The following is a 115,091-nucleotide window of genomic DNA, read 5'->3' as shown; positions in this document are numbered from 1 at the left end:
CTCGCCATGTTGCCCAGGCTGGTCTCAAACTCCCAGGCTCAAATGATCTGCCAGCCTCAGCCTCCCAAAATGCTGGGATGACAGGTGTGAGCCACCACACCCAGCTGTCCTCTCCTTTATATTCCAGCTCTCCAATCTAGTTTAAAATTTCAGCAATTATAATTTCCCACAGCTCTTTCTTTTCTGTTCCTTATTTTCATAGTGTCAATTTTTTTAACCAGTGCCATCGTCCTGAATCTGTTGTATGATACTAATGTTTAAGTTCCTGTTTCCTGAATTATGTTTCCTCAAAGGTTTTTACTACTTACCTTGGTGTTTACTTTTCATATTATCAACTTTCCTCAAATGTGTAGTGATCCTGGGTTTTCAACTCATGTTTAAGAATTGGGTCATTTAAAAACACATTGGTCAAACTAATCGTTAAAAAATCAAGAGTCACAGGAGTGGGACTTGAACCTGGGCCTTTCACTCTATAGAGAACAAGAATTACCTAATGTCAGAATGTCAGATAAAGATCTCAGAAAATGATTTCAAGTTACTTGGGTTTTGTTTTGTTTTGTTTTTGGAGATAGGGTCTCACTTTGTCACCCAGACTGGAGTGCAGTGGCACAATCTCGGTTCACTGCAGCTTGGACCTCCCAGGCTCAAGTGATCCTCTCATCTCAGCCCCACAAGTAGCTGGGACTACAGGCGTGCACCACTACGCCTGGCTAATTTTTGTATTTCTAGTAGAGACAGGGTTTCGCCATGTTGCCCAAGCTGGTCTCGAACTCCTGACCTCAAGCCATTTGCCCACCTCAGTCCCCCAAAATGCTGGGATTACAGTCATGAGCCACTGGGCCTGGCCCGTTATTTGTAAAGACAAAGCTAGCAGCCAAAAACTTACTTGGAACGTTCCTTGGACATAAAATCACCATTTCTTAAAAGGATTCTTAGTTTTGGGGTGCCAGTGCCCACACTGGTTCTCTAGGTCAGCTAAGAGAAAGCAATGTGTTCAATTTTGGGGGGAGCAGGGAAGACTCCTGTAATTTTTTGCCCCAGGGTAAACACTTGCGTGTCAAATATTCTGATCATGGGGTAGAGAGAGCTGACTGTCCCATGCATGGGCTTCCAATTAGTCCCTCAATTTTCAGCCCTTCATATCACTCCAGCCCTCCTTCCTATCTGTCATCCTGTGTCCGCAGTTACTCCAAGCTTCTCCATAGGGCAGATAGTCTCTCATAGGAGACTCCATATTCAGGTAGCGGTTTCCTTGGGCTGCTTCCTTCCTGACTACTGCTCCATATAGTTTCTACTTTCCAAGAATGTGTTAAAATATTCTATGTGCTACTGGTCCCATTTCTGTTTTATTTTTATTTTTTGATCTTTAAGCTCTGTTGGACTTGACATTCTTGTTTTCTTAATTTTCCTGGGTTTATACTTTTAAGAATCAGTAATATTGTGTATTTATTACCAAAAACACGAACTAAAATTTACATATAGAGACTGTAAAGGAAAAACCATTTCTCTACTCACATTTCTGACATCAAATATATGGGTTTTCCACCAACCAATTCTCCAATTCTCCACAGACAGCAGCTGAGTGTCCTACAATTTTACTCAATTCTGATGCTAACTAACTAGAGTTATTGCAGACCCCACGGGTTAGGGACTCAGCCCCCAAGACTGCCCCCTACTTCGGATGCCAGCCACAACTATTAGGACCTCAGGGCACCCACACTTCTGTCCGAGTTCACTACAAATCATGGGTATCTGCAACCCCCTCAGGTTCGATAATTTCTTTCTTGAGGGTTGGGGGAGTTTAGGAGCAGAGGCTTAATAGGCAAAAGAAAGAAAAACAAGAACAGATCTCTCCCTTGTGAGGGGCTTCCGAAAGGAAAATCCGGCCTGCGGTGGACTGCACCGGATTTTATAGGCAGGCCTGAGGAGGCGGCGTCTGATTTGCGCAGAGCCCACAGGTTGGTTTGAACAGGTGTGACGTTTACATAGCACGTGGGGAAGGTTGGTCGCCCCACCCTAATCTTACTATGACAAAGGGCAGAGTGACCTTGACATGCCATGTGCTTTCCAGAGCAAGGGCAGAGAGTGACGCTCACTGTGGTGGGGGAGGAGACCCTCTTCCTAGAAAATCACGACATCATGCCCCTGTGCTATATCCCTGGTTACTACAGCATTCTTTGTTCTTGCCTAACAAGATTACTTCCCTGAACTGTAAAACCCCCTCAGTACTGCACACAGAGAGAGGATAGGAGACATGGTGGTCGTGGATAGGAAATGAGGGAATTACGATAGGAAAGTTGGAGGTCCTGTTGCCGACACCCCTTAGGGTGGTCGGAGGCTGGGGTCAGTCCAGAAGCCTTCGGATGGCACCAGGAGGTAGCCCCAGCCAGAAATCCTCAGTTGCTCCAGGACTTCTTCCAGCCCCACACGACAGCTTGGTCCTCTGTGAAAGGAAACTGGTTCAAACATGGCCAATATGCCCAGCAGCCCGTGGGTATTGGGGGGTTCTCCATGTTCTCCCCAGCAAGCCTGTCCCCCAAGACTTGTAAGGCTGGCAGCCATGCTCATAATTTTTAAACGGCTAATTAGTGAAGGCAGAGTTTTCCCATTCACAGAAGCAGAAGGGGGCCCAGTGTTTGGTTTGGTTTGATTCTAAAATGGAGGCCAAGAGCCTCGAAATCAAAGGACAGAGTTGAGGTCCGCCCCTCTACTCACGTTTCCAATGAATGCACCTCGGAATCCCAGACGAAGTCCCCAATATGAAGTGGCATTGTTGTCTGGGGTCAATACCCGGGGTTCGTCGTCTCGCACCAACAAGGTTAAGGACACGGATACACACGAGGAGTGGGTTTAGGAGCAGAGGTTTAACAGGCAAAAGAAAAAGGAGAACAGCTCTCTCCCTTGTGAGAGAGAGGGGCTTCCGAAAGGAAAATCCCAGGTTCAATCATTTCTTATAATGGCTCACAGAACTCAGAAACTTTACTTATGTTTACTGCTTAATTATAAAGGATACAGATGAACAGGCAGTTGAAGAGGTACACAGGGCAAGGTCCAGAAGGGACCCAGGTGAGCACAGGACCTTTTGTCTTCATGCAGTTTGAGGTGCATCGCCTTCTTGGTATGTGGTTGGGGTTAACCAAACCAAAAGCTCTCCAAACCTGTGGTTTATTTTTTAATGGAGGTGCCATCACTTAGGGATGATTGGTTAAATCACCGGCAATTGGTGGTTAGTCAATCTCCAGCCCTTTTACCCTCTTTGGAGGTCAAGGGGTGGGGCTGCAAATCCCAGACCTCTAATCATGCCTTCGTCTTTCAGGGGATAGCCCCCATTCTGAAGTTGTCTAAAGGATCCCAGCCACCAGTTAGCTCATTGTCATACACTCTTATCACTTGGAGTTTCCAAAGGTCTTAGAAGCTCTTGTGTCAGGAACCAAGACCAAGTATTCTAATAAAAGATGTTTCTATCACCCCTGTCACTCAGGAAATTACAAGGGTTTCTGGAGATCTGTGCCAGGAACTGGATGAAGATCAAATATATATATATTTATTATATCACAATATTGCAGGCTACTACTTGCCAGGCACAATTCTAAGCACTTTACATGTGTCCACTTAATTCCTTTAACAGTCCAAATCAGCTATTGCTGTATCTCCATATTACAGATAAGGAAACTCAAGCACATAGGGGTTAAGGTTAACCAGCGATTTGGCTAGTCTGTACTTTTACCTGATGTTGTGCTGCCATACAGACTAGACTTTTTTTTTTTTTTTTTAGACTGAGTCTTGCTCTGTTGCCAGGCTGGAGTGCAATGGCGTGATCTCAGCTCACTGCAACCCCCGCCTCCCGGGTTCAAGTGATTCTCTTGCCTCAGCCTCCCTAGCAGCTGGGACTACAGGCACATGCCACCTTGTCCAGCTAATTTTTGTATTTTCACTAGAAACGGGGTTTCACCGTGTTGACCAGGATGGTCTCGATCTCTTGACCTCGTGATCCACCCACTTCAGCCTCCCCAAATGCTGGGATTACAGGCGTGAACCACAGCACCTGGCCAAGACTAGATTTTGAAGAAAAGGCAATCCAGATGTCCTAGAAGGTTAATTTCCTCTTTTTGGTGGTTTAGCAAATTTCTGAGTTAGTAAGGCTTCTAGCTGTTATCAGCAGCATTAGTATGTGAACCATAGCTAAGCTGTAGTCCAACAAGGCCATTTCTTCAACAGAGAAGCAAACGTTGTTAAATAATCGACCAGGTATTCATTGGCTCCCTCTTTTTGTATCAACATGCACAATTGTTACAGTGTCAAGTGTTTGTTGGAACAACTTTCCATGGTGCATCCAGCTGTGCCTAGACCAGCAGGTCTTTTTCCAGAAGTCCAGATGGCAGGGGAACCTCTTCACATTGTTGACCCTTCTCCCTGTAATTTTTTTCCCAATAAACCTTTTCATTATGTTGCTGTATTTATACCCAAATACACATTACATTTATTTTAGCACCTTGTACATTTTGTTGCCCTTATAAATTGGAGGGGTTTTAAAAACTATTTTTTATTCTCAATATTCATTGATGATGTATAGGACTCCTTCTGGCCTGTTTAATATATGATTATAAATCCCCCTGAATTTTCTTAGATGTTTGTATTATCTGATTATGACAGTTTTGTCTTTTACATTATTTACTGCCTTGTTGCATTGATTAGGTCCTCTAATATAATGTTGCTTAATAATGAAGATAGATATCCTATCTTATTCTTGACTTTTGGTATAAATTCTTCTAAAGTTTGAGCATTAAATATGATGTTTGTTGTAGATTTTTAGTGGCTACTCTTTAGCAGTTAAAGTAACTTCTCTTTTACTTCCAGTGACACTACTACCTAATTTGAAGAGAGGATTTGGAGTTCTGAGTTTTAAAATAATATTGTTTTCAAACACATTTTTAGCTAAAAAATACACACACATAGGGCAGTGTTTTAAAGTTTGGCTACTTCACGGCATATGTGTATACTCACTGAGGTTTTAATTTAATGGCTTATTGGTCATTCATGTATCTTCTTTGGTAAGGTAATTAAATTCTATTTTTTTTATTTTAAAGACAGAGTCTCACTTTGTCACCCAGGTTGGAGTGCAGTGGCACAATCTCAGCTCATTGCAACCTCTGCCTCCCGAGTTCAAACGATTCCCCCTGCCTCAGCTTCCCGAGTAGCTGGGATTACAGGCGCCCGCCACCATGCCCAGCTAATTTTTGTATTTTTAGTAGAGACAGGGTTTCACCATGTTAGCCAGGCTGGTCTTGAACTCCTGACCTCGTGATCCACCCACCTCGGCCTCCCAAAGCGCTGAGATTACAGGTGTGAGCCACTGCACCTGGCCGTAATTAAATCCTTGACCCATTTTAAAATTGCGTGTTTTCCTTTTTATTATTATAAGAATTATTTATATATTTTACATACTAGTCCTTTGTTAGATATTTACATTGCACATATATTCTCTCAGTGTGTTAACCATCTTTTCATTTTTTTAATGGTGTCTTTCAAAAAGAAGTTTTTAATTTTGATGGAGTCCAATTTTAATTTTTGTTATGATTGATAGTTTTTGTGTCCTAAGAAATCACTATCTAAAGTTGTGAAGATATTCTGAAAGTTAACATTTGTATTGTACAATATCAACTGTTAGTTGAGGATGTGGAGCAACTGGAAGCTCATACATTAGTTGTGGGAATTTAAAATGGTATTAATACAATGTCTTCGGAAAAACAGTTCACTGGTGTCATGGAAAGCTAAGTATACTCTTGCCATGCAATCTAGCAATTCCATTCCTACATATTTACTCAAGAAAAATGAAAACACATGAACACACAAAGATTTATACAATAACGCTCATAGCAACTTTATTCATAATAACCAAAAAAATCAGAAACAACCCAATGTCCACTGGGGATAAACACATGGATAAACTATGTATCCATAAATGAAGTACAGGTGGTAAAAAGAAGCAAAGTATTGATATATGCAACAAATGAATAAGCTCAAAAACATTGTGCTAAGCAAAAAAAGCCATACATATCATTTAATTTTTAAAAATTGTATATAACAGACAAATCTCATCTACAGTAACAGAAAACAGATCAATGTCACCGGCGGGTGGAATTCCTAGGCGGTACTGACTGCAAAGGATCCCTTCTGGAGTGATGAAGATGTTCTCTCTTAATTGTGGTGGTCGTGGCATGGGTACAGAACACTTGTCAAAAGGCATGGAATTACTAAAGATGGGAGCATGTTTATTGGATGTTAATTATAACTCAATAAAATTGATTTTTAAAAATTCTAAGTACTTATATAAATACATTAATGTTTACAGAGCATTAAGAGTAGTGAAAAAGGTTGGGCGCAGTGGCTCATGCCTGTAATCCCAGCACTTTGGGAGGCCGAGGCGGGTGGATCACGAGGTCAGGAGATCTAGACCATCCTGACTAACACGGTGAAACCCCGTCTCTACTAAAAATACAAAAAAAAATTAGCCGGGCGTGGTGGCAGGCGCCTGTAGTCCCAGCTACTCGGGAGGCTGAGGCAGCAGAATGGTGTGAACCCGGGAAGCAGAAATTGCAGTGAGCCGAGATGGCGCCACTGCACTCCAGCCTGGGTGACAGAGCGAGACTCTGTCTCAAAAAAAAAAAAAAAAAAAAAAGAGAGAAGAGAAAAAAAAATTCCATGTTTGAGGTTTGGTTTTTTTTTTTTTTTTTTTTTTTTTTGAGACGGAGTCTCGCTCTGTCGCCCAGGCTGGAGTGCAGTGGCGCCATCTCTGCTCACTGCAAGCTCTGCCTCCCGGGTTCACGCCATTCTCCTGCATCAGCCTCCCGAGTAGCTGGGACTACAGGCGCCCGCCACCACGCCCGGCTAATTTTTTGTATTTTTAGTAGAGACGGGGTTTCACCGTGTTAGGATGGTCTCGATATCCTGACCTCGTGATCCGCCGGCCTCAGCCTCCCAAAGTGCTGGAATTACAGGCCTGAGCCACCGTGCCCAGCCGAGATTTGTTTTTTTATAAAGTTACCTGAATTTGTTTTTTAAGTTTAGTAGAATTCTTTTATCAGGACCTGTTTTTAAGTTACCTATGTACCTCTCTAAATGGGATTACAGGCAGTAGCTCTCACACTTCAACATTTATTGTAACCACCTGGAGGATTTGTTAAAGCAGATAGCTAGACCCACCCTCAGAGTTTCTGATTCAACAGGCCTGTGATGGGGCTCAAGAACTTGCTTTTTTTTTTTTTGAGATGGAGTCTCACTCTGTTGCCCAGTCTGCAATGCAGTGGTGTGATCTTGGCTCACTGCAACCTCTGCCTCCCGGATTCAAGTGATTCTCCTGCCTCAGCCTCCTGAGTAGCTGGGATTACAGGTGCCCTCCACCATGCCCGGTTAATTTTTGTATTTTTAGTAGAGACAGGGTTTCACCATTGTTGGTCAAGCTGGTCTCGAACTCTTGACCTCGTGATCTACCCACCTCAGCCTCCCAAAGTGCTGGGATTACAGGCGTGATGTACCGTGCCGGCCAAGAATTTGCATTTCTAATGACTTCTTGGGTGATCCTAATGCTACTTACTGGTCCAAACACTACATTTAGAGTCACTGACTGTAGAGATCCTTAAAAGATCCCTAGTCCTCCAAAGAGTCAATTCTTAATGCTTAAAACTTGAACTAGGCTGGGCACAGTGGCTAATGTCTGTAATCCCAGCACTTTGGGAGGCCTAGGAGAGAGGACCGTTTGAGGCCAGGAGTTGAGACGAGCCTGGACAGCACAGCAAGAGTCCATCTCTTAAAAAAAAAAAAAAAATTCAGCCAGCCATGGTGGTGCACACCTGTAGTCCTAGCTACTTGAGAAGCTGAATTGGGAGGATCACTTGCGCCCAGGAATTCAAGGCTGCAGTGAGTTGATTGTGCCATTGCACTCCAGCCCGAGAGACAGAGTGATACTGCCTCAAAAAAATAAAAATTTAAATTTAAAACAGAAGCACAAAAAACCTAAATTATCCCCTAAGGCTGGCCACGGTGGCTCACGCCTGTAATCCCAGCACTCTGGAAGGCCAGGGTGGGTGGATCACTTGAGGTCAGGAGTTCCGAGACCAGCCTGGCCAACATGGTAAAACCCCGTCACTACTAAAAATACAACAATTAGCCGGCCATGGTGGCCCATGCCTGTAGTCCCAGCAATTTAGGAGGCTGAGGCAGGAGAATCACTTGAACCCAGGAGGCGGAGGTTGCAGTGAGCCAAGATCATGCCACTGCACTCTAACCTGGTTGACAGAGCAAGACTCACAAAAACAAAAACAAAAAATAAATAAATTATCCCCTAAGAGGAGTATATCCCAGGAAAGTATAACACCTGAAACTTAAAAGATTATCTGCCCTGATGATAAATGATAAAAAAGAGACAGGCCAGGCCAAAGTTTGTAAACTGGGGCCTGAAGATAAGTTTTATTTAGCCTCTGTGTTTTTCTAAATTAGATGCCAACATCTCAAACTTGGGAGAATTCACTTTAAAAATCCAGTTTTTATGGCTGGGCACAGTGGCTCACGCTTGTGATCCCAACACTTTGGAAGACTGAGGTGTGCAGATTACTTGAGCTCAGGAGTTCAAGACCAGCCTGGGCAACATAGGAAGACACTGTCTCTACAAAAAGAAACTTTTTAAAAATTAGCCAGGCACAGTGGCACACACCTGTGGTCCCAGCTACTAGGGAGTCTGAAGTGGGACCATCACTTGAGTCTGGAAGGTCGAGACTGCAGTGAGCCATGATTGCACCAATGCACTCCAGCCTGGGGAACAGAGCAAGGCCTTGTCTCAAAAAAAAAAAAAAAAAAAAAAAAAAAAATCCAGTTTTTAGTTTCTCTTTAAGTATCATTCCCAGAAGAAAAAAATAGGCTGGGGCCAAATAATGGTTACCTCACTTTAAAAACTTTATTTTAATATTTTTTTGAATTAAGTAACAAAATTTAAAAGATACAAAAGGATGTACAGTGAAAAGTATATCTCCTTTCTATCCCTGATCCCCAGCCTCTCAGAGGCTGCCTCCTTTAGATGGGATTGGGTGCTTTCCAGATGTCCCCACTCTGCATCAACTGGCCGCCTTTCACTTATCTGCATTGTCTGCCTGACCCCTTTAGACATCTAAGCTGCCTCCCGACCCATTTTACCATGCCTCTCCTGCAACCCCATAACACTTGGCATGTCGTTAGCACTTTCACACAAGCTTCTTTGCAAGGCTGTGTCTTTTTAGATGGGGAGATTCACAGATGCATGAGGTTAGGTTTACATCTTGACTATCTACATCCCAGATAACTAGGATCGTGTCAGACTTATGGCAGATGTACAAGTTTGTTGAATGAATTAATAAATTAATGAATGGGCAAATTGTGTATTGTTTCCAGGGTCCTGAGGTGTGACGCAAATAGCAATTCAGTCAGGTGAAATCAATAATTTAGATCCCATCAGGATCCTAGCCGAGTCCCCAGTCCATCTTGTAATACTTCTCCCCAGAACAGACTTAGATTACCTGGAAATAATGAATCCTCTGCCCTTACAGAACTGGATTCAAAGCAGGTACTAGGGCACTCTAAGACTACTTCTCAGAAGTGTGACAACCTCCTGTACCCTTTTTCTCCTTACTACAGGGCCCAAGGACTGAAACTTCTTACCTTTTCTCCTAAACTCTGCCACCCACTAATGGCCTCAGGACTGGGATTCCACTAACCCACTCCCCAAGGGCTGCTTGCACCCTTTCTTTGTCACCACTCATGAAATCATTTCATGCTATGAATTTGCCAACCGTTCTAGAGATAAAGCTGAACACAGACATGACCACAAACATGAGGAAGTTATAAAGTATTGAGAAATCCTTCTAGAAGCGGATGCAATGCCACACCACTGAGCACGCGATCTGGCTTCCTGAGCAGTTACCAAAGGACGAGATGACACAGCCCTGTGGGCAAACTAGGATCAACGGGAAATGGAAGAACTTAGGAAAGTAAGTTACTTCTCCTTCCTCCCTTCAATGGACTGCTCAGAGGGGCAGTTTCTCCTTATAAACCTTCGGGAGAAGCCCCACACTCTAAGTGAACACACTTGCTGGGAGGCTCCTGTATCTCATCACAGCTTGTCATGAAGCCCAGCCACTGCAGTAACGCAATGCATCACGTTTTTCCTTGCGTTGCTTTCCCTTTTCTTCCACAATCTCCCCCCCTAGATCTGCCCCTCCCTAATAAAGTAACAACACTTTCATCTTTGCCTCAGGGTCTACTTCCCAGGGGACCTAAGTTAAGAAATTCTTGTTGGCCAGGTGTGGTGGCCACGCCTGTAATCCCAGCACTTTGGGAGGCTGAGGCAGGTGGATCACGAGGTCAGGAGATTGAGACCATCCTGGCTAACACAGTGAAACCCCATCTCCACTAAAAATACAAAAAATTAGCCAGGCGTGGTGGCGGGCGCCTGCAGTCCCAGCTACTTGGGAGGTTGAGGCAGGAGAATGGCATGAACCCGGAAGGCGGAGCTTGCAGTAAGCCGAGCTCGTGCCACTGCACTCCAGCCTGGGTGACAGAGCGAGACTCCGTCTCAAAAAAAAAAAAAAAAATTCTTCTTGCTGTAATTTATTGTTGTTGTAATTTTTGTTTGTTGTAATTTCTAGGGTAACCACTAAAAGAATAAAAACAAAGTATACAATCTTCAAACTAGTAAGGAAAAACACAGAATGGTAGAAAGTAAGTAATCAAAAAGAAGGCAAGAAGGAAAAGATAGTGTCAAATATGCAGTTAAAAAATTAAAAAAAAAAAGGAAAGATGGAATTGTTGGAACCAATAACACAAAGATAATACATTTAAACCCAAATATATCAGTGGTAATCTTTTAATAAGCAAATATAAATATATTAAATATAAAATGTACACAGTAAATATAAATGAACTAAATGCTTTAGTTAAAAGACAAACAGAATAAAAATTATGAAATAAAAATGTATACACTTGAAAGTATTTAAAATAAATCTAATTTTCATAATGAATTTTAAGCATTAAGGAGTTCTGTAACCGAATAGTGGAACTCAGAAAGACATCCTATTCAGAAGGATCTCTCATGTTAATAGTTTCCTTCACTATTGTAGTATACTGTAGAGTTTCAAGAAAAAAATGAAAAGCCAAAACTGTCTTATATTACCATTTCTATTTCTGCAATCTTCAACAAACCAAAATTTTCTCTATAATTGTGAAAAAAGAACTCCTCCTTAAGCATAACTAAAATTTTGCCTTAACCTTATCAAATACCCACAACTGTAGAAAGAGATAAAGCTGTTAACAGAGACATGGATATCCCTTTTTATCAGGTCAAGAGGGTAAATCTCTAATAGAGAATTCTGGTAACTTTTCAATAGGTAACTAATGAAGGCCTTCCTTCTAAACCAGATAGGAGGAGATAGAATGCTCTGAGTATTAAAGGCATCTCCTGCAAGTCACTGATACCTTTTTTGACAGAGCAGATGAAGAAAATAGCAGTTACCAGGTTACCTATAGCTGACATCTGTTTCCACATAAAGAACCACTGGGTCCAGGCTCATGTAGTATGACTCCTGAGAGAAACTCCTGTTACTCTGATCAGTGTGTGTGTGTGTGTGTGTGTGTGTGTGTGTGTGTGTGTGTGTGTGTGTGTGTGTGTGTGTGTGTGTGTGTGTGCGCGCGCGCACGTATTAAAAATGCATATTCCTGTGTGTGTGTGTGTGTGTGTGTGTGTGTGTGTGCGTGCACGGGCGCACGTATTAAAAATGCATATTCCTGGGCTCCCCTCAAGATTTATTGAATAGACTCTCCAGGGTGGGATTACGTTGTCTTTACTGATAATGTTCTTAACTGAAAATTCTTAGTTATAAAATCACAAATTTCGGCCAGGCACTGTGGCCGAGGTGGGTGAATGACCTGAGGTCAGGAGTTGGAGACCAGCCTGATCAACAAGGTGAAACCCCGTCTCTAGCAAAAATACAAAAATTAGCCAGGCATAGTGGCAGGCGCCTGTAGTCCCAGCTACTCGGGAGGCTGAGACAGGAGAATTGCTTGAGCCCGGCGGAGGTTGCAGTGAGCCAAGATCACACCACTGCACTCCAGCCTGGGCGATGGAGCGAGACTCCGTCTCAAAAAAAAAAAAAAAAAAAAAAAAAACTAACAAATTTCGTAGTGAAACTCAATCTAGAGTACCTGAAGTTTATATACATAAAATATACATACCTTTGCTATGAAAGCCTGATATAATTTTTTTTTTTTTTTTTTGAGATGGAGTCTCGGTCTGTCACCCAGGCTGGAGTGCAGTGGAGCGATCTCGGCTCACTGCAAGCTCCGCCTCCCGGGTTCATGCCATTCTGTCTCAGCCTTCAGAGTAGCTGGAGCTACAGGCGCCCGCCACCACGCCCGGCTAATTTTTCGTATTTTTAGTAGAGACGGGGTTTCACCGCGTTAGCCAGGATGGTCTCGATCTCCAGACCTCGTGATCCGCCCGTCTGGGCCGAAAGCCTGATTTACTCTTAACTGGGTATAACCAGAAAAGGGTTCTGCCTATAATGATATATCTGCATTGAATCTAAAACACAGACTTCATCATACATTCTCACCTAAATTTCTCTGATGACCCAGAGTAAAGCAAAAGGTTTAGCATATGAGAGTGAAAGGATCTGAATCTCACTTTCTGTCAAACTTTTAGAGCTCTGTTAACCATGGTTAGTATCAACTATGATTTCAGGCAACTTTGCTTATAGTAAAAATAACTCGTAATTGTTACGTAACTGGATTGGGATGCACTATAAATAATCTAATGGAGACTTCAAGCTTTAGGCTTTCCTGAGTGTAGTGACTCTTGACACATCCCTTGTGGATACCCTGGAAGCTGTGTTTATGGAATTGTTAAGAGATATTGGTTCCTTCATGCCTGTGGAGGATCTTAGCTCCTTGTGCCTAAATTGTACTAGTGGACTGCTACAAGGACTTCCACTGCTAATGAGGACTGCTTGATGCTGTGCTGGCAGGCTGTTGTTTCTGTTTAATATCCTTCTGAGTAAGCGGGTACCAAGTATGGCCATGGCAGTCTTGTGAGTTTGAATGTTTAATATAAAGTGACTTCTGTTGGTCATAGCCACAAATAATTTCAGATGTACTAACTTGATAAACATAATCCAGATGTTTGGTTAAATCTAAAAAGACCTCTTTGGTGGATGTAGCAGTACATCATTTCGTATGTATTAATTTCATAACTTTTTTTTTTTGAGATGGAGTCTCACTCTAGGGTGGAGTGCAGTGGCATGATCTTGGCTCACTGCAACCTCCACCTCCCAGGTTCAAGCGATCCTCCTGCCTCAGCCTCCCAAGTAGCTGGGACTACAGGCATGAACCACCATGCCCGGCTAATTATTTTTTGTATTTTTAGTAGTGACGGGGTTTCACCATGTTGGCCAGGCTGGTCTCGAACTCCTGACCTCAGGTGATCTTCCACCTCAGCCTCCCAAAGTGTTGGGATTACAGGCGTGAGCCACAGCGCCCAGCCTAATTTCATAACTATTGATAAATTTTCATCTTACACTGAATTTACATTTAGACAACTTTCTTCTTACACTAAATTAATAAATTAACATAAATCATAAAGATTCTGTATTTAATTATAAAAACATACAATTATCACATCAATTTAATTATTATAAGTAGTTTATACATATTGCATAATGACTTTGAAAACAGTATAACTCAAAATAATAGAAAAGAAAATTAATTGAATGAAGTATACTGAATTTCAGGTATTTCTGTGACAACACAAATTTAAAATTTAATAAGATATTACATTTTCTTAGCAAAAAGTTTCTTAAGTCAGATTATTGTTTCTTGTTTTAAATGAAGCTTCTTCTAAAGAAGTCATTTTATTCACAGTTGCACATTTCTTTTTAACACATACAATGTATACTACATGCTGGAATCAAACACCTGAAGGAGCTGGAATCTTATGAATACAGCCAGGGCAACAGTGTAGAGAATCATGAACAAAAACATCACAGTCCACACAGAAAACATTTTGGCACACAGCACAAACATAAACCTGTAGTGAAAAGAAGAAAAGTGATAAACTAGTTTCCAAAAGTTAATTACAGCACAGCTAGATGACATTCAAGGTGTGCTTTGCTCTTTTATATCTCTACCAATTTTTTCCCGCTGCCTACTTTATTACTTCCAATGTACTCTATATTCTCAAATCTAAGGCAATTAATTTTTTCCCCAAAACTGTCCCTTAGAAATGAAGGAATGATTTTGTTTTTGAGTCTTTAAAGTCTATTCTATTATAGTTCGCTCTCAATTATTTCATTCTAAGATTTAGGAAAGACATATGAGCTTCAAACCAGCGCCACTTTTGAATGCTTAGCAAGACCACCTGATTGATTCAATTAAAAAGAGAAGCATAAAAATTTAACACAGATTTAATTATTCTTAGGGAATGACCTCACAATTGCAAACGTTATATTTCCCTTTCAAGTAAACCTTTAAAAAAATATGTCAAATGACACAGATAAGACAAACAGAAAGGAAAAAACTACATTTGTTCTTTCAGCATTACATATATGAGTACTTGCGCCTTGGGATAAAATTTCCAGGGCCGCTTCATACACAGATTCAAAAATCACTAAATCTCAGAAGTATTTGGCTTTGGATAAAAAAATAAATAAATAAAATGAATGAATAAATAAATCTCAAACAACACAATGACCTATTCTTAAAAACTCAAATGAGGCCGGGTGTGGTGGCTCATGACTGTAATCCCAGCACTTTGGGAGGCCAAGGCGGGCGGATTGCTTGAGCCCAGGAGTTCAAGACCAGCTGGTCAACATGGTGAAACCCAGTCTCTACTAAAAATACAAAAATTGGCTGGGCATGGTGATGCACATCTATAATCCCAGCTACTTGGGAGGCTAGGCACGAGAATCACTTGAACTCGGGAGGCAGAGGTTGCAGTGAGCCAAGATCGCATCACTGCACTACAACCTGGGTGACAGAGCAAGAGTCCGTCTCAGAAAATAAAACCAAAAAACTGTCAAATGATTCAAAAAGTGGTTCCAGTTAAGAGGAAGCTACTGATGTCAAAGAGGTATATAAAATTTAATAAAATTACTTTATAAATTGTGACAGTGGAATAGCAATACTTCTAATGATTATTTTATATATAGTTTTAAATATGAACATGTAACTAAATTAAAACTTAAAGCTAGACAGTGATCCATATTATTTACAAATATACCAGTTTATATATTAAAGTTGGTCCTCTTCAAAATTAAAAAAAATATTCTCATTGGCATAATGGAAGAATCACCTATTATCTGTGGCCACCTTAAACAACTTCAATGTGTTATCACACAGCTTAAAGTATAATATGAAGAAAATATTTTAAATACTTTAAGACTAAATGCAGTTTAGCTTGAAAGCTAAAGACAAATTACATGTTTTACAAGGGTGTACCAAAGTAGACAAAACAATCAAAGAATTTTAAAAAAGAAGAAAAAAATTTTTTAAAAGATGAATTACAAAATATCTTTATAGCAAAAATTAGAATGCAGAATAACAAAACTACTATTTAAACTATTTTGTTCCCATTTTACCTTCACCTATTGTCATTATCTTTACAAGAAATAAACTGATATGAGCCTGGTCTTTAACAACCTGTTGAAAACTTATAGTACCATTTATTTCAATATTTCTTGTACATTACTTAGTATTTAGAAAGCCAAAGAACTTACATGTTGGTCTTTCAATTCCCCCTGACATCCATAACAAAATCTGAAAAAAAAAGTTTAACAATCAGTTTTTTCTTAGAATTTACTCATTAAAATAGTTCAGGAAAATCTCAATAACTAGAATCCTTTAAATAATATGTACTTGTCTTCACACATGACTTTCAGGAAAAAGAGTTAAGAATACCAATAGGCCAGGCACGGTGGCTCACGCCACTTTGTGAGGCCCACAAAGCGCTTTGTGAGGCCGAGGCGGGTGGATCACCTGAGGTCAGGAGTTCGTGACCAGCCTGGCCAACATGGCAAAACCCCGTTTCTACTAAAAATACAAAAATTAGCTGGGCGTGATGGCAGGCGGCTGTAATCCCAGCTACTAGGGAGGCTGAGGCAGGAGAATCGCTTGAACCAAGGAGGCGGAGGTTGCAGTGAGCCAAGATGGTGTCATTGCACTCCACACTGAGCAACAGGAGCGAAACTCAGTCTCAAAAAGACAATAATAATAATAATAATACCAATAATTTTTAAAAATCCCACAGTATATACAAGGTCATCTGACAGCCCAAAATTTAGTTTTTATTTTAATTAAGGTTAAATGTGAGCATGATTTATTTTTCTTTTTTTTCGAGTCAAGGTCTTGCTTTGTCTCAAAGCCTGGAGTGCAGAGGTGCTATCACGTCTCACTACAGCCTTAACCTCCTGGGCTCAAGTGATCCTCCTGCCTCAGCCTCCTGAGTAGCTGGGACTACAGGCATGCATCTCCATGCCTGGCTAATTTTTTATTGAGACAGGGTCTCGCTATATTGCCCAGGCTGGTCTCGAATGCCTGGGCTCAAGCAATCCTCCCATCTTGGCTTCCCAAAGTGTTAGGATTACAGGCATGAGCCACCATGCCCAGCCAGAAGCACTTTCAAATTTTTGTTTGATAGTCACTTATTCTAATAAGTGCTACTTTGTGATTCGTCACAGTTATTGGCTATGAATCTACAACTACGAAAGAAGAGAATTTAATTCTCTTTCAACCATCTTGAACCCAGTAATGCATAAATATTTAACTAGTGTCATTCTCAATTCTTTCTACATAGTTACGTCTTCCTTTTGGATAGAACAATAATCAATGTTTAGTTTACTATGCCTATAAAAATATTCTCAGCTAAGCCATAAGTCTTCCCCTATTTAAAACATTTTTTTCCTGGAAATACTGTGTTGCTATTCCCAAGGTTAATTTCCTATGTAATTGACACTAATTCAGGCCTAATCTTCTCTGGAATAGTCTAACTGTCCTCTCAATATGTTCAAATACATCAGGAGTTCTGCAGTTTTCATCCCCTTGGTGATCTCTCTCCTGGAGCACTCTGACTGTCTCCAAACTGGACGGTTCCCCATATGTGACACACAGGTATCATTCTGGAATTTCTCCTTACCATCATCCTAGGCCGTTCTTTAGCCTGTTTTGAATTATATTCATATTACTAGATCCCATGTCATTCTCTCAGTTCCTTTGAATCACCTACCTCTTCCAGACCTTCCCCAGAAAAATCTCTTTTTGAGACCTTATAAGTCTGAAAATGTCTTTATTCTACCTACACGTAACTGATAGCTTGGCTGGGTATCTAAGTTGGTAACAATTTTCACTACAAACTTTGAAGGTGGCTGCTCCCTCTCTGCATCCAGTGTGGCTAATGAGAAGCCAAATAATTTTAATTCCAGATCCTTTGTGTGTGACCTAGTTTTTCCTCTCTGGAAATGTTTAGGGTTAATGATTTATTGTATATTCTGAAATTTCACAATTATGGGATCTGTCTTCTTTCAATACGTTAGGCACTTGGCAGTCCCTTTCTTTTATCTTCGTTGTAGAGATGAGGTCTTGCTGTGTGACTCAGGCTGGCCTGGAACTCCTGGCCTCAAGTGACCCCCCCAGTCTTGGCCTCCCAAAGTGCAAGGATTACAGCTATGAGCCACCCTTCCCAGCCAACAGGCCCTTTCAATCTAGAAAGTTCTGTCCTTCAATAGAAAATTTCTTTGAACTATGTCTTTGATGATTTTCTATCCTACTTTTTTTCTTTTTTTCTCATATCATTCTCATATTGGACCTTCTGGATAAATCCACCAGTATTCTTATCTTTACTGTCCTATTTGAACCTCCTTATTTTACTCCTTTTATTGTACTTCCTGGAATATTTCTTCACCTCTATCTTTTACAGTACTGGGTTTTTCATTTCTACTATATTTAACCTCAACCATAAGCAAATAAATACCAAGCTAAAACAATGAGACTTTTTTTTTCTTTTGCCTGTTTTGGCCAATATAAAAAAGTTTCATAATACCTAATGTTGGCTACATGTGGGAAAACAATAAATGAAACTTCTTTGAAGAACAACTTTACGATATCTATCAAAATTCACAAAACATGTAAAACTCTTGACTCAGTAATTTTACCTCTAGGAATTTACCATGCATTTATACTTGTACAAATGTTCAAAAATATAGATATAAGCATTATTCGTTAATAGCAAAAAAAAAAATCTTAAATATCCAACAGGAAGCAATTGGTTATATAAACCATAATTATCCCTGAAATATGCAACAATTTCAAAAACAACATTGATCTAGATATGGTGATATTAAATGACTTCCAAATGATTTAAGTGTGAAAAGCAAGATGGATACATAATTGTCTTCTGCTAGCCAGTAAATGTTTAATGTGATTCCTAAATCCTGGATTTCTTTTTTTTTTTGATGGAGTTTCGCTCTTGTCGCCCAGCTGGAGTGCAATGGTGTGATCTTGGCTCACTGCAACCTCCGCCTCCCAGGTTCAAGCAGGATTCTCCTGCCTCAGCCTCCGGAGTAGTTGGGGATTACAGGCACCTCCCACCACACCCAGCTAATTTTTGTATTTTTAGCAGAGACGGTGTTTCACCATGTTGACCAGGCTGGTCTCAAACTGCTGACTTCAGGTGATCCACCTCCCTCGGTCTCCCAAAGTGCTGGGATTACAGGCGTGAGCCACTGTGCCCAGCCAATCCTGGATGTTCTTAAAAGTAGTAAATCTTTATTTTCTGAAAACTATTCTATAAAAGATTGACTACCTCTATTTCAGACCTTATTTGTTGTATTTCACACAAATAGCATTCATAAAAATACTTAAAGATTTTAGATAAATTATGTTATGCCAGATTTTTTTTTTTTTTTTGAGATGGAGTTTCGCTCTTGTTGCCCAGGCTGGAGTGCAATGGCACGATCTTGGCTCAGTGCAACCTCTGCCTCTTGAGTTCAAGCGATTCTCCTGCCTTAGCCTCCCAAGTAGCTGGGATTACAGGTATGCGCCACCACACTGGGCTAATTTTGTATTTTTAGTAGAGATGGGGTTTCTCCATGTTGTTCAGGCTGGTGTTGAACTCCTGACCTCAGGTGATCCGCCTGCCTTGACCTCCAAAAGTGCTGGGATTACAGGCATGAGCCACCGTGCCCGGCTTTTTTTTTTTTTTTAAGAGATGGTGTCTCACTATGTTGCCCAGGCTAGTCTTCAACTCCTGGCCTCAAATGATCCTCCCACCTCAGCCTCCCAAAGTGCTGAATGAACCTCTTATTTTCAGTAGTGTGCTAGGACTGGATTGTACTGGCTCGAAAGGATATATTGTTAAATATGTATTCAAGAGAGCTGGTTGTTAATTGGTAGCTAAAAACTGGCCGTGGTGAGAGTATTCAAACCATGGAAATCAGCAAATACTACCAATCAGGGCTTTTGTTCTTTTCCTTCTGGAAAACTGATTTAGTAGTACAATCATCACCCTTATTTATACATAGGTGGGTTTAGTGAAATTATTTGGTTTCTGGAGATTCAGATCTATTTAGCAATGAGTCATTTCAATCATAACCATGGCATTCTTTATCTCATCTTCCATATTAGAAGTACTCTTGTCCAAGTTAATCGGATTATTTTTTAAGGTAGTAACAATCTATTCAAACATTAGCTTACCACTTATAACAGATATAAATTAGTCCAAACTGAAATACCTTTCTCCATTATATTCTTCTAGGGGAATTTCTTGAAAAGCATCCAAAGGAAACAAATGATGGTAAGACCGTGCCAAGTGCGGAGCAGAAACCAAAGTAAGACCTAACACATTAAGCAGAGAGACATGTTGAGTAGTCCAAACCTCATGAAGACAACGGCTGAAAAGCCAAAAGATGTAACTTCAGCAGAATATTTTCAGTTTCTTTTAGGATGGCAGTTATTAATTTTACCTGTGGCTATAACAGAAGATTGTAGAATGGAGTCTTAGTTCTGTCACAAAGTGTGTAACCAACCTGTCTTGGTCTATTTGCTTACTTATATTATAAATGAAATAAAATTTGACAATTCTATTAGTTTAATTCTTCATTCTTATATATATTTACTTTATAAAGGTAAGAGATGGAAAAATGTCTACTACATCTACTGCACTGCCTTTAAAGAATATACTTTTTTCAGAAAGAGGATCAGGAAACTAGAATGCTACATTTATACCTGGAAGTGGAGTACTGGGCACACAATTTAAAAAGTAATCTATTTTTCTTTGCACAAATTAAATCCAGGAACATATCAATAACTTAACATTTACATTAATTTTAGCAGCAATACAGATAAGAAGTCATTCAAGATTTACTGAATAATGAATAGTTGGTTTCTTACCACAGATTTTACATTCAACAGGTAGCTCACAGTACTTTGCCCGACACTGTGGGCAGAAATAGCCTCCTAATGTAAGCCCTGGCTCAGTATTGCCATCCAAATGCCTGTAGGGGGAAAAAAGGTAATATATAATGATCTGAAAAGTTAGAGCAGGAAAGCACACTATCGTGACCTTAAAATCTTGACATTATTTAAAAATCTATTTAAAAGTCTGTATTTTTGGCCAGGTGCAGTGGCTCACACCTGTAATCCCAGCACTTTGGGAGGCCAAGGTGGGTGGATCACCTGAGGTCAAGAGTTCAAGACCAGCCTGGCCAACATGGTGAAGCCCCATCTCTACTAAAAAAATACAAAAATTAGCCAGGCACCTGTAATCCCAGCTACCTGGGAGGCTGAAGCAGAATTGCTTGAACTCAGGAGGCAGAGGTTGCAGTGAGCTGAGATTGCACCACTGCACTCCAGCCTGGGTGACAAGAATGAAACTCCATCTCAAAAAAAAAAAGAGTCTATATTTTAAAAAAATTTATAACTTTTTGTAGAGATGGGGGTCTTGCTGGTCTTGAATTCCTAGCCTCAAGTGATCCACCTGCCTCAGCTTCCCAAAGTGCTGGGATTATAGGTGTGAGCCACCGTGCCTGGCCTAAAAGTCTATTTTTAAATCTGTGAGTATGTCTTATAGCTCAATTATGCTACATTCATTATTTTCCCCCCTTCAGTTTTTTTATTTTATTTTTTTTGGAGACAGAGTCTCACTCTATTGCCCAAGCTGGAGTGCAGTGGCGCAATCTCAACTCACTGCAACCTCTGCCTCCCAGGTTCAAGCAATTCTTCTGCCTTGGCTTCCTGAGTAGCTAGGATTACAGGCACGTGCTATCACACCCAGCTAATTTCTGTATTTTTAGTAGAGCTGGGGTTTCATCATGTTGGCCAGGCTGGTCTCAAACTCCTGGTCTCAAGTGATCCACCTGCCTCGGCCTCCCAAAGTGCTGCGATTACAGATGTGGGCCACTACACCCGGACCTTCTCTTCATTTTTAAAGTTTCTATTACTATCTTTGAATTCACTAATTTTTTCTTCTGCAGTGTCTAATCTGCTGTTAATCCCAGCCAATACATTTTTCATCTAAAACACTGTATTCTTCATCACTAGAAGTTTGATTTGGGTCTTTTTTATACCTTCCCTATCTCTTCTTACCATTCTCATGTTCTCTAATATCCTGAACATACAGAGTGCATTTATAATTGCTGTTCTAACATCTCTGTCTACTAATTCTTTTTTTTTTCTTTTCTTTTTTTTTTAGATAAGAGTCTCGCTCTGTCACCCAGGCTGGAGTGCAATGGCACGATCTCAGCTCACTGCAACCTCTACCTCCTGGGTTCAAGTGATTCTTGTACCTCAGCCTCCCAAGTAGCTGGGATTACCGGCGTGCGCCACCAGGCCTGGCTAATTTTTGTGTTTTTAGTAGAGATGGGTTTCGCCATGTTGGCTATGCTGATCTAGAACTCCTGGGCTCAAGTGATCCGCCCACCTGAGCCTCCCAAAGTGCTAGGATTACAGGCATGAGCTACTGCACCCAACCCTTTGTCTATTAATTCTACCAACTGGGTTATTTCTGGGTATGTTTCCATTCTGTGATTTTTCTCCATTTTATGGGTCATATTTTCCTTTGCATCCCTGGTAATTTCTGCCAGGGATTGTGAATTTTGCTTTCCCAGACATTGTGAAGTTTGCTTTGTTTTGGGTGCTGGATTTTTTCTTTTTTTTGTATTCCCTTAAATATTTAAGGGTTTGTTCTAGAATATACTTCATTAACTTGGAAATAGTTTAATCTCTTCAAAACTTGCTTTTAAGCTTTGTTAGGCTGGTCCAGAACAGTTGTTAGTCTAGATTTTTCCTTTCTTTTTTTTTCTCCCCTCTGGTTCCAGTTCTTGTGATAGAATTAACTCGATCCCATTACTGTGGACTCTATTCAATGCCCGTCATGTTAAGAGGTATTTTCATACAGACTGGTGAGAACATGAAAGTTCTCTGTGTGAGCTCTGGGAATTGTTCTGTCTGCTGCTTTCCAGTGATTCTTTCCCTGACTTCCAGTAGTCTCCTCACACAAAAGTGCTGATCAACACTCAGCTGCTGATTCATGAGCAAGTCTCTGCAACTCCCCAGAGAGTTCTCTCTGTACAGATCTTTCCTCTCCAGTACTCTGACCTGCAAAATTATCGCCATCTCAGCCTCCTTGAAAGATGAACTTTGTTTCTTCAACTCAACAACATCTCCAGCCTCTGTCTGCAGCCTGGAAATTCCATCCAGGCAGTAAGCTGGAGTGCTCTTAGGGCCCATCTCATTTGTTTCCTTTCTTTCAGGGATCATTATCAGCAAGGCTTGCTGTCTAATGTCTGAAAACCACTGTTTTATATATTTTGTCTGCTTTTTTTTGACAGGAGGGTAAATCTAGTCCCTGTTACACCTTTTTGGCTGGAGGCAGAAATCTTGTTTGTGATTTTTAAGAATTACTCTCCTAAATTTAATTTTGTTTTATAATTATGTAAAATACAAAGCTCTGAAGTTAAAACAAGGTACAGTAATATTCTATATAACATTTTGGTCAATGATGGACCACATATATGACAGTGGTCCCATAAGATAATACCACATTTTAGTTGCACCTTTTCTGTGTTTAGTTACACAAACACTAAGTGTTACATTACAACTGCCTACATTATTCAGCACACAATATGCTGTACAGGTGTGCAGCCTAGGAGCAATAGGCTATACCATATAACTGCGATGTTAGTAGGCTACACTATCTAGGTTTGTGTAAGTGCACTCTGTGATGTTTGCACAATGATGGTATCACCTAATGACGCATTTCTTAGAACGTATCCCTATCATTAAGTGATGCATTCAGAAAAGTCTAGGGTCTATCCCTTTGCTTTTCCCTACACACTCACTGAGGTAAACATCAAAAAAAAAAATTTCGCCCTCCACCCCTTTTAAGTTTTTATTATTTCCATACTATTGTTTTTATTATTAACATAAACAAGTATATATATCCACTTACATCTCTACTTTCTTCTTAGGTGATTAGTAGCATACTACAAAATTCTCTCAAACTTACTATTTTACTTAGTAATATATCCTGAAGATCACTCCATACAAGTATATAGAGATAGTCTTCATTGCCTATCTTTTGAATTTATAACTTAAAAGAAGGAATTAAAAATGTAAAAACATGATCACTGATATTTTCAAGGTCTTTACTTACGCCATGCTGAAAGAGGGTTTTGCATCCTGGTCAGATAAAGAAGCAATGGTGTGCTGAGGAAATCCTTCATAGAAGAAAATGTATTACTTTCTTTTTCCAAGCAAACAGCAGAATTCTAGGACTAAGAACCTAAAAATGTTCTTATCAAAAAGCCAGTGAAGTTGTACAAAATATCACTTTACCACCTTTCAGACAAGCTTATGACAGCATGATGAAACTAATTCCAAGCTACAAGAAAAAGTAGAGGAAACGGGGGAAACACCTGTCTATATATGACCTCAGATTCTGAAGTTCATATATATATATTTTTCTTTTTTGAGATGGACTCTTGTTCTGTCACCCAGGCTGGGGTGCAGTGGCATGATCTTGGCTCACTGCATCCTCCACCGCTTGGGTTCAAGCGATTCTCCCACCTTAGCTTCCCAAGTAGCTGGGATTACAGGCATCCGTCACCATGCCCAGCTATATATTTTCTAACTTAATAATGATTAACACTACTTTTTAAAGAGGTTGTAATTTTTACATCATTTCTGATACAACTGAAGACATCATAGTACACCTTCATTTTATCTAAGTTTAGACTTTTAGGTTTAAAATTTTGAAATGCTCAAATCTTTCATGTAATTTGTTTTCCATATATAATTTTAAATTCTGAAAACATGTTCAGTAAAAACAGAAACCATTTTTAAAAAGATATATTACATAAAAAATTTAAATGTATCTATATATCAAAACAAATAAATAAAAATAAAGGCAAATAACCAACAAGAAAAATATTCGCATCAGGTGACTGAGAAGGGTTAACATTCCTAAAGGACTCTAACAAATAAATTATAAATTTAAATAACTTTAAAATGAAATAAGAAAATATATCAGTAAATCAAAAAGATTGGCTAAACATAAGATCTAAAATGTATTGAATGTTTACATCAAGCATTATTCTAAATGCATCATCTGTATTAACTCAATCCTTGAAACACACAATAAGGTAGACAGTTACTGACATCATTAAACACATGAGAAGACTGTGGAAAAGAGAGGTCAACTAGTAATAGAAAAGGCCAAAAGTAGAAAAGCATTCTATTTCATTAACATTTAAAAATACATATATTAAATAAGGAGATTATTTTTCTATTTAAAAGTTATACCTTTTTTCAATATAAATGTAATAAATTTTCATTGTAACATTTTTGTAAAATAGAAGAAAATAACATTTTAAAAAAGTGATCCAAGGCCGGGCACAGTAGCTCAAGCCTGTAATCCCAGCACTTTGGGAGGCCGAGGCGGGCGGATCATGAGGTCAGATGTTCAAGACAAGCCTGGCCAACATGGTGAAACCCCGTCTCTACTAAAAATACAAAAATTAGCTGGGCGTGATGGTGCCCGCCTGTCATCCCAGCTACTCGGGAGGCTGAGGCAGGAGAATTGCTTGAACCCGGGAAGCGGAGGTTGCAGTGAGCTGAGATCGCGCCATTGCACTCCAGGCTAGGCAACAGAATGAGACTCCGTCTCAAAAAAAAGAAAAAAAAAAAAAAAAAAAAGTGATCCAAAACCAATAATTTCCCCTCCTTTGAGCAATTTGGTGTACTTCCCTGCAAGCTTTGTCTTTGCACAGTTTATATTACACAGCTTTGATCATACAGTACAGAGAATTTTGTAGCTTATTTTATTTTTATTTTTATTTTTTTGAGACAGAGTCTTGCTCTGTCACCCAGACTGGAGTGCAGTGGCGCAATCTCAGCTCATGGCAACCTCCGCTTCCCGAGTTCAGGCGATTCTTCTGCCTCAACCTCCTGAGTAGCTGGGATTACAGACGTCTGCCACCATGCCCAGCCATTTTTTTGTAATTTTTAGTAGAGACAGGGTTTCGCCATGTTGGCTAGGGTGGTCTCAAACTCCTGACCTCAGGTGATCTGCTAGCCGCGGCCTCCCAAAGTGCTGGGATTACAGGCATAAGCCACCACGCCCGGCCTTTGTAGCTGATTTTAAAAATTTCTGAATGTAAGTATTTTTCTTTTTTTTCTTTTTTGAGACAGAGTCTTGCTCTGTCTCCCAGGCTAGAGTGCAGTGGAGCGATCTCGGCTCATTGCCAGCTCTGCCTCCCAGGTTCACGCCATTCTGCTGCCTCAGCCTCCCGAGGAGCTGGGATTACAGGCGCCTGCCACCACACCAGGCTAATTTTTTGTATTTTTAGTAGAGATGGGGTTTCACCGTGTTAGCCAGGATGGTCTCGATCTCCTGACCTCAAGATCCGCCCACCTTGGCCTCCCAAAGTGCTGGGATTACAGGCGTGAGCCACTGAGCCCGGCTTAATATAAGTATTTTTCTATAAACACAGTTTGTACCTTTCTAGCCTTAAAAATAAAGAAAGCCAACAGTATTTTCTGGGTGACAGGACTACTGGTAGTTTTAATTTTTTTTTTCCACTTCTCTGTACTTTCCAAAATTGCTTCAACAAGCATATTTTTTCTTTAAAAATTCTTAAATATTACAATAACTTGTGCAAATGAAAATAGCCTAGATATGTATTTTTTAAAAACATTAAGAACACTTACCCATACGAATAAGTGAGCATTCAGAACTTGAGCTAGCAGGAGGAGGACTAACATGATGTGTGAGCAACTCTTTGTAATGGCTTTCATCTAAAATAACATGGTATGTGCCTACCAAGATGAAAAGGGGAAAAAAAACAGCTTCATAGACATAACGAACTATACGTTCTATGTAATTCTGTAAAAGTTTTATCATCTGAAAATGTACATTTTCAAAATAATGATTTTAGCTAAATTATCACTTTTAAAACCTTATTTAAATAATATATCTAAATCAACTTCTCTAGGAATAACTGTAATTACAATTATTATTATTATTATTATTTTAACATATAAATAGAGACAGGTCTCACTATGTTAACCAGACTGATCTCAAACTTCTGGCCTCAAGTGATTCTCCTGCCTTGGCCTACCAAAATGTTGGGATTACAGGCATGAGCCATCATGCCTGGACTGTAATTAGAATTTAATTAAAGACAAGTTATAAAATGTTTATAAAGAATTACATACAGTAAAATTTCCAGCTTTCCAAGAGTTATAATACTTCCTCTAAATACTGACATAAGTACTGAAAACTCTTTGCATTTTGAGATGATTTCTTATGGAATCAATGATATATTTAAGATGACCGCCCATATTTTAGACTACTTTAAGTTTAGTAGCTCAGACCAGATTAAAACATCCTAATTTAATTCATAAATTATTTCCTACACAGTAATTATGAGCAAATATTAAATAAATTATATATATACCACCAGTTTCACGAGCAAGTACAGTGCAAACGCGAACTTCTGCAGACAATCCAATAACAGATACTCTAATTTTAGCTGCCTTTAGGGTCTTCATAAAATCCAAGTAGATAGATAGTTTTAGGAAAGAAGAAAAACATTTAAGATTTAATGTATTTGAAAAATAAAGAATGCTCTGAAAACTAGTAATAAATTCACTACATCTACCACAAAGATGAATCACACATACAAAAATATATATATATAAAAATAAATTTGCTACAGAATTCTCTTTACAGTTGTAACTTTGGTTTTGATTTTTTGGTCTACCTTGATTAGATCATAAATATTAGATGGATCGCAAGTTGTAAGGCTGCTAAAGATGATTAGTACTTCTCGACTTGTATGTCCAGGCATGTGTCTTAAAAGAAAGATAAAATACACTCCAATTAGGTACAACAAATTATACTACCAAAAAATTTACCCAGAAAGAATAGTAAACATAGGATTACACATTTAGACTATAGAATACCTCATTTGTTTCAACAATGCAAGAAAAGGTTGTGAGTATATTTTAAACACTTTAATGTAAATTTTTCTAAAATGAGCTACGCACTTCAAAAAATTGTTAATTGATTCATTTAATAAATATTTACTGAGTACTCTCAAGTTCTGGGTATAGAGTGATAAACAAGACTGACAATGTTCCCGACATCATTAAACTTACATTCTAGTAGGTTTGTTTCATACAAAGTCTAAAGTATAGAATAAAAAATACAACAATATATGGATAAACTTTAAACTAAAATGTGGCAATATCATATGGATCAGCTTTAAAGTGTATAGACGTGGCTTCAAAATAGTAGCACACAATTCTTTCTCAAAGACTATATAGTAGTCCCCTCTTATCTGCAGAGGATACATTCCAAGACCCCCAGTGGATACCTGAAATCAAGGATAGTACTGAACCCCATATATATAGTCGTCCTTCGGTATCCTTGGGGGATTGACTTCAGGCCCTCCTATGGATACCAAAATCTGCAGATGTTCAAGTCCCAGATACAAAATGGTGTAGTATTTGCATATAACCTATGCACATCCTCCCATATATTTTGTCGTCTCTAGATTATTGATAATACCTAATACAATGTATACTATGTAAATAATTGTTATCCTCTATTATTTAGGGGATAATGACAAGAAAAAATGTCTATTTGTTCAGTACAGGTACAATTTTTTCCAAATATTTTTGATGTGTGGTTGATCAAATTCACAGAAGCAGAACCCAGGATTTGGAGGGCTGATTATACCATGTTTTTCCCTATATACGCATACCTTGGAGATACTGCAGGGTTGGTTCCAGACCACAGCAATAAAGCAAATATCACAATAAATATTTGCAATAAAGCAAGTCACATGAACTTTCAGGGTTCCTAGTGTATATAAAAGTTCTGTTTACAGCCGGGGGTGGTGGCTCATGCCTGTATTCCCAGCACTTTGGGAGGCTGAAGTGGGCGGATCACGAGGTCAGGAGATTGAGACCATCCTGGCTAACATGGTGAAACCCCATCTCTACTAAAAATACAAAAAAATTAGCTGGGCATGGTGGCAGGCGACTGTAGTCCCAGCTGCTCGGGAGGCTGAGGCAGGACAATGGTGTGAACCCGGGAGGCGGAGCTTACAGTGAGCCGAGATCGCGTCACTGCACTCCAGCCTGGGCGACAGAGCGAGACTCCGTCTCAAAAATAAATAAATAAATAAAAAGAAAAGTTCTGTTTATACCATACTGTAGTCTAATAAGTATGCAACAGCATTATATCTAAAAAAAAATGTACACATCTTTATGAAAAATACTTTATTGCTAAAAATCGACTGAGCTGTCAGTGAATAATATCTTTTTGTTGATGGAGAGTCTTGCCTTGATATCGATGGCTGCTGACTGATCAGAGAGGTGCTTTCTGAAGGGTGAGGTGGCTATGGCAATTTCTTAAAATAAGACAAAGTAGTTTGCTTCATGGGTCAACTTCTTCCTTTCATGAAAGGAATGCAAATGCTATTTGGTAGCATTTTATTCATAGTAGTACCTCTTTCAAAATGGGAGTCATTCCTTTGAAACCCCACTGATGCTTTATCAACTAAGTTTATGGGATATTTTTTTTTTTTTGAGACTGATTCTTGCTCTGCCACCCAGGCTGGAGTGCAGTGGTGTGATCTCGGCTCACTGCAACCTCTGCCTCCTGGGTTCAAGCAATTCTCCTGCCTTAGCCTCCCCAGTAGCTGGGATTACAGGCATGCGCCACCATGTCCAGATAATTTTTGTATTTTTAGTGAGGACGGGGTTTCACCATGTTAGCTAGACTAGTCTTGAACTCCTGACCTCAAGTGATCCACCTGCCTCGGCCTCCCAATGTGCTGGGATTACAGGCATGAGCCACCATGCCCAGCCAGTGTAGATATTTTGACCTCCTTCTATGAATGGCATTTAGAATGGTGAATTCTTTCCAGAAGGTTTTCAATGTACTTTGCTCAGATCCATCTATGGCAGTCACAGCCTTATGATATGTATTTCTTAAATAATCAAGATGTGAAAGTTCAAAGTATTCCTTTATCCAAGGGTTGCAGAATGAGTGCTATGTTAGTAGACATGAAAATAACATTAATCTCCTTGTACATCTCAATTAGAGCTCTTGAGTGACTGGGTGCATTGTCAGTGAGCAATAATAATTTGAAATAAATCTTTTTTCTGAGATATATCTCAACAATGGGCTTAAAATATTCAGTAAGCCCATGCTGTAAACATATGTGCTGTTAACCAGGCTTTGTTATTCCATTTGCAGAGCACAGACTGAATAGATTTAGCATAATTTTTAAGGACTCTAGGATTTTCAGAATGCTAAGAAACATTGGTGCCAACATCAAGTCACCAGCTGTATTAGCCCCTAACAAGAGAGGAAGCCTATACCATGAAGCTCTGAAACCAGGCATTCACTTCTTCTAGCTATGAAAATCCTAGATGGCATCTTCTTCCAACAGAGGGCTGTTTCATCTACCTTGAAAATATGAGGCCAGGTGCAGTGGCTCACACTTGTAATCCCAGCACTTTGGGAGGCAGAGGCAGGAGGACTGCTTGAGCCCAGGAGTTCAAGACCAGCTGGGCAATGTGGCAAAACCCTACCTCTACAACAACAACAACAACAACAACAACAATTAGCTGGGCGTGGTGGCACATGCCTGCAGTCCCTGCTACTTGGGGGGCTGGGAGAATAGCTTGAGCCTGGGAGTTTGAGGCTGCAGTGATCTATGATTGTACCACTGCACTTTAACCTGGGTGACAGAGCAAAACCCTGTCTCAAAAACAAAAAAGAAAAGAAAATTTGATATTTAGTGTAGTCACCTTCATCAATTATTTTAGCTAGATCTTCTGGATAACTTGCTGCAGCTTCTACATCAGCACTTGCTGCTTCCTCTTGCACTTTTTTTTTTTTTTTTTCCTGAGACGGAGTCTCACAGTGTCGCCTGGGCTAAAGTGCAATGGCGCGATCTTGGCTCACTGCAACCTCTGCCTCCTGGGTTCATGTGATTCTCCTGCCTCAGCCTCCCGAGTAGCTGGGATTATAGGCACACACCACCACACCTGGCTAATTTTTTGTATTTTTAGTACAGACAGGGTTTCACTATGTTGGCCAGACTGGTCTTGAACTCCTGACCTCATGATCCACCCACCTCAGCCTCCCAAAGTGCTGGGATTACAGGCGTTGAGACACCACGCCCAGCCCCTCTTGCAATTTTATGTTTTGGATATGGCTTCTTTCATTAACCTCATGAGCTCAGCTCTGTTAGCTTCAAACTTGTCTTCTGCACCTTCCTCACTGCTCTCAGCCTTCATAGAATTGAAGAGAATTAGAGCCTTGCTTTGGATTAGGATTTGACTTAATGGACTGTTGTGGCTACTTTAATCTTCTATCTAGACCATTAAAACTTTCTCCATATCAGCAATAAAGCTGTTTCACTTTCTTATCATTCATGTATCCACTGAAGCAGCACTTTGAATTTCCATTATTTTTTTCTTTTTTTGAGACAGGATCTTGCTCTATCATACAAGCTGGAGTACAGTAGCACAGTCATAGCTCACTGCAGCCTCAAACTACTGGGCTCAATCCTCCTGCCTCAGCCTCCTGAGAAGTTAGGGACTACAGGTGCTCACCACTGTGCCTGGCTAATTTTTTTTTTTTTTGGTAGAGATGGGGGTCTTGCTATGTTACCAGGGCTAGTCTCAAACTCACGGCCTCAGGTGATCCTCCCATCTTAGCCTCCCAAAGTGTTGCAGTTACAGGTAAGAGCCACCACGCCCAGCCCAGCATTTTTAATTTCCTTCAAGAACTTTACCTTTGCATTCACAATTTGACTAAGTGTTTAGCACAAGAGACCTAGCCTTCAGCCAGCCTTGCATTTTGACATGCCTTCCTCACTAAGCTCAATCATTTCTAGCTTTTGATTTAAAGTGAGATACGTGACTCCTCCTTTCTCTTGAACACTCAGAGACCACTGGAGGGTTATTATTGGTGTAATTTGAATATTTTTGTGTCTTAGGAGATGGGGGTGCCAAACAGAGGGAGAGAGACTGGAAAACAGCCAGTTGGTGGAGCAGTCAGAACACACATAACACTTATCAATTAAGTCTGTTGTCTTATATGGGCCCAGTTTGTGATGCCCTAAAATAATTACAATAGTAACATCAAAGATCACTGATCACAGGTCACCATAACAGATATAACAATAATTTACAAAGCTTGAAATATTGCAAGAACTACCAAAGTGTGATATAGAGGCATGAAGTGAGCGCATGCTGTTAAAAAAAAATGGCACCAACAGACTTGCTCAACACAGAGTTGCCATAAACTGTCAGTTTGTAAAAAAAAAAAAAAGTTATCTGAAAAGTGCAATAAAAGTGCAACAAAATGAGGTGTGCCTTACATACACACCTATGATCAATAATGTATAAATTAGGCACAATAAGAGATTAACAACAATAACTAATAATAGAACAATTATAACAATGTGCCGGCATCACTACTCCTGCACTTTGGGGTCATTATTAAGTAAAATAACACAAACACTGCAACACTTTTGACAGTCAATAACAACAGTTAATCTGATGACTTAGGCCATTACATGGGTGGGCAGCATATACTGTGAGGATCTACAGACCAAGGGATGATTCACGTCCTGGGCAGGACAGAGAGGGAAGGTATGGATTTCATCACGCTACCCAGAATTGCACACAACTTAAATCTTATGAATTATTTATTACTGAAGTTTTCAATTTAATATTTTTCAGACCAAGAGTAACTAAAACTGGAAAGTGAAACCACAGATAAGGGGGGATTACTGTAATTTAACTTCATAGTAATTCAGTCATAATAATCATGAACATTAATCTTGTATACCATTTAATTAAAATGATAGCTTGTAGAGTTTTAAGTTGTGGTGACCAGTTTTCACCTATACTAAATAGACGTTTTTATGCTTTCTGCAGCAATTTTATCAGTTAGTTATAGCTTTCCTGCTTATATTTTCATTGTTATCCTCTCAGGTCTCACTGGTAGACCCTGCTACTGTACTTACCTCTATTACATGTGTTGCCTCCTTCTCATCCATTCAAAACTAGAAAAATATCTATTATGTAAAGGTATAAGTCTGAGCCAGGGCAGACTATCCAGAGATAAAATATATAAGCTTTAGGGAGGCTGAAGTGGGCGGATCGCTTGAGGCCAAGAGTTCAAGACCAGCCTGGCTAACATGGTGAAACCCCATCTGTACTAAAAATACAAAAATTGGCTGGGCATGGTGGCACACACCTGTAATCCCAGCTACTAGGGAGGCTGAGGCACAAGAATCACTTGAACCCAGAAGGTGGAGGTTGTAGTGAGCTGAGATCACGGCACTGCACTCCAGCCTGGGTGACAGAGCAAGACTCTGTCTTGGAAAAAAAAAAAAAAAATATATATATATATATATATATATATATATATATATATATAAAAAAGCTTTATGGCTTTAACTATACCAAGTATTTCCTTTGGGGTCTTAGCTCTATTCCATATAGCTGAACTTGCCATATCTATTAATTTACAGATATATGAGGTTGGTGCAAAAGGAATTGTGGTTTTGGCCATTACTTTCAAAATAAATTAATAAATGTTAATAAAGGTACACCCAACTTACAATTATTATACTACATTAAATCTCATTTTAATAAAATATTTTTTCATCAACATATTTTTGTACCATTGATATTGCCGACAGTTTTAAATTATATTTTTATAAAACCTTTAACAATATCTTACTAAAATGTAAAATAAAAATTACTAACCAACACCACACTAAACATCATAAATGACAGTACATAATTTTCGTACTTAACAATTTTGTTATAGCTGGGTTTATGGGCCCCATATTAACATATCACTTCAACTTAACTCATTTAAAAAACTTCTAATTCAGTTATACATAATATATAATACTAACTTTAGAGTTTGCATAGCCATGCTTAGGGAATTATAAAGAGATGGCTCTCCATGGCAGGTCATATCCACAGCTTTCTTCAAAGACGTTATATGTTTTCTTGGGTTTCCTAAAATAGAAATAAGATCTTTAAATAAAGTCCTATATATTAAAAACGTTTATGTTTCTCTCAAAATTTACATATCTGTGATGTTGAACAACAGAATCCTTTCAATTTATATTTCTGTTGGAATTTTATCTGCAATATTTTGTAAACAGTCTCACTTCATACTGAAAAACAGATTACAAATAATCTCCTTATAGACTAGCATACATATTTTAAAATAATGCTAACCTACAGTGCATTTTTTTACTCTTAATATTTCCATATGTCATCATTTTTAAGACCAATACATTTTCACATTTTAACATCTCTCAAATCAGCATGTGTTTAATAATCACTGGTAGCCAGCAGCACTTGTAACATAGTCTTTGCCTGCTCATATGTGAACCTACACATAGGTCTTCATATGTTGTTGCTTCAATTGCATTATGTACATTGTCCTCTTCATGGTGAGTTTAACTGCCATTTAAAATGTTTTTAAGGCCAGGCATGGTGGCTCATGCCTGTAATCCCAGCATTCTGGGAGGCCACGGCAGGCAGATAACCTGAGGTCAGGAGTTCAAGACGCACCTGGCCAACATGGTATAAATCCCATCTGTACTAAAAATGCAAAAATTAGCTGGGTATGGTGGCACACACCTCTAATCCCAGCCACTAGGGAGGCTGAGGCACAAGAATCACTTGAACCCGGAGGGTGGAGGTTGCAGTGAGCTAAGATTGCACCACTGCACTCCAGCCTGGGCAACAACAGTGAAACTCCATCTCAAAAAACAAACAATAAAATGTTTTTAGAAATGCTGTTAATACAAAAGGCTATATTTTTATGTAGAAAGGTGTGGAACACAGCAGTGAGGCATAAATTTATTATAATGAATCAAATATTGATGGAAGAATGCATGCAATTCCGTATTTTTCTTGAGGGAAGAAATCAAGAGCTTTACAAGACCTAAGAAAGGAATATTCCCACAAATAGACAAAGCTGTGTTATCTTCTCTTACCAAATAGCATCTGAAAAGATTGTCTATCTTATGCCAAGCAATTCAAATGAAGGGGGGAGAAGCTGCCAAATCCTTTTCTTTTTAATATAAAAATTTTTTATATTATTTATAGTTAGATTATATATATATATATCTGTTGCCAGGCTGGAGTGCAATGGGGCAGTCTCAGCTCAATGCAACCTCCACCTCCCAGGCTCAAACCATCCTCCCACCTCAACCTCCCAAGTAGCTGGGACTACAAGGGCCCAGCACCACAGTTGGCTAAATTTTTTTGTATATTTTTGGTAGAGACAGGGTTTCACCATGTTGTCCAGGCTAGTCCTGAACTCCTGGATTCAAGCAATCCTCCCGTCTCAGCCTCTCAAAGTGCTGGGAGTACAGGTGTAAGCCACCACGCCCGGCCCCCAAAGTGACAGACATGTCAAATTACCAAGAAGTTAGTATAGCCAACTCATATATCATTTGATACTGTGTCAAAGTTTAACTACTAGGACTTTTCCTTCTTAATGGCTTATAAAAGTATCTTGTAATTGATGGAATCTGAGTTTCAATGAAATATCGTATTCCATAAACATTTTCCATTTCAGCACTGTCTTCGTATCAATCAATAACCTAAGTATCATTAAATTGATTTTGTCATAAAATATAATCCATCAAAGTATACTATTAAACATTTCATTTTTAATCTGTCACTATTATACATAATGTTACAAAGAGTATCTTTGTAGAGTCATCATTCTCCTTCCAGAACATTCCCTAAATATAATTTCAGGAAAAATTTTTATGCTTTTCTAAAAAATATTGAACTAATTTGTAAGACTATCAGCACTATAAATAACAAGTTTCTCTGTGGTTCCACAAGCAACATATTGCTTTTGAAACTTAATTTTGCTCATTAAAAATATATTAAAAAATAAAATGTTATGGAATTCGGTGGAGTTTTTTTGGATTACTAGTTTCCCTTAGTTAATTTCTGGGTTTTTTTTTTCTGTGTGAATCATGTCTTCTTTGTCTATTCATCAACTTGGAGCTCCCTTGAGTTTTTACTCATCTAAGTTTTAAAAAATTAACCATTTGTAATATTTAATATTTACTGCAAGTATTTTAGATTCATAAATTTTAGAGATGAAAAGTACCTCACTAAGCAGTCCAAATCCCTCTCTTCATAAGTGAGAAAATTAATCTAAACAAGTGAAATGACTTGCCCAAAGACATATGCCTACTTAACTGCAGGACCAGCAGCACCCAAACCTAGATCTCCTGGCTCTCTATCCACTTCTCTTCCTACCCTACAAAATTATTTTTAATCTCCCACTGTGTTATGGGTATAGGAAAAAACATACCAAAATAGTGTCAGTGTGGTTTACAGCAGTGGTCTGATTGGAGGAAAAAAAAGGTGGCTTCAAGAGGCCTGTCAGAATCTCCAGAGTATTTTTCATCTTTATACATGACTTCACTAACATCCATAGAAAACTGCTGGGGCCGGGCATGGTGGCTGACGCCTGTAATCCCAGCACTTTGGGAGGCTGAGGTGGGTGGATCACCTGAGGTCAGGAGTTCAAGATCAGCCTGGTCAGCATGGTGAAATCCCGTCTCTACTAAAAATAAAAAAATTAGCCAGGCGTGGCAGCGCACACCTGTGATCCCAGCTACTCGGGACGGGGAGGCAGCAGAATCACTTGAACCCGGGAGGCGGAGGTTGCAGTGAGCCAAGACAGCACCACCTGGGCGACAGAGTGAGAGACTCCTCAAAAAAAATAAAAAATAAAACAAAAAGAAAAGAAGAAATAGAAAACTGCTGGTAATTCGGGGTGGGTAAAGTGAGAGGAAAATATTGACCTTATATCCCTACCTTGGAGGAACCATCCTTCTTCCACTATATAATAATCCTGCTTAGTTCATGTGGTGCTGACCCTACTTCTATCCTGCTCTGGGCAACGGCAGGCAATCGAAGCCTACAAACAAAATACTTCATTCCCTGGCCACTTTGTTCATAGATGGGCAGATTGTTAAGTCAGGCCAATCAGAGTTCTCCCTAGACGTGTGCTGAAGCTATAGGCTACAGATACAATGTAGACTGGCACAATTAAGAGACATCTTTTCAACTTCCAGAAAATCTATCAGAGAATGAAGCCAGACAAAGCCAGGACCCCAACATATGCAGCAACTATATATGGAATTGGCCCACCTTTGAACATAGCCAAAAATTTTCCTTCTGCACTTAAGCTAGTGTGACATTCTTTTGGTTACTCACAACTTAGTTTCTTGGATCACTCCAGGCCAATGTACATTTCACTCCTCACTGCATTTAATGAAAAACTACTAATGAAGAAAGTATGTCATTTAATGAAAAACTACTAATGAAGAAAGTATGTCATTTCCTTATGTGTGTTGGCAAGGATAAAAGGTTGAAAACCAGATTTAAGGGAAAGTGTATTTCACAGAAAATAAAATAGAATCAGTGATGCAAATTTGTAACAGCATATATACCAAAGCAAATAAAAAATGCCATTACTACGTTTTGAAACTAAAATTCAGTTAGGTATGTCATGAAAGCAGAAAAATTGATTCATTAGCAATAGCTACAGTTTAATTTTTATACTTTTTCCCTTTTAAATTAGATGCTTAACTTTTTAAGAATTTAATTTTAAGATTAACTGGATTTTATAAATCATTACAATAACTGTATTTTAATATTTTCAGGATAAGGCCTGGTGCAGTGGCTCAAGCCTATAATCCCAGCACTTTGAGAGGCTGAGGCGGGCTGATCACAAGGTCAAGAGATCGAGACCATACTGGCCAACATGGTGAAACCCCTTATCTACTAAAATACAAAAAATTAGCAGGGCGTGGTGGTGGGCGCCTGTAGTTCCAGCTACTCAGGAGGCTGAGGCAGGGAATCACTTGAACCCGTGAGGCAGACTTTGCAGTGAGCCGAAATCGCGCCACTGCACTCCAGCCTGGCGACAGAGCAAGACTCCATCTCCACAAAAAAAAAAAAAAAAAAAAAAAAAGGGAAAAAAAATTTTTTCAGGATAAGCACATATAGATTTTTAAATAAAAACATTTATATTCAATGTAGTATTATTTACCACTATGCAGAACGCAGAACTCAATTTAGAATAGTTAACCTTGTATCCTAAGAATATAATGGTGGGGGAGATGTTATTAAATTGTTTCACCTAGAGAAGACAGAGGAACCACCCTTCATGTTACTTATTAAGCAGCCATATAAACAGGGCTATGAGGTTGGGTAAATAAAGCAAAGTCCTTGAGTCATGTAAAGGTAATTTTATGCATACCTGAGAGTTCAGTCAATTTTTCAGCTCTTTTACTTTTAGTTACAATTATTCCAATCTTGAAATAAAAACAAAAATTATTATTAATATAACAAGTTATTTCCTCCCATTAAGAATATATATAACTATTCCTGTAGATGATATTGGGGCAGAAAAAAAAATAATTTATATAGCTAAAATAAACTAGTAATTACAAAAGAAAGAAGCAACAGGTGAGAAACTTTTTCTCATGGTGTTTTCGGCAAATAAATTTAGCTATGAGTTCACTGTACATTGTTTAACTTTTAGAGTTATTACGCTTTTCATTTTTAAGTATACCGGAAACTGGTTAAACAATTTGGGTAATTCACAAAATACACATCCAATTTTTAAAAATAAATTACATTTGGAAGCAAAATAGGAATCTAATTCTGAATTTTATCACCTATATACGTACCTGACTAATAGGATTTTGATCAAAATATTCCTCTACGAAGTATTCCAACAACTGTTTAAACAAAAAAAGACATACTAGATAAAGGCAAAATAACAATCGTAAAGAACATGTCCAACTGATGTTTGTGAAACCTGTTTATCAAGCGTCACTTCTCATGACTTTTAAACTTACAGATTTTCAAAAAATGTTAAATAATAAAAATATTAAACAGTAAAAACCTTAATTTGAAATGGTGGTTGATGAGATAGGTTTGAGCTAGGTTTTAAAAGATGAAACCATTTGGATGTATCAGAAAAAATTTCAACGAGGAAAAGATCCAATGAAGAGAGATGGGAGAACGAGCAGAATTGAGAATAGGTTTTGATAAATTAGGAATATGAACATATTTGTAATCTGAGGAGACAGATTTAAGTAAGTCAAAGGAGAATGAAGATTCAATAAAGAAAAGGGAAAACTGACAAACCAAGATCCTGATGTGGGGTGGGAGGATAGAAATTAAAAACACAAATAATTAGCTATGTTGGTTTAAAATTTCCCTAAATGACCTGGCAGTACTTCTACTTAGCTATCATTAGCATTAACTAAAAATACAAGGCAAAAAATAAAAAATATTGCATTCTTTAAAAATACCCTTTAGAATCCAGTGTTCTTCCCCACTTTTTTAGTAAAAGTTTAAGTGATTTTGGTACAAATTTAAATGATTTAGTATAAATTTAAATTTTACCTTTAAAGTACACGTCAGTCTATTAGGCTTTAAATCTTGGTCTTCCATTGTTCTTGATCCATCTACTACCACATAAAGGTGGCGCATCTACCAGAAAAAAGAAAGGGCCAATTTCAAGTACTTATTTTGTTTTGTAGAAACTGGGTCTCGTTCTGTTGCCCAGGTTGGTCTCAAACTCCTGGGCTCAAGCAATCCTCCCACCTTGGCCTCCCAAAGTGCTGGGATTATAGGCATGAGCCACTGTGCCCAGCCTCAAGTGCCATTTTGACTAGTAAAAATGGCATTTAATAATTACATATTCTATGCACAGATTTTTAACGTATTCTTTTAAAAACTTTGTTGTTTTGCTATTGTTTTTTCTAGCAAGACAGAATGTTTCTCTAACCTAAACTAGTTCTGTACTAGTAAAAGAAAAAATAATGACATACCATTCCAAGTCGAACTTGTCCATGGTGCTCAAATACTCTGTTAAAATTATATGAACATTTTAATGGAATTCCATATACTATCCCCCCACAAAAAAAAAATACAACTCTCCAATTGACCTGCTTTTTCTTTTTTTCTAATTCTGATTAAGAATGTCATAACGTGCATTTTTAGTGGAGTCAATAATTAACTTATGGAATACAAAACACATAATTATAGGTATTGTAGATAGTCTCTAAAGACCATTTCCTGCTGAGGCAAGGGTAGGTGGCTAGTTCTTTCCCCATAGTCAGAAGGCAATAGGTCAGTTTCCCTGAAACACAGCTAAAATGAAGTACTGAGGAGTGTTTATAGATAGAAACGCTTAAAATGAATATATTTTACCTTTTTAACATACGTAAGAAGGTTACATACCTTTTTCTCTTTGCCTTGAATAGAATGTCTTCTATTGTAGCTTTAAGTGATCCAGATTCATCTTCTTTAAGAATCTCCCTATAAGTCATAATTATTTGTTTGAAAAGACAAGCTAAAATGATTACTACCCCAAATGAAATGAAAATATATGTCCACACAAAGATTTGCATGTAAGTGTTCATGGCTGCATTTTCCTAACAGCCAAAAACTGTAAAGAACCTAAATATCCACAGACTAGTGAATGGATAAACAATACTGTGGCATAACCATAGATGGGAATACTATTCAGCAATAAAAAAGGAATGAAGTATTAATACACACTGCAACATGGATGAGTCTTGAAAATAAGTGAAAGCCAGCCACAACAGACCAACTATTATAGTCATGCATCACTTACTGACAGGGATACATTCTGAGAAATGCATTGTTAGGCAATTTCATTATTGTGTGAATATCACAGGGTATACTTACACAAACCTAGATGGTATAGCCTACCCCATGCCTAGGTTACAAACCTGTACAGCATATTACTATACTGAATATCTTAGACAACTGTAACACAATGGTCAGTATTTGTATATATAAACATACATAGAAAAGGTACAGTAAAAATACAGTATTATAATATTATGGGACCACTGTCATATATGCAGTCTGTCTTTGACCAAAACATCATTATGTGGCACATGATTGTATATGATCACATTTTTGTGAAATGTCCAGAAAAGGTTAAAATTTGGAGACAAAAAGTAGACTAATGATTGCCTACAGGTGGAATTAAATTAAGAATTAAATTATTTGTAAATGAACGTGAAGGATCTTACTGGAGTGGTTACAATGTTCTAAAACTGGTTTATGATAATGGCTGCACAGCTCAGTAAATTATTAATAAAACATCACTGAATTGTACATTGGAGATGGGTGAATTTTAACATATGTAAAATATACTTTAATAAAGTTGTAAAGAAAAAAAAACACATTGTCTAAAAGAAAAGACAGGGCAATAATGCTCTCCTTACCATGTTCTTTCATAGCCTCCTTCCCATCGCTTAGTTCTTTCAGGTTCTTCATCCATTTTTTAAAAACTGTATTTTATTATTCAATAATCTGTAAAAACCATTAAAATGTAAGTTATCTAAAGATGTTTGTTACAAAATTCATCCAATTAAATTTGAAAATTAGACACATATATAAAGTAAAAAAAATCGAATGCCAGGTCATCTTATTCTTTGCATTTTACTCAATAATCATCTTAAAAATCTTCATAGAACTCCATTTCTCATTTCCAAGAAATAATATGAACATTTATACACAAACTTGGTACCAATAAAAATAAGCATCTTTTTATGATTTGTAAAAGAACAAAAATGCTTTATAGATGTGTCACATGACAAACTGTAGAACTGTGAGGAGTCAGTATGGGTATAGTTGAACTACTATAGCTGAGTGACATATGATTCACTGTATTATCTCTCTTTGTGTATGTCTCAATTTTCTCATAATCAAAAGTTTTTAAATCACATTTATTATTTATAAATGGGTAAATGCTATAGCTCATAATTCAAAAACAAGGACATAAAATTAAACATAGTTCTTTGAGACATCTCCAAATTGCTTTCCATAGTGGCTGAACTAATTTACATTCCTACCAACAGTGGATAAGTATTCCCTTTTCTCCACAACCTTGCCAACATCTGTTATTTTTTGACTTTTTAATAATATCCATTCTAACTGGTGGTGAGATGGTTTTGTGGTTTTGATTTACAATGTGGTTTTGGTTTGCATTTCTCTAATGATCAGTGATGTTGAACATTTTTTCATATATTTATTGGACATATGTATGTCGATCCAACAATCCCAATACTGGGTATATACCCAAAGGAAAATAATTCTACCAAAAGCACACGTGCACTCATGTTAATCACAGCACTATCCAAAATAGCAAAGACATCTAATCAACTTAGATGCTCATAAATGGTGGACTGGATAAAGAAAATGTGGTACGTAATATATCATGGAATACTAGCAGCCAAAAAAACAACAACAAAAAACCACAGTGAAATCCTGTCTTTTGCAGCAACATGGATACAGCTGGAGGCCATTATCCTCATTGAATTAACAGAAACAGAGGCCCAACGCAGTAGCTCACGCCTGTAATCCTAGCACTTGGGAGGCCAAGGCAAGTGGATCACCTGAGGTCAGGAGTTCGAAACCAGCCTGGCCAACATAGTGAAACCCCGTCTCTACTAAAAATAGAAAAAAATTAGCCAGGTGTGGTGGCAAGCACCTGTAATCCCATCTACTCAGGAGGCTGAGGCAGGTGAATCACTTGAACCTGGAAGGCAGAGAGGTTGCAGTGAGCCGAGATCGTGCCACTGCACTCTGGCCTAAAAAAAAAAACAGCAACAGAAAACCAAATACGGCATGTTCTCATTTACGAGTGGGAACTAAACACTGAGTACACATGGACATAACAATGAGAACAACAGACACTGGAGACTACTAGACAGGAAAGGATGGGAGAGAGTGAGGGTTGAAAAACTGCCTATCAGGTACTATGTTTACTACCAGGGTGACGGGATCATTTGTATACCAAACCTCAACAACAAGCAATTTATCCATGTAACGAACATGCACACGTACTCCCTGAAAATAAAAGTTGAAAACAAAACAAAACAAAACAAAGCAAACACAGGCCAGGGCCAGGTGCGGTGGCTCCATCCCTGTAATCCCCGCACTTTGAGAGGACAAGGTGCAGATCACCTGAGGTCAGGAGTTCGAGACCAGCCAGGCCAACATGGCAACACCCGTCTCTACTAAAAATACATAAATTAGTTGGGCATGGAGGCAGGTGCCTGTAATCCCAGCTACTAGGGAGGCTGAGGCAGGAGAATTGCTTGAACCTGGAGGGCGGAAGTTGCAGTGAGCCAAGGTCGCACCACTTCACTCCAGCCTGGGTGACAGAGCAAGACTCCGTCTCAAAAAAAAAAAAAAAAAAAAAACAAAACAACCCAGGCCGGGTATGATGGCTCACACCTGTAATTCCAGCACTTTGGGAGACTAAGGCAGGTGATCACTTGAGGTCAGGAGTTTGAAAATTAGCTAGGAGGTTGGTGGGGGCGGGTGCCTGTAATCCCAGCTACTGGGGAGGCTGAGACAGGACTGCTTGAACCCAGGAGGCACGGAGGCTGCAGTGAGCCGAGATCATGTCACTGCACTCCAGCCTGGGCGACAGAATGAGACCCTGCCTCAAAAAAGAAAGAAAAGAAAGGAAAGAAAGAAAGAGAGAGAGAGAAACGGGCACGGTGGCTCATGCCTGTAATCCCAGCACTTTGGGAGGCCGAGGCCAGCAGATCATTTCAGGTCAGGAGTTCAAGACCAGGCTGGCCAACATAGTGAAATCCTGTCTCTACTAGAAATACAAACATTAGCAGGGCGTGGTGGTGCACACCTGTAATCCCAGCTACTCGGGAGGCTGAGGCAGGAGAATCGCTTGAACCTGGGAAGTAGACACTGCAGTGAGCCAAGGTCATGCCACTGCACTCCAGCCTGGGTGAGAGAGCAAGACTCTGTCATTCATTCATTCATTCATTCATAAATAAATGTCCTCATCACACCTCCATCCTCCCCAATGCAATCTCCCTCCCAACTCCACCACCTCGTGGCTCACTGCAACCTCCACCTCCCAGGTTCAAGTGATTCTCCTGTCTCAGCCTCCCGAGGAGCTGGGATAGCAGGCACGTGCCACCACACCCAGGTAATTTTTGTATTTTTAGTACAGTCAGGGTTTTGCCATGTTTTGTATTTTTGTAGAGCCAGGGTTTTGCCTGACTTGCCAGGCTGATCTCGAACTCCTGACCTCAAGTGATCTGCCTGTAAATGGAACATTTTTGTTTCTTTGTTTTTTGTTTTAAGACGGAGTTTCACTCACCACCCAGGCTGGAGTGCAATGGCATGATCTCAGCTCACTGCAATCTCCACCTCCGGGTTCAAGTGATCCTCCTGCCTCAGCCTCCCGAGTAGCTGGGATTACAAGATCCCGCCACCACACCTGGCTAATTTTTGTGTTTTTAGTAGAAATGGGGTTTTGCCATGGTGGCCAGGCTGTTCTCGAACTCCTGACCACAGGTGATCCACTCACCTCGGCCTCCCAAAGTGCTGGGATTACAGGCGTGAGTCACCACACCCAGCCTAAACTGAACATTTTGCTCCTCCCTGTTTTCTGTTACGTATTGGGAACTTCAAAAATGAAAAACTCGCATAACATTCTCAACGTTTTTAAACTCAAATTATTGGGAGGGCACAGTGGCTCAAACCTGTAATCCCAGACTTTGGGAGGCCAAGGCAAAAGGATCGCTTGAGTTCAGGAGCTCAGATCAGCATGGGCAATACCCTTGTCTCTACAAAACATCAAAAAATTAGCTGGGCGAGGTGGCGAGTACTTGAGTCCCAGCTACTTGGGAAGCAAAAGTGGGAGGATGGCTTGAGCCCAGGAGAGCCGAGGCTACAGTGAGTCATGTTCACTACTGCACTCCAGACTGGGTGACAGAGTGAGACCCTATCTCAAAATAAATAAAATAATTATAAATATATAATAAATATTACAAATATAAAAATAAATAGCAACTGAGAGACTTTTGGCTGATCATATCAAAGGAATTCTTTTTTTTCCTTTTTTTTCTGAGACAAGAGTCTTGCTCTGTCGCCCAAGCTTGGAGTGCAGTGACACAATCTCGGCTCACTACAACCTCCGCCTCCAGGGTTCAAGCGATTCTACTGCCTCTTCTGTCTCCCAAATAGCTGAGATTAAGGCGCACGCCACCAAAGCTAACTTTTTTATTTTTAGTAGAGACGGGGTTTCACCAGCCTGTTGGCCAGGCCTGGTCTCGAATTCCTGACCACAACTGGTCCGCCCACCTCGGCCCTCCAAAGTGTTGGGATTACAGGCATGAGTCACCACGCCCGGCTAAAAGGACTTCTTAATTAGAGCTGCCTGCAATGGAAAATCAGAGACTGGACAGGAGGTATTAAGGTCCCTAAAACTGCAGACGTTCAATGGGAAGTCTGATTGTAAACATGCATGCTGTTTAAAGGATTCATGCATCCTGAAGATGGACTTTGTAAAGATCTCCAATGGCCTATCACTTCCCAACAGTCCATTTTCTTAAAAATATCAGCGAGGCCGGGCGGGTGGCTCACACCTGTAATCCCACCACTGTGGGAGGCAGAGGCGGGAGGATCACGAGGTCAAGAAATCAAGACCATCATGGCCAACATGGTGAAACCCCGTCTCTACTGAAAATACAAAAATTAGCTGGGCGTGGTGGCACGCGCCTGTAGTTCCAGCTACTCGGGAGGCTGAGGAAGGAGAATCGCTTGAACCCGGGAGGCGGAGGTTGCAGTGAGCCGAGATCGCGCCGCTGCACTCCAGCCTGGCGACAGGGCGAGACTCCGTCTCGAACAAAAAAAAAAAATTTAAGTGATCTGTTTCCTGGAATCCAACCCCAAACAATCCACATTCCTCAGCATAAGCCTAACGGGAATCATGTGATTCCCGTTACATGAGCTCGGAATGCTATCTGCAAACAAATGAGAGCACGAAACATCCCAATTTAAGAAGCTTTTCTTCACACCTTACCCTACCAAGCTATGTGAAACTGGCAAGGGTGATTACTATCCTTGTTTTTCAGGTATGGGATTCAGGCTCAGAGGTTGGTCACTTTCTCAAGCGGGTCACACACTCGAACCCTGAACCATCATTTCTAAAAGTCGCGCTTTTACTTAGGGAGGGACGGCCTGCAGCTTCCCTCCCTACTCTGCGGCTCCCCAGACGAAAGTTACCTTCCTCTGCCTTCACAAGCTCCTTCACATCCTCCTTCCCTATGAGCCCAGGCAGGGCAATTCAGCCTTCATTCCCCGCCACGAAAACCCTCCCAGCCGCCTAGCTAGCCAGACGGGCTGCCCCACCTCTGCGCCTCACAGACTTCCACACGCGGACTCACCAGCCCCGCTAGCAGGACTCTCAGCCGGAAACTCCGCCCGACACTCCTCCCCGCCGCTTTAGGGGCACCCTGGAAGTCATTCCGCCGCGCTCTGCGGCCACGCCGAAACGTTCCGGATGCTGCAGGCTGCAGCTGCCGGAGCGGGGCGCTCGGGTGCAGGGCATGGCCGCCGCTGAGTTGGGGCGCGGAAAGGGACGGTCTTCCAGCTGGAATTCTCAGAGAACTGGAAAGAGTGATCGCCATTCGCTCTCGGAAGGTTGAAGGCTCTGCAGCCATCGACCTGGGTTCTGAGGAGCTCGATCTTGTTTTTCTACTTCTAAAAGGTTGGGATGAAGGACCCTGGCCACAGAAGTAAGGCCAGAGTTATCCTTGCTTCTTGCTGTGTATTTCAGGATTCTTCCGTTGCTCTTGCTGTTCCTTCAGCAAACATTGAGCATCTACTTTGAGCCTGATGCATGTCTAAGCACTGAGGAAATAGCAATAAAAAACTGACAAAAATCTTTGCTCTCGTGGAGTTTTCCTTCTCCAAGGGGAGTCAGTATGAAGAAAAACATATATTATATGAAATGGTGATAGTGCTGTGGACAAAAACTAAGCATTGAAGGGGAAAAGTTTGCAGTTTAAAATAGGGTAGCCAGGCCCGGTGCGATGGTTCACGTCTATAATCCCAGGCATGGTGATTTGGGAGGCCGAGAGGGGGTGGATCACCGGAGGGCAGGAGTTCGAGACCAGCTTGGCCAACATAAATACAAAAACATTAGCTTGGCGTGCTGACAGGCGCCTGTAATCCCAGCTACTCGGGAGGCTGAGGCAGGAGAATCGCTTGAATCCAGGAGGCAGAGGTTGCAGTGAGCCAACCTTGCACTCCAGCCTGAGTGACAGAGACTTCATCTCAAAAAATAAAATAGGGTGGCCAGAGGAGTCCTCGCTGGGAAGACAGTTAAGCCATGACCTGAATGAGGAAGGGTATTAACCCTGCTGATACCTAAGGGAAAAGCTCTTCAGAGAGCTGCAAGTGCAAAGTCCCTGAGGTAGAAGTGCATTGGGGTCTTTGACGACTGCAAGAGTGAGCAGGGGATGAGTGGTGGCAGCTGCAATCAGAAGGGTAAGGTGGGAAGGAGAGGCTGTGAGCACTGTTAAGAACTTTGGGGGGATTGTGATGGCTTGGACCAGCAGCTGGTGAGAAGTGACTGAATTCTAAATCTTACCGATACACTGGATGTGTGTTATGAGAAAAGAATCAAGGATACCTCGGTAGTCTTTAGCTGAGCAACTGAAAGGTTGGGGTTGCAATTATTGAAATGTTGGCGGGGTGGGTAAGATCAATTCAGTTTTGGACAAGTTGTCTGACTGCCAATTAACACAAGTGGAATTATTGGCATTTCCCATACTTGAGAAATGGAGAGGCAGTGCACCCCCAGATGAGAAAAGGACTAGGAATAACAGAAAGGAACTGCAGAAGCTGGGGCCTCTTTCCTTCCCCATCAGCATATTCATCCCCTCCATTGCCTTTATTTTATTGTTAAAAATTCTTCCCATCTCTGTTGTCTCCCTCAAAAATATAAACAGAAGGTATCTTGCATAGCAGTGGAAAGAACAGCCCTGGATTTAAAATCAGGCTCTGACACACTGGCTGGGTGACCTCAAGCAAGTCACAACCCAAGTCTATGAACTAATGTGTAAAATGGGGTTGTCTCCACCAACCCTACAGGGCTTAGTGGGAACTCCGTAATCAGTCTCATTTCCTCCCAGAACACAAGATTTTAAAAGGGAGAGGAGGGGAAATTAGTATCGCAGTGCCAGGAAGCTTCCATGCTTGCCTCTCTCCCACCTTTGACCTCAATAGAGGACCCACACACAAATTCCACACTTTTCCTTTTGTGCCCTACCTTCCTATCTACAATTTTGCTTCCTTCCATCTTAATTGACCATCCTATTTGCAAGATGGGATGCATTCCTCTAGGATAAACAGCCTAGAGGAATCCCAAGCTCCAAGTTTCTTGCATATGTTTGTTATCTATCAGCCTGGGAAGACTTTAAGGAAAACCAGGAAAAGGATAGAGGACTCCCCAATAAATATAAAGCATATTTGTGAAGAGAGGAGACTGAAACAGTTTTCCCAACTGTAATATTTGCTCTGTATAGATTTTAGACATGGATGTTAAGATTCAACTAGGAATGGTACTAAAGCAAAACAAAATATTCATAAATCCATAATCTCTGGGCATGATTATGACTGACATATTCTAATCATGTACAAAGTGGTAGAATAAATTATCTAACCTACTCAGATGTTTTTTCAACTTGTAAAATTAAAGACAACTATAAAGAATGGAATAATCTGTTCTTTGCCCATGAGTGGCCAGACACAATCAACAGGGTTAGGACATTCACAATCAGCTCAGCCAGTGGGATCAAACAGATATAAAAAGCATGCAACTTGAAAGACTGGGAGAGGTGAACCTGTCTATTCCAATAGACAGGCTCCCTTACAGGGAAACTAAATCATTCCAGAAAGCCTCAACTAAGACCTCTGTAATTGACAACAGTATCTAACAATCGTGATCTTGATATGTAAACTATTTGCTCTAACCTAAAGAAGCATTTATCATGTACAAATATTTAGAATGCAATCCTGCATTCTCTGCCTAGAATTCAAAAGAATTTACATTCTAAGGCTGCACCCAGCACAGATCAATCATATGGGATTGGATGATATATGCACTTTAAAAAACACAATTTGCTTTTAGAAAACTTGTTAAAGTTTCACCTTCTGGCTTTGGAAGATAGGGGTAGCTAGGCATATTTACTTTTAGACAAGGACTGAGTCACACATTAACTACCTTCTTAACTATGAGATTATTACAAATATATTTTACAGATACAAAAAACTGAAGTACAGAAAGGCTAAATTAATTTCTCCAAGGTCCCACAGCAAGTAACTGCAGAAGGGCAAAGCAAAAATAGGACAACACATGTAGGCAATACCAAGCAGGTCTTGTGGCAGCAACTGGAATCCTTTTGGAGACACCATTCTGCATTTCGTTGTAGTCATACACAAAACCCTAGTTATGTATCCATTCTTCTTTCTCATAATGCCAAAGTGGCACTATTCTAATTTACTAACACAAAGTTTTCTAAAAACTACCCAAATTATTGAGATGTTTTTGCTCATTTCTTCCCATTAGAATAAATGTAGACAATAAGAAACGCATGAGGGATGACATAGTCCTCCATCAAATTTGTCCTTTCACACGAGATGGCATGGTGTAGTGTAGCAGAATCATGAGCTGCCAGGAAATTATGAATTGATTCCTCCAGCTGAGTCTTTGAAAAAGTCCAGATGGGAAACACTTCCATCCTGATGCTGAAGCAAGGAAATGTCCTTGTGTGAGGAATTCTCACAACACTAACTGAAGCTAAAGTCCCTGGAGCCATGATAAAAGCACTTTTCTGCCCTGATTCTTCTTTACACACATGTACCCATTCAGGTCTTTACAGATATTTCACAGGAAGCATTTATGTTACAAGTACTTAAAATGCACTCAAAATTAATATAGGATACTTTATTTACATCAGAGTGATCTCACATTATCCAATCCATTAACAAAGTCAACACAGGATGGACGTATAGAATCTAACAGTTGAAGAGACCAAGATCCTAATCCCTTGTTTTGCCACTTGCTAGTGTGACAATGGCCAGTTAATCTTTCATATCATTAGTTCCTTGTCTATAAAAGAAGAATAAGGAATGGTCACATGTCAAAAGATCGTTGTGAGGATTAAATATCATATATGTACTTATGTGTATATAACTTATTTACTATAAATACTAGTTGACTTCACTTTATTTCAAAAAAAATAAAGCACATATGACAAAACATTAACACATGTTATTTCTGGGCAGATGGTACTTATATTTTATATTTTTCTGTATTTAAATTTTTCAAAATAAAATAATGATCCTATATACTTTTAATACAAAATCACATATGTAGGGCATCACTTTATATGCAGAGAATCTTTACAAAATGAACTATGTGCTATCACAACAAACTCCTTAGAACAATAGTTTATAACAAAGCAGAATTCCAGACAAGAACTATAGGTCAGAAATGGAAGGGATGTTGGAAATGTAATCTAAACCTCTGACTTTCTAGACTAGGAAACTGCTTGAGTGGCTTTTCAAATTTACATCCAGCTAGTTAATGCCAACACCAACAGAAACACTCTGATCCTGGTTTCCTAAAATGGTATTTAGTATAAATACACATGAAAATTTTTCTTATTTTTGAAATTTCAAAGTCCAATTTTATAACACAACTTTACAATGCAAATTCTTGCTGTTTCACTTTCTGGATTCAGCTGAATAGTTCTGTGAAAATACTGACAAACTTGCCTTCGTGAACTGACTTCCAAGAACAAATTGTTAAAAATTTAACACAGAAAAATCAGTTAAAGGTGCTCATCAAGAGAGTCCTTTTCATTTGGTATAAATCCAAAAGCTATGAAAATACCTTTTGTATTAACGTGCACGCAGAAAATTAAGAACTTATTCAATTTGCAGGAATAAATCAGTGATATAATGGAAACATTTAAAATTTTATCTCTGGAAAATAATTCAAAATCATCTATCAAAAATTATACGCCAGGCGCAGTGGCTCACGCCTCTAATCCCAGCACTTTGGGAGGCCGACGTGGGCGGATCACCTGAGGTCAGGAGTTCAAGACCAGCCTGACCAACATGGAGAAACCCCATCTCTACTAAAAATACAAAAAAAAATTAGCCAGGTGTGGTGGCGCGTGCCTGTAATCCCAGCTACTCGGGAGGCTGAGGCAGGAGAATTTTTTGAACCTGGGAGGCAGAGGTTGCAGTGAGCTGAGATCACACCACTGCACTCCAGCCTGTTCAACAAGAGCAAAACTCCATCTCAAAAAAAAAAAAAATACACACACACACACACACACACACACTTAGGCCAGGTGTGGTGGCTCACGCCTGTAATCCCAGCACTTTAGGAGTCCGAGGCAGGCGGACCACAAGGTCAGGAGTTCAAGACCAACCTGGCCAATATGATAAAACCCCATCTCTATTAAAAATACAAAAATTAGCCGGGCATGGTGACGGGCACCTGTAGTCCCAGCTACTCGGGAGGCTGAGGCAGGAGAATCACTTGAACCTGGCAGGTGGAGGTTGCAGTGAGCCAAGATAGCGCTACTGCACTCCAGCCTGGGTGAGAGTGAGACTGTCTCAAAAAAAAAAAAAAAAAAAAATTATATACCTAAATATCTGAAATGCATACTAAAGGTCAGTTTATAGATTATTCTAAAAAAAAGTTTTTAGAAAAGTCTAAGCTGGGATGATCACAATCAACTTGGTTAGCACAGTGCTATCAACTGATTTTACTAACAAGAATCTGAATTTTTTAAAAAGTGATACAATTTAAGGGCACCATTTGAAATTATTTGGTATTTCGTGGTATAGCATTCTATTTCCAGACATATCAGCATTCTTACAGCCAAAGGAATGGGAAACGACTAACCAGCACAGCACCCAAAGGAGTATAAACAACAACAGATACAACTCCTGAGTGTGGTTTTCCACAGCTGTATGTTAACAGCACTAATGACATCAAACAGGTTATTATGGAAAGAAAACACCAGGTTTAATACCTTATAAAATATGTATAGAAATTGAACATTCCTGTAAGATACAGTTCAAGTCACAATTGAATTATAAATGTAATCAGATATTCTGATATAATGAAAAGGTCTAGTTGGTTTTTTAAAAAATGCATGTAAACCATAAAAGATAAAAAGTATTTAAAAATACACAAAATTCTAACCACCAGGTTTAAACTTTGATCTTAAAAAAGTAAATATATATTTACAATCTTTAAATTTCACACATTTGTTACTTTTACATGATCTTTATTATTTAAGAAAAACCTCTTTTAACCATTTATATAACAGAAAAAAAATAGGGAGGCTGGTATATCATCATATATATAGTAGCTAAAATATGAAAGGCCAGGGAATTTATTATTAATGGAGTCATAACACAGATTTAACCAAAAGTGTGTGCTAGGAAACAAGCAGTTTCACTTCAAAGACTTCATTGCAGGAACCCAGTTTCCTTATGCGGAAAAAAGTGATTATAAATAACAGTTATGTGAAAGGTGGTTGAGAGGATTAAATGAGATCACCTATGCAGACAAATACATGTAGGTATTAAGACATCGTCTGGGGTGTGAAAGTTTAGTTCACACCAGAACCTTCCTTTAAGGCTTAAAAACCTCAAACAGTATTTCATTCTTAATACAAGAACCAATGTTTAAAGCATAAAATCCTTAATTGGAGTGTTCAGCCCAGTTGATTATCAAAAGCTATTTATAAAATGCTTCAATACTGATGATATTAAAGCAACCAAAACTTTGTGATGCTCACAGAGGTTTGGCTTCCTGGGTTATGGTCCAAAGTCATTTGCCTTCTGAGAAGATTGCAGAGATGTCAGATACTTAATTTCTCAAACAACTTGGCATCAGCCTTCTATGTTTTCTGTCTATCATAGTCTCCAACCATCTTCTTGATGTGTGACAATTTGCTCTTTAACTGCTTGCAATGATTCTTCTTACTTTTGTAATCTGCAGACTAAAAAGGGAGAAAATGAATCACATAAATTCAACAAAATGAAAACAGGTCTGCTGGGAAGGCAGAGGTGAACAAAAAAATGGAATATTTAGTCAAGAGAATTGTTGGGAGCGTTAATTGAAGTAAAATACTCAAGGTGCCTGGCAGTATCACTAATCACACAGGCAGCTGATTCTATTTGCTCAGTTCTGTCTTCTAACCTGGATTTTTCCAAAAGATACCCTCATTTCTAAAAATCTGTAAAATGACCAAGAAAACTTACCGGCCTTTTTGCTAACACGTAAGTAAAAATCTAAAACTGTAAGTAAAACAAGAGACTGGTGATCTCAGTTGACTGGAGAAAGGTAAGCTGAATAGGGGATAAGAGAGATGGGAAATTTTACTGTATACCCTTTAAACTCTTATTTCAAATCACGATGCCTGTAATTTATAATTTTTTTTTTTTTTTTTTTTTTTTAGAAAGGGTCTCATCCTATTGCCCAGGCTGGAATGAAGTGGTACAATAATAGCTCCCTGCAGCTTTGAACTCCTGGGTTCAAGGGATCCTTTTGCCTCAGTCTCCCTAGTAGCTAGGACTACAGGCACGTAACCACAGCACCTGGATAAGTAATTTACAAAAATTTTAATATAATTTTTTTTAATGTGTTAAGTCAATAATGACTGTCATGCCAAGTGTTAGCAAGGATATAGGGCAACAGGAGTCTGTAGTGCTTGGTGAGAATGTAAACTGGTACAACTACTTTGGAAGGCCATTTGACAGTATCTACTAAGGCTGGATAGACAAATGCCCATCACTTCTATGTTCAAACATTTACAAATATGTATGAAGCTGCAATATTTTTAAATGCCAAAAATTGGGGACAACCCAAACGTTCATTAACAATAGAATGGATGAATAAAGTTGCATTTTATATACAACACTACAAAGCAATAAAAATTAATCAACCGGCCAGGCGTGGTGGCTCACGCCTGTAATCCCAGCACTTTCGGAGGCCGAGGCAGGTGGATCACTTGAGGCCAGGAATTTGAGACCTGCCTGGCCAACATGGTAAAACCCCATCTCTACTAAAAATAGGAAAATTAGCCAGGTGTGGTGGTGCTTGCCTGTAATCCCAGCGGCTCGGGAGGCTGAGGCAGGAGAATTGCTTGAACCCAGGAGGCAGAGGTTGCAGTGAGCCGAGATTGTGCCACTGCACTCCAGCCTGGGCGACAGAACGAGACACTGTCTCAGAAAAAAAAAAAAAAATTAATGAACCATGGCCGGGCATGGTGGCTCATGAATGTAATCCCAGCACTTTGTGAGGCCAAGGCAGGGGATCACCTGAAGTTGGGAGTTCAAGACCAGCCTGGCCAACATGGTGAAACCATGTCTCTACTAAAAATACAAAAATTAGCCAGGCATGGTGGTGCGTGCCTGCAATCCCAGCTAGGCTGAGGCAGGAGAATTGCTTGAACCTGGGAGGCGGAAGTTGCAGTGAGCCGAGACTGCGCCACTGCACTCCATCCTGGGCAACAGAGCAAGACTCCATCTAAAAAAAAAAAAAATAGTCATGAACCACAAGTGGACCCTTACAAACACTATACTGAGCAAAAGAAATCACACACAAAATACATACTGTATGGTTCCATTTATGTAATGTGCAAGACAGACAAAACTCTATGATGTTAGAAGTGAGCATGATGGACCCCTCTGGAGAGAGTGTAAACACTGGAAAGGAGTACAAGTGAGGGTGGCGGTGCTGGGGGTGGGGAGGTACTGAGAAATATATTTCTTGATCTGCATACGCAGGTATGTGGTCGCATTGTGAAAATTCACCATGTTATACACTTTGACTTATACACTTTTCTGTATGTATACTTCAACTTTTAAAAAATACATAAAATAAAAAATGAAAAACATGTAATAGAAAAGCTCTTCCTCCAGATGAGTAGGTATGGGAATTAAAAGAAAAGAAGAAAGAAAGTTCTTCCTGAAAGAACAATCTCGGATACTTACTCCCTTCACTTGCTTCAATCTATTGTATTCATCAGCAGCAGCCTATTAATGACAGACACAAAGGAATATGTTTACTGGGGCATTTTCTGTTTTAAAAGTAACATTCCTGATGTTATACTTTGGAGCTAAAAATGACAGCTTATGACAAAAATATAAGCAATTAAAAGAACGAAGTCGTAAAGCTCTTAAAACTCATGATCAGCAGGAAGGTCTGAAGGAATTCAGTGAAGAGACATTTATGATACTGTATCTTTCACATTCCACTCACATAGGCAGGTAACTGTCTGTTCTGCTACTTCTCATCTCTCCTCATGCCAGTCCCCATGCTACACTGATACCAGGAAGATCTTTTATAACACAGAGCAGTGATCAGGTAATATTCCACTACACAACTGGTCTGAACTTCCCATTAACTTCTCCCCTCATCCAGTTGCCTACCTTTCCAGTCTCAGCACCCATCATCAGCAACTCCTTTAAAAACTGAGACATGTTAAATGCTTCAGGATTTCAATCATGTTTTCCTTATGGCTGTAATCATGCTCCTCCACGCACCCTTCTGTCTGGAAAACTCTTAACGATTCCCTCACTGTGAAGCCTCCAAAGACTTTATTTCTTCTATGAGCAGTTAGTTATAGTGCTTTCTACACGACGCAAATACAGCATTAATCATATTGTCTAAATTGTTTAGATGTCAGTTTCTTTTCTTAAAATATGAGCTCTTTTAGGGTGGGGACAAGAGTTTATGTCTCTAGCCCCAGCATTTCCACATCATCAAAGAAAAATAAGTGTTCAATAAATGTTCACTAAATTAAGAAAGATCTATAACACCCTATAGAAACCATAAAAGAAATACATAAATCTAACCTATATAAAGATGTGAATACGTCAAAACTAAAAAGTAGATCACCTCAACTGAAAAATGGCAGAATATTTAATGAGATGTGCATCAGATGAGTCCTGTATTGTATCAGGAGGGAGACACAGTTGGTGCAGTCTCTCTGGAGGGCAATTTTGCAACTTTGCAAAGGTACGTACCCTCTGACTCTCAGCAATTTCACATTCTGGAATTAGTTTTAGTTAGATAAGCAGGCTGGGCGCCGTGGCTCACACCCGTAATTCCAGCACTTTGGGAGGCCGAGGTAGGCAGATCACCTGAGGTCAGGAGTTTGAGGCTAGGCTGACCAACATGGCAAAACCCCATCTCTACTAAAAATACAAAAATTAGTCAGGTGTGGTGCCACATGCCTGTAATCCTAGCTACTTGGGAGGCTGAGGCAGGAGAATCACTTGAACCTGGGAGGCGAAGGCTGCAGTGAGCCAAGATAGCGCCACTGCACTCCAGCCTGGGCGACGGAGCAAGACGCCATCTCAAAAAAAAAAAAAAAATTAGATAAGCAGACAAGAGTGCAAAAACAGAGAGGTCCACCAGTATATACTGGTACTACTGGAGTAGGGGGAGACATACTTAAATGTCTATCCATAGAAAATGACTCTTAAATTATGATACAACCATAAAATTGAAAGTTGTTTACCTAATTTTACACATAAAAAACTTAAAACTAAGCAGGTCTTCATTATTGATATAAAAAAAAACTTGCTGTTAAGAAAAGCCAGAAATAAGCAGTACAAGAAAGTTTTCTTTTTGCTTGTTTTTTTTTAAAGATAAAACCCCACAATAAGAGTAAGTCAAAGGGACACGGGAAGCAACTGAAAGTTCCCAACGGTCAAAGCGAGAACAATTAGAATTACAAAATAAAGCAGCCTTGGATTATAATTCACAGTATAAAACAGGTATCTGTGAGTCCATACTTATGTAAGTGATTGACTGATCAATGAAGGAACAAATAAACAAGAAGAGACTAATTTCCCTCTAAAAGGTGGTGTAACTACATTAATTTCAGTATGTATACAAAATACAGTATGAAAAGGATGGATTGAAAAAAAAAAAAAAAAAAAAACCAGTAACTTTACATGGACAAATTCTATCTCAGCCAGGTGATCAAGGGAGGAAAAAAAGATAACCATAAACTGTTGATTTAAAAGACAGGAAGAAAATAAGTGAAACATGGAAAATGATGTTTCCTTAAAGAAAGTTATATGTGCCTTGGTGACTCCTGCTTGGAGAGATTGTTTTAACAACTAATATTTTGGTGATAAGGATTTCTTGATGGTAGGATTTAAGATGATTTCTTTTTCTGTATACAGTTCTGTGTTACTTAAGTTCTTTTCTTTTCTTTTTTTTTTTTTTGAGACAGAGTCTCACTCTGTCACTCAGGCTGGAGTGCAGTGGTGCGATCTTGGCTCACTGCAAGCTCCGCCTCCCGGGTTCACGCCATTCTCCTGCCTCAGCCTCCCAAGTAGCTGGGACTACAAGTACCCGCCACCACGCCCAGCTAATTTTTTGTATTTTTTTTTTTTTTTGTAGAGACGGGGTTTCACTGTGTTAGCCAGGATGGTCTCGATCTCCTGACCTCATGATCCACCCGCCTCGGCCTCCCAAAGTGCTGGGATTACAGGCATGAGCCACCGTGCCAGGCCGCTTAAGTTCTTTTCTACAGAAGGAATGAATGGCTTTATAAATAGAAAAGATAATAGGGCTATTTTATTAGTATTATTAATTTTTGAAATGGAGCCTCACTCTGTCGCCCAGGCTGGAGTGCAATGGCACAATCTTGGCTCACTGCAACCTCCCCCATCCCGGGTTCAAGCAATTCTCCTGTCTCAGCCTCCCAAGTAGCTGGGATTACAGGTGTCTGCCACCATGCCCTGCTATTTTTTGTATTTTTAGTAGAGACGGGGTTTCACCATGTTGGGCACGCTATTCTCAAACTACTGACCTCAGGTGATCCACCCGCCTTGGCCTCCCAAAGTGTGGGGATTATAGCCATGAGCCACCATGCCCAGCCTGGCTATTTTATTTTAAATAGGAAAGGATAGATGTACATAGAATAGTGCTTTGTAGTGGCTGGGCGTGGAGGCTCACGCCTGTAATCCCAGCACTTTGGGAGGCCGAGACGGGAAGATCAAGAGGTCAGGAGACCGAGACCATCCTGGCTAACATGGTAAAACCCTGTCTCTACTAAAAAAAAATAAATAAAATAAATTAGCCAGGTGTGGTGGCAGGTGCCTGTAATCCCAGCTACTCGGGAGGCTGAGGCAGGAGAATGGCGTGAACCCGGGAGGCAGAGCTTGCAGTGAGCTGACATCACGCCACTGCACTCCAGTCTGGGCGACAGAGCGAGACTCCAACTCAAAAAAAAAAAAAAAGCAGAATAGTGCTTTGTAATTATTAACTATTATACATTAGTACAGTCTTCTATTAGAAAAGAATTTCATCCAAAACCCAATCTCAACTATTCTTCAATGAAACTGCAGTTTGATAATTACTAGCACATTTTTATCAACATTAATATAAAGGATGCTGTACCCTCCACAGATTAGATTCAAATTCTGTTTAATATACAAATATCAGGTTGAATTTACCATGTACTCTTCACTTTCTTCTCTATAGTCATCCAATTCTTTATCCAAACGGGAGAGTTCTTTATTGATCTCATCAAGTTCTGATTGTAAGCTCTTGTATTCCTGTAGGCCAGTGTCAAAATTTCTCTTGTACAGTTGTCTTTGTTGATCTGAAGTGATAGGTGGATATTCCCTAAAAGGTGAGAGAGAAAATGACTACATATGTATCCTTAGCAGACATAAAATTCAATGCTCCTTCCTCAAAGATAATAAAGCTGGTTGGGTATGGAGAATGACGTTTTCTTGTTTCCTTTTTGTTTCTTATGGGGAAAGAGAGAATACAAATAAGTTCTATTAAGAGGGACTATATATTACTGCTCATTTTTAAAAAAATAAAAACTATGCCTACATAATTTGCAGAAATAATTTTGAAAATCATTTACAAAATTGAAGATACAAGTCATAGGAACTCATTTATTTTCCATACACAATATCAATAATGGACTACTTATGTTTATAAAGTTTTTCTTTCTTTCTTTTTTTTTTTTTTTTTTTTTTTGAGACAAAGCCCGCTCTTGTCACCAAGGCTGGAGTGCAGTGGCACAATCTCGGCTCACTGTAACCTCCACCTCCCGGGTTCAAGAGATTTTCGTGCCTCAGTCTCCACAGTAGCTGGGATTACAGGTGCCTGCCACCATGCTTGGCTAATTTTTGTATTTTAGTAGAGACAGGGTTTCACCATGTTGGCCAGGCTAGTCTCAAACTCCTGACCTCAGGTGATCCACCTGCCTCCGCCTCCCAAAGTGCTGGGATTACAGGAGTGAGCCACCATGCCTGGCCTGTTTAAAGTCTTAAAACTGGAATTCTGGAACACAAAGTCCGCTTTGATCACCACAGTGGCAGCACAGCTGACTGGAAGTGGCTGTTTCCTGCTACCACCCATAGTTTTCAGACTGGTTTATTTATTTTTTGCTCTTGTTTTTCCGAAGTGGAAATAGCTTATATACTTCTCTCACAATAAAAATAGACATTAAAAATGTACATGTATAAAAAACATGTGCTCACTATTAAAATAATCTGGCAATTCATTAAAGTATAAAGAAGAAAAACTGAAATTTTGTATCACATCTATTTCTCAATATACCAGCTACTCCTTACATAGGAAGACGATGCCATTAACCCATAATCCATAGAAAAAATACTCTGAATCCTTTCACAGGACTGGAGTTTCACAATGATGTGGAATTTCAAATTTTAGATCTAACAATCTAATATCTTCATTTTACAGAGGGGAGAAATTTAAATGATTTTATCAAAAGGAAAACAAGAATTTCGGATTTTGAAAATTTTCAGGCTGGGCGTGGTAGCTCACCCCTGTAATCCCAGCACTTTGGGAGGCCGAGGTGGGTGGATCACCTGAGGTCAGAAGTTTGAGACCAGCCCAGCCAACACGGTGAAACCCTGTCTCTATTAAAACTACAAAAATTAGCCGGGTGTGGTGGCACATGCCTGTAATCCCAGCTCTTCAGGAGGCTGAGGCAGGAGGATTGCTTGAACCTGGGAGGCGGAAGTTGCAGTGAGCCGAGATTGTGCCACTGCACTCCAGCCTGGGCAACAGAGTGAGGCTCTATCTCAAAAAAAAAAAAAAAAAAAAAGTTTTCAGTTAAATCTTCCATGATACAAGTTAGGTGAATATTTTACAGATAGATGGCTAAGCCAGGCCAAAAACTCTTGAGGGGAGAGGGGAAGATAAAGTATCAGAATCATCAGTGAATAGGGGATCTCAAGCTACTCATGCCCCGCCTATCCTTCCTCACTCTCTGAGAAGCAATGTTTTGATTACCATTCACATTGCAAATGTTTCTGATGTGCGTCTTAGTCCTCAGAATACTTGGGCATAGGAAGGCTACACATCATACACAAATACATTTGGTGATGGTGGATGGATCGTAACAAAACCACCAAAACACAAAAAAACTTAACCACAACTGTGGCTGAACACTAAATTGTTACCTCAATTGTTTATGAAACTGTTTGGATTAAACTTTAAAAGAAACTCTGGTCTTATCATTTTAAACTTAATTTAAAAAATAATTGCCGGCCAGGAGCGGTGGCTCACTCCTGTAATCCAAGCACTTTGGGAGGCCAAGGCAGGCAGATCACCTGAGGTCAGGATTTTCAAGATCAGCCTGGCTAACATGGTGAAACCCGTCTCTACTAAAAATACAATAATTAGCTGGGCATGGTGGTGGGCGCCTGTAATCCCAGCTACTTGGTAGGCTGAGGCAGGAATCGCTTGAACCCGGAAGGCAGAGGTTGCACCGAGCCGAGATCGTGCCATTGCACTCCAGCCTGGGCAACAGAGCAAGACTGTCTCAAAAAAAAAAAAGTAACGCCAAAGGAAAACCATAGCACTGGTCTGGGAATTTTATAATCAGTAAAACAAAGTTCCTCTATACCTGGATTTTATTTATTTGAAAGGCCTTTCTTTGGTTGTTTTTTGAGACAGGGTCTAGCTCTATCGCCCAGCCTGGGGTGCAATGATGCAATTATAGCTCACTACAGCCTTGAACTCCTGGGCTTAAGCAATCCTCCTGCCTCAGCCTCAGCCTCCCGAGTAGCTGCAACTACAGGCCCACACCACTATGCCTGGCTGGTCTTGAACTCTTAGCCTTAGCCTCCCAAAGTGCTAGGAGACCTTTCTTCCGTGACTATTGGTATAAGAAAGAGCACTGGTGAAGTTCACCAGCCACACTGTGGAAAGTTCAAAGTGGTTACTGCCAAAGTTCAAAGACATGGTTACTGCCAAATATTCTCTCCACTTCAAACTTTATCACAAAAGGGTGCTAAGGAAAAAACCAACCAACACCACACAAAAAACTGTCTCCAGTCCTCGTTGGCAAAGAATGAAATTACACCAGTGACCTCAATTTGGGTGGCAATAACTCTAACACCTGGTTGGTCTCCTTTAATTATCAGAAGGTGCACGCGGCCCAGGAAAAGGAGAGCTGAGTCGGTACCTGATCCAGTCCTCCTCCAGCTCATCACAGGACTCGCCGCCAGTTGTGTAGTCTGTTTCATAATGATCTTGCTCTGTTCTCTTTGACTTTCCTGCTCTTCCCTTTGCAGGTGCTCTTTTTGAAGGTGTCTCAAAGTTACCACTGCTGCTGTAACGAGGCTGCCTGAAGTCATCCACAGGCGAAGTCAATGGAAGTTCCTGAACCACTTCAGGAACCCTAATAAAAACAGGCATCATTGTTCAGTACACTACAGCCCTTTGCCAGTGCACTGTAATCACAGAGCACAGCCATAATAAACACCAGGAGACATCTGCACACAGGTGCACTCACGCGAGGACTTCAGATGCTCAACACTGAGCAGATGCCTCATTTTCTGCATGCAATGTGACAGCAGTTCAGAGTCCTCTAATACACACAAGTAGTAGGTTCCAATTTAAAGGGGAGTCGCCATTTTTATACCTTCTAAGTACAACGGATCTCAAATTTCATTTTAAAAAGTTCAGGCTGATCTATAAGAGGTGTTTACTTGACCTGTGCCAGGGACTTACTCTACAAAGGCTGTCAGGAAAATAGTGATCATTCTTTTCTACAGGCTCTTCTAGTTCCCTGGAATGCTGCATGGGGAAGAATGCACACATGCTCTTTGTAATATTAATCTTATACGACCATATATCAATTATCATATACCATATATCAATTATCATATTAAGATAAAATCTTGCAAAATAAACTAAATATCTAAACTAAAAAATTAAAAAGCTTTACATTGCAATAAATTAAAGAGTTCCTTTAGGATTCTTTTTAAAATTGCTGTTAATCCTGAAGCCATGTAGAATGAATAGAAGGGTTACCATTACACACTTATTATTTTTTTCTAATACAATTATTTAAAGTTGCATCACAACTGCATAATGTTTTGGACACAAACATGAAAATAACCCTAACTGAGGAATAAAATACCAAAGTTTAAAGTGGGAACTACTTCTGAGTAAAAGAAATATGAAGTTTCATTTTCTTGTAGAAAAGGGCAAGAACAGAAATGAAAACACCAAAGAATGGGCCTAAGACTTTCCAAGCATCAGCCTTGCCATTCCAATCAACTATTTAAAACGTCTGAAGCATTTCTTTTTGCTGCCAATTTACATAAACTATCATACTGAGCTTTATCTTCCAGGTTTAGTCCCTTTTCTAGGTGATCCACATGTGCTTTGCTCTAACTGTTGTCAGAGTCTTAGATTTCTAAGCACACAATTTCTTGCCAACTCTAAACTTTGGGCTATGTGTGTGTAGGTGCAGGTGGGGGTAGTATTTATTTCTTCTTTCAAGATTTATGGCCGGGGGCGGTGGCTCACACCTGTAATCTCAGCACTTTGGGAGGCCGAGGTGGGCGAATCACTTGAGGCCAGGAGTTCAAGATCAACCTGGGCAACGTGGTGAAACCCCATCTCTACAAAAAATACAAAAATTAGTGCATCGTGGCAGGCGTCTGTAATCCCAGCTACTCAGGAGGCTGAGGCAGAAGAACTGCTTGAACCCAGGAGGCAGAGAATGCAGTGAGCTGAGATCGCACCACTGCACTCCACCCTGGGTAACAGAATGAGATTCTGTCTCAAAAAAAAAAAAAAAAAAATTTATTCAGGTAATATGGCTTTGTGTGCTATGCTAATGTTACTTCTAATGGAGGGAAAATGTGACTTTCTCCATGAGTCAATGATTAACAAGTTCCTAGACACTCTGCCAAAACTGCCAGGTACTATGCTTCTTCTTTGAGGTAGAAAAACAAAACCTTTAGAATGCAGCGGATTTATTTTAGGGGTGGGGCCAAAGAGGGAGGAAACTAAAGGGAAAAGAAATTAGAAAAAAACATAAAAACAAAAAGTAAAACATCAAAGTAGGCCTCCTGCCAGAATTTTTATGATATTAGATATTGATATATTTTTACCTTCGAAGTTTTCCTCCCCTCCTCCTACACCCCTTTAAAATATTAACATACTTGATCTAGCATGAAAGCTAAAAGCAAAATGTTTCACAAGAAAAGTATTGACTACAGGTGTGAGCAACAACACACTGGGCTAATTTTTAATTTTTTTGTAGAGACAGGGTCTCATTCTGTTGCCCAGGCTGGGCCTTCCACATTTCCCGAGCTGCATTGATCTTTCCAGCCCAGCATGAAGTTTTCTTTCCCAAAGCTTACAAAGCAAAAAGATTCTGATTGGCCCTTTTCAGGTCACTGTCATCCTTGAAGCCAGGAGAATGTTCTCTGATTAGCAAGACTTAGATATGCCTCCCAATAATGGTGGCAGCTCTAAAATACAGTGTGTATAACAAACGTCATTCTAATAGTCATGGCATTGTTGATCATGGGTTGTTTCTCTGCCTTCACTGATTCTGTGTGTAATCAGAAAAGAAGGATTCTTACACATGTGTTTTCAATTCAGTAATTGTCCTGAACACCTGACATGCATAGAGTACTGAGCCAGGTGACTCTGGGAAGACCAGGTCCATGTTCTCACCGAGGCTGCAAAACAGGGGTGGAGGAAAGTGCACAATTCCGCTGAGAGTCAGGGCAAGGTAGGAGCAATAAAGGCAGCGTGAAGGAGTGTGAGAGAGAATAAAACAAATGACTGAAGAATAAAAAGAACAAGCCGGCCAGGTGCGGTAGCTCACACCTGTATAATCCCAGCACTTTGGGAGGCCGAGGCAGGGGGATCACTTGAGGTTAGGAGTTTGAGACCGGTCTGGCCAACATGGTGAAACCCGTCTCTACTAAAAATACAAAAATTAGCTGGGCATGGTGGTGCAAGCCTGTGATCCCAGCTACTCAGGAGGCTGAGGTGGGAGGATCGATTGAACCTGGGAGGCAGAGGTTGCAATGAGCCAAGATTGCACCAACACATTCCAGCCTGGGTGACAGAGCAAGACTCCATTTCAAAAAAACCAAAAACAACAAAAAAAAACCCAGGCATGGTTGCATGCACCTGTAGGACTAGCTACTCAGGAGGCTGAGGCAGAAGGATCACTTGAGTGCAGGAATTTGAGGATTCAGTGAGCTATGATCACACCACTGGACTCCAGCCTGTGTGAAACAGTGAGACCCTATTGCTAAAAAGTAAAAATAAATAAATAAATAAATGTAGATGGCTATCCTGTCACAACAGAAGCTGAACTGAGAATAAAGCCAACATACCGACAGATGAAAGAGAGCACATAAGAGCCCTGCTATCTTCTGAATCCTTCGATTATGCCATGACTAAAGCTAGAGACATCCTTGGGCCTCATGTGACTCAGATAATTCCTCCTTTCACTTAACCTATTTTTTTTCATGATTTTTTTTTTTAATTGAGACAGGGTCTCTCTGTGTTGCCCAGGCTGGTCTCAAACTCCTGGCCTCAAGCAATCTTCCCACCTCATTGGCCTCCCAAAGTACTGGGATTATCAGCCTGAACAACCATGCCCCATCTTAAACTAGTTTAAACTGGGCTTCTATAATTCCTCTAACTTGCATAAAAGTCCTAACATCATCCTACCAGCCTATTGCTACCAAACAATGGTCTCATTTGGCAATGCAAGGAGTCAGCCTTCTTTGAAAGCTTTGCATTGCAGCAACATTCAACTTCCTTGATTTATGAAGGGTAATTCAAACTGGGTGTGGACAGGATAGTGGAGAGTGTACCTAATAGGGCTCTCCCAAGTTCATTTAGTAGGTTTGGAGAGGCAACCATCTTCAGCTAAATTCTGGTGTCCCCTGATGCAGGATTAATTCTCACAGCCGACTGCCTTAAAATTCTAAGGTATAGGACATTATAAGCAAAGGAACCAGACATGAGAGTAAACTGTATACTGCATGATTCCATTTTATATAAAGTCCAATAATAACACGTTCACTAACAGACATCAAAATAGCAGTTACCTTGGGGTTGGTGTGGGTGGGTATTGATGGAGAAAGGGCACATGGGAACCTTATGTAGGGCTCAAAATGTATCTTGGTGGTGGGAGTTAAGTGGTCATATATGGGAAAACTCATCAAGCTGTATACCCAAGATTAGTGCTCTTTTTATGGAATGTACATTACACGTTGGGAGAAAAAAACATCTTAATACTGAGTTACCTCATCCTTGGCATGGATGGGTGAATGGACACAATGTTCTCCATCTAATTCCTTCTCTATCCACTAGAGTGGTGAGGAAGAGAGGTGCTCGTGGGTTACTAAGCACTTGCGAGAATGCCTTAGGAAAGACAGGCTATGACTTACGTGTTCTTATTCCCATTCAAGTGGATGTCCTCTGAATCCTCTGTAGTACTCAGTACTCTACTATGAACAACACTTTACAATTTCTATTGCCCCCCAGAGGCTGCAAAATCCTTCCATCATTACCATGCTCTGGGGGAGATATTGTGCATTCGTATCTCTCAGTACCACTCCCATTCACCCATTCATCTGGGTTCTAAAATGAAGCATCATGTTTGCATTTTCCAGACCTTCAAAAAAAATTCTGGGGCATAAGTTCGGAGTAGAAACTAGTACAACCCTTAAGAAATAAAACTTTTACTACATCTATCAAAATGAAAAAATGCACACTTATTTTAGCTCAGCAATTCTGCTTGTAGTATTTAGCCTCCAGATACATTCACATATGTATAAAGTGATAAATGTATAAGGTTATTCCTTATACTTTTGTGGTTTGTAATAACAAAACATTGGGGGAAAGTGTGCATCATATAGGATTAATACATTAAGTATACCAGCCGGGTGCGGTGGCTCACGCCTGTAATCCCAACACTTTGGGAGGCTGAAGCAGGCAGATCACTTGAGGTCAGGAGTTCGAGACCAGCCTGGCCAACATGACAAAACCCCATCTCTACTAAAAATTAGCCAGGTGTGGTGGTGGGTGCCTGTAATCCCAGCTACTCGGGAGGCTAAGGCAGGAGAATCACTTGAACCTGGGAGGCAGAGGTTGCAGTGAGCCGAGATCGCACCACTGCACTCCAGCCTGGGCAAGAGTGAGACTCCACTTCAAAAAATAATAATAATAAAATAAATAAATAAAGTATACCTATCTGGTAGAATATTATACAGCTATAAAACAGAATAGTGCTTCTTCTTGGTTATAATTAAAAAAATAAAACAGAATTGGTCAACTCATTGCATAGTGATATGGACAATATCCAAGATAAAATATATTGCTAATGATACATTCGGTATGCTAATATTTTCTTTTTCTTTTTTTTGAAACAGGGTCTCACTCTGTCACCCAGACTGAAGTGGAGTGGCACAGTCTTGGCTCACTGCAGGCTTGACCTCCTGGGCTCAATCAATCCTCCCACCTCAGCCTCCCAAGTAGCTAGGACTAGAGACATGTGCCACCATACCTGGCAAATCTTTATATTTTTTGTAGAGAGGGGATTTAGCAATAATGCCCAGGGTGTTCTTGAACTCCTAGGCTCAAGCAGTCCACCCACCTCAGCCACCCAAAGTGCTGGAATTACAGGCATGAGCCACTGTGCCCAGCTCTGGTATGCTAGTATTTTAAGGGGGTGGGGGGTGAGGGAATCAATGTACTTTGGCCAGTATCTTTATGTTTTAAAATCTCTGGAGAAATATAAAAGAAAGTGATGACATTAGTTGCCTCTGGGGAGAGGAACTAGGTAGCTGGTACCTTTTGTCCCTTTTATATTTTCCACTACATAAAGTATTCAAGAATAAGAAAGATTAATACTTAAGGACTAAGACTTTCAAATTCATTTCAAATGAATTTGTGAAACCATCCTGGTTTTCGTGAAAAGGGACAACACCTGGGAATGCTGTGTAACCATGCAGGCCTTACAATTTAGAGGCACAGCTGGTGCCAAGATGCAGTATAGATATACATTTTGTATGTATGAAAGTTCTGCAAATTGGTCCTTTTATAGTTGATGAGCATGATGATTGGGTGTTCACACGCATGTGTGAAATGTGCCACCCTCAAATCTTGTTACAATATTGGCACATTACCCATCTGACATGAAAAAAGAGAGAAAAAAAAAAGTCCTGCAAATCATAGCTTAAAAATGTTAGAGGCTGAGGCAGGAGGATCACTTAAGGCCAGGAGTTCAAGACTATCCTGGGCAACAAAGCAAGACCCCTTCTCTACAAAAATAAAAATAAAAAATTAGCCAGGCATAGTGGCACATACCTGTGGTCCTGGCTAAAGTGAGCTATGAAGCAAGAGGACTGCTTGAGCCCAGGAGTTCAAGGTCACAGTGAGCTATGATCACACCACTGCACTACAGGTCTGGGTGACAGAGTGAAACAGCATCTCAAACAAATGATGAAAAAAAAGACTTAGAAGGACTGCATCTCTCTTGTGTACCCTTGTCCCTAACAGACTCAAGTGCTTTAGTTTTTGTCAAAATCCAAAGAGAAGAACAGAGAAAATGTGCTTTCTCCAAATCATTCACAATTGAAATCAACAGCAAGATCAAGTCTGAATACCAAAACAACTATGCACTCAGAGTAAATCTCATATATCATGGTCCACTAATCAGGAATCGGGCATTGGGGATAAAACTTCGAAGCAGGCCAGGCGCGGTGGCTCACGCCTGTAATGCCCGCACTTTGGGAGGCCAAGACAGGTAGATCACCTGAGGTCACGAGTTCGAGACCAACCTGGCCAACATCGTGAAACCCCGTCTCTACTGAAAATACAAAAATTAGCCAGGCGTGGTGGCACGCACCTGTAATCACAGCTACTAGGAGGAGGCTGAGGCAGAAGAATCACTTGAACCCAGGAGACGGAGGTTGCAGTGAACTGAGATCGCACTACTGCACTCCAGCCTGGGCAACGGAGTGAGACCCGTCTCAAAAAAAAAAAAAAACTTCGAAGTAACAAGTTATTTCCAGTAGATACACCTTTAACATAGACATTCAAACTAGCTGAAAGGAAATGTTTTGGGCTTTCTCAGTCTCCAAAGGAACTTGGGAGTTCTAGAATTACAGTCACAAAGTCATAAAGATATTTCAGTCAATGAAGGACTAATAAAAGTATACGGCAAATGCAATTACATACAGTATATAATACTTGACAATAAACGACTATGCTACTGGTTTATGTATTTACACTTTATTTTTTATTAGATTCCTTCAACTTATTAAAAAAAAAAGTTGAAAGAGAAAAAAAAGTTAAAAGAGCCTCAGGCAGGTGCTTCAGGAGGTATTTCAGAAGAAGGCACTGTCACCATGGAAGATGACAGCTCTGGGTGTTATTGGCCCTGATGACCTTCCAGTGCAACAAGATGTGGAAATGGAAGACAGTGATATTGATGTAGGCCTAGGCAAATGTGTATGTTTGTATCTTAGTTTTGGGTTTGTGTGTGTGTGTGTGTTTATTTTTATTTTTTTTGAGATAGGGTCTCTGTTGCCCAGGCTGGAGGGCAGTGGTGCAATCGCAGCTCACTGCAGCCTCCCAAAGTGGTGGGATTACAGGCATAAGCCACTGCACCCAGTCTGTATCTTAGTTTTTAACAATAAAGTGTAGAAACTAAAATAAAATTTACATGGTAAAAATAGAAAACAGCACTTTGGGAGGCCAAAGTGGGAGGATCACTTGAGGTCAGGAGTCTAAGAACAGCCTGGTGGCAGGGTATGGTGGCTCATGCCTGTAATCCCAGCAGTTTGGGAAGCTGAGGCAGGCAGATCGCTTGAGCCCAGGAGTTCGAGACCAGCCTGGTCAACATAGCGAGACCCTGTCTCTAAAAAAAAAAAAAAAAATAGAAAAAAATAGCTGGGCATGGTGGAGCACATGTGTAGTCCCAGCTACTGAGGTGACTAAGCAGTCCCAGCTACTGAGGTGACTAAGTAGTCCCAGCTACTTAGGTGACTAAAGCGGGAGGATCACTTGAGCCTGGGAGGTCAAGGCTACAGTGAGCTGTGATCATACCACTGCACCCCAGGCTGGGTGACAGATTGAGACCATGTCTCTACCAAAAAAAAAAAAAAAAACTTATAGAATAAGGAAAATACCTCTCTATATCTATACAATGTAGGTATGGGTTTTTTGGCTGGATTTGAGCTCCCGGGCTCAAGTATGATCCCTCCCACCTCAGCCTCCCAATTAGCTGGGACTGCTGGTGTGCACCACTGTGCCAGGCTTTGTGATTGTGTTTTTTGTTCTTGTTCTTTTGTTTGTTTTTGAGACGGAGTCTCGCTTTGTCGCCCAGGCTGGAGTGCAGTGGCGCAATCTCGGCTCACTGCAAGCTCTGCCTCCTGGGTTCATGCCATTCTCCTGCCTCAGCCTCCCGAGTAGCTGGGACTACAGCCGCCCACCATCATGCCCAACTAATTTTTCGTATTTTTAGTAGACACGGGGTTTCACCGTGTTAGCCAGGATGGTCTTGATTTCCTGACCTCGTGATCCACCTGCCTTGGCCTCCCAAAGTGCTGGGATTACAGGTGTGAGCCACCCTGCCCGGCCTTTTGTTTTTTTTTTTTTGAGACAGAGTTTCACTTTGTCACCCAGGCTGGAGTGCACTGGTGTGATCTCAGCTCACTGCAACCTCTGCCTCCCAGGTTCAAGTGATTCTCCTGCCTCAGCCTTCCGAGTAGCTGAGATTACAGGTGGAGCCACCATGCCTGGCTAATTTTTGTATTTTTAGTAGAGACGGGGTTTCGCCATTTTGGCCAGGCTGGTCTTGAACCCCTGACCTCAGGTGATCCATCCGCCTGGGCCTCCCAAAGTGTGGGGATTATGGGCGTGAACCACTGCACCCAGCCATGTGATTGTGTTTTAAGTGTTATTACAAAAGAGTCAAAAAAATTAAAGTTACAGAAAGCTAAGATTTATTATAGAAGAAAAATGTTTAGTAAATTTAGTGTAGCCTAAGTATAGTATTTATAAAGTGTACAGTAAAGTCCTAGGCCTTCACATTCACTCACCACTTACTCCCTGACTCACCCAGAGCAACTTCCAGTCCTGCAAGTTCTATTCATGGTAAGTGCCTTACAAAGATGTACTATTTATTTATTTATTTATTTATTTAGATGGAGCTTCACTCTTGTTGCCCAGGCTGGAGTGCAACGGCACGATCTCCACTTACAACAACCTCCGCCTCCCGGGTTAAACCAATTCTCCTGCCTCAGCCTTCCCAAGTAGCTGGGACTACAGGCATGCGCCACCACACCTGGCTAATTTTGTATTTTTAGTAGAGATGGGGTTTCTCCATGTTGGTCAGGCTGGTCTTGAACTCCTGACCTCAGGTGATCCGCCTGCCTTGGCCTCCCAAAGTGCCGGGATTATAGGCGTGAGCCACCACCCCGGCCAAGATGTACTATTTTTTATCTTTTATATTTACTGTACCTTTTTTGTGTTTAGACATACGAATACCACTGTATTACCGCTGCCTAGAGTATTTGGTATATTAACATGCTGTCTGCATTTGTAGCGTAAAAGCAAGAAGCTATACCACATAGCCTAGGCTCATAGCAGGCTATCCATCTAGGTTTGTGTTAAGTACACTGTGATGTTCACTCAAGGATGAAACTGCCTAAAGACACACTTCTCAGTATTCCCATCGTTAAACAATGCATGACTATATATGTAAAAATACCAACCTTATCAACCTTAGGCAAAAATTACATCCCCGTCCATACCAACTATCTCCAATATTCTTCTCTCACTAGTCATTAGGTGGAATTAGAATTGAGCTTTAGGGTAAGTGTTTCCACCACAGAGATACCATTTCAATAATCATATAGCACCTTCCCTAAGCCAGACGTTCACTGAGGTTTCACCTCTCCCAGCAATACTGAGGACCTAGCACAGCAAATGAAATGCCACAATTCCTGGATTCAAATGAAGTCTTCTAGTTTAACAGAAATGTATGTGGGCAGGGTTGATCAATGTGAAATGTCCTCCCTTCTGTTTATGAGATCCAACAATTACAGGCAAAAGGAGAGGCTGAGCACAGCACTGATCTCTGCTCAGTAACTTCCTCTCACCCTCACCTAAACTTTAAAACCACAAACAGCAGAACCACATTCCTAGAGTGAAAGAACCCAACCCAGCCTTTCAATTAAACAAGTAAGTGAAAAGAAGCATTTTCAACTTAGAAGGGAAACAGAACCCCACCCTCCTCATCCTGGTCTTCCAAGTAGCCGTAGGCCTCTGTACCAACAAAGCAAAGATTGTTGTAATACCAAGATCCAGATCCAGCTTTTGTGTGCACTGCTGGATACTTTTTTAAGCAGAAAGGCACAAAAACAACAAAAACCAATTATGTGCAAATACTCATTTTTACACTCAGTCTATCAAACTAAGAGAGATGCTACTTACGGCGTGGATTTATAGGAAGACTCTGGATAAAACCGCTTGTCATTCACTTTGCCATTGGAAGAGTATGCCATGGGACTGTCAACTCTTTCCACATAGTCAGATGGGGGTGAAGGCACGTCCTGTGTGCCTGCAGACACATTTTTAACCTTAAAAAACCCCAAGAGATAGTTATTATTTATCTTGTAATGAAAAGGGGGAAGACACTGAAGAAAATTATCTTACATACATTATCTAATATTTATGTGGCCCATTAAATGCTATTAACACTAATAATAAAAAGGCAATCATTACAGGTTAATAGTTAAATCCACATTTTAATAGACATATAAACAGTGCTGCTGCTAGTTTAAACAAGCATATTACCAAGAAGAAAAATCTGATCACCTAGTTCTCATCCTAATGTGATTAAGTTTAATAATTATCTATGGCAATTTTCCACCTCCATATTAGGAAGACTGGTCTCATTATCTCACGCCCACATTACAAAGACCATTCTCATTTAACCTAAGCTAGGTCTCGGTTAGGAGAATTTTCATTTCTAACAAGCTCTCAGGTAATGCTATGTTGCTGTCTGTGCACCACACTTGGAAAAGCACTAATCTAGAACACTGGTAGTTCTTAATCCATTCACCTCTCAACATGGAATGTTAAAACCACAGAAGAAATTAAGAAGTTCGAGCTGACTTCTACTCTTTTAATAAGAGATTTGTTTATTCTCCCTTAATGTACATTCTCAATGGCTCTATTACTAATAACCTACACAATATATCACACAACATCAGTGCCTTCCCTTTTCACTTTCCTTATTTCATTCTGATGCGTAAGTGAATTCATCCTACAAAAGTAACATGCATTAGAAATTATGCCTTAATAGGCCAGGCGCGGTGGCTCACGCCTGTAATCCCAGCACTTTTGGGAGGCTGAGGCGGGTGGATCACGAGGTCAGGAGATCAAGACCATCCTGGCTAACATAGCGAAACCCCGTTTCTACTAAAAATACACACACACAAAAAATTAGCTGGTCGTGGTGGCACGCGCCTGTAGTCCCAGCTACTCGGGAGGCTGAGGCAGGAAAATCGCTTGAACCTGAGAGGCGGAGGTTGCAGTGAGCAGAGATAGTGCCACTGCACTCTAGCCTGGCCAACAGCGAGACTGTGTCAAAAAAAAAAAAAAAAAGAAATTATGCCTTAATGTGAAATACATATACAGGTTCTTCTTATCTGAGGAATGTAAGCCCTTTCTTAAAACTTATCAGGCCCAGAGAGGCATTAAAATGAAACAGCAATCAAGTCCTACTTCCCCCTTGAGCTATGTAGTTATCTCCAGAAACTGCGTAACCTAACAATGCTACACACTGGGCACCATAACCCTGCTATGGCTCGACGATGTAACAACGTTATTTCTGTAAACCAGTGAGAATTCCTGATGAACAACTTTGTTTCTGCCCACTCCTTGTGCCCCTTTTTTGCCTTTAAAAACTTGCTTATAAAAAAGGCTGAATGGAGCACTCCCCAAGGCAGCTTGGAAGCATGTCCCAGGCAGCTGTTCTCAACCTTGGCCCAAATAAATTCTCTATATTAATTTTGCCTCAGCTTCTTCCCTTAGGTCAACATTAACATGGAAGGCTTACCACAGAACCTTTGGGATAAAAAATTTAAACATAAAAAGCACAGCCAATTAGACTCCCAACACTGTTTATATATATATTTTTTTTTTCTTTTTTTTTTTTTTTGAGACGGAGTCTCACCCAGTCACCCAGGCTGGAGTGCAGTGGTGAGATCTCGGCTCACTGCAACCTCCGCCTCCTGGGTTCAAGCGATTCTCCTGCCTCAGCCTCCTGATTAGCTGGGATTATGTGCACCCACCACCATGCCCGGCTAATTTTTGTATTTTTAGTAGAGATGGGGTCTAACCATGTTGGCCAAGCTGGTCTCGAACTCCTGACCTTAAATGATCCACCCACCTCGGCCTCCCAAAGTGCTGGGATTACAGGCATGAGCCACCACACCCGGCCACTGTTAGATTTTATGTTTTATGTAACAGCTCCAACACTCTTGACATTTCACCTAATAGTCTTTAAATTATTACATATCACTCTGTAATAGAGAAAAAAAATTGGAAAAAAAATCAAAGACCTCAAACAAGTGCTAACCCTAGATGAATCTTTTAGTTGTTTTAAGGCAAAGGAATAGAAATAAAGTGTGGAAAAAAAAATCAAAATAAATCTACAGATCATTTCTGTGAAAAAGAGCTGCTATTCAAAAGGGTAGAACCACTTTAGCTTTGTGATAGGATCAATGGCATTTTAGGGTTTGGTATGTGTGCTTGTAGTGCCAGCTACTCGGGACGCTGAGATGGGAAGACCTCTTGAGCCTGAGAGGTGGAGGCTGCAGTGAGCTCTGATTGTGCCACTGCACTCCAGCCTGGGTGACAGAATGAGACCCTGTCTCAAATACTACGTACAAACACAACCAATAGCATCAGATTATCTGGGCTCACCCCAGGTCTGCCAACCACAAATTCTATAAAGCCTCAGTTTTCATCTGAAAAAAAAAAAAAAAAAAAGGAGAAAACTACCTGGTACATAAAGTTATTTTGATGATTAAATGAGGTGACAAGGTATCATATTTACCACAGTGCCTTTAAACACAGGAAAAATTCAAAAGATGCTGGATTTTGGAATTAAGGCCACTGGATCTGATCAAATAATTTTTACAAGAATTTGGAGGTGGAAGAAGACCTTCATTTGGATTATTTTGCTATTATAAAGCAATTGTATAATTACAATTAGGTTCAGCTTCAATGCAGTGTATCTTCCTGCAATACATATTCCTTACATCTTAAGTTTCCCATTCTTAGTAGCATTAAAACATGAGATGTACTCTCCTGACTTATCCAGGCAGTATCACATACAGAAAGATATTTACCTACCCCTCAAAGTACATAGGGGTATTCTTGATTGTTTAACATTCAGAGTCAGAAAGGAATAGAATCATTTCCCTCTGAAAGTGGAATTTGGCAGCAACTATGAAACCAGTGGGTGGGTTGCCATAGAGTGTGCTCAGATCCTACCACAGGAGGGAAGGGAGGGAAGCACTCTTGGTTCCCACAGAATTCCTTACAACAAAAGTTTACAACAGAAGTTGCCAAGCTTCACAGGCAAATGCTTCACCAAACCAAAGCCTATTCTTAATCCAATACCTCATCAGAATTTAAAAATCCTTCCTTTGCTTAAAAACCCATTTTATACTTCTCTAGGTCCCACCTCCTCCTCACAGCGTGAGCTTTAGCAGAGTCTGTGTATCTTTTCAGAGATTTCTTACTGGCTAGAATGCCCTTCCCCTTTTGCCGGCTACTCCTTGATTGGGTTTCAATTCTCGGCTCACGTGCCACCACCTCCTCCTCATACAAGCCCCTCCTGGATGAGGCACCAACCTGTGCTATCTCCCTACACCTGTGCATACAAACCTCCCACCAAATTGCTTATGCACTGCCGAACAATGGCTTACTCCCAGTACAATGGCTTGCTCACCTATCTCACTTCAGTAGGCAGTGGACTGGGCTTAAGCCACCACTATCTGACTGCTTACAATAAGCCAAATATTGAAGTGACAGATCATTTTGTAGGCATGGCTTTACAGGCAAATATCGTTCCTTTTTCAGAAATGAGGAAGCTGTGGCTCAGGTAGTTAGATAACTTTCCCAAGAACCTAGACGTAGAAAATGGAAGGGCAGGCAGTCTCCTGCCTTCCTCTTCGAGTCTCCAAAGGACCACACAGTGTCTGGCACAAATCGGGAGCCCCAAGTTTGCTGCATAAAGGTTATCTCATCGATAACTGTTCTATTTCTACATTGTATACCCAAGTATCTTATCAATGAGGCACGCTGAGCTGACCTTTCTCTCTTAGCATCGGCAGAACTGGACTAGCTTGACCACTGACTCCACCCTCCAGCAAAGATCTCTGATTATACCTTTTCTATACACGTGCATAATAAATTCCAAGGCAGTGCTCCCTTCTGCAGCACATATATAAAGTTGAACAATACAGGAAAGGTTAGCATGGCCCTTAGGCAAGAACGGCACCCAAATTCATGAAACATTCCATTTATTTTTTTTAAATCCTGAGCCAGCTGTGATGCCAGACTCCAAGAGTCTGAAGGCAAAGGCAAAATATATCTGAAAAACAAGGAGTACAATCATTTTTTTTCTCTTTACACTGCAATTTTCCTGAAAAAAGGCTAAAATATTTTTTCCTCTAACCCACTTAATGGTACCAATGCAAAGTAAGTATAAACCCAGTATCTGCAGCTTTTGAAGGACAGTAGGAAAGTAGAAGGGGGTTGGAGGGGGTAATACATAGTGAACAGGTGCTCATTTCTACAAGGAGTCCCCAACCTGTATTTCCTATTATGAGAGAAAGGACTTCTGAATTTCACTGTTATTATTGATAGAATCCCCCAGTCAGCTCATAAAACTCAATGATGTAGTTAAAGTTCTCTTAAAAAAGAAAAGAAAAAGATTTTAATTTTCACAGTAAGATTTTTTTTTCTTAAGAGATGAGGCCTTGCTATGTTGCCCAGGCTGGACTTGAACTCCCGGACTCATACAATCCTCCTACCCTAGCCTCCCAAGTAGCTGGGACTACAGGCTCACACCACTACATCTTGCTTTTAAAGAATGAGAACTTGAGAAAACCAGCTAGGCATAATTCTAAACAGCAAAGTGTCTTTGTAACAATTTTCCCTTAAGTAACTTGAGGATATCTCTAAGAAATTAGGGGCAGAAGAAAGCAGGATGAAAACACAAATTAAAGATTTCTCTAGGCCAGGCGCGGTAGCTCATGCCTGTAATCCCAGCACTTTGGGAGGCTGAGGCAGGAGGGATCACCTGAAGTCGGGAGTTCGAGACCAGCCTGGCTAACAAGGTGAAACCCCATCCCTACTAAAAATACAAAAATTAGCCAGGCATGGTGACGCACGCCTGTAATCGCAGCTACTTGGTGGCTGAGGCAGAAGAATCACTTGAACCCAGGAGGTGGAGGTTGCAGTGTGCCGAGACTGCACCACTGTACTCCAGCCTGGGTGACAGATTCCATCTCAAAAAAAAAAAAACCAAAGTAACTCAGACTTACTCTTGAAATTACATTCAAAAAGGACAAGCACTCACACTGAACATGCTTAAGGAGTATGAATTATTAATTTAGGGGATATGCAGGAAAATTTTATTAAGATTCTTATTCCAATCAAGAAAGAATTTATTTCCGAAATAGCAAAATGAACTATCATTTTAAAAGATCTTCACAAGAGGTAATTATGAGGATAAATTTTTATTCAAAGTTTAATTGTACTCATTAGAAGTGTTCTGATTATGTCACTTGTGAAAAAATTCTTTGTGACAAATAACACCTAACACTCCTCGGAAAGTCAATGAAAACATCCTAAACCCCTGCGGGATGCCAACAGGAAAACAAAGAGGGCAGCTCTCCTTTAGAGCAGCTCAGGTGCTCTTCTCCAAATACCTACCGTGATTCTTCCTCACCTGAGAGTAAGATGGGTCTACACCATCATGTTGGTCCCACCTTCCCCACCCTGACTCCCTGAAGTCAGAGAAGGAATAAAAAGGTCAAGAAGGAATGTTCTAGGTCACTTTGAAAGAAAATCTTCTCTCCTCCAAAACAAAGATTGGGGAAAACACTTATCCCCACTTAAATCAATTTCATATTTCATTTGGAGTTAGTAAAAGCAAAATATATGCAAATTATATGCAATTATAACTAATCCTCATTTTTCTCCACACCCTAATTTCATCCTAGTTCACACATGGGAGAGAGTCAGGCTAGACCTGCATCCATGTGGTCTAGCAATGTGCAAAAGCCATCTACCTCTAAGAAGGAAAGGGAAGTTCACCTGTTGAGTATCCAGCATGTGCCAGGCAAACCCGACTTTGTATATTCTCACTGCCACCCAAGGAGACACAATTATCTCTATTTTCAGATGAGGAAATTGAGTTTCTACGGTTAAATTAACTTGCTCAAAGTCACAGAGAAGGTAAAGTAGCAGAGGGGAGATTTGAACCCTGGTCCCTCTAGCTCCAAAGCCCAGCTCTTTCTGGCATAACAAACTGCCACCTCAAGAATTCAAACATGGCTTGAAGTACCCATCTTGGCTGGGTATTTTGACTGTTCTTTTTAACAAAGGAGACCATTCTCATTGTCTTAAACTCCTCCCCATTTTGAAGAGCTTTATTTGCCTATTAGTTTAACTTTGTAAGAGTAGCTATTGATGCACAATTATTATGAGTATGTTTCAGTCACCATGCGCCTTTGTTTAGGTCAGCATTTAGGAACACCTCTCTCAAAAAGGAAAGAGTAGGATTTTCCCAGCTTGGTGATTAAAGTGGAGATATACCTTAGGCATCAGAGGGAGGAGCATCTTAATCTCAAGGATCATCTCCAGGTTTACAACTTGCCCATTCCACCCTCCTCAGCCCTATGCCCTTGTACTACAGGTTCTCAACAGTAAGTGGTCTAACTCGTTTTTCCTGTTTTCTGATATTTTACACCCTCAGATACTCCCCCCAATAAAAGCTTCAAAATTGACTGGAAAGTTCTCTTAGACTTTTCTCCACCTTTGGTCACTTGAAGGCAGACGGTCCCACATCTACTAATCCCACAAAGAATGAGATCGTGGACCAGGTCTGAACGTGTCTGGTTATTTTATGTTGCTCAGATAGCATTCAGGATTTAGGAAACAAATTGCCCTTACCCAACTGCACGCTGTCCAAAGAAATAGTAATAATATAGACCAATGAGAACTACAAATAAAATCCTAAGCCCCCAACCGAGAAGACCCCCTTTTGGCCAAGAGTGCCCCAGAGAAATCTTAACTGCGTTCCTGGCCACGACAGAACGGGAGGTCAGACACAACTCATTTACACCCTCCCTTCTGCGGTTCAGACACAACTGACCAGCATTCATGTTAACATAGAGATCATCAAGACTGATAGAAATAGACTCTTTGTGGCAATAAAACACCAAATTATAAACAAGACCTAAGGCCATGCCAGACAAGGGTTAAATCCCACACCCCTACATTTGTCCTAACCATACACTATGTTCTAACCGCCATAGGTTGCTCTTTTTCTCCAGCAGCCAAACAAGCACTGGCCTCAAGATAAGCAAGATTAAAGCAATTGCATAAGCCTACTATGTACCCACAAAAATTAAAAATAAAAACTTACAAAAAAAATACAAAAAGAAAACAACTGCAGCTCATCCACCAACAGATACTGACTGACCCCTGTTCCACAAACCATATAGCTTTGACTGGGCAAGAAACTGATTTCAGTAACTTTCTCCTGGTCAGAGACTAGCAGCGGTGGAATGGTTCTGGCCAGCTTGCAGAGGCTGCACGTGAGTGCCTTGTGTTCCTGCTTCTTTTTTTTTTTTTTTTTTTTTTTTGAGACAAAGTTTCACTCTGTCACCCAGGCTGGAGTGCAGTGGCACTGTGTCGGCTCACTGCAACCGCCGTCTCCTGGGTTCAAGCAATTCCCCCGCCTCAGCCTCCAGAGTAGCTGGGATTACAGGCGCCCACCACCACACCCAGCTAATTTTTATATTTTTAGAAGAGAAGGAGTTTCACCATCTTGGCCAGCTGGTCTCAAACTCCTGACCTCACGTGATCCGCCCTCCTCGGCCTCCCAAAGTGCTGCGATTACAGGTGTGAGCCACCGCGCCTGGCCCCTGCTTCACCTTTTGATGTACAGGGCCTAACTGTAACACATTTAAATGTTAAGTCTCCACCCCAAAGTGAACATAGGATGCATGTAACATGAATGTTTGTTCATTACGCATGCATCAGAACCCCATTCACGGATATTCATAGCTCCTCCTATAACCTGTTGAATAGGAACGTATGGCCAACCTGTTCAGCATTAAGCTCTTGTGCCAACTCCATCTCCTTCTAAGTGCCTTTCAGTGTCTGCCAGAAGCTACGCTTCCAAGACTGTCAAGGATGGCCACCTTGCAGGTTGTAACCCTTTATAATAAATAGTCTCCTTTCTACTTTTTTCTTTCACAGCTGGAGATCCCTTCTAAATTTATAATTGTGTCATCTTTAGGTTGACACCAGCAAAGGTAAATTCTGAAATTCCCTGAGAGTCAATGAGTTATCAGAGCTCTGGAAGGGGATGAGGTAGAAAAACCTTGTACTCAGTGAGGCTTATCAATGATCTCATTCAAGGCCCCTTACTTAAACGAAAATCCCTGTGAAGCCTGTTAAATATACCTGTACCTCATGCCAGAGTTTTTCAACAGGTGTGCCAGGATGTCTTTGGTCGCCCAGCCTGCGAGCCAATCATCTGCAGTTCCAGATACCCCTCAGTTTACTCCAGTATTTTGTACTAAATTACCATTTTCCAAATATGCCATGATGTAATGATAACTTGCTTACAGTTTAATGGTTGCGGCTTGAATCTATAAAATAGTGGTTCTCGAAATATGGTCCCCAGACCAGCTACATTAATATTACCGACCTAGGCCCCACCCAGGCCTAGCGTGAACATCATAAACTCCAGGGTGGGAGTGAGTGGGCTGTTTCAATGAGCCCTCCAGGTGATTCTGTTGCCTGCAAAAGTTTGAGAACTACTGATGTAGACACAATTCTCTTCTATGTTGCAGACCACTGTACCTTGTAAAGACCTACAAGTTAAGGGTCTCTTTTGCCTACAGTGATGCACAAACCTGACAGTGCCTGGTTTTCTGGTCCAGGTGTCATAAAATAACCTAGAGCAACAGTGAGAAGGTTCACTTGGCATGAGAACAGCTGAGGGTATCTACTTTTATCACAATGGAAACATCAGTTGATTCTCGGCCTTGAGAAGGACCTCTACCATACCATCAACACAATGGAAAAGGGAAGGAACACATCTTTCCCTAAAGGAGAGAAGGCACCTTTGGCTTGTCATATCTATAAAGGGTTAGTCATTTGTGAAAAGGACACTAATGATCACGCAATAGACTATACTTCCTCAGGACTATGCCTCATAAAAAGTTGACCTTTACCCCATCAAAACTCTTATAAAAATCAAGAGTATCAGAGAAACTGGTTGAGTTTTGCCACCTCAGCAACTGCCAAAAGGTAAAAAGTAGAAGAGAAAACACATTAGGCCAATAAACACAACATGTTCAGAAGAAATATAAACCAAGACAACATTGATACACTTTTACACGTTTGACTGGAAAATATTATAAAGTCTAACACCACCAAGAGTTGCTGGTTTAGATTATATATGAAAAATAATTTGGCATTGTCTTATAGAAATGTACACTCACAGGCTGGGCACAGTGGCTCACGCCTGTAATCCCAGCACTTTGGGAGGCTGAGGCAGGTGGATCATGAGGTCAGGAGATCGAGACCATCCTGGCTAATACGGTGAAACCCCGTCTAGACTAAAAATACAAAAAATTAGCCAGGCGTAGTGGTGGGCACCTGTAGTCCCAGCTACTCAGGAGGCTGAGGCAGGAGAATGGCGTGAACCTGGGAGGCGGAGCTTGCAGTGAGCCGAGATCGCACCACTGCACTCCCGCCTGGGTAACAGAACGAGACTCTGTCTCAAAAAAAAGAAAAAGAAAAGAAAGAAATGTACACTCACAAATGCTGCATCCCAGAAGTTCCACTCTTAGGTACATAGCCAAGAGAAATGTTCACAAGTATAGGTGATTTAAAAATGTTCACGGGGCCAGGCGGGATTCATGGGATTACGCTCACACCTGTAATCCCAGCACTTTGCGAGGCCAAGGCAGGTGGATCACTTGAGGTCAGGAGTTTGAGACCAGCCTGGCCAACATGGCAAAACCCTGTCTCTACTAAAAATACAAAAATTAGCCAGGTGTGGTGGCATACGCCTATAATCCCAGCTACTTGGGAGGCTGAAGTGGGAGAATTGCTTGAGCCCGGGAGGCGGAGGTTACAGTGAGCCAAGATCATGCCACTACACCCCAGCCCAGGCAACAGAGCGAGACACTATCTTAAAAATAAATAAATAAAATATAAAAATGTTCATGGCATTTGTAATGGTCTTAATAATCCAAAACCCCATTAAAAGGAAACTGGATAAACTGCTATGAAATGTGATAAAATAGAGGACCAGACAATGGCGACATCAGATGGACTTCAGCTCCATCAACATGTATTAATCTATAACCTAACTCTGAGTAAAAAGGCAAATGCCAAGACAGCAGGTACACCTTCTACAAAGTTAAAAAACACCCACCCAAAACAAAATCATGTTGCTAAGTTATACATGTATGTAGGTAAAAACTTCTTAAAAAGCAAATTATAATAAACTCAAAATTCTAGATAGGCTACCTCTGGGGGCAGGTAGAAGCAAGTAGATGAGAGAGTAAAAAATGTACAATGTAACTTAGTAATGTATTGTAATTATTAGGTGGGATGGTACATCTGCAGGTGTTCATTATGAAACAATAAATGTACCAGGAATGCTATGCATGGACTAAAGGTGATAATGTCATAAACTAAGAATTGAATTAATCTATTTCTGTGCACCTGAAGTCCAGTTTTTGTTTTTAGAGACAGAGTCTCACTTTGTCACCCAGCCTGAAGTGCAGTGGCACATCTTGGCTCACTGCAACCTCCACCTCCCAGGTTCAGGTGATTTCCCACCTCAGCCTCCAGAGTAGCTGGGACTACAGGTATGCGCCACCAGGCCCAGCTAATTTTTCTATTTTCAGTAGAGACGGGGTTTCACCATGTTGGCCAGGATGGTCTCAAACTCCTGACCTCAAGTGATCCACGCACCTTGGCCTCCCAAAGTGCTGGGATTACAAGTGTCAGCCACTGTGCCCAGCCTTAAAATCCAGTTTTTAAAAAGGTAATCATTGGCCGGGCATGGTGGCTTACACCTGTAACCCCAGCACTTTGGGAGGCTGAGGCGGGTGGATCACCTGAGGTCAGGAGTTTGAGACCAGCCTGGCGAACATGGCGAAACCCCATGTCTACTAAAAATACAAAAATTAGCCGGGTGTGGTGGCACATGCCTGTAATCCCAGCTACTCGGGAGGCTGAGGCGGGAGAATCGCTTGAACCCGGGAGGTGGAGGTTGCAGTGAGCCGAGATCATGCCACTGCACTCCTGTGTGACAGAGCAAGACTCCATCTCAAAAAATAATTTAAAAAAAAAAAGGTAATCATTAAGGTTTTTCCTAAGAATCTATTGGCACGGAAATGCTCAATTAGGGTTCTAATCCTGGTTTTGTCACCCTTATGTGACCCCAGGCATGTGGATGAAAATGTTTTCTGTTAATATAAAACCAAATTTAACTTCAACATCAATTTTGTCTATTCTCTAAAAATATTATCATATACTGTTAGAAAATGGCTTAATAGCCCCCTTTTACACAATTATGCTGGCCAAAATGTGTTCCAAAAAGGAAGAATAATCAAAAGACTCAAATTTCACCAAACATTGTAAAATTTCAGAAAACACAATTTCAGTATTATTCAAGTTGACCATTTGGGAACAAAATTAAGTTAGTGTTTATCTCATACTATAATAAAAAACAAGCATCTCAATCTGAATAAAGTTATGACATTTGGTTAATAGTAAATATCAATATTGGTCCATTAGTGGTGACAAATGTACCATACTAATGTAGGATGTTAACAATAGGGACAACTAGCTGCAATGTGGGTAGTGGCTCACACCTGTAATCCCAGCACTTTGGGAGGCCAAGGCAGGAAAACTGCATGAGTTCAGGAGTTCGAGACTAACCTGGGCAACACAGCGAACTCTGTCTCTACTTTAAAAAAAAAAAAAAAGTCAGCCAGGCATAGTGGCACGTGTCTGTAGTCCCAGCTACTTGGGAGGCTGAGGTGGGAGGACTGCTTGAGCCCAGCAGTCAAGGCTGTAGTGAGCTATGATTGCGCCACTGCACTCCAGCCTGGGCAACAGAGCGAGACCTTGTCTCAAGAAAAAAATAAATAAAAGGGAAAACTGAGTGCCGTGATATACAGAAATCCATCGTACTATAATTGCAACTTTTCTGTAAATCTATTAATAAAACTATTCTAAAATGAAACATTTATCTTAAAAAACAAGGGGGGTGGTCCAGTGTATATCCTGGATGTTAAAAAAAAAACAAAAACACAAAAACTGGATTGAGTGCACGACACTTCTAAGTTTGCTAAAAATCACTGTAAATTTTTAATGGGTGATTACAATTTATGGTATATAAATTGTACCTCAATAAAGCTGTTTAAAAAAACATGTTTCTGGTGGTCTAAAGCTTCTGGTGATCTTAAAGGTCTAGGTTGGGCAAAAATAAAAACAAGAAACATAAGAGAGGAACATTACACCAATCAAGGATGTTAAAATGTACCAAGGACTGACATATGTTTAACTCAACCCTCTGCACACATTTAGTACACATGGGGTAAAAAAAATAAAACTTTAAAATGCCAAAGAAACTATAGGAGGGTATTATTTAAACCTTGAAGGGGGTGTAAAACTCTCTAGCAACAAAGATATGTAGAAGCCATAAAGAAACAGACAGGAAATGTAAGTACATAAAAAAATAAGAAGTCTGGGCATGGTGGCAAATGCCTGCAATCCCAACACTTTGGGAGGCCAAGGCACAAGGATCACTTGAGGCCAAGAGTTCAGAACGAGTCTGGGTAACATAGTGAGACCCTCTTTCTTAAAACAAACAAAAAAACACTGTAGACAAAGGTGAAAGACTACAATAACGTGGGAGAAATTATCATCAATAAGACAAAATATTAATATCCATAATATAAAAAACTCTAGTCAGGAAAGAACGAACAATCACGGAAAACTAAGCCATGCTATGAAGATAACAAGTGATGAAGAACAGGAAATAAGCATATGCTTAATCACCAAATTTTGAAAATGAAACTTTATTTTTACTTACTGGATTAACAAAAATTAATGACAGATAATAACCAGAGCAGAAAAAAATGTTGGGAACTGAGCAATTTCATATACCATCAGGGTTAGTAGAACCTGCAGAGCTTTTAAAAACAATGCAACTTGGTAATTCCTCGTAAAGTGCTTTTTTTCAAGAGATAGGGTCTTGCTCTATTGCCTAAGCTGGAGTACAGTGACACAACCATAGCTCACTGCAGCCTCAAACTCTGGAGCTCAAGAGATCCTCCTGTCTCATCCTCCTGAGTAGCTGGGACTAGAGTCGAGCCACCGTGCCCAGCTAACCTAGTGAAATTTTAAGTGTGCACACTCAATGACTAGTTCTAGAAATTTATCTTACACAAACACTAGCAAGAGTGCATAAAGACATGTGAGAGAATGTTCACTGCAGCGTTATCTGTAATAATAAACAACTGAACACAATTAAAATGTCCATAAATAGGAGAATGAATCATCGTATACTCATACTATGAAATACCACCCAGCTGCCAAGAGCAATTAGGTCTGTGTGCTGACAGACTTGGAAAGATGTTCACAAAACAAAGTTTTTAAAAAAGCAAACTGCATACAATGTGTACAATATGATCCTATTTTTGGTTTTAAAATAACACCAAATTTTAGTGTTATTTTAGGCAGGGTGGCTCATGCCTGTAATCCCAGCACTTTGGGAGGCCGACGCGGGTGGATCGCCTGAGGTCAGGAGTTCAACCAACGTTGTGAAACCGTCTCTACTAAAAGTACAAAAATTAGCTAGACGTGGTGGCGTGCGCCTGTAATTCCAGCTACTCAGGAGGCTGAGGCAGGAGAATCACTAGAATCCAGGAGGTGGAGATTGTAGTGAGCTGAGATTGCGCCACTGCACTCCAGCCTGGGTGACAGAGCGAGACTCCATCTCAAAACAAAAAAACAAAAAACCCACCAAATTATTAAAAGTAACAACATTACATTATTTACCATGTGCAAGGTATTATACTAAGTATTTTACAAATATTAACCAGTTTGAGGCTGCAGTGAGCTATGACTGTACCACTGCACTCCAACACGGGTGACAGAGCTACACCCTGTCTCTAAATAAATAATAACAAAAGTAAAAAAAAAATTTAAGGGAGTATGAGCATACTTCCAATTTAGAATAAGAAGTAGGAAAGGAAAAAGATGATTAAAGAAAGTACCCCAGGCCGGGCATGGTGGCTCATGCCTGTAATCCCAGCACTTTGGGAGCCGGAGAATCACACAGTCAGAAGTTCGAGGCCAGCCTAGCCAAGATGGTGAAACACCGTCTCTACTAAAAATACAAAAATTAGCCGGGCACGGTGGCAGGCACCTGTAATCCCAGCTACTTGGGAGGCTGAGGCAGGAGAATCGCTTGAACCCAGGAGACAGAGGTTGCAGTGAGCCGAGATAGTGCCACTGCGCTCTAGCCTGGGTGACAGAGCAAGATTCCATCTCAAAAAAAAAAAAAGTACCCCAAAGTGGTAACTGAAGTTGACATAATTTTCTTTATATAGGCCAGGCATGGTGACTCACGCCTATAATCCTAGCACTTCGGGAGGCCAAGGCAGGCGGATCACCTGAGGTCAGAAGTTTGAGACCAGCCTGGCCAACATGACGAAACCCCATCTCTACTAAACATACAAAAAGTAGCTGCACATGGTGGCAGGCACCTGTAATCCCAGATACTCGGGAGGCTGAGGCAGGAGAATCACTTGAATCTGGGAGTGGGAGGCTGCAATGAGCTGAGATCGTGCCATTGCACTCCAGCCTGGCAACAGAGCGAGACTGTCTCAAAAACAAAAAACAAACAAAAATTACTTTACACAGTTGGCCCTTGAACAACCAGGTTTGAACTGCATGGGTCCACATATATGTGGATTTTTTTCAACTAAACATAAATGGAAAACAGTATTGGCGGGATGCAAAACCCAGGTATCCAGAGGGCCAATTTTTCATACACATGGGTTCCACCAACTACAGGACTTGAATATGCATAGATTTGGGTATACATGGGGGTCCTGGAACCAACCACCTGAGTATACCAAGGAATGACTGCACTTCACTGTATTTTCCAAAGCATCCATACTTAATCAAATAAAGTATTTAATTTAAAAAATCAGATCTGAAATTTGAGGGCAGAACAAAACAAAGACCTGCAAAGTTTAATTAAACAAATCTTAAAACATTTAAAATACAAACTGGTATCCATCTGAGTGACTATAAAAGACCAGGTTAAAAACCAAGCAGTGTGCAAACATGAGCTGTTTATTTTACAAGCAACAAGATATCCAGAAAAAGGAAGGGGGAAAAAAAATGCCCTAAGAAGGGCAGAGAAACCACTGTGTTGAGCCAACAGGGACAGGGAATTATAAAACTCTTAAGTTTTCTCACAGATTATACAAAAGGGATAAAACCTGTTTTAAATACTGAAGGCACAGCTTTTGACTACCCTCTGCTCTGAGAGGCAGGAGGCATGTTATAATCCTGAAAATGCTAAAAATCCAAGAAGGAAATCAGTAAGATTTAGTAACATAATAAAATTCTAGACCGACCCCAATCCGTAGGGAGGGATTAAACTAATATTGAGTAGCTAATTGTTACTGTAGTTAATTTTTTGTTTTGCTTTTTTGAGACAGGGTCTCACTCTGTCACCCAGGCTGGAGTGCAGTGGCGAGATCATGCCTCAGGCTCCAGCAATCCTTCCACCTCAGCTTCCCAAGTAGCTGGGACTACAGGCAACTGTGCCCACATCCAGCTAATTTTTTAAATTTTTTGTAGAGATAGGGTCTTGCCATGTTGCCCCAGATGGTCTTAAACTCCTGGACTCAAGCGATCGTCCTTGGCCTCGCAAGTACAGGGATTACAGACATGAGTTTTTCTTTTTCCCCCCAATCAGCCATTATTAGCTACATGGGGAGTAACTTGTCTCAGCTCTTTGCAATCAATAAAACCCAAATTTTAATTCTCCTTTAGTGCAAGTAGTTAATTCTAGATTCTCGTCCATTATTTTAAGTAGGGATTGTTTTGATATTAATTTCTCATGACCAAAAGGAAGAAAACTCCCTAATCTACTCCACTGTGAACAGTTTAGATGCAGGATGACACAATTCCACAGCGATCGCCACATTACCAGGGTGAAACTAATTCAGGCAGAAATGAGAGTAACAGGCTACATCTGCCTGTTGCCATCAATTAAGGAAAGAATGAGAACGTGGTATTGAATTCCGCAACATGAACTTGGGCAGGTGACGGGAGAATAGAAAGAAAGGCAAAATACCTGTGGTTAAACCACCTCCAAATAATTTATTTTAAATAGGCTTTCTGAGGCATTTCAGTTCAGAAAACTGTAGGGGAGAGGAAAAGAAATGAGGAATTTGCCTCTGGTTAAGTACCACATAAAACATTAGTTTGTGCAAAATCATACATCTGCTATTCAACAGATAATTCTTTTACGTACAATGAAAATACTTGTTACTAGAGAGAAACAATGAAGTCCACGTGCAACAACCCACAGGCTATCAAATTTCCAGAGGTTCAAGGAGGAATTTTATTAAAATAATACCTTTTTAAAAGCTAAGTAGTTCTTTCACCTTAATCATCATCACCTCCATAAGTTACAATAGCTATCTTTTGCCAAATTATCAAAAGCAACTAGAACTGATTAAACCTTCATGACAGCAAAATCAGATGAGGCCAAAGTTCACTGGGACTCTAATATTACTGGCACTGGTCTCCCTTGAGTCGGGTTTGTTGTTTTTAAGCCTCTTGAAACCTTAAGTAAACAAATCTAACTGCCAATGAAAACTAACACACCCAGAAACTCTCAGCGAAACATTTACTTCATAGCTCATAATATATACCTGTCCTGTTCCAGCTACAAGTGGCCTTGCCTGGAGGTAAAGGTCGAAAGAAAACACTTCCTAACACCTTCACACTTTAAAGTGAGGGAAAAAAAAACAGGACTTCAAGTCAAGGGCAGGGACATAAGAACTATCATCTCAGTGGTGAATACATACCACAGCCTTCCTGGCTTTCTTAAGATTGCTTCATTTTTGCTCCTTAATTAACCAGAAAAAAATTTCATCTGTCTTCCTAGATTTCCTTAAAAATCAGACTTACAGAATGTTAGAGCTAAGCCTTCAAGGTATTAATGTCTTGCCTATAATCCCAGCACTTTGGGAGGCCAAGGCAGGCAGATCACTTGAGGTCAGGAGTTCCGAGACCAGCCTGGCCAACGTGGTGAAACCCCATCTCTTCTAAAAATACAAAAAAATTAGTCAGTCATGGTGGTATGCACCTATAGTCCTAGCTACTCGGGAGGCCGAGGCAGGAGAATCGCTTGAACCCAGGAGGCAGAGGTTGCAGTGAGCCAATATTGCACCACTGTACTCTAGCCTAAGCGACAGAGCCAGACTCTGTCTCAAAAAAAAAAAAAAAGATATTAATGTCTTTACCCCAGACCTGACCAGCAGCAGCCAGCATCCATCTATAGCCAGCCCACTCCCCACATCACTACCCACACCACTCCCAGTGGCCAAAATAAACCTCCAGGAACCAGTGGCCATACCTTCATGACAATAAATCAATCTGCTCAAAGAACCCTGTGATGTCAGTTTCTGAGGTAGCTTCTAACAGGACCCTAACAGGATTTCTTAGAAAAAGTTTCACTCCAAACATCTTTTCATTTTTATTTTTTTCCGAGACAGGGTCTCACTCTGCCATCCAGGCAAGAGTGCCAGTAGCAGAATCACAGCTCACTGCAGCTTCAACCTCCTATGCTCCAGTGATTCTCCCACCTCAGCCTCCTGAGTAGCTAGGACTACAGGCATACACCATCATGCCCAGCTAATTTTTTTTTATTTTTTGTAGAGACAGGGTCCCATTATGTTGCCCAGGTTGTTCTCAAACTCCTGGACTCAAGTGATCCTCCCACCTTGGTCTCCCTAAGTGCTGGGATTCCAAGTGTGAGCCACCACACCTGGCCTCTAAACATCTCTAAAGACAGTTTATTAACACCCATTTGGGAGGCATTTTTAAAGAGAGGAACTTTCCAGACTTTCAGCAAATCACATCATACAGGAAGCTTGGTAAGATTAACAGTATACATTTTTAAAAGGAAATTTTTCTAATCTGTCTTTGCCTCACTGAAGTATTTCATAATGTTAACTCAGAACTAGTCACTGTGGTTTGTCATGCTGTTATCTATGTCAAAAGTTTAAAAGGACTGCCACCTGCTATTCCAAAAACACCCTTGCCAATCTTGACCCAAGAAAGCACCCTTGGCAATGGTTTCTGTTTATCTCCAAAATGATAAGCAGAAAAATAAAAGGGAGTAGAGAGAAGAAGTAGTTTTTGTTTTGCAAAGGCCAAGTTCTTTCTGCATGATTTTTTTAGAAGCCATTTCTTTTCAAAACCTAGATCCACTCCTTGAAAATGGAAATCTGATTTTCAGCTTTTAGTAAAACAATTTCCACTTAGCCTACCCTCTTAAAATTCTGAGTAAAAACCAATGCAACAATTTTTGCAACACATACAAACATTAATTATAAGAATAAAGCTTAACAAAGCACTAAAAATTCAGACACAAATTTGGGGCTTTAATAAAATATTTAAAGTTATTTTTTAACACTTACCCACTCCTCGACATTGGGGGGCTGCTCATCATAAATGTGTTCCTTGTCCCACAAAATATTGGACTTGTCATACCTGTCCATCTTTCTTCGAGTTTTCACAGCAAAGAAAATTATTAAAGCAAAAGCCACAATAATCATGAACCCCAGTACAATGGCAATGGCCTAAAAAGGAGTGAAAAATATTGGCATAATTAGATTTTAATTGCTTAATCACAATTCACCCTCTACATATTATTAAAACTCTTACCTACCTAAGGCCCTACTAAATCCATGTGGTTTAACTGATAGAAAACTGAAGCAAATAGTTACATTTCAGACATGTCATAAAACCTAACCCACACTAACTGGGCTAAGGCCAGCAAATGTACACACACGTACATACTACTTGATTCAATCCTCAGAAAACATCCAATGTTAGAAACTATCAATCATCACCCTCATTTCAGAGCTGTAAAAAACTAGTTCCAAAGCTTGTGCACCTACGGGCCAAGCTTTGTGCACCTACGAGAATGGCCAATAAAGTAACTCAATCATTGGTATACTTCTAAAGGGCCTGAAAAATGCTATTCTCAAAAGTATTACAGCTTTGAAATAGCCAATCATGCTTGTAATCTTGTTCAAAACACATGCTTGGCAAGCCTTTTTACACTGAATGTAAATTTCAGTCCACAGATCTCTATCTTACCAAAAATGATGAAGACATGGACCTAATCAAGCTATAAATAGCAAATTGACTAATGATTGATTTGGTCTGGCAAGTTTCTCTGTTTTAGGAGTCTTGCATACTTACTAGAAAGGGCCCTATAACAAAGAAACTTCCTACTCTTAACAGTTATCCCAGTGGTGATAGGATATTAAATGGTATATTGGCCTGGGAGGCACTTGAAGTTGAGGGAAGTACCAGGCCTCTGCCCTGGATGTCTGCTAATGGGAACAAGAGGCTCTCCTTCCAGCTGTCTTGACAGTGACATCATTTTTCAAAGAGTAAGTAGTAAGAGAACTAAAAGGGATAGGGGTGTGGTAGGATAGGAGTACCAACCCTCAGTCCCTATCTACCATGGACATGTCTAAACGGCAACAACGAGCATTGTGAAAACCTACATCTGCAGGGAAAACCTTCAGTCTTCTAAATAATGGTAGACAGATACTAGAGGTCTAACTCCGAAGGAGTGACTCATTCAGGAATGGGAATTCCTGAGTTAGTGTAAGAAAAAAGGAAAAACAAGGGAAAAAATATTAGTAACTCAGAAACGTTTCAGATATTAATATAATCAGGATGACTCATGGTTACTAAGGTAGGTTTCTCAACCCCAACCTGCACATTTGGATCACTTGCTTAGCTTTTAAACATACTAACTTACACTCTGAAAACTATAAAACACTATTAAAAGAAGTTTAACAAGACCTACATAAATCAAAAGAATCTTACGTTCATGAATCAGAAGACTTGTAATTGTAAAGATGACAATACATCCAAAATTGACCTACAGATTCAATATAACGCTTCAAAATCCTAGCTGGCATTTTTTTCCAAAATGGACATGCTGATCTTAAAATCCATACGGAAATGCAAGGAATCCAGAATCTAGCCAAAACAGTCTTGAAGAACAAAGTTGGAGAACTCCCACTCCACAATTTCAAAACTTACTACAAAGCTACAGTAATCAAGACAGTACGGTACTGGCATAAGGACATATGATTAATGGAACTGAATTGAGAGCCCAGAAATAAATGTCCACATTTATGATCAATTCATTTTTGACAAAGACATGAAGAAAACTTAGTGGAGGAATAGTCCTTTCAACAAGTAACACTAAGACAACTGCAAATAAACATGTGAAAGCTTTCAGAACCCTTGCTTCCATCACGCCCAAAATTAACATAACATGAATCACAGACCTATCTGTAAGAGCTAAAATTATGAAACTATAGAAAAGTTAAAAAATAGAAAACATAGGAGTAAATCCTTGTGACCCTGAATTAGGCAAAGCATTAGATATGACACCAAAAATACAAGCAACAGAAGAAAAATTAAATAAACTGGACATCATCAAAACTAAAAACTTTTTTTTTCTTGAGACAGAGTTTTGCTCTTGTTGTCTAGGCTGGAGTGCAGTGGCACAATTTCAGCTAACTGCAACCTCCACCTCCTGGGTTCAAGTGATTCTCCTGCCTCAGCCTCCTGAATAGCTGGGATTACAGGCACACGCCACCATGTCCAGCTAATTTTTCTATTTTTAGTAGAGACAGGGTTTCACCATGTTGGCCAGGCTGGTCTCGAACTCCTGACCTCAGGTGATCCACCCACCTTGGCCTTCCAAAGTGCTGGGATTACAGGCATAAGCTACCATGCCCGGCCCAAAACTAAAAGCTTTTATGCAAAGGACACCATCAAGAAAGTGAAAAGATGACTGTAATCCCAGCGGTTTGGAAGGCCAAAGCAGGATCGCTTGAGCCCAGGAGTTCCAGCCCAGACTGGGCAACAAAGTGAGACCCTGTCTCTACAAAAAAATTTTCAAAAAATTATCCGGGTGTGGTGGCATGCCCCTGTGGTCCTAGCTACTCAGGACACTGAGGCAGGAGGGTCACTTGAGCCCAGGAGGTCAAGGCTGCAGTGAGCTGTGACTGCACCGCTGCACCCCAGCCTGGGTGACAGAGTGAGACTCTGTCTCAAAAACAAAACAACAACAAAAATAGCCCCCTTAAAAAATAGGCAAGTCTAGGCCGGACACAGTGGCTCACGCCTGTAATCCCAGCACTTTGGAGGCCGAGGCAGGTGGATCACGAGGTCAGAAGATCAAGACCATCCTGGCTAACATGGTGAAACCTCATCTCTACTAAAAATAAAAATTTAAAAAAAAAATTAGCCGGGCATGGTGGCAGGCCCCTGTAGTCCCAGCTGCTTAGGAGGCTGAGGCAGGAGAATGGTGTGAACCCGGGAGGTGGAGTGAGCAAAGATCACGCCACTGCACTCCAGCCTGGGCGACAGAGCAAGACTCTATCTCAAAAAGAAAAAAAAAAAAAAGGACAAATCTAAATAGCTATTTCTCCCATCAGCATGGCTAAAATCAAACAGACAATAACAAGTGTTGGTGAGGATGTGGAGAAATCGGAATTTTCACACATTTCTGGTGTGAATGTAAAATGATGCAAACTCTTTGGAAAAACTCTGGTAGCTCCTCAAAAGATTAAAGAGTCACCATATGACCCAGCAATTCCACCCCTAGGTATAACCCAACTCAAGAAATCATTAAAACATAGGTTCACACAAAAACATATACAAGAATGTCTATAGCATGATTCTTTTTTTTTTGAGATGGAGTCTTGCTCTGTCGCTCAGGCTGGAGTGCAGTGGCGCAATCTTGGCTCACTGCAAGCTCCACCTCCCGGGTTCACGCCATTTCTCCTGCCTGAGCCTCCCGAGTAGCTGGGAGTACAGGTGCCTGCTACCATGCCCGGCTAATTTTTTGTATTTTTAGTAGAGATGGGGTTTCACCTTATTAGCAAGGATGGTCTCGATCTCCTGACCTCATGATCCGCCCACCGTGGCCTCCCAAAGTGCTGGGATTACAAGCGTGAGCCACCGTGCCCAGCCTAGCATGATTCTTAACAGCCAATGTAGACACAGCCCAAATGTCTATCAACTGATAAATAAAATGTGATTTATCCACACACTGGAATATTAGCAATAAAAAGTAATGAGGGAATGGCACAAGCTATGACATGGGTAAACCTTAAAAACATTATGCTACGTAAAAGAAGCCCATCACAAAGACCACATTGTGTGATTCCATTTATACGAAATACCTAGAGAACAGACAAATTTATAGACGTAGGATTAGTGGTTGTCTAGGGCTAAGAACGGTTAGGGAAATGAGGAGTAACTACTAACGGGTACAAGTTTCTTTTTAGGATAGTGAAAATGTTCTAAAATTGATTGTGGTGACGGTGGCACAATTCTGTGAATATATTAAAAACCACTGAACTGTTATTTAGGTAACCAAATTACACGGTATGTTGATTATATCTTAATGACACTCAGCCCCTCTCCCAGATTTAATTAGAAGTGGAGCCTTGTCATCAATATTTTTTAAGAGTTTCCAGAGTGATTCTATTACATATCCCAAGTTGAAAGCCTCTGCTAAGGAGATGGAGAAAAAACCCAAAACACCACTCCTACCTCCTGGGGATCCACAACACAGTAGTGATACAAATACTGATCCACGTAGAGTCCAGTAGCTGCAGGTGTGTAAAATTGGTTGCAGAGGGCATATATTTGTGAACCATATAGAGATCCAGAAGACTGAGCAGTTGGGTTGACTCCCATTATATAGACAATTGTGGCAATAAACACCATGATGCCCAGGATAGCACTCACTATTATCACACTTAAGTAGTATCTTCTTGTTCTGGACATTTCAGATCTTATAACACTGGTAACAAAGATCACCAATGCAGCAATAAAACAAAAGGCAGCCATGGCCAACATGAAGCCCTTTGCTGCTCTTGGGTCTGTATAGCCTCCGTAGCCATAGCCATAACCATAGCTATAGCCATAGCCACTTCCGTAGCTACCAAAGCCACTTCCTCCATAAGGGTAGCCTATACTACCTCCTAAAAGGGAAGTTCCATAGCCTCTGTCCCAGGCAAGCGTGGAGGCCACACAGGCAAAGATGGCAATGCACATCACAATAATGAGCATAGACAGAATCCGAATCACTCCTGGAGGAGAGGTCCATTTGTAGAAGTGAAGAATTTCATCTTCTGGGTAAAAAGAGTATGCTGGCTGAGAGAGCATTGGTCGAACAGGCATCTCTCCACCATATATGTCATTGCTTGGTGCATAATGATTCGGTTTGCTGAAATGAACATGAAAATAATTTCAAGTTAGCACTTTTTGGTAGTAAGCATAAAGAACACAACTTATTTGGAATAATTTAAACCATTGGGTAAATGAAACTAAAGCTTATCTGTGCATAGGAATCACCTGGAGGACTTGTTAAAACATAAGATTATTGGCCTCTGGCCACAAACCCATTCTGCTCAGACATCTGGGTTATCTCTGTTTAGTGGTATTGTAAACGGTTTAACTATAAACATCCTTGAATGTGTATTCTGGTACAGAAAAGTACTTATTTTTCTAGGGTATATACCCAGGAGAATTTCTGGATCACATATTTTTATATCTTCAACTTCACTAGACAGTATCAAACTGTTTTCCAAAGTGATTGTACCAATTACCTACAGTGGAATGGGTAACTGTAATATATCCATACAATGGAATACTCCATAGCTATACTGTCCAGTGTGGCAGCCACTAGCCACTTGGGTCTATCATATACTTGAAATGTATCTAGTCCGGCTGGGCACGGTGGCTCATGTCTGTAATCTCAGCACTTTGGGAGACCGAGGCGGGTGGATCACTTGAGGTCAGGGGTTTGAGACCAGCCTGGCCAACATGGTGAAACCCCGTCTCTACTAAAAATACAAAAATTAGCCAGACGTGGTGGCACATGCCTGTAGTCCCAGCTACTCAGGAGGCTGAGGCATGAGAATTGCTTGAACCCGGGAGGTGGAGGTTGCAGTGAGCCGAGATTGCGCCATTGCACTCTACCCTGGGTGACAGAGCAAGACTCCGTCTCAAAAAAAAAAAAGAAATGTGGCTAGTCCAAACTGAGATACGCTGTTAAAATGCACAGTGGAGAGTCTGCGGTGGGCGGATCACTTGAGGCCAGGAGTTTGAGACCAGCCTGGCAAACATGGTAAAACCCTATCTCTACTAAAAATACAAAAATTAGCCAGGCATGGTGACACATGCCTGTAATCCCACTTACTTGGGAGGCTGAGGCACGAAAATCAAGAATCACTTGAACCCAGGAGGCAGAGGTTGCAGTGAGCTGCGATCACGCCCACTGCACTCCAGCCTGGGTGACAGGGCAAAAAAATTTAAAAATGCACAGTGGATTTCAAAGACATAATATAAAGAAAGAATGTAAAGCATCTCTTGAATCATTCATTTTTTACATCAATCACATGATGAAATAATGTTTTAGATATACAAGGTTAAGTGAAATATATCAAAATTAATTTCTTCTTTTGGCCAGGCACAGTGGCTCACGCCTGTAATCCCAGCACTCTGGGAGGCCGAGGCGGGTGGATCACCTGAGGTCAGGAGTTGAAGACTGGCCTGGCTAACCTGGTGAAACCCCATCTCTACAAAAAATACAAAATTAGCTGGACATGGTGGCGGACGCCTGTAATCCCAGCTACTTGGGAGGCTGAGGCAGGAGAATCACTTGAACCCGGGAGGTGGAGGTTGCAGTGAGCCAAGACCGTGCCATTGCACTCCAGCCTGGGCAAAAAGAGCGAAACTCTGTCTTAAAAAAAAAAAAAATTTATCCTTTTATTTTTAATGAAAGTATAAAATTACATACATGGCTCATGTTATATTTCTACAGTGCTATGAAGCCAAAACTGATGAACTATGAATACATGCAGTTACAGGTAATGCTGAAAAAAATGAAAAAATACATATAGCATTATTATATTTATATAAAGTTTTAAAACAGGTAAAATTGGCCAGGCGTGGTGGTTCACACCTATAATCCCAGCACTTTAGGAGGTGGGCAGGTCACCTGAGATCAGGAATTTGAGATCAGCCTGGCCAACATGGCGAAACCCCATCCCTACTAAAAGTATAAAAATTGGTTGTGCATTGTGGTGGTTACCTGTAATCCCAGCTACTTGGGAGGCTGAGGCAGGAGAATTGCTTGAATCCAGGAAACGGAGGTTGCAGTGAGCCAAGATTGCGCCACTGCACTCCAGCCTGGGCAACAGAGTGAGACTCTGTTCTCAAAAATAAATAAATAAAACAGGTAAAACTAAACTGAAATGTTTAGGATATACAAGGTGATAAAATGATAAAAGCAGGTAATGATCATATGTCAGGACAGTGGTCTCCAAAGAAAAGGAGAGGACACAGGGAAGGACTTTGAAGTGTTCTGTTTCTTGACCTGGGTGATGAGTATGTATGTTTGCTTGGTCTTTCCTCATGATCTCCTACATATGTTGTGTGTCCTTTTCTTTATGTATGTTGCAGTTCACCATTATTTACAAAAGCAACACAAAATAAGTGTCAGATTAGTGGTGCACTATTCAATTACTATATTCTCTAGTATGTTTTAAAAACTGTATTGTCATAAACAACTTGTGTCCCTACCATGTTTTAGGCACTAGTAAGGAGGTTAAAGAACTGGAACACAACCTCCACATGATATTGTGAAATATGTATTTGGTCTTCATCTCCATTTTCTGGCATACAGCTTCTAAAATCTTTAGACTCTCCAAAGTGATAAGTATCCCTTATATGCTAATGAGATGATAGGTTCCTGGCAGCCCTAGGAAGCTTCAGGATGGGAGCTAGAATTAGAGGGTTGGAATTTTTCAGCCCCAAACCCCTCTGGACAGGAAAGGGGGGCTGAAGCTTAAACTGCTCACCAATGGCAAATGATTTAGTCAATCATGCCTATGTCATAAAGCTTCCATAAAAACCCAAACGGACCGAATTCACAGAAGTTCTAGACAGCTGAACATGTGCAAGTTCCTGGAGGGTGGCACAACCAGGGAAGGCCGCTTCCCACATACCTCGCCCTGTCTACCTCTTCATCTGGTGTTTGTTGGCATCCACTGTAATATCATCTGTTTGTTCATTCATTCATTCATTCTTAAAAGACAAGGTCTCCCTATGTTGCCCAGGCTGGCCTCGAACTCATGGGCTCAAGCAATCCTCCTGCTTCAGCCTCCCAAGTAGCTGGGATTACAGGCGTGCACCACCACACCTGGCTTTTGTAATATCCTTTATAATAAACCAGTAATGGTAAGTAGTGTTTCCCTGAGTTCTGCGAGCCACTTTAGCAAATTAATTGAACCCAAGGAGAGAACTGTGGGAATCCTGATTTACTATAGGTGGGTCAGAAACACAGGCCACAACCTGAGCTTGTGGCTGCTACATGAAGTGGGGGCAGTCTTGTGGGAATGAGCCCTGAACCTGTGATCTGATGCTATCTCCTGACAGTGTCAGGACACACAGCTACTGTTCACTGTAGAACTGATTACTTGGTTGCTGGTGGGGAAATACCCCCAAAAATTCTGGTGATCAGAGGTCACAGATGTGTTGTGACAGAACAGCAGGAGAAATTGTTTGTTTTTGCCTATATTATACTCCACTACACTTATCAGGGTTAAAGCTGCAAACTACTTAGAGGAGGAAATCCCTATCAATGTTTGATAGCAAATTTGGAATTCAAAAATTCACTGATAAGTCTTCACATGACCAAGGAGCCCAAAACATTGCTTGTTTTAGATAATGGCAGTAATCACTCTTAAAACCTACAGTATGGAAAGTATTATGCTAACTGAAAGAAGCCAGTTACAAAAGGCTACATATTACATGGTTCCTCCATTTATACAAAATATACAAAATAGACAAATCTATAGAGACAGAAAGTAGACCGATAGTTGCTTAGGGCTGATGGAACTGGGAGGTGACTGCCAATCAGTAGGTTTCTTTGGAGAGTAATGAAATGTTCTAAAATTAATTGTGGTGATGGTTATACAACTCTGTGAATATACTAAAAACCATTAAACTATCCATTCTAAATGGGTAAATTGTAAAGTATGTTAATTATATCTCAATAAAGCTGTTATTTTTATTTATTTATTTATTTTTGAGACAGAGTTTCGCTCTTGTCGCCCAGGCTGGAGTGCAATGGCGCGATCTCGGCTCACCTCAACCTCTGCCTCCTGGGTTCAAGCGATTCTCCTGCCTCAGCCTCCCAAATAGCTGCGATTACAGGCATGCACCACCATGCCCGGCTAATTTTGTATTTTTAGTAGAGATGGGGGTTTCTCCACGTTGGTCAGGATGGTCTTGAACTCCCAACCTCAGGTGATCCATCTGCCTCGGCCTCCCAAAGTGATGGGATTACAGGCATGAGCCACCAGGCCTGGCCTTTTTTTTTTTTTTTTCCAGACAGAGCCTCGCTCTGTCTCTAGGCTGGAGTGCAGTGGCGTGATCTTGGCTCACTGCAACCTCCGCCTCCTGGGTTCAAGTGAATCTCCTGCCTTAGCCTCCCAAGTAGCTAGGATTACAGGCAAGTAGCTGGGATTAGAGGTGCGCGCCACCACAGCCAGCTAATTTTTGTATTTTTAGTAGAGATGGGATTTCACCATGTTGGCCAGAATGGTCTCGATCTCTTGACCTTGTGATCTGCCGGCCTTGGCCTCCCAAAGTGCTGGGATTACAGGCGTGAGCCACCGCACCCAGCCTAAAGCTGTTATTTTTAAAAACTGACAATATGTTGCCAATGGCCATCTAAACAAGGCATTTAAATGGAAGCTTCATTATCATTTGTACAAACAAAAAGTAACATACAAATATAAACTGTGGCAATCTCTTGAAACAAACATTAGCAATAGGTGACAGCAGTTGTCCTAGCAGAGACAAACTGTCACTCTGGAAGTTAAGAGAGAAATTCAGTTTTCAGTGAAGACCCTTTGATACAATTTAAATTTACAAGTACACGTATCATTTTATTTTTAAAAGCAAACACTTAAAATTAAAGTTTCAACCATACTTATTGTTTACATGTGATAGAGACTTTTTAAAAGAGAATAACTAAAGAATTATTTACTTACAATTCATCAGGCCTGTAAGGAGGTGGACTTTCAAGAGGCCTGGATGACATGGCTGATGTCAATGGTCAGCTGATCTTCAGGATGTGCAATGCCCTTGAGCTTCCAAGATAAACCAATCTAAGCAACAAATGTAGGGTTATGGGATTACTACTAAGCTCACAGTTTCTTTCTTTTCTTCACCCCACCCCCCACCCCGAGACAGGGTCTCACCCTGTCACCCAGGCTGGAGTGCAGTGGTCCAATCACAGCTCACTGCAGCCTTGATCTCCCAGGCTCAAGTACTCCTCCTACCTCAGCCTCCCAAGTAGCTAGGACTACAGATGTGCACCCCCATGCCTAGCTAATTCCTGTATTTTTTGTATAAACATTTGAAATATACATAATTTTGTATTACTTTTGAAAGTTCATATTAAATGAGAATGCATATGAAAGTGCACATATAGCCACACTAGCACATACTACCTCCTCAATGCAAACTAACAATCTAATGGGTTAAATGCCTTTATCAGTAAAAATGATAATAAAATGTATCTATAAATGGTGGAATTGTAGATATTTTTCCCTTATCTCCTTTTCCAAGTCTTCAAAACTGAGCACAATGTTTATACAAGGGGAGAAAAAACAATATGCATAGTATTAATTGGTCATTTTCTGAAATTTTGTCCTAAAATTCTTCAGCACAAGTTTCTAAACATCTGAGAAGCAATTTCATTCAACAAGCATTTATTAAGTGCCTACATTAGACCAGGAGAGCCTGTGGGAGTGACGTATGAGAGCCAGCGCTGGGGTCCTGGCTCTTCCAGGCTGGTGTGGTGCTGATGCACAGGTGGCTAGCTTATGGAACAGTGAGGTGGGAGCATGGTGGAATGGTGTCATCTTTTAAAATAAGGTTACAGTAAGAATATAGTGGATGGAGGATGAGTAAGAAAAGGGAGGGCTTTGAAAGTCTAGTGGGAGTGTCTTACTTCCTTCAGGTAGGAAACAGGGAGCCAGTTCATGATTCTTGGCAAGGGAGGTATAAGTTTGATTTAAACCAGATTTGAAAGACAAAGTCAACAGTAAAAAGGAGCACCTAGAGTCAGCAGCAGCAAACCTAGGTGTGAGGCGACAATGAAGGACTAGCTTAGGAGACAGAAGATAGGAAGGAAACTAACATTCATCAGACACCTACCGACATGCTGGGTGCTTTACATAAAATCCTCCTTTCATCCTCAAAACAACCCTCCGTGGTTGATTAGTCACTTTACAGATGCAAAGAGGGTCAGAAAGAGACGTGAAGTAATATGCTCAAGGTTATATGGATGCCAGTGAGTCACTCAGATGTAACTTGAACCCAGATGATTTCATGTGCTTTTCACTATGCTAGTTTGAAACCATGAGTTCCATTTGGGAAACACCAGCTTTTGTGGGGAGTGCACATCTGGTGTTAGCATCCATGAGGAAGTGAAGATGGAGATCGTCTGCCTATGTCCGTAGGTGGATCCATGGGCATTGAGAGCTCTCCAGGAAAAAGACAAGTCTCAGCAAGATGTGGTAAACACACAACCCCCAAACCTATAAAGCTTGAGGATTATTCTAGAAAACCCGGTGCTGGAGACACTGGCAAGGTACTTCCCACATCAGCTACAGAACTTCATGCCACTCCTTAGCTATGTTGAACCAACAATAAATTCTTTCCAGGTTACACCAGTGATTAGTAGAGTAGGGAACTTTGAGATCTACCAGAAGGTAAATTCCACGTGAGCAGGAATTTTTGCATGTTTTGTTCACCAATTAAAACAATGCCTGGCACATAGTAGACGTCCAGATAATTTGTTGAATGTTTACAGGAACCAGATTGGACCATGGATATCTCTGCCTGCAAAACCTCTCGTGCTTTCAAGTTGAAGGTAAAAGAAAAGTATCAGAGTAACTTTAAAAGGTATGATCCCTGAATGACACTTGAGTAACATCTATAATGAGTATATTAAAGTATCTGATTTTTTTTCCTTTTCTAATAAGGTCTGTACAATCATACATTAATATATTAACAACAGTACATCAATTCAAACTCTGAAAACTTTTTTTAAAATTAATGGCAACTCTTTTTTTTTTTGAGCTGAGTCTCGTTCTGTCACCAGGATGGAATGCAATGGCACGATCTCAGCTCACTGCAACCTCTGCCTCCCAGCTTCAAGCAATTCTCCTGCCTCAGCCTCCCAAGTAGCTGGGACTGCAGGCGCATGCCGCCACGCCCGGCTAATTGTTTGTATTTTTAGTAAAGATGGGGTTTCACCGTGTTGCACAGGCTGGTGTCGAACTCCTGAGCTCAGGCAATCTGCCCTCCTCGGCCTCCCAAAGTGCTGGGATTACAGGCATAAGCCACCACACCCGGCCCAGCAACTCTCTTCTATACCCTTTAGGACAGTGTATTTCAAATCTCTCAGAATTAAACCCTGCCCAACTATGTATTAGATAAATCCTCAAAGATGGAAATATATAGAATGTTAATAACACCAACACAATTAGCATAATTTTCCAAAGACATGACGGAAGATGACTTTTCTACATTTTTAAAAACCACTTTATTAAAGTATACCATAGAGAAAAGCGCACAAATCATAAGTGTACACAGCCCTGTAACTAGCACTCAAGTCAATTTCTCTATACTCTTATTTTTTTTCTTTTTTTTTTGAGACAAGGTCTCGTTCTGTTGCCCAGGATGAAATGCAGTGCCATCATCTCAGCTCACTGCAACCTGCCTCCCAGGCTCAAGCAATCCTCCTGCCTCAGCCTCGCAAGTAGCTGGACTACAGGCACATGCCACCATGCCTAGCTAATTTTTGTATTTTTAGTAGAGATAAGGTTTCACCATGTTGCCCAGGCTGGTCTCAAACCCCTGAGCTCAAGCTATTCACCTGCCTTGGCCTCCCAAAGTACTGGGATTACAGGCATTAGCCAACACACCTGGCCAATTTCCCTATATTCTAATAATGGTGAAACACACATACAAATGACCAATTTAGGCCAAAATGTTATGGTACTATAAAAAGGCAAAAGTCCAGATTGTCTTCCTAACTGATGTTCAGAAAAAGAACATTAAGGAAAACTGAATTTAGGCCAGGTGAGGTGGCTCACACCTGTAATCCCAGCACTTGGGAGGCGGAGGCAGGTGGATCACTTGAGGTCAGGAGTTCGAGACCAGCCTGGCCATCATGGCAAAACCCCATCTCTACTAAAAATACAAAAATTAGCTGGGCATGGTGGCGCATGCCTGTAATCCCAGCTACTTGAGAAACTGAGGCATGAGAATCGCTTGAGCCTGAGGTGGAGATTGCAGTGAGCCAAGGTTGTGCCACTGCACTCCAACGTGGGCGACAGAGTGAGACTCCGTCTGAAAAAAAAGTAAAAAAGAAAATGTGAAGTTAAGCACTATTAAACGTGGGATCCTACTTCTGAAGCTGAATGTCAAATATCCCCAAATTCTAGGTTCAGTGGTAGTTTTTGAAAACTCTAAATTAATCCAGACTCAGTCTTAAGTTGTCAAAAATTCAAACAAGATCCCTTTTCAAGCTGCTATTTCCTGGATTCAGAGTTGTCACGTCTCCCCAAAAGCACAGACTTTAAATTGTGAACCAAATCATGTGGCTCATGCCTGTAATCCCAGCACTTTGGGAGGCCGAGGCAGGTGGATCACATGAGGTCTGGAGTTCAAGACCAGCTGACCAACATGGTGAAACCCCATCTCTACTAAAAATACAAAAAATTAGCCAGGCGTGGTGGTGCATGCCTGTAAACCCAGCTACTCTGGAGGCTGAGGTAGGAGAATCGCTTGAACCTGGGAGGCGGAGGTCGCAGTGAGCCAAGATTGCGCCATTGCACTCCAGCCTGGGCAAAAAGAGCAAAACTCCGTCTCAAGAAATAAAAAAAAAAGAAAAAGAAAGCTCGTTAAGAACAAGTCATGCCACACCAACTTCATTTCCTTTTCTGGGAAGGTTACCAGACTGGTGGATGAAGGGAATGCAGAGAGAAAGAATCCTGAAAATCTTGAGCACATCCTTGTGTGGGTGGGCAGATTCCCAAGGGGCTGAATTATGGCACCCAATTAGCACAAAAGAATGAACCATTTATGTCCACCTGGTGGGAGGTCTCCAGTGGTAACCACAGACAAAGCGGAGGAGACACGCTTATCCAGATTTGCAGCTGACCAAACACACTGGAAAGGATAACTAACCCATTGGCTAGGCCATCAACATTAAGCAAGATCTCTGTAAAGTCAGAATGATGAGTTTAAAACAACCTAGTGGTTTTAACAGCCCCCATTTACTGGCTCACAATCTGAGACAAATTCCTTATCTCCTCTAAGTGCACTCAAATGCCAGAATAATCCTGACCTCTGCACTGGGATAAGAAAAAGTCTTAAAAGAGCTGGGCGCAGTGGCTCACGCCTGTAATCCCAGCACTTTGGGAGGCCAAGGCGGGTGGATCACGAGGTCAAGAAATCGAGACCATCCTGGCCAACACAGTGAAACCCCGTCTCTACTAAAAAAAATACAAAAATTAGCTGGGCTTGGTGGCGTGCGCCTACAGCCCCAGCTACTCAGGAGGCTGAGGCAGGAGAATCGCTTGAATCCTGGAGGAGGAGGTTGCAGTGAGCTGAGATCATGCCACTGCACTCCAGCCTGGCGACAGAGTGAGACTCCGGCTCCAAAAAAAAGAAAAAAACCACAGGAAAAAGTCTTCAAGAAAATGGGCAACTGCATTCATCATAAGGTGGTTATCCTGAAAGTGAGAAATTTCAGTGCTTAGGCACTTAGGTATATAGTATCCATTTTCAAATACAGCTGACCCTCCATATCCATGGGTTTTAAATCCGGATTCAACCAACCTCAGACAGAAAATATTCAGGGGCAAAAAAATTAAAAATAACAGGGCAGGTACAGTGGTTCACACCTGTAATCCCAACACTCCAGGAAGCTGAGGCAGGAAGATCACTTGAACCCAGGGGTTCAAGACTGACCACAGCAACATAGCAAGACCCCATCTCTACAAAAAATTTTTCTTAAAATTAGCCAGGCACGGTGGCACATGCCTGTAAGTTCCAGCTACTCAAGAGACTGAGATGGGAGGATCTCTTGAGCAGAGGAAGTTGAGGCCACAGTGACAGCCATGATCACGCCAGTATACTCCAGCCTGAGTAACAGTAATACTCTGTCTAAAAAAATAAAAAGTAAAACAAAAAATACAGATTTTTAAAACTACAATATCACAATTCTATATAGCATTTACATTGTATTCAGTATTATAACTAGAGATTATTTAAAGTCTACAAGAGGTCTGGGTGCGGTGTCTCACACCTGTAATTACAGCTCTGGGAGCCCAAGACGGGCAGATCACTTGAGGTCAGGAGTTCGAGACCAGCCTGGCCAACATGGTGAAACTCTGTCTCTACTAAAAATACAAAAATTAGCTGGGATTGTGGCAGGTGCCTGTAATCGCAGCTACTCGGGAGGCTGAGGCAGGAGAATTGCTTGAGCCCAGGAGGCAGAGTTTGCAGTGGGCCAAAATTGCATCACTGCACTCCAGCCTAGATGATGAAGTGAGATTCTGTCTCAAAAAAAAATTTAAAAAAAAAGTATACAAGAGCATTTAGGCCATATACAAATACAAAGCTAGTTTATAACAGGGACTTCAGCATCCTCAGATTTTAGTATCATGGGGGTCCTGGAAGCAATCTCTCACAGATACTGAAGGGTGACTATATTGGTGGCATAAATGAGTCATTTTTAAAATGTAAACTGATTTTTTTTTTTGAGACAGAGTCTTGCTCTGTCGTCCAGCCTGGAATGCAATGGCCTGATCTAGGCTCAATGCAACCTCCACCTCCCAGGTTCAAGCGATTCTCCCACCTCAGCCTCCTGAGTAGCTGAGATTACGGGCACATGCCACCAGGCCAGGCTAATTTTTGTATTTTTAGTAGAAACAGGGTTTCACCATGTTAACCAAGCTGGTCTCAAACTCCTGACCCCACGTGATCCACCCACCTCGGCCTCCCAAAGTGCTGGGATTACAGGCATGAGCCACCACGCCCAGCCATAAACTGAATTTTTAAAAAGTCAATTCCATAGAGTACAGTACAGAGGAGAATTAACTTAATAATCGTTCATTTTTACTTTTTTTTTTTTTTTTTTTTTTTGAGACTGAGTCTTGCTCTGTCACCCAGGGTGGAGTGCAGTGGCACAAACTCGGCTCACTGTAAGCTCCGCCTCCCGGGTTCAAGCCATTCTGCTGCCTCAGCCTCCTGAGTAGCTGGGACTATAGGCATGTGCCACCACGCCCGGCTAATTTTTGTATTTTTAGTAGAGACGGGGTTTCACCATGTTGGCCAGGATGGTCTCGATCTCTTGACCTCATGATCCGCCCACCTCAGCCTCCCAAAGTGCTTGGATTACAGGCATGAGCCACCGCGCCCAGCTTAATCATTCATTTTTAAAGGTGCATTTCTTTGGTAAGAATTTCAACAAAAGCTAATAAGCTATCCCAAACTTTATTCACAGAAATAGTGCTCATCTCTAGGAATAATATGCTATTAAAAAGAACAAACAAAACCTGATTTGTACATCACATTCTACACTATGTGCCTCTCCAGGAGGGTGACTAAGATCATTAGAAAAGCTGGCCAGGCACGGTGGCTCACGCCTGTAATCCCAGCACTTTGGGAGGCTGAGGCGGGTGGATCACAAGGTCAGGAGATCAAGACCATCTTGGCCAACATGGTGAAACCTCGTCTCTACTAAAAATACAAAAATTAGTTCGGCGTGGTGGTGTGTGCTTGTAATCTCAGCTACTTGGGAGGCTGAGGCAGGAGAATTGCTTGAACCCAGGAGGCAGAGGTTGCAGTGAGCCAAGATTGTGCCACTGCACCCCAGCCTGGCGACAGAGTGAGACTCCAGCTCAAAAAAAAAAAAAAAAAAATCTAGAAAAACCATGTGTTAAGACAAACGATTGGAAAAACAGGAAATGTTTGGCCTGGAGAACTGAACATCAGAAGAATCACTTTAGCAGCCCTGAAATATCTGAAGAGCTGTCTTTGTTATCCTAGAAATGGTTAAAAAAAAAAAAAAATCCAAAAACCACAGGCTGATTTCATCTCAATGTTAGGAAGCCTCTCCCTCACCCTGACCCCACACCCTCTCCAAAAATAACTAACAACAATTTGAGCTCATGCAATTTATGCAAAGCTTAAGTTATTTGATATTTTTTTGGAGACCAGACTGGAGGACTTCTAAGGTCTCTTTCAAAGTCAATTTGTGACTGTGCTTTAAGGCCAGCAGCCAAAGGTGAAAGAGGACCAATGCCTGGCACAGCGATATTAACAATCTGTACATGTGTTGAGTGAAGGAAAAAATAAAATGAGAATGAAGAGGCCACTTATCACCTACATGAACTTATGTCAAGAGAGTGACAAGGACAGAAGTCAGCTAAATTAGAGTCAGGGGCAAAACGGAAGCAGCAGATAGATCCTTGTCAAATATGTTAATCTGAAAACCAGCATCTTGGGCTAATGATAAAACATAAAAAGTGTTCTCCCCTTGACAATGTTTACTGACCAAAAGCTGTCTTAATGGAAAACTAAGCTAAGATGAAAAAAACAGGCTGAGGCTGGGCGAGGTGGCTCACACTCGTAATCCCAGTACTTTGGGAGGCCAAGGCAGAGGGATTGTTTGAGCCCAGAACTTCAAGATCAGGCTGGGCAACAGAGTGAGACTCTGCCTCTATCTTAAAAAAAAGGTATAAAAAATGAAAAAAAGAAAAAATAGTCTTAAAATGCTTTGCCCTCAAATTATTCTTTAAAGAAAACTGTCAATAAGTGAAAAATAAACTTTATTATATTTAAGAGAAGTCTGTTCCTTTTAGAGCACATGCAGTAACTGTCAATTTGCCTTTAAAAAGTTTAAGTTGTGGCCGGTCGCGGTGGCTCACGCCTGTAATCCCAACACTTTGGGAGGCCGAGGCAGGTGGATCACGAGGTCAGGAAATCGAGACCATCCTGGCTAACACAGTGAAATCCCGACTCTACTAAAAATACAAAAAATTAGCTGAGCATGGTGGCAGGCGCCTGTAGTCCCAGCTACTAGGGAGGCTGAGGCAGGAGAATGGCGTGAACCTGGGAGGCAGAGCTTGCAGTGAGCCAAGATCGCGCCACTACACTCCAGCCTGGGAGACAGCGAGACTCTGTCTCAAAAAAAAAAAAAAGTTTAAGTTGTGCCTTATATTAAATGATTTAGATTATAGGCACATCATTAGTAAATTGTCTAAAAATTTGAAGTTAGGCAGATTTTGTAATAGACTCTGTGTCAGAAATTGTATTTTTAATAAACCTTCCAGGTGATTTTTAAACACACCACATATTTTGAGAATTGCTGTCTACAATAAAGGTGTCAATCCAAAAAGGACATTGATCTTGCAATTTCTCATCTAGAAAGCCCAGATCTTTTACACAGCAGACACCCGCTGTTCAGGTCTCAGCTCAGACGTCACCTTCTGGGAGATGCCCTCCCAGTCCTTCACTCCACCACACAAAACCTGTTTTTTTCAGAGCAAACTCCTCTCTGCCCTCATACCTAAAATTATTATTTTAGGTATCATCTCCACCGCATCTGGAATGCCCGTATCCCAGGCATCAAATGTCTATTTTGACCATCATTTATATACCTGGTCGCTGGAACTAGCCCTGGCACAAAGTGATTGTCAATGAGTACTCAATTAATAAAACCAACAGTCAATTATTAGAGTTGGGATTTCAATCCAGCAGTGAATGCCTTGAAGTTCTTCACACAACACCCAATAAATGTATTTTTTCCAACTTCAGTTTGTCAAATGTAATTAAGTGCGTAGAGTCTAAGAGAAAGGGAGAAAAAGAGGACAGAACAGTCTGAGAATCACCTGTGAGTCTGTTAGAAAGGCAGAATCCCAGGCCCCACTCCTGACCTCCCAATCAGAATCTGTGTTTTAATAAGATCCCTAGGTGATTCATACCACAGCCAAGACTGGAATCACTGGGTTACGGAACAGCAGCAAGCCTAGGGGTTAAAACAAAAAGCCTAACAGAAATCTGCATGGTCTGTTTACTCTCTTATTTCCATAAATAGTAATTTGATGAAAAAGATCCATTAATATTCCAATCAATAAGCCTTAAAATGCAACTGAAGAAAACTTCCTTCTGGGAGGTTCCTAGGAAGGTGAAAGATATTACACCAGATCATTTATGTGGTTAAAAGTAATATATTATTTTGAAAAGGTAGTAATTCCAACATTACCTTTAGAAGAAAACAAGAATTTTACCTTGACATGAAGCAAAATGCAGGAAATCTTGTATCAGGCTACAGGTACCAGTCAATGGTAGAAAAGTCCAGAAAAATCCCCCAAATCTGGTTCTGGAATATCAAGGACCGCAGCTGCTGATATTCCTTCCCAGATTAGCTGAAGTAGTTTGCAAGCAAGCCCACCTGCAACGTTTCCCCCACGGCATCTGCCCACTTTTAAAATGGAGTTCTACTAAGGCCTGCCTTTTAGAGTTGTTGAGATAATTAAATGAGAAAATACAGAAAGCTTTTAGCACAGTGCCTCACATGCAGGAGGCACTGCCCACTATTTCCCGAAATGGCCTGGAAGCTGCCAAAAGGTGGAGAATCATGTCTTACCGATCTCCCTATCCTCCGCTCCGTCACCTAACAAAGGAGGCCCCTAATAACTAAATAAATTGCAAAACGACAAAAAAAAAATGTGTTGCTTTGTTTGAGGAAATATCTGTGCCTCCCACACACACTTAAGATGTCTATTTTAAAGCACCACTAAGAAAATATTCATAAAGGCTGGGTGTGGTGGCTCACGCCTGTAATCCCAGCACTTTGGGAGGCCAAGGCGGGCGGATCACCTGAGGTCAGGAGTTCGAGACCAGCCTGACCAACATGGCAAAACCCCGTCTCTACTAAAAATAACAAAAATTAGCCGTGCATACTAGTGGGTGCCTGTAATCCCAGCTACTTGGGAGGCTGAGCAGGAGAATCGCTTGAACCCGGGAGGCAGAGGTTGCAGTGAGCCCAGATCACACCACTGCACTCCAGCCTGGGGGATAGAGCCAGACTCCGTCTCAAAAACAAGCAAACAAAACAACAACAAAAAAACACATAAACAAAACACCTCATACGTACAGTGCAAAAGAACTATTGTTACTATTGTTACACTTGGGAATGCCTAGTTTTCTATCACACCAAGAATCACCAAGAAACACCGTAAGTGCCTTCATGGGAAACGTTTCTCTTTTCCAGGTATCCCAATAATACACCTGTTGCCTAAGGGCCACACACTGACCGGCCTGGAAAGCCGCCGCCTCCTCCCCGCGCGGGGTAACTCCCCAAGCGGGCAGTGTGGCCAGCGAGCCCCGGGTCCGACCTGAGGATGCCGCGGCTTTTCCCTCGGGCCCGTGGCTTCCCGAGGAGCGCGAGGGGCTCGGCGCCGCTCCCAACCCCTAGGCACAGAGGCCATCTTGGCCCTCGACCCCTGCTCCCCGCACGCTTCCTCCGACGCAGACAACATGGCTGGCGCGCGGGGCCGGCCCAGTTCCAGAGGTCCCTAAACTCCGTGGCCCGGCTGGGCGCAGGTCCCGGCTTCCGTGCGCACCGAGGCGCTCCCAGGCAGCGCGCGCCCGCGTTCGCCGGGCAGGCACCGCCGGGAGGCAGTTCCGCCCCCCTGGCGGCAGCCCTTTTGGTCACGGGTGAGAATTCGAAGCGTGAGCAGCTTCCCTCGAAGTCCAGCCTCACTCGAAGTTAACTCCCCGCCCCCCAGCTTAAATCGACGCGGTTTCACACAACTCACAACAAGTGGATTCGAAGTAGCCAGTGTGGCCCACACCGTGACTCCAGGAATATTTCACAGACTGAATCCAGCCCCCGTCTCCCCGGGATATCCAAAGGGGTGGGGTGGGAGCGGAAGGGATGAAATTTCCCCGGGATCTAAGCCGCCCGGGCCGGCGAGCAGCCCCCTCGCTGCAGCCTCAGGCTTACGACCCCCAAGGACCTGGGTGCAGGACCACTCTCCATGACTGCCGCCCCCGAAAACTGCAGCCCCAGAGCTGATGCAGGATGGTCGCTGTTCAGGAATGTCGTGCCCCATAAAAGTGAAAAGTTGCCCGCGCCGCTGAGGCACTGCTAGCTTTCAGCGTTTCCGCGGAATAAAGCTTGATCGACGGCTCCAAGCCGCCCCTCGCCCATTTGGCAGCCTCCCAAGTTGGCAGGTGCTGCTCCCTCCGCAGACCCGCGCCTCTCCGGTTCCCACGAGTCCCAGCTCGGGGACGAAACTGCCACCGAAACCAGCGCGGAGCGTCCTCCCCCCGGCACCTCCCCTAACATAGGCGCCGCGGTCCCCCCACGGGGGCCCTCGGGCTCCCGTGCGCCCCTGACGCCGCGCCCAACACTCACCCACTCGCCGCAACTGGGCCCGACCCTCCGGCCGCCAACGGAGACAGGGAGCGCGCTCACCTGGCGGGCGCACCTGACGCCGCGCCGACCGCCAGCGCGCAGCCTGGGACTGGGCTGGGGACGTCTCCTCCCCCTCCTCCCTCTCCTTTCCCTCCTCCCTACAACCGGCCCTGCCCCCGGGCATGCGCACCAACGTGGAGGGGGGTGCGGGAAGCTTGCGGGCTAGCGCCGCGAGTCCCACCTGCTGCGTCCCGGACTGGCTCCTCGGTGCTTTGGACCTCGCTCTCGGTTCCTGCCGCCTCCGCCAGAGGAAGCAGGGAGGGAGAGGTGGACGCGGGAGTGTAGGTGAGGTGTGTCGGCCTCCTCCCTCGGTGACCCATTCACCTGAAACTCGGATGGGAGGGGGCGGGAGGACGCAGCCCTGCTTCCCACACCCTGCCAGCGCGCTGTTAAAGGAACCGCGCGATGTTCCGGCCCTAGAGGCGGGGCGCAGAGGAGAGGCGCGGGCTCCCAGGGGGCAGCACGGATGTGGGTCCCGGACCACCTCGGGGTACGTTTGGTGCTCCGCCTGCTTCGGATGGAATCTTGGGGTGTCTGACGGAGAGAGGCCGAACGAGGTCCAGAGGGGACTGTTTCCTCCGGAAAGAGGGTCCAGGCACTCAGCACTTTGATAGGAAAGGCACGTCCTCACAGGACACTTTTCTGCTTCCAAAATTTGATTAAACTGTTGCTGGAAAAAGGCATCTGGATGTATTGCTCCAACGAAAGACTCCTGGGAAAATTTCAAAAGTCGTGTGTAAATATTGGCGCTATTTCTGAATCTCTAGATTCAGAATAAGACAATTATTTAGAGGGGTTAAAATGAGGGTGAACTAGTGAATGTGTTAGTTGCCATCCAGCAAGCTAAAGTGCATAATACAGTTTATACATTACCACCCCAGGGTCCTCTCCTGCCCACCCGGTCCGCTCTTGGGGACGGGGAAATTTAAACTATTATGGCTCTTTGGCCTAAGTAAATGCACCTTATACGTTGTTTACCAACCTGTAGTGCTTTAAGAACACTACTTAAAAAGCAAAATAAACTTGGTTTACTTTTTTTTTTTTTTTTAAGAAAACGAAAAAGCACCTTGGTTCCAGGTGCTGTATTCTATTTATTGATCTGGATTCTGTTTCCAAGGGAAATTTCATAGTCTGCACTTAACACTGTGTATATTTTTATGTATGTTTGTTGTTTTTCAACATATTTTTTAATTGTATTCCAGGATGTGACAATTATAGTTCTTGGCATTTAACCCTCTGCATTGAAAGCGAACTTTTAGGTTTCTTACATCCTGCTTGGCATCGTGTTCCAATCTGGAATGTCAGCATTGCTAATAAATTTCTGTCCAATCCCACCCACTTCTCTACCTTTAATTAAATGGTTAGAGATGTGACTCTCCCATACATTAGATCTTAAGGCAGAATTCATACTTTAGGAAGTAAAAGCACTATATAAATATGAGGTATTTCAGATGATGACAGCTTTAATGGGTAATTAATTTAATTGGTATTTTTTTCGTGGAAGTCATTGCTACAAATGCTTTAATATGACTATGTAGTTTTTGAATGATGCAGTTTAAATTGGTATTGTTAACACTGAGGAAGTCAGGTTAATCCTCTTAATGTTCCCTGTCAGATTACTGAAATCTCCAAACATTCCATTTGGTTTATAATTAAACAAGGGAACATTTCCTAATACTCTCAGATTTGTAAACACATGTCTATTATTTTATAATGTATTTTGACATGTTCTGAAGAGGAGATCTTAGTTTTTTTCCACTTTATAAAAGAGAGTTCACATACCATAAAATTCACCCTTTTAAAGGGCACGTACAATTCAGTGGTTTTAGTATACTCACCAGATTGTACAACCATCACCACCATCTAATTCCATTTTAATCACCCCCAAAAGAAACCCCATACCCATTAATAGTCACTCCCCATTTCCCCTCCCCCCTCATCCCTCGGCAACCACTAGTGTACTTTCTGTCTTTATTAATTTGCCTATTCTGGACATTTTATATGAATGGATAATAGAATATGTGCCCTTTGTGTCTGTCTGCTTTCACTTAGCATAATGTTTTAAAGGTTTAAATGTATTGGTACTTCATTCCTTTTTATAACAATAATATTCCATTGTATCGATGTATCACATTTCGTTTAATCATTCATCTGTTGATGAACATTTGGGTTGTTTCTCCTTTGGGGATGTTATGAATAATGTTACTATGAACATTTGTGTACAAGTTTTTGTGTGGACATATGTTTTCGGTTCTCTTGGTAAATTAGGTTTTTAAATTAAACTTTTTATCATTTTAAGATAATAACTTATGCACATCATGTTATTTTTCTTATTCCCACCCTAAACCTAAACTCAAAGACATGTTGTGTTGGGTAGAAGGCTTTCATATTTTATTTGCTTTCCCAATTCATTCCTTCAACTATTTTCTGAGTGCCTACTCTGTACACACGAGTGAACAAAACTCAAAAATCTCTGTGAAACTTACTTTCTAGTTAGTTCTGAGTTCATCCATATGGAATAATAGGATTCATTAATTGTATGAATTCTATTTTATTCACTTGAGATTAATTTTCTAAACAACAACATCAAAAGAACGGTTAACTATTGCCCAATATTGTGTATATTTCATAGTTGAAAGTGTCTAGAAAGAAAATCCAGCCTTAAAACTTAAACACATCATTCTTCAATACCAAAACAAAATTTATTGGATGTTAAATGATGCCATGCTCGATTTAATCATGTTACATAATCATAAATTATAGCAAAATTTAATTACTATATTTTCACCAAGTATTCCTTCTTGGCAACTCACAGTAATATTGAGTAGTATCCACTATTGAATATTATTTGATGAAAATCCCCGTGACTCAGAGCAATGTAAATATTACTTTCAGAACCCCATGATTAGAAACTTGTTGACTTTACCTGCAGTCAAATGGATAAGATGAAAAGACAATTTTTTTCACCTTTTCTATGTGTAAAAGAGAAACTTAAGAGCTCAGATTATGGTGTCAGAAATCTCAGTTCAAATTCCAGTGTTGCTACTTGGTAGCTGGGTAGGACTAAAGGAAATTAAACTACATAAGATTCATTTTTTTCCACCGTAAATTTGAGATGATAATGAACAATACTATCTTTATAAGTCTGTTGGTGGGAATGTAGAACATTCACCAAGACAGACTATATGCTGAGCCATGAAACAAGTCTCAATAAATTAAACAAGCCATTACTGTATCCTACATGCGTGAAATAGTTCCTGTCACATAGGAATTCCATAACTATGTGTTGGATGAATGAATGAATGACTATAGCCCTGCTTCCCAAATCCAACATGGCTGTGGAGTCTTGTCCTCCTCTCAGATGGCCTCCTGCTATTGTGAAACCCGCACATTCCTTAGTAGCATTTCAAGGCTTACATCTCTAGTACTAGGGTTTAGAGGAGAAAAGACGGGAGATTAAAATAGTTCCACTGTTTCCACTCTGCCTTGCCTGCTTAGTAAATGAGTTCAAAGACTGGTATGTGTCCAAGGCAACTCAGTTTGGAATTGCTGAGGGCCTGGCCTGAAAGGCCTCTAATTTCTCTGCCCAATCATGAGGAGCGGGAGGCTCCTGGTCCACACAGGACAGTTTCCTTGGACAGGTGTGTGGAAGAATTTATGGGGAAGCTACTAGGAAGACAATTTCTAAAAGGATGATTACACTAGATGAGTAAACCCTTATCTCCTCTATTCCTATGTGTTAAGCAAGATCCTCCTGGGAGGAATCCACATTTAAACAAAGAGACTCAGCACCTGAACAGGAACTTCAACAGGTGGAAGAATAATAATAGCACCATTTACTCAGGGAGAAACGTGTTCTAAATACTATGCTAAGTGTTTTTTTTGTTTTCTGTTTGTTTGTTTTGAAACAGAGTCTCCTTCATA

At 41.0% G+C, this 115,091-nt stretch overlaps 2 protein-coding genes and 2 non-coding genes across 13 annotated transcripts; 2 read left to right on the top strand and 2 right to left on the bottom strand.

Annotated features, from left to right (window-relative positions):
- Positions 1-13,634: 13,634 nt before the first annotated feature.
- On the bottom strand, positions 13,635-45,997 carry LOC129037580 (general transcription factor IIH subunit 2). Of its 6 annotated transcripts, none has more exons than XM_054489884.2 (17): positions 45,927-45,997; positions 43,376-43,473; positions 40,944-41,031; positions 39,925-40,002; positions 39,513-39,549; positions 39,085-39,171; positions 38,361-38,411; positions 37,928-37,982; positions 33,528-33,633; positions 27,330-27,420; positions 27,024-27,111; positions 26,275-26,382; positions 23,720-23,783; positions 20,458-20,561; positions 19,800-19,902; positions 15,792-15,831; positions 13,635-14,104 (listed from the first exon to the last, which is right to left on the bottom strand). In XM_054489884.2, the coding sequence occupies exons 3-17, from the start codon at positions 40,997-40,999 to the stop codon at positions 13,985-13,987; spliced, it is 1,188 nt and encodes a 395-aa protein (XP_054345859.1). In that variant the 5' UTR covers positions 41,000-41,031; positions 43,376-43,473; positions 45,927-45,997; the 3' UTR covers positions 13,635-13,984. The 6 variants fall into 6 exon arrangements, with proteins under 6 accessions (XP_054345859.1, XP_054345863.1, XP_054345862.1 ...); XM_054489888.2 differs by having other exon boundaries at positions 45,892-45,976; XM_054489887.2 differs by having other exon boundaries at positions 45,766-45,961.
- Positions 45,998-48,037: 2,040 nt separating this feature from the next.
- OCLN (occludin) lies at positions 48,038-111,564 on the bottom strand. Of its 5 annotated transcripts, none has more exons than XM_054489881.1 (9): positions 111,349-111,564; positions 99,649-99,765; positions 94,133-94,811; positions 89,953-90,114; positions 71,363-71,508; positions 61,056-61,271; positions 58,057-58,228; positions 54,574-54,615; positions 48,038-52,577 (listed from the first exon to the last, which is right to left on the bottom strand). In XM_054489881.1, exons 2-9 carry the CDS (start codon positions 99,696-99,698, stop codon positions 52,476-52,478), a joined length of 1,569 nt encoding a protein of 522 aa, XP_054345856.1. In that variant the 5' UTR covers positions 99,699-99,765; positions 111,349-111,564; the 3' UTR covers positions 48,038-52,475. The 5 variants fall into 5 exon arrangements, with proteins under 5 accessions (XP_054345856.1, XP_054345855.1, XP_054345857.1 ...); XM_054489880.2 differs by lacking the exon at positions 111,349-111,564 and adding an exon at positions 111,108-111,311; XM_054489882.2 differs by lacking the exon at positions 111,349-111,564 and adding an exon at positions 108,973-109,096.
- LOC129037732 (small nucleolar RNA U13) lies at positions 66,954-67,057 on the top strand. The gene has a single exon (XR_008502955.1). It is a non-coding gene; the product is annotated as a small nucleolar RNA U13 (small nucleolar RNA).
- On the top strand, positions 75,372-75,474 carry LOC129037671 (U6 spliceosomal RNA). Its single transcript, XR_008502901.1, has one exon. It is a non-coding gene; the product is annotated as a U6 spliceosomal RNA (small nuclear RNA).
- Positions 111,565-115,091: the final 3,527 nt, after the last annotated feature.

Source organism: Pongo pygmaeus, chromosome 4 (genome assembly GCF_028885625.2).
Source record: "Pongo pygmaeus isolate AG05252 chromosome 4, NHGRI_mPonPyg2-v2.0_pri, whole genome shotgun sequence".
Classification (NCBI taxonomy): Eukaryota; Metazoa; Chordata; class Mammalia; order Primates; family Hominidae; genus Pongo; species Pongo pygmaeus.
The sequence above is the reverse complement of the archived record's forward strand: the minus strand, read 5'-3'. Positions and strand labels throughout refer to the sequence as shown.

Excerpts from the sequence above, each read along its gene's own strand:
- LOC129037580 (XM_054489884.2), bottom strand. The coding sequence starts at position 40,999 with ATGGATGAAGAACCTGAAAGAACTAAGCGATGGGAAGGAGGCTATGAA. Across the intron at positions 40,003-40,943 it reads GGAGGCTATGAAAGAACATG|GGAGATTCTTAAAGAAGATG; the intron begins GTAAGGAGAGCA and ends TATGACTTATAG. Across the intron at positions 23,784-26,274 it reads ATGCTCACTTATTCGTATGG|GATTTCCTCAGCACACCATT; the intron begins GTAAGTGTTCTT and ends TCTTCTATGAAG.
- OCLN (XM_054489881.1), bottom strand. The coding sequence starts at position 99,698 with ATGTCATCCAGGCCTCTTGAAAGTCCACCTCCTTACAGGCCTGATGAA. Across the intron at positions 54,616-58,056 it reads AAGAAAGTGAAGAGTACATG|GCTGCTGCTGATGAATACAA; the intron begins GTAAATTCAACC and ends TGTCATTAATAG. Across the intron at positions 52,578-54,573 it reads GATTGAAGCAAGTGAAGGGA|TCTGCAGATTACAAAAGTAA; the intron begins GTAAGTATCCGA and ends CTCCCTTTTTAG.